Genomic DNA, 141,293 nt, shown 5'->3' with positions numbered 1-141,293 from the left:
ATTGCACCTTATATCTAAATGGGTCTGAGGAATCATCCAGTATCTTGCTGTTTCTGTAGCTGGGCAATGTAGCTCTTACTTGCCAGCCTGCTGAACTGTTCCTTTTTCAGAAACATAGATGCCATCCCCAAATTTTCTGATATCCTTGTTTTTAACTGTTACGGCTTGCTAAATCAAAGTAGCTGATACACGTTTGTCTTGTCAGGGAAGCTAGTGCAACACCCTCTGTGTTCTGTATATGACTCCAGATAGTGTGAACAGTAACCCATTTCTTTCTATTTCTTCACAATTTGTCTACCCAGAACCTCTTTTTTTTCTTTTTTTTTTTAAAGATTTATTTATTTATGTGTACAAGAGCTGGGGTACAGGCCAGAGATACAGGAGGGTGAAAGGATTCACCAGAGACAGATTGGGAAACAGAACAGGCTGACTGACTGGAATACACTGCTGAGGGGAGCAGTGGGCAAGACAGGAGAGGTCTGCCTCGCCATGTGTGTTGCTCCCTGGCGGCCAGGGATCGAACTCGTGCTGCAGAGGCTACAGTTCGCTTCATAGTGCGATGCTTAACCCCTTGCGCCACCAGGGAGGCCCCAACCTCTTCTTTTTCGTTCCAAGAAGACCAGGTTCAACATTGATGTGATTGAAGTCCCTCCACAGGATGCCTCCGGAGTCCTTTATACTAACAGTTTGTCCCTTCAGGGAGATGTCAACATTCTCTGGAATGTTGATGGTCTGGTTGCTGAGAATGGTCTTCTTCTCATAGTAGATGTATCCTCTGTTGTGTGTTTTAAAAGAAACCTGGAGGCGCAGTCTAGAGCTGGTCTTGCTGCCCTGCCATCCTTGGTGCATAGCTTCCAACCCCAGGGTTGCCTCATGGTCTAAGATGGTTGCTGGGGAGCCAGCCATCACTTCAGGTTTCTAGAAAGAAGGGATGTAAGACCAAAAGGATATGTGCTAGCTGTCTGTCTGCCCCTTAATGAGCTTTCCTGCAAGTCCCACCCAGTATCTTCCATTTCTCCTTGTTGGCCTCCCATAACTGCAAGGGAGACTAACAAGTCTTTTAACCAGATGCATTGCCCTCTGAAATAAAATTAGGATTTTGTTACTAAAGGAGAAGGGGAGAGTAGACATTGGGAAAAAACTTGCAAGGTCTGCCATCATTCGTTCAGTGTTAATCTAACACCTATTATCTGCTAACTATAGGATCAGTCAGGAAGTCCCTATTCTAGACGGAGACAGAAAAGTAAACAGGTATAGTACAGAGTGAAGATGATAGATGAAGGGGGGAGGAGCCACAAGGAATCCCCCCACACCTGCTCGAAGGCCATCAGAGCAGCCTCCATTATATTACACTCACATTCTTCTCTGCTTTGTAGTTCTTCTGTTCTCTCTCTTATATTATCATCATAGCTGTTGTTGAGGTTGTTTTTGCCCCTCCATTCTGATCCCAGCAACAGTTCCTAGAGCTTGAGGAAGTGGGAATAGTTGGCAGCTTAGTGGGAACCTCTGGGATGGGAGCCACATATTTGAAGAGCCAAGTCCCAGACCCGTAGGCAATTAGGTGGCAGAAGTGCATCCTGTTCCTGAACATGCCCTGACACTGCCAGGAGACATTGCTCCAGGAACGGGGTGGTCATTGGGAGGGGCAATCCTGACCAGGCACCTGGCATCTGCTATGCTGTGCTGTCTCTGGCAGCTTGTCATAAAATGAACCTTTATAGTAGTAAAATCCTCCATTTCCCATAAAATGGGTATAAATGCTTATTCACATCGATTAATCAGGACTCTCAGAAGGCTATAGTAAATCATAGGTTAAAAATAGATATATAAAACTTCTACTTTTTATAAAATGTCTGTCTTTAAACTTAGATACCTTATCTTGGAACTCAGGAAACTTTAGAAGTAATTTATGTGATCACATTATCTTTGATTTTGATCTCAGGAATACCTATTGCTCTCGTTCTTCCTCCAACCCTTATCCAAGTCCCTAAGGGAAATCAGAAAGTCATACCTCACCTCAGCCCATAAGAATTTAATCTTTTTTAAAAAAGATTTATTTATTTATGCATACAAGAACTGGGGTGCAAGCCAGAGGTGCAGGGGGTGGGAGGATTCACCAGAGACAGAGTGAACAGGCAGACTGACTGAAATACACTGCTGAAGGGAGCAGCCGGCGAGATGGGAGAGGTCTGCTGCACCATGTGGGTTGCTCCCTGGCCTGACAGGGATCAAACTTGTGCTGCAGAGGCTGTGGACTGCTTTACAGTGCTGTGCTGCGCTTAACCCCTTGTGCCACGAGGGAGGTCCCAAGGATTTAATCTTTGAGGGAAGACTATATGGTTAAAAGATCGCTAGTTCTGGTACAGGGCAACCCTGATATGAAACGGGTTGCCTGACTGTGGGTCCTCACCTCCGCGCGCTTAAAAGGGTCTTATAATAATACTTAACTGCTGGCACACACAAAGGTTTATTTACAAAACAAGGGGAAATGAAAAAATGACTCAAGGAGAAAGAGGGAGATAAATTGGTGAATGCGTCCTACTGTTAAAGAGCAACCCCGATATAAAACAGGTTGCCTGACTCTGGGTCCTCACCCACGCACTTAAAGGGGACTTATTAATGCTAAACTGCAGACACACACAAAAGGTTGATGAAAGGTTTATTTACAAGGGAAGGGGAAATGGGGAAATGAATAACTCAGGGAGAAAAAAAGGGAGATAAGTTCGTAAATGCGTCCTACCCATTCAGCTGACCTGGAATCCCAATGACCCGCCAAGCTGGCGAAAAACTGAGCGCAGCTCATGCCCAACAGAGAGACCCCCAGCCACATGGCTGGTTAAATACTCAAACAGAACATATTTGCTTACCTCCACCCTCAGTTCCCCGCAGCCCTCCCTTTGGGGATCATGGAATTTGTAGTTCCCAGTGTCTTGATGGAGTGGGGGTGGAGTCCACAAAGCCTGTATGGTGTTTGCTCAGGACGTCCTTTCTGCCTAACACTACCAGTTCCGCTGAGCTGGAGCCCCAGTAGCACTCCGAGAGCCAGCCAAAAACCAAGAGACCCCCAAGGCCCACATGTCTGGCTATGCCCCACCCCTGGCTGCTTATTTCCACCCTCAGTTCCCAGCAATCCTCTTTTTGATGATGATGACATTATAGGATTTGTAGTTCTTTGGTGTCTTGGATCTCTTTGGTCTGGAGTGGGGGGGGGGTGGAGTCCATAAAACCTATTTGTGGAGTTTGTTCAGGACATCCTTTCTCCCTAACACTTCTGACCCAAAGTACTCATTATGAGCTTGGACTGTGACCCTGGTCAAATTACTTAACCCTCTTGGCCTCAATTTCCTTAGGTCAACTTGTGATCCTGGCGAATATGGGGATTAAGAGGCTTGTGGGAAGTACTTGATACCTGTGAGTCGTTGTTATTGCTGCTCTTACACAGTGTGGTTAGACCTACAGGTAGGATCCAGAGAATGGGAGGCCTTGGATGCCACATAAGGAGTTGGATTTTATCCTGCGGGAGATTTGTGGACAGCAGTGTAATAGATCTTGTCTGGGCTTTGGAATGTCACCAGCAGGAGTAGGAAGGGTGAATCTTGAGCAAGAGGATGTCTAGAGGCAGATCCAGCTGAAGGGTGGGCAGGGCCTGTGCCAGGACAGCAGCAAAGTCAGGGAATGGGGACAACAGATGGTCGAAAAGTCTATGCGGGAGGACCTGGTGATGGTGTTTCAGCCTGGGCAGCATGTTGAGGTGGAGAGAGAGAAAGCAGGTACATGGTGATTGGTTCAACAGTTGTAAACCGGGCACTTGTTGCCCACCAGGCTCTCTGCTGGGCATAGAGGTCAGGGATGCCTGAACCCTGGCACTTCATATGCATGAAATCATTGTGAGGTCTCCGTGTGGTGTTTATTTTTTATTTTATTTATTTGTTTGTTTGTTTATACATGCACTGGGTACAGTCAGAAGCGCGGGAGGGTGAGAGAATTCACCAGAGCCAGAGCAGGGAGCAGAGCAGGCAGAAGGACCGAAGTATACTGCTAAGGGGAGCAGCGGGCAGCAGGAGAGGTCTGCGCGCCATGTGGGACCCTCCTCTGGTGGCCAGGGAGCAGCCAGGGATCGAACCGGTGCCGCAGAGGCCGCGGGCAGCTTCGCAACCCAGCGCTCAACCTCTGCACCACAGGGGAGGCCCTCCGTGTGGTGTTTAGAATGTCAGTAGGAGAGAAGCTCAGGACGAAATGCAGAATGCATTCGCAGGGTGTGATAGCACCAGTGAGTGTGCAGTGTGCAGGGAAACTGGTCAAGGACAAAACTGGGGAGGAGGTGTGTGAGAGAGGGTCATCATTGCAAGGGTGGGTAACGGAAGAATAGGCAGAAGCGTGTGGAACTCCCAGAGGAGAGGGCTGTAAGGTTGTGATTGTCAGTGCCATCACTGCAGTGTTGCTTGAGTAACTATGATGGAGTCAGGACCATTTGCAAGAGGGCTTTTTTAGATTGGGAGCTAAAGGGACTCCTCAGGAACCCTTGAGAGAATCTTTTCCGGTGAGAGGAGAAAGCAGCTTTTTGTTGGTGTTTCTTATATTTGTTTTGTATTTAATAGTTTTCGAGGCCCTTGGCATTCATTATGTCATGTTCTCTCACCAGCCTGGGGGAAAGTGGTGAGGGGAGTGGTTATAGGCCCTATTTTATGACTGAGAAACCTGAAGGATGAAGCACAAGCAACCCACCAGACCCACACCTGTCGGGGGAGGCTTGCCTCCTAAAGGAGGGGCTTCCTCAAGGACTAGATATCCGGGCCAGTGAAGAAGGCTAGCAGGAAGGCCATGGCTAAGGCCTGGGGCAATGTGTGGAGGAGAGAGGCACAGCTTGGATCAACACCGGGGCTTGGGTTTTTGTTTTACGGTAGCAGGGTGTTGATGAGGAATTCCAAGTAGCAAAGTAAATATAATCAGATATATGATTTAGAAAGACCACTCTGCCTACACACTTAGAAAGGGGCAAAGAATGGAAGCAGCAAGCCCTAGCAGAGATCGTTGCAGTCATTCGGTGAGGAATGATGAGAATGAATCAGGGAGATCCCTAGGACTTGGGCAAACAGTACTTGATTCTTCTGGTTCTTGGTCTTTTTGGATCTTGGAGGATGTTGGGGGATGAGGGGATAGCTTCAAGGATTTGAAGATTCTAGGAGTCTTCAAGGATTCTACCCCAGCCAACTCCACCCAAACATAAACCAGGAAGGTCACAGTGGAATCCACCTCACTGTTAACCTGGCAGCTAGAGTTTTTGGTTGACCTTGAGGATCAACCAAGGGTAAGGACGAGGTTTCAGAATGGGCAGCCCTATAAATGAGAGAGATGGAAACAGGCCCTTGCAGAAAGTTTGCTGCAGTCTCCTCCCCCAGCCCCCTACCCCAGGTTGTTTAAGGCCCTGTGCCTTTTGCTCTTAGAGCTAGAAAATCTGGCAGCCCCCTGGAGCCTCTAGTCCCTGCTGCTTTTCCTCTTGGGTTGCTTCTCCCACCCTTGGGTTTGCATATTTGGTAGGAGGTAGGGAAGCCAAGCCACTGCTGTGTGGGTATTATCTCAGACCTCTTAGTTCTTTCTTAGCCCTAGGCTCTCAGCTCCCAGCTCATGGCCACAAAGCAAAAGGTGGAATTGCATCAGTTGTTGCTCCTTAGGAGGCCCCAGGGAGTGCTCTGGGTGAGCTCACATGCTGTTTTCCTCCTGCACCAGCCCTCCCGCCACTTGTGCAGAATGTGTCTACCTTTAGACCTATTACGGTGTCGGCATGGTTTCGGAGGGACTGAACCCAGGGATCAACACACTACCCTGAGTTTACCCTCTGGATGAACTCTGGCAGTTGGGTAGGACAGCCCCTTATTTTAGTTTATTTTTATGTTAAAATATTTACTAATATAATGTGTAGGTAGTTATGTATTAGAAAGTTAAGTGGCAAAAGGGACTGACTGGACTCACCCCAGGGGTGAAGTGAGGATGATCAGGTTTCCCATGCACTTACTTATATGTATTTTTCCTCTTCCTTCTCGGTCCCATGCGGCAATGGAGCACACTAAATTGTTTTGACACCTTGCTCTTTTTTTTTCTTATTTGTTTATTCATTTATTTATATCAGTATTAGCTATACATTCTTATTTTAGTTTTTGAGTTATGTTGTTGTTGTTATTAATTTTGATGTTCATTTTTCCCAGATTTGACCAGTGGGAGACATCTTGCTCATTTCATTTAAGTGTATCTTGGGAATCTTTCCACATCAGCACTTACAGATCCATTGCATTCCTTTTTTTAAACTTTTTTGTTGTACTTATGATGTATGTAGTTTAGTAAATTTTCCAGCAAATATTCATGTAACTAAGATGTTAAAATGCCTTCTATTTATCAGGTGAACTGTGGTTTTTCTTCACAGCACTTTTCAGGTGTGACCCTCATAGCCCTGGAAGGAGGACAGATCAGAAGAAATTTTTGCAGCTCAGGATACTCTGAACAGTAAGGAGGTGAGAGAGGTTGGTGTTCATTTAATGAAGAGTGAAACAGGACCTCTCCTTTGAGAGATGCAGATTGTTTGGGGAGCAGGCTCTAAAGGTGCACACATATATCTCCCTAGAAAGAACACTCGGAGTGAGTGGGGTGACATACCCCAGGGGCCAGAAGGGGAGAGCATCCTGAAAGGGGTTGGAGCTTGAGCCGGTTTTTTAAAAGCAGGGAGTGGGGACCAGGAGTGAGATGAATGAAGTAAAGAGGGCATGTCAGGGGGGTAGGGGCACAAAGATGGAACACAAAACAGAGGTTTGGAGCCGCCGGACCCCCTTCCTTCCACCACCAGCTTGGTCTCATCATTCAGTAAGTAGGTGTTTAAATAAATGGCTGCTCATCCTGAATACTTTTGGGGTCCAGATAGCAGCAGGTGTTCTTGAGCTTTCAAACTCTAGGCAGGAGACACCGAATGCACATTAGGCAAAAATAATTAATGGTGATAGAGGTAGGAATAGTCATGGCCTTCTGTTGGGGATATTGAATGGGAAGGGGCATGGAAATCATCCTGGAGCCCTGAAATGTTTGCTCTCTTGAGCTGGGTGATAATTGTGTAGTAGTATATAAATGTAAAGCTGCATGGGATGCGTAAGATTAATGCAGACTGCACTATAACCTGGGTATGTTACACCCCTGTTATTAAAACAAGCAGACAAACAAATATATAGTGCATCCCCAGAATAAATAAGTAAAATTCAACAGCAAGGAAGTATGGAAAGGGACATGCTTGGGGATGTGCAGGGACTTTAGGAGCATGTTGCAGGAGGCTTATCTGAGGAAATGATACATAAACAGGGATTTGAAGGATGAGGAACTCTTAGGTTAGGGAGATCAGGTGACCCAGGTAGAAGGAATTGTCTGTGCCAAGACCCAGAAGCAGAGAACATCTGATGTTCTAGAAAGTTGAGGGTGAATAGTGCAGAACTGTGAAAGGATGAGGTCTTAGACACTCATACTTCACTGTTGTTTCAGAAGCCCCCTCCTGGGTCTCTGCCTCTCTGTGTTTTTACAGGCATTGGAACCAAAGCCTCTCTCTGATTCTGCCCACTCCTTTGCCGCAGAATTAAGTCCAACTCAGTAACTAGGGAGACAAGACCAGCCATGTCTTAGCCCTTTATCTGTCCTTCAGAGAACTGGGCGCCCCTCCAAACAGACAGCTTGCCATTCCTAGACAGGCTCTGCGTTCTCGGTCACCTTGCCGGGCTCACCTTGATCTTCCTTGGCAGTGCCGTTCCCAACCTTTTGAAAGAAGGGCCATAATACCTGCTCCAAAATCAACCTTGCCTCTCCTAAGTTGATTTCTTCCTCTGTGTCTCTGTGTGGCCTCCATCACACAGCTGTTGTGTACTTGGCTTTCCTCAAGGGCAGCGTTCTCTCTTGTTCCCTTGGCATTTCCCCTGTAGAAGCTGGGTCAGTGCTATTGCACATTGTCAGTAACCAAATCAGACCCATAAATGATTTTTTAATTGAATGAGGCTCTGACTGGATATAGAGAAGATTGCCTTGGGGTCACAGCATAGACTTCCTGGGAAGTGCCAAGACTGGTGCTTTCAAATTCCTGACAGTTAACTAACTTTCAGGCTTCAGGAATAAGGAATAGAATTTCCCGGAACGTTGCAAAATTTTAAGTTTTTCCTTATCTTTCCTAGCGTCTTATTTAAGAATGAAAGACCATAATAAAGTGTGCATTATTCTGGTAAATATCTTTTGACAAAAATTTCAGAGATTTTTCTACAAAAAAAAAAAGGCACTAGTAAGAGCATAGACTGGAAGTAGAAATAGGAATGGAAACTGTTAAAGGAAGCAAACACTAACACAAAATGAATGCTAAATAAAAACCATTTAGTGATTTAGGGATAATACCACAAATATTTAATATTTTAAAATGATTTTTTAAAGATTTATTTATGATATATAAGAACTGGGGTATAGGCCAGAGGTGCCAGGGAGGGGGTTGGTGAGAGGGTTCTCCAGAGACAGAGTGGGGAGCAGAACAGGCAGACTGACTGAAATACACTGCTGAGGGGAGCAGCTGGCGAGTCAGGAGAGGCCTGCTACGCCATGTGGGTCAGCTCCCTGTGGGGGAATCGAACTCTTGGTGCTGCAGTGACTGTGGATTGCTTCAGAGTGCCGAGATTTAACCCCTGGTGCCACCAGGGAGGCCCTAAAAATGATTTTTAAAGTAAAATTTTAAAAGGTTGTTTTTAAATTTCCAGCCACTAAAGTGTATCCCGTTTGGAGTATAGTTCTATGTGTTTTGGTAAATTCAGTCATTCACCATTACCATAATCCTAATACAGAATTGTGTTATCACCCTTTAAAAGTGTTATTCCCTTGTGCTCCTACTTTTAGTCAGATCTCCCCAAGTCATTAATTTCTGATCTCTTCTCTATTCCTGTAACTTTGCCTTCTTTAGAACTTTATGTAAGTGGAATCCTAAAGATTATAGCACTTTGAATCTTTCACTTAGCATAATGTGTTGAAATGTATTTGTTGTGTGTGGCAATAGTTTGTTCCTTTTTATTGTTTAATAGTATTCCATGGTAAGGATATGTTTATTCATTCTTCAGTTGGGAGATATTTAAGTCAGGCTCAGTTTTTGGCAATTCTGAGTAAACATATGCTGGTTTGAACATAGGTTTTCATTTTACTTGGTAAATACATAGGCTTGGGATTGCTGGATATGGTAAGAATATATTTTAACTACCAAACTGTTTTCCAAACTGGCTGTGCCATTTTGTATCCCTACCAGTATTGTATATGAGTTCCAGTTTCTCCATAGCCCTGCCAGCACTTGGTGCTGTTTGTTTTGTTGTGGCCAGTATAATAGATATGTAGTGGTATCGCCTTATGGTTTTAATTTGCTTTTTCCTGATGACTGAAGATGTTGATCATCTTTTTCATGTGCCTATTTGTCATCTTTATATCCTCTACAGGTTGATGTATCTGTTCACATCTTTTACCCATTTCTTAATTGGACTGTTTGTTTTCTTACTGCTGAGTTTTAGGAATTCTTTATGTATTTTGGATACAAATTCTTTGTCAAATGTGTGATTTCCAAATATTCTTTTGGGGGCTTGTCTTTTCATTTTTTTTTTTTCAGTAGTGAAAAAAATTATATTTAGCATTAGCCAGCTAGACTCACTTTACATGATCCCAGTTTTGTTGGCAACATCCAAAGAATCATAAGTCAGCACCCAAACAAATGTCGCCTTCTCTCCATCAAGGCTGATCAGGATGTTGACGTTACTACATAAATGTCAAACTTCTTCACAGACTTTAATCTGGTGCTTGTTGGCCTTGACCTCCGCAATGAATGTCACTGCCTTTTGACTTCATCATGGCTGAGTCGATGGTCAGGGGGAATTTGATGTCATAGTAGTCAAGCTTATTTCTCTTGGGGTCTCTCTTCTGAGAAATTTGGGTTGCCTTGGGAACTGCATTGTCTTGGACTTGGGGAAGGTCGGTGCATCTTCTTTTTTTAGAGTCTGTGGACTCCTTTCAGCCCAGTTTTCTTGGCCTTCAAAGTTTTTGCTTTGGGAGGAACAAGGGTTTCTTTTGTTACTTTGGCACCTCTGCTACTTTGGCACCATCTTGGTGAGCTCTTTTCATTTTCTTAATGCAGTCTTTGAAAGAGCAGAAGTCCTTCGTTAATGAAGTTCAGTTTATTGTTTGTTTGTTTTTTTAAGATTTATTTATATAAGAACTGGGTACAGGTCAGATGCGTGGGATGCACAGGAGGGTAAGAGGATTCACCAGAGACAGAGTGGGGAACAGAACAGACAGATGTACCGAAATACGCTGCTGAGGGGAGCAGCAAGGCAAGACAGGAGAGGTCTGCTTCGCCATATGGGACCCTTGCTGGCCAGCTGGGATCGAACCTGCACTACTGAGGCTGCGGACAGCCTCACAGCGCAGTGCTCAACCGCCTGTGCCACCAGGGGAGGCCCTGTTTGTTTGTTTTAATGAATTGTATTTTGATATCTGAGAACTCTGCCTAACCCAAGGTCACAAAGATTTTCTTCTGAAAGTTTATAGTTTTTTATTTTAAAGTTGGATTTATGATCCATTTTTAGTTAATTTTTATGTAAGGTGTGGCGCATAAGTTAGGGCTCTCTTTTGCATTTGAGTTGTTGTGGTAATTTCATCACCATTTGTTGAGTTCTCGCTATTAATATTGCTGTTCACTTTGGTTAAGAATCAACTGGTTGTATTTGTGTGGGTCTGAAATGAAATTTTAAAATATACAAAGAATTAATTGCCCTCTCTGATAATCTTGCTCTTTGCTTGGTGACAAATCTCTCAGATGTAGAAATTTTTCTTTCACTTTGCATTGTTAATTGGTCAAATTGTTAAGCATGCATCCAAAAATATCTTAAAATTGGACGCAAGACACATGTGACTTTAAGTTCATTTTCCTTTTTAATGATAAAAATATCCCAATTTTGATTTTGCCATTATATTTACTAAGTAATACTGCTTTACTAACTCAGACTTTAGATCACCTTCTGATTTTTGTGTTTTAGAATTCCACCATGTTTTCATCTCCTCTTTGTATTTTTCCTGTAGCAAATAATCAAATGCTAGAAAATGCCAGTGAACATTATTGAGCAATCTTTGAATAATCTAACTTAGCTTTCTTAACAGCACTAAACAGAATCACTGGTCAAAATTGCCAATTTAAGTGGTTGGTTTGCTTCCAAGCTTATTTCTCAGATACCATTTGTAGGATTTGTATATACAATGTATATAAACATATTACTACATATTTGCAAGAATGACTCACCATTAGTAGCAGATAAGCCCATGAGCACGCTCTTATTATAACTTGGAGAGCGCAGTAAGCAAAACTAGATTAGATTGTAACCACTTCTTTCCTAAGTGCCTGCTCTGGTTCCTGGAGATGTCAGATTTAACCTTTAAAGCTGCTGGTAGTTTCTTGCTCTTGCTTGGGACTTGAAGGCAGTGTTTTCCTTCTGACCAGCAACATGTCAAGGTTGCTTGCTAGGTTTAATTCTTAACAGAGGCTAATACTTTTTTCAGGCTTTGGGACTCTGTAAAACATAAATTTCCTCCAAAAAATGTAGGGAAGGAGCTTTTGCTTAGAAATGATAGTCAAGCAATATCACGAGGTAGGATGTGAGAAAAGGCCAGGATTGTAGGGTTCCCTGGGAGGTGAACTTCACAGTCCAGCTGCTGTGTCTCATCCATCAGCCCCAGTGTTTCTGGGACCCTGCTCAGGGCCTGACGTGTGGCGGGTGCTCCGTGAAAGTTGCTGGCTGAACAGATGACTTTCCAGCCAGTGGCTCATCTGGCACTCATCTTGATCAGCAGCTTGGTAGATAGAGATGGCTCGGTTACAGAGTTTTATGAAAGATGAGCTTAGAAATTTCCATGAGGTCCCAGTGTGCTAAGTCTTGAACAACAAGCAGCGAAGCTTACATTTTTATATTCTGAACACTAGGGAGAAAATCAAACATGATCCAACTGAGCCTTTGAACTCAGAGCCATGGGGTGAGCTAAAGGCAGAACAGCTTTTTTACTGGTTTTTATTTAATAAAAAGGTCAAAACTACAGAAAAGTTGAAAAAATAGACAATGAAGTTCTGTATTTCTTTAACAGATTTACCAGTTGCCAAAGTTTGTTACATTTGCTTGACTTTGTGTCATAGATTGTCCACATTCCATACTTCCTGGATTGTTTCACTGGGATTAGATTTGGGTTAACATTTTGGGGGAACCTGCTTGTGTGATGAATGCTTTCTATTGTTTCACATTAGGAGGCATGATGGTGTCAGTTGGACCCAGTAAGCGTGGTGCTAACTTGAATCACCTGGTTAAACTGATGTCTGGGAAGGTGACCACTCTTTTAAGGCAGAAGACTTTGGAGGGAACTTCTTGCTGACATTTGGGAATAGCTGATAGTCGCTTTGGAAGACTGTTTCTCTTGGTGTCAGATGTAGCTGCTATTGAAAAACATCTTGGTGTTATTCAAAAAAGTTCTTGGAGCCAGGAAATGAATTTGGGACCAAACTCTATAGCCATCTCTTCCCTATGATCACAGACAAGGTAGATCATCTCTCTTGGGCTGAGTGATTGTACTTATAAGGAAATAGTCACTCAGAGAGGTGAAGCAATTTGCCCAAGGCCACTCAGCTAGTGAGTGGCAGAGCTGGGTTTCAAACCCAAGTCTGATTGGACCAAAGTCCTACCCTTGCCTTTCTGCCGAACTGCTTCCTTTAAGGGGTTGATCATCATGATGGTGGCTCTAAGCAGAACCCTAACCCTTACAGAGTCTGAGGTGCCTCTCTAGTCCAGGTTTCTCTCCTGCACGTTGCAGGCTGTCTTGGAGGAAGGGCTGTTAGATGAGCCTCTGCCACCTTTGGAATAAATGCTTTCATGTTTATGTTACAAAGGTGAGCTGCTGGCGCTATTCCAGCCCCCGCCTGCCCAGGCAGTGAAGCGCAGCCTCATGTACCTGCCCCTGGCCCATATTAGAGTCAGTCTCTGAGGTCGCCAGATTGGCCTGTGGATCCCAAGGGCAGTCCAGGTGGATGAAGGAAGGTATTGCCTCAGCCTGCCTGGGTTCCTGGGGGGAGGGAGACAGGAAGTATTAATGGGAGAAAGGTGTACAGAGCCTTGCCAAGCAGGTTGTTGTGGGTGGGGAGACACTGCCTGCGTCCTCTGGACGCCCCAGGATTTGGGTGGAGGTTCTCAAGGAGACCAGAAAGGAAGGCTGTGGTGGTGACTCTGGAGTACTCCAGGACTGCTCCTCTGGATTTCTGCTCTGGAGACCCACCAACCTATCATCTTCCCAATTGACTGCTCTTCCTAAAGGCACCTGAGAACTTGGTGAGTAGTATCTGTTCCTCATGTGATTGTGGTCCTTCCCACAGCCTTTGTTTTGGGGAAAACAGTGGCTCTGGCCCAATCAGGATGTGTTTGTTGAGGCCTTGACAGATAGCTATAAGAGCCGAGAGCCCTGGAGAGTCAACCTTCCTGAGTTCCAGCTGCCTCTCCCTGCACTGTTCATCTTCACAAGCCTCCAAGTTGGGGGACAGATCCAAAGCCAGAGCCAAAGTGTCCTCCCAAAGAGCAGACTGTGTTGGGTCGACCCTGAGGAGCTTTCTCCAGAATTCTGCCCCTGGTTCATGTCCTTTCGAGCCCTGCATCTTGAAGAGAAAACCAGGGCCCTGACAGCAAGGTAGGCAGGGGCCCCTGGGGAGACAAGGGAATCAGTGCTTATAGGGAGGCTCCCCTCCCCATCATCACTGGCTGTAACACTTGGGGAACAGAGGCAGTGATTTACTTGATTCTTTTGAAGGAGCCCCTTCTGCCTCCTTGAGATGGGGCTGAAATCCGTCGTGGGAACCTGACATGACCTAACGTGTGAGGCCTCCCATTCTCTGAATGATTCCCCAAGTGTCATCACTAGGTCACTCCAGTCCTGGCATTTCCCCCATCTTGTCCTCACACCTGGCTCTGAGTCCTGAGGAGTGAGATTGCAGTTTTTTTGATCAACTTTCTCACTGAGAGCTCTGCCGATTGTCATGCAGACATAAAATCCAGAAGCCGCTGTCAGAAAAATAGGAGATTTGGAAGTTGAGGACATGGGCCGGTTTTCAGACTCTAAGGTGCTTTGATGTTTAAGAGTCTTTACTATGATCACTGAGATTTGAGTATTTTTATTGTGTTTGCCCTTTCACTCCCTCACCACTGGTTCTCCGTTTCCTCTTTTGGGAACTTCATGTTTTTCAAGTATTTATTAACTAGGCCCTTATCTGAAACCTTAGAAAGCAGCCAGATAGGCATATACTTGAAAGGGAAAACAGACAGCAAGTACGAAAGTCATAGAGATTCAACACCTGGAAAGCTTTGCTTCGTCAGGTGTCCATATTCATTTTTTTTTTAAACAATATTTTCTCCCCCCACCCCCTCAGATTGAGTCCCCATAAAATTTCCTTCCCCAAGGTACCCGTGCACCATTACCTCAGTCCCCTGTGCTCCTCCCTCCCTCCCTCTGATCCCTCTCCCTCCTTCTCCCCTGCAGGATGTCTCTGATTTGTAATTGTCTGTTTTTGCTTTGTTGTGTTTTGTACTGTTATTTTTTTTTTTTTACACTGATGTCTTATTTGCTTCCCCTATATTCCTGCTATAAGTGAAACCATCTGATATTTTTCTTTTTCCTTCTGGCTTTATTTCACTGAGCATAATTCCTTCTAGTTCCATCCACATTGCTGCGGATGGCATGAGTTTATCTTTTTTGATTGCTGAGTAATATTCCATGGTGTATATGTACCACATCTTCTTGATCCAGTCATCTATTTTTGGGCATTTGGGTTGTGTTCCATATTCGTTCTTAGTGCCTAAGCTGGTTTCACTCAAGTGAGATCCAGGGCTTTTGTTAGAGAGAAAACAATGTTTTAAAAACAATGACACAGCTACAAACATGTGAAAACAATTCATTTCCCCACCACCACACTCTTCCTTCCTTCCATGTGTCTCCTTCCCACTTGGTTACATGTTGGGCAAGTGCATATTATTTCTGCGTTGTTGTCTTAACCAGGTATGCGGCAGATGTATAGTGGCACCACTAGCTGTTTCCTTCTAGCTGTGGGTCACAGTTATCCCACCCTGGCACCATGTCTGTACTGCCTTCTGCCCTTGAGGGTCAGCAGAGAATTTTCACAACGGGGATGCACGAGAACTTTGCATCTTGAGAGCGACTTCCTCAGCTCTTTCTACTTCATTTTGGTGCTGTCTAAAATAATTATGTCTTAGTTTGTATCATGCTTTTAAAACTTTTTTTTCTTACTAAGCATGGCACGTGTTCATTACAGAAAATTTAGAAAAATCAGGTAGCTATTAAAAAAAGAAAATTCAGATAAAAGTGATTTTTAAATGGTCCCGTGAAACAATCATCATTAACATTTTGGCATATAAGTGCAAATATTTTCCACATTTATTATCTCAGCTGAGCCTTGCTGCCTCCATCAGGGAAGCCTTGGGGGTTTTATTCCCATCGTACATCTGGGGAAACTAAGCCACAGAGAAGTTAGAAGGTTTTGCTTTAGAAACTGTGTCAAAAGCACACTTTTAAATAAAGACTGGCTAAATAAAAAGGTGCCACATTAAAAAAAGAAAGTTGCCCAGAAATAGACAGCAAAGTAAAGGAAGAGCTGGGATCGACTGTCCTATAGCCCACTCTCTTCTCCCCGCCAAGTAGAGGAGTGGCACACCAGCAGGAGAGGGTTTCAGCAGGACCAGGCAGTCACGATCATTTGTCAAATTGCCTTATCCAAAGGTTAATGAACATACAGTGCCCAGAAGAAAGTGTCTCATGACACTTTGGCCCCTCATCAGCTTAAGAGAAAAAGGAAACCGTGTGCTTCTCAGATTTAAAGTACTGCCATTCCAACACTTCAGCTTCACTGGATCAGTGAGAGTGCTGGGAGCTGCTCACTAAGCCAGCATGATAAAGTAAGGGAGAGGAGGGGTCGGGAAGCCAGTGACAGATATTGCAGTCACGGAGAGGTTTCACCTGGACAGCATAGCTCTGGAGAGGAAGAAGGTGCAGGCCGAGACTTGGTGGCCCAAGATGAGGCAGGTAGGACCAAGATTAGTTAGGGGGGAAGGGGGGGGGTCTACCCACCAAGATATGAATTTTTCAGCAGAGAAGAGTTTAGAAATGGGGGCCGGAAGCTGTACAGAGGAGTGATGGAGCACTGCAACCCTGAAGGTAGGCTGGCTCCTGGCTCAGTGGTCATGGAAGTTATGTCACCCTCCCTTGCACTGGTTTTCTCTTCTCTGAAGGGGGATAGTAATAATTCTTCCTTCTCTTCCTTCTCTTTCCTCTTTCTCTTCTTTCTTTTCTTTTTTTAGGGATGGAGGGAGGGAGAAGTTATAGTACCTCCTTATTAATCCCCACTTATGAAGCCTAAGTGCTTACTAAATATAAAAAGCTTACAATAATGCCTGGCCCATAGAAACAGTATTACTCTCCACATAAGAAGGGCTATAGGAAGTTTTTGGCACTTGGCTATGACCTGCTTCCCCAGTCTTTCCTCCTCCTGGCCAGCCTGGCCTGCTTGTGTGTCTCGCCACATCCCTCCCCTGAATCTACACAGATCCTGCATTTCCCCTACCTAAAACAAGCCACCCCTTAGTCTGAATTTTAAAAAAGTAATCTTTCCACTCCTTGATTTCATTTTCTGTGAAACTTTAAGTTTTCGAAGAGTTTATTTTACTTTTAAGATCTTTTCTGGATGACCTAGCACTCCTTGATCTTGAACCTTCCCTGAGGTTCCAACAAAAGCCATTTCTTCCTCCTCAGCCACCGTCCTCCCTTTCCCCATGTGAGCACAGCTTTCCATGTGGTGGTTAGAGATACTGGTCTTACCTTCCTGCCTAAACTAGCATGTGAACATTTTGAAGGAACCTGAGGATTTGTTACCACCTCCCTACCCTGTCTACTCCGAGAGAGCTGAGGCCTGTGAGGGACCTAGGCCTCTTTCTATTGAGTAGTACACTTGGGGCCTGCCCAGTGAAAGGATTTTAGAATCAGGGCCTCCCCAGTGGCGCAGCGGTTGAGCGTTGGGTTGCGAAGCTGCCCGCAGCCTCTGCGGCGCCGGTTCGATCCCCGGCTGCTCCCCAGCCACCAGAGGAGGGTCCCACATGGCGCGCAGACTTCTCCTGCCGCCCGCTGCTCCCCTCAGCAGTGTACTTCGGTCCTTCTGCCTGCTCTGCTCCCCGCTCTGGCTCTGGTGAATTCTCTCACCCTCCCGCACTTCTGACTGTACCCAGTGCATGTATAAACAAAACAAACAAATAAATAAATAAATAAAACATGCCTCTATTAAAAAAAAAAAAAAAAAGGATTTTAGAATCAAAAGGAGGATAGACATACCTAAAACTCCCTGTGGAGAAAATGAAACCCAGACAAATGAACCATCCTCCCTAAGGTCACCTGGCAGATTGCAAATGAGCTAGCTCAGACCACAGTTAGGTGCCCTGGAAAACTGAGACACAAGGACAGTGATTTCTTTTTTTTTTTTTTTTTTTTTTTTTTTGTGGGACCCTCACCGGTGGCGGGGGTCAAACTGGCGCTGCAGAGGCTGCGGGCAACCTCGCAACCCAGTGCTCAGCCACTGCGCCACCAGGGGAGGCCCAAGGACAGTGATTTCTGTAGGGTTGTTTCAGGTGGGACCATGCATGGAAACTTTTTTCCAATTATAAAACATAGTTTATTTACTCAACAAGCATTTGTTGAGCCTTTACTTATGTGCCAGTAACTCTAAGACGAGGATCAGTGTGAATTTAAAAGATTAAATTTGTTCCTTGTAGGTTTATAGCCTTTCTGGGAAAAGCAAGCAGTAAATAAATGAAAAATATAAATGTACATATATATGTAAGTATTTATGTCTGTTTAAGTGTATGTGTACACACAGACCTGCATGCATATATACACACACTATCCCATACAGTGGTAGGATTGACAGAGAAAATCAAAGTAGGGAAGAAAATGGAAGTGCCATAGGGTACACGGTATGTCAAGTTAACTGTCACGGTGGAATACAGCCCTGAGGAAGTGTGGCAGTCAGATAGATACCTCAGGGTGTGGCGGTGGGGAATGTAGGCTGGGATACTGCTTCCAGAAGGCCTACAGGCAGGAATCTTCTGGAGGGATTTGGTGAGGAGAGACAGAATTTCACTTGAAAGGATCATTGACTGCTGTGTGGAGAGCAGTGGGATGGAGCCAGAAGCAGCAAAGACTATTGGAATAATCCCCACAAGATATGATGTTGGCTTGGACCAGTACAGGTAATGAAAAGTAATTAGGTTCTGGGTATTTATTAAAGGCAGAGTCAACAGAATTTGCTGACTCCAGCATTTTGGCCTGACCAGCTAGAAGGTTGGAACTGTCATTTATTGAGATGGGAATGACCTTGGTGGGAAGGCCAAGGATTAGGTTTTGAATATGTTAGGCTTATGATACCATTGGGCATCCATGTGGAGAAGTAAATAAACGAGTCATCAGCTTATTGAAGGTATGGAAAGCCACGAGTCAGCAGAAGGTCATTCAGGGATAGAATGTAGATGGAAAATGAAAGAGATCTTTAGAGATTGAAAACACAGTTGCTGACTGGGACCAGCAAAGCTGTTGATAGGAGCATCCGGAGACTTGGGAGGAAAACCTGGTGGGTCAAGTAAGATGAAGATAAAACTTTCAGTACAGAAAGTTTAAAAAGCACACCAACAATAAAACACCGATAGCTCTATTTGTACAGGGCTACTTCCTCCCATTCGCTCTCTAGTCATTTTTATGGGATTCCTGCTATGTAATTTTTTATTCTGCTATTTTTCACTTAACAAGTAGAACTTAATGTTTAATGTCTGGATCATACTCCATTTTCTTGAGGTGTCCAAATTTAAATTTTTCCCTCTTGTTACTGAGCATTGTCATTTGTTATTTTTCATTATTATAAAAAAGTAACCCTGAATTGAATTGAGTAGCCTGGTATATTTTCCTATGAGAAGAATTATGAGATAAAGCACATGAACACTTTTAGGTGAAATTTGAACTTGGAAGGCACAGTTTCCTCCTAGACAGAACTGACTGATCATCGATTAGGTATTGGGCTCTTCAGTGTCTCCTTTCCCATTGGGGAGGTTCAGAAATCACTCAATCCTGAAGACCCCTTTTCTTACATCTCTTTGCTACTGTGAGTTCCATTTCTCTTCGTCATTTTCCTTCCCTCTCGCTAGGCCTGCCCTCTCCTTTCCATGCCACCAGCCTCTACCCCTAGACCTAGTTTATGGGTTTGGTCAGGAGAAGTTAGTCAGAGCTACCCTCAGAAGGTGGTGTTAAAATGGAAGAATCAATTGTAAATGTCTGCCACACCTCACCGGGTTAATTAAATGAGATTATATGTGGGCCTCCCTATTGGCGTGGAAGTTAAAGTCTCAGCACTATCAAGCTGTCGCCAGCCACTTTGGCATGAGATCAATCCCCGGCCAGGGAGCTGACCCACATAACTCAGCAGACCTTTCCTGTCTCACCCGCTGCTCCCCTCAGCAGTGTATTTCATTAGATGTGCCTGTTCTGCTCCCCACTCTGTCTCTGGTGAATCCTCTCACCCCCTACACCTCTGGCCTGTACCCCGGTTCTTGTATGCATAAATAAATAACTCTTTAAAAAATAAAAATAATAATAATAAATGAGAATTATACATACGTGAGGGCATTTCCAGAACTTTAAAATATTGTGCCAGTCCTAGCCTTAGTTGTTTAAAAAAGGGTATAAAGGTATAAGTCATGGTATCTGGTCCATGCCCTGTAACCAAATAGCCCCTAGAGCCCCTCATCATGCATTTTGGTGTTCTAGTTACAAGAGCTGTGTCATAAGTTAGGGGGCTTGAATGGAGCTATCCCATCCAGTAATATGGCTGTTTTGGCTTCTTGCCTAGCAGTGCCAAGATTGCTCCCAGATTTATGTCTGGCATGTCTGAGCCAGAATTATTCAGACTAGAGAGTGCTGGCAGGCTGGAGCCAGAGGTGTTCAGAGCAGAAAGGGACCTCAGAGGTCATCTCCTGGTGTTTCACTCAGTGAGGGCACAGGTGGCGTGTTAGGAGAAGCATCAACTCTGCAAGGGCCTCAGCTTTCGTTGCGTTAGCCTGGATCTTCCCAGATCCAGCTTTTCCAGGCTCTGGCAAATGGCCTTCTTCTTACCAGGGCCCCTGCAGGATCTGTCATAACCCTGATCTTTCAGAGCCCAGATGAAGTCATCTCCAGTCTGTTTTCCACAGCAACCAGAGATTCTTCCCTCTGTGGGACCTTTACATATCTGTTCCTCTTTCGCCCTGTAACTCTACTAAACTGGCCTCTCAGTGTGCACCTGGTGCTCTTGGTATCTGTCCTTCAGTGAGGCCCTGGTCATCTTTCATCATTACGTATTTGTGTTGGATACTGACTAGCGTAGCCTGGCACATGATGTTAATATTTGGTGAACAAGTGAATGAAAGCCGCTGGCAGCAGCTGACAAGTAGCGCAAGAATAGTGAAGGGGCATTGACGACATCACCACCATAGCACCTGAGGTCCTCTAAGGAGAAGCACTCTGGAAAGGGACCTTGGTGCAGGCCTCTGCTGGCCAGCACATACAGCTTTATCTCAGCCTTCCCTGGGGCCTCCCTGGTGGCACAAGGGGTTAAGACGCAGCCTTTGGGGCTGTCCACAGCTGCTGCAGTGTGAGTTCGATCCCCGACCAGGGAGCTGCCAACACTGTGCAGCAGACCTCTCCTGATTCCCCTGCTGCTCCCCTCAGCAGTGTATTTCAGTACATCTGCCTGTTATGTTCCCCACTCTGTCTCCGGTGAATCCTTACCCGCCTACCCCCCACTCCATGCCTCTGACCTGTGCCCCAGCTCTTGTATGCATAAATGAATAAATCCTTTTTTTAAAAAAAAAAGAAGAAGCCTTCCCTGAGCAGCGACAGGTCCTCTGGGCTCCTTCTAGAAGGCTTTTCTCTTACCTCATCACTATGTTTCAGCATATTAATCAGTCTTCTTTGTCCAAACACTTCTAAAACATCTCTCTGTACCCCTCATCTTGAAAATACCCCATTCTCAGTAAATACTATGGAGAACACAGAAAAATAGAATTAAGAAAGTAAAACTCACCTATAACTTCACCCTTAGAAAGTGTACCATTAATGTTTTGGACCATGTCTTTCCACATTTGTTTCAATGCATTGTGTGCATGTTTTGACATCATTGAGATTCTATTGTGAAAACTGAATTTTTTTTAGTATCTCTTCAGTCTTAGAGGCTGTAGTCAGAGGTCAGCCTGCACAGCAGGAGGGTAGGTGGTGGTGCCTCTCACCTACAGGTGACAGGGCACACTCAGCCCTCGCTGGTCTCTGCTGAAGAGCGCCCTCCCACTCAGATCTCTTCTCTGGACTTTTTCATTTTCAATTCACTCTACTCCATGAGACTTAGGGGCTGACTCTTAGTTAAGTTGGCAGAATTGTAAAAGTAGGGTGAAGAGTAGCATGGCCTCCTGGCTGTCTTTTCTTTGGTTCCAGGATTGTCTGAACAAAACCGGCCCCCAGACCATGCCTCGGGGTTGTCTTCATGTAACCTGCTGGAGTGAATCCATTCCAGCAAAGGTCACGACAAGTCCTCTTGTGTGCCCTAAGGAGAGTGGGGTGATTTGGACTGGCAAATGGGGAGCAGAGAGTATCATGGAGTTGCTAGCCTGGAAAACCAGGGCACTGGGTCAGACCCCACATTAATAATTGGAGGGCCTCCCTGGTGGCGCAGCGGTTGAGCGCTGGGTTGCGAAGCTGCCCGCGGCCTCCGTGGCACTGGTTCGATCCCCGGCTGCTCCCTGGCCACCGGAGGAGGGTCCCACATGGCGCGCAGACCTCTCCTGCCGCCCGCTGCTCCCCTCAGCAGTGTACTTCGGTCCTTCTGCCTGCTCTGCTCCCCGCTCTGGCTCTGGTGAATTCTCTCACCCTCCTGCGCTTCTGACTGTACCCAGTGCATGTATAAACAAAACAAACAAATAAATAAATAAATAAATGCCTCTATTAAAAAAAATAATAATTGATTGGAAAATCTGGGAGAGAATCAACCAAGCCCATTCTCCCAAGGTCTCTGATCCTAAAAGCATTTGCCAGGGACATGAGGCAACCTCTGCCCTTTATCTGGAAGCTGCTGACCCTCATCTCCCTGCAGTGGGGGGAAGGAGGAAATGACAGCAACCGGTGTGAGGCAGGAAGTGAAAGAGGGTTTGAGCTCACCTCTGAACTGTAAAGCACATACCCTATTAACCCTCTATTCTCATAGATGATTGTAAGGCAGGGAACTGGGAAATACTGTTTGTTTAGCTCCCTGGAATCCTAGTAGGCTAGCACATTTCTGGATCTGGACTATCACTTGCTCCATATAATCCCCTTAGACGAGCCAAGAGAGAAGATAATAGCATCAGCCACAGTTCCAATTTGTTGGACACGTACTATATACTCAGCTGTATTAAGCAGTTACTGTGTGGTTATTCAATCATGATGGCTGCCAGTTGGCAATGAGAAGCTAAGATTAGTGTCTTCCCCAAGTCACAGAGAAGGAACAAGGTAGAGCCAGAATTTGTGTTTTTTTTTTTAATTTTTTAAATGTATTTATTTGTTTATTTTCTTACATCGTGGGTCATCTTTCTATAGTTATTGTTCCCCTTACCAGTGATCCACCCATGTACCGCCATCCAGCTCCCCGTGTCTCTTCCCTGCGCCGATCTCTCCCACTCCTCCCTGCTGCAAGACGTGCATTGCTGGTTGACCCACAGGCCTTATCTTTTTTCTGGAACCTTGTCCTTTTCCTGGGTGAGACCCTGCTCTCCTGGACTGCAGCAGAGCATGCTGCTCAGGTCCCCAGGAGCAACTGGGAGGCAGGTAGCAAGGCAGAGCCACTCAGGAACTTCTTGTAGGACACGTATGTGAAGTGGGTCCCTGAGCTCCTTGATTTTAGAGCTTCCTGTGGTGTAGGAGACTGTCCCGTTTTGTGCAGGCCAGTGTGGTCTCTGGGTTCCATGCCTCCTCATCCACACTGATCGTCTGGTGACTGTCATATGATGCTGCTTCTGAGTCTTATAATCCTGGCGTTGAAAACACTACTCCCTGCCAATATGAGTGGAGAGTTCCCTGGAGGGGGACAGACTCCAAGTAGTTAGTTGGTCCAGCTCCTCTTATCTCCTTTCGTGGTTTCCAGTCCTGCCCTTAGTCCCTAGTCACATTTCTGGTAGAGCCAGAATTTGAACCCAGACCTGTTCCAGAAGCAGTGGAATTAAATTCTGTGGAGTGTTGCATATCAAGAGTGGTGATCCATAAAAACAGTTGACAAATGCTATAACTTCTGCAGTGACTGTGGTTATATGTTTTTAGTCTGTCCATTTCAACAAGTATATGTTGAACACTCAGTAAATGCCAGGTACTCTGTGAGGTGCTGGGACCCTACCAGCAAGGTAGGGTATTGTCTGGGAAACTAGTAGTATGTTGAGGCCAAACCAGTTAACAGACATTGCAATTTGGTGCAGTAATCACTGATCTGGAAGGCCTACGGCCTGGCTTAGTGCTGCAGTGGGAAGAAGAGAATAGGATTCATCAAGAATAGCTTCCTAAAGCAGAGGGTGTGGGGGGTCTTGGACGGTAACTAGTGGAGGCATTCCAGTGCAAACTTCTGTGTTCAAGGAGTCATGCCGGGACATAGAACAAGTGGGATGGGCTTGGAGAAGGATCCAGAGACCAGAGCTTGTGACTGTCTTTAGCATACAGCTGTCAGTTTCTGGCAGAGAGTTTCCTGGAGGGCTTTGACTAGGTGTTCTTGACAGAAATGGTTGGCAACTGGCAGCTAGCTGGAGGACTCAGAAGTGAGGCCTCGACAGTAAGGTTATAGCAATTTCCAGACCAGCAAGGCAGGGGCATAGCAGCTTCTGGTCCAGTCTCACCAACACCATATGCAAGGCACAGTGTTACTGATTAAGACTTGAGCCACCCTACCTGGACTCAAATCCTATTCCTCCAGTTACTGTGTGACCTTGAGCCAGTTACTTTCCCTCTCTGTGCTGCAGTTTCTTTGTCAGTTAAATGGGTATAATAATAGTACCTGACTCTTAGGATTCTTGTTGAGGACAAGCCAAGAGCCTGGCACGTTCCGATGCTCTGGAATGGTGGCCCAGCTTTCACTCTGGTGTAGGGAAGAACCCATCAATCTGCGCCATGTGGTGGATGGGTTCCCTGCACACTGACTGACCCCTCAGCACACAGCCTGCATGGTATCACCATTTCCTGAAGATGACTAGATTTGATGGGAAGGATTAGGGTCCTAGATTGCTCAGGCCTCTGGAGCTCATTTGGGTTAAGCCCAGGAAACTACCTGCCCAGTGGGAAGTGGATGGACTCGTGCTCTTCCTCCCATCCTGGCTCCTAAAAGGCCTGAGTTTCTTCTTGGGGCAGGAGAGTGGGCACTGAAATGGGAGCCCTGGGCCACACAGATGCTGCAGGCTTATATGCGTCTATCCACACACCACACACGTGTGTGCACACCAGAATTGGAACAGTCCAGGCGCTTGTTTTCAAAAAAACTTTACTAGAGACTTCACTTTTTGTCTCAAGGCGTAGCAGAGCAGCCCCCCTCATTATTGTCCTCTCTGAGGATAGCACCAGCCTCCACGTGGGGTAAAGCGATGACATGATTGAAGGCTCTGGCTTTGGCACAGCAAGGTATGGGAGAGGTGGGAGAGTGAAGGGGGAGACAGCAAAAGTAGGGTTTTTCTGCCATGTAAAAGTTAAACCCAGGGCTAGGGTGTGCTATCTGTAGTGTCAGAACTGAAGAAAGGAAGCGAAGGGAGTTCGTTGCAGGAATTGTGATAGGTGGGGTGGTAGCTGCCTGGGAAAATCTATCCTGCAGGTCTGGGCCCACTGTAGTGGGGGGATGCCTGGAGGGGCAAAGTAACACTGGACTAGGCCTTGTGAGAACAGCGGTGGGGTGGGGGCAGCCTTGGCTGCAGGGTCGATGGGCAGACCTCAGCTTGAATGGAAGTCAGGGCTACGTGAAAATGGATAGCTTCTGGCAGAATGCGGTGATGGGCCACAGCACAGAGGTCCATCTAGATAGAAGAGCCCTAGAGGTATGTGTGGGCTTTAGAGCAACCAGATTGTAGATCCGCTCCGCTCCCCACCCCTCCTTAGCTGGTGTCCTTAAGAGGTCACAACCAGAAGAGACAAGTCCAGGCTGGAGGGCGATGTCCGACTGGGATTCTGGGCCCTTATTGGATCCCAAGAGGCAACCACTTGCAGCCCCGGAAATTGAGAACAGCTACCCCGTCATGGTAAAATAACCTTCTGTTAGCTGATATGTGGAAGTGGACCCTGAAGCTCAGGGGTGTCAGGAGTGTGGAAGGTGACCCAGAGCCCATAGATTGTTGGAAGCTGATCAGGATTGGAACCTCTTGTTTCTGGAGCCCCAGGATCTTCTGCTTCTTTCTTGGACATGTTCTCCAGGGGATACCTGTCAAGCTCCTTGGGCCTATATTTTCTTCACTTTCTTCATCTGCCAAGGGAGCTAACAGGCTCACCTTATAGGCAAGGGTAGGCCTTGTGAGGATTGAGCAGATCACCTGAGGTGAGTGGGAGCTCAGTCAGCTCCTACCCCAATTCAGGATTCAGCCCTGACAGTGAACTCTGTCCCATCTCCCCAGGGTCACTCAGGATCAGAGGGCATGAGGGAATGTGTGAGAAAATGTTTTGTCAGTTACCAGTACATGGCAGTGTTGTAGTTTTTCCTCCCTGTTTCCACCTGCTAAGGCGGGGGTAAGGAGAGCCCAGATCCTCATGTTCTTCCTGGTTCTCATCTCCACAGTCTGGTGTGCATTTCTCTCTGTGTCCACTGACACCCAAGCTGTATGGACCCCAAAGTTTGTTCATATCAGCCTCATCCCACTTAACCTGTGGTCAGGGCTCTCAGTCGTGTCATCTGCCCCTGCTGTCATCACACTGCCCACCCTCCCAAGGCTGTGCCTCAGAAGCCTCCTGGGTCCCTCCAGCCACAGGCCTGCTTGAGGATCTCAGCTGCTCCTCCCTGCTGTGGAGCCTGAAGAGTCAGTATTCTGGTCCTTGTTATTTGAATAACTTAGTATCAATTTTTATCAATAAATTATTTAATAATAAACCAAATAAGTATTCACTCTAATATTAAATTGTTAATTTTTAATATATGCCACAACAGTCACAAAGTATCCTTCGTAGTTGTTAGCTTCCTCCCCACAAATCCCACTCTTACCTTGACTTAAGTGTCCTGTTTCATTTAGGAATGTGTTCGACTGCGTGCATGCAACTGAAATTTGACAAACAGTGCCTCCTAAAAGAGGCATTAGTTTTTTCACCTGCCAAGTAATCTTTTATACCTCTAGCCACAATATTCCTATTCTAGGCAAGAAGAAGGGAAAGGTATAAGTGGTATTTTGAGAACCTGCTCCCAGTAGATTTCTTCTTACTTTTGATCAGGATTGTGTCACATGAACACTGTAGCTGCAAAGGAGCTTGGGAAGTAGAGTGTTTAGCTAGATATATAGCTGATCCAAAGAAAAATTGGCATCAGTAAGAAGAAAGGGGGACTGGAACTGGGTAGACACCTGGGAGTTGCCCCTTCCCTCCCCATCTTCCTGCTTCTCCTTGTCAGCAGAGCCACAGAGCCAGAATTTCACCTCTGAGCATTTCCCTGCTCCGGGACTGGTGATTCCCAAGTTTGCGATTGATCCTCGGAAGAACTGATATTGTTTACCACACTCAACATCCCTGCAAGAGGAGACAACTCATGCAGTGTGAGAGAGTGAAGAGGCCCAGGAGTCGACAGCAAGAAGCAGTAGACAGTGCCAGTGGTGAATATATGCCCTGCTAAAGGGGCAGCTTAGCTCCTGAAGTGGGTGCCAAGGGCATTCAGGTGCCCAGTGACCAAGTCTGCCTCATTTTCGAGAGAAGCAGAAAGTCAGATTTTTTTTGTTTTGGCTTTTTAAAAATCTATTTAGAAAAAAAGTCTAGAATTAAAGGAAATGTCAAGATCATACAGAATGCCCATGTACCCTTTCCCCAGCTTCCCCCAATGTTAACATCTTACATAACTCTTACTAAGAAACTAAGAACCTAAGAAACGAATGCTGGTACCATACTCTTAAAAGTGAACTAAGCAAAACTTCATTTGGAACTTACAGGTTTTCCCATTTCTGTCTTCTTTCTCTTCCAGGATCCAATCCAGCATCCTACATTGTATTTATTTAGTTGTTATGTCTCCATAGTCCCATTTTCTCAGTCAGAAAGCTGGAGTTGTACATGACCTGACCAAAGTTTTCCCATTTAACTGTAATAATTTGAAAATTATACATTTTTATGGTGTCTTAATTTTTCCATATATATTTAACTGTAAAGTTATTAGCATCTCTAGCTGTCCCCTAAAAAATAAAAGGACTTGAGCTAAGCTCTCCTTTTTGTCTTCTACATTGTAAGTTTTCATTTTTATTTTATTCCAGTTTAACTTATTTTTAGAGGTAAGATGCTTGTAGTTTGGAGTTTAAAAGTTACAAAAGATTCAGTGAAAACTCCCATCAGTGATTCTGACAGTCATGCCCCCACCTCTAGAGGCAACAGTGTACCCAGTTTTTGTGTAGCCTTCCAGAGTTATCTTACCCATATACAAGTTCATAAATAAATGCAAACACATATGGAACTGTATTGTGTTATAAAGACAGCACTTCAAAGGCAAAAGATGGATTCTATCAACTTTCAGTAAGTCTTCAGTGAGTTCTTCATTCATTCTGCACATTGCTCTTTTTTCACTTCTTATTATTTTATTATTTCACTTATCTCAGAGATGCTTCCATATCAGTCCATAACGTCATCTTTCTTGTTTGTGGCTTTATAAATTTATAGTGTTTCTACATTGAAACAGCAAACCAGGGGGAACTGGGTTACCCAGTTGGGTCCTCACCTGTGCACTTAAGAATATAGGACATGACCCAGAAACAGACACATGGGAAGGAACAACAATAACAGGATGTTTTCACACAAGGAGTGAGAGAAGGGAGGGCTAAGAAAGAAAGAGAGCATTTACAGGCTGGCTGTGACCAGATGCTCTTTGTCCTATTCCGGGTAGCATCTTCTGAACAGAGACTAAGATCAAGGTCCAAGCTGAAGCCTTATGTGGTAATCTGGCTGCTTCTCCACAGACATGCCTCACCAGGCTTACATAGGAAGCCCCAGCTATAAAACTACCAAAAGCTCCAGCAGCTTAACTGCCAAAAAAAGCCTCACTTCTGCTCCTATTTCCCGTCAGCCCCCACTCAGGGGGTGGAGTTTGAAAAGCTCTGTGGAGTTGACGTGACCACCACCCACTGGCTCAGAATTTGGTCCTTATAGTTCCTCTTACATTTACCCCACTTTCAATTTTTGTCACCATTTTTATGGTGGTGAGAATCAGATGTCTGGGGTGCGGCCTCAATGGACAATGTATCCCGCTTGCAGTATATTCAAAGGAAATAACCAGTCATGGGACAGTGCCCATGCATAACCAGTGTGGCAGAGTCCTCCATTTCTAGAAAATAGTCTAAGCCAAAAGGAAAAAAATCTCAAACATGTCTAAGCAAGGCTACTATTAAAATAATTTTTTGGCGGAGGGAGGGCTCCCTGGTGGCTCCTCAGAGCTATCAAGCTATCCTCGATCCCACCCAGGGAGCTGACCCACATGGTGCAGCAGACCTCTTCTGTCTTGCTCACTGCTCCCCTCAGCAGTGTATTTCAGTAGATCCACCTGTTCTGCTCCCCACTCTGTCTCTGGTGAATCTTCTCACCCACCTACCCCCTCTACCTCTGGCCTACACCCCAGCTCTTGTACGAATAAAAAGATCTTTTAAAAAAATTAATTAAAAAAATAATAATAAAATAAAGTCATTTTTCTCTCTACCTTCATCCCAATTCTATCAAATAACACAACAAAATATATTTGTCATCAAAATCTAACTCCAGTCTCTTTGGTCTAGTTTTACATAAGCTCATAGGACAGAATAATCAAGTAGAATTTCTCATGGCTTTGTTGGACCTTTCCATAGGGGATCTTAGATTGAACTCTCAGCTCGGCCTATCCAGGCCTCAGGAGCCACACTACTGGATGGTCTCACAAGATTCTACCTGTAACGTTTGTACATTTAGGTAGATTTCCTCTTCTCCAGATTCCAAGACTTTTGTAGTCCCCAGTCCTGTCCACAGAAGTAAGCTTCCTTCCTCTCCTGGAGACCTCTGGAGCCCTACAGGCAAAGTAGCAGACTCTTTTTTTCTCTGCTCAATCTCAATTTCCAGAAGGTGTCAACTGTGATAATATCATAATTTATTTAATAAATCCTCTGTCAATGGACATTTAACTTGTGTCCCATCTCTTACTAGTTAATAAAACTGTAATGAATAACCTTGTGAAACAGGCATGGACAAGGCAGGAGGCTGGAGGGAAGGCTGGAACAGCCACCCACCTGCCCAGGCTCTGAGACCAGAGAGCCGTCATAAAGTCCCCAAAAGGCCAAAAATCAAAACCAAGGGCTATGGCAATATGACACCCACACAACAGGGGCCTGTGAGCTGTAGCCTAATGAAGGACAGTGCCCGATAAGAGGACAGGGCACTGTCTGTGGGTTCACCTGCACACAATTGCAAGAGACCTCAGACTCCAGGAACAACCACCATGGGGTTTATTTTATAAACCGGGGAAACAAGTGGCAGCTCTCTCACCCAGCTGGCATCAGTGGTGGTCACCACCGGTTACCAGGAGTGCTGGACAGCACTGGCAGAGGCGGTGTCAGACACCCCCAGTGTTACAGCTCTTTGTGAGTTGCTGGGTTACACCAACAACAAACAGCTCTCTGAGACACCAGGCCCAGGGCCTTGGTGCTCCTTCCAGACGATGTCAGAGACAGGACCGAGGCCCAGTCTGTGACAGAATCCTTTGGCTTCTCTTCCCTCCTCAGAGAGCAGCTGCTGGATGCTTCTTTTCCTCTTTCTTCAGGGGCCAGGAACAGAGTCTCCCCCTTCTTTCTTCCTCCTTGTGGGGCTGGAACTGTCTTCTTTTCTTCAGGGGCTGGTGTCGGCAGTGGCTCTCTCCTTAGGGGCTGGCATCCTTTTCTCTTCTGGCATAGTCTCCTCAGCTCCCTCCGACCCTGACTAATACCCGCTTTCAGGATGCCCCACCCACAAGTCCGATTGGACCGTTTTTCAATCCTGTGGCTAATTGGACCATTTACCATTCAACCTGTAGCACCTGATTGGTCCATTTCATAATTGGAAGTGTGCATTACATGAAAGGGCTCAGAGGAGTAACTGCCACAACTGACTTGTGGTGGTTATGTTATATCATTTAACAAGTGGAGGCAGACCTGTAGGATACAACCTAGAAGTGGTATTTCCAGGTCAAAGGGAACACCCACCTGTAATTTAGATATATGTAGCCAAATTAGCCACTTTAGAGGTTGTGCCAATTTACCTTTCTACCAGGGGTGTGTGTGATGATGCTTCCCTGTGCTTAGTAACAGCATGTAGCATTAGTTTTTTGTTGGTTTGGTTTTTAAAGATTTATTTATTTATGCATACAAGAGCTAGGGCACAGGTAGGGATGCTGGGGGTGAGAGGATTCACCAGAGACAGAGTGGGGAGCAGAACAGGCAGAGCGACTGAAATACACTCCTGAGGGGAGCAGTGGGTGAGTCAGGAGAGGTCTGCTGCGCCATGTGGGTAGCTCCCTGGCCAAGGATCAAAGTCGTACTGCAGAGTCTTCAGATTGCTTCATAGTGCAGTGCTTAACCCCTTGCGCCACCAGGGAGGCCCCATGTAGCATTAGTTTTAATCTGATTATAAAAATTATTCTCCAGTATTGTTTTAACTTGCATCTCTCTCTGTGATGTTGAACACCTTATATTTAAGAGACAAATTTTCCATATTTATATTTTCTATATACATTTTCCATACCTTGTGCTTATTTTTCTATTGGATTGCTGATCTTTTATTAATTTGTAGGAAATATTTAAGGGAAATTAATCTTTAAGTTTATTATCTTGGTATAAGGTGTAAAGTAGGGGGTCCAGCTTTTTTCCAGATGACTGCTCAGTTGTCCCATACCATTTACTGAAGAATCCCTCTTTTGCCTTTGAAGTGCTGTCTTTATAACATAATACAGTTCCATATGTGTTTGCATTTATTTTTGAACTCTGTGTTCCCTCTCATTGTGCCTGTGCCAGTACCACACTGCTTTAATTATTGTAACTTTGCTTTAATTCCTTTTACTCCTTTCCAGCTGATTCCCTCTCATGTTACCAAAGTGCCTCTATCCAGAGCATCTGACTTTCTTCAAGGCCTATCTTTAGACCACCACCCCTCCTACTTTGTTAACTAAAGAGAGTGAGGCCATACTGTGCGAGCTTTAACTCCCCCCACCACCATACACACTGCTGCAAAACTTCTTTGTCTCTTTCTCATCCTGCGCCTTTGAACTTTTCCCCTCCCATCAGTCATCCTGTTCCAGCCTCCCCTTGAATCTTTAGACTTCTTCACAGACCTCGCCTCTACCCACAGCTCACTCAAGTTTTCTCTAGTCCAAGAAAATTCGTAATGGTGTTGCTACTTCCTCAAGCTAGCAATCTGTTATACATTTATTTCCATCACATAATTACAGAAAAATTTAGTCTCAGCTTTCTCACTACCACTTATTCTTCAGAGTCCAGGTTTTCCTCCCAACCACTTCTCCAAAACTCACATCACAGTCATTGATGACCTCACAATGATTAAATCCAGTGGCATGTATCGGTTTATTACCCTTAAACTTTGCAGCATTTGAGACAGTTCACTTCTCCTTCCAGAAACAGCCCTCCCCTTCACTGGAGATAGCCAAATCTCCTGAGTCTCCCCTGCCTCTGGTCACCACCCTATTGTCTGCTCTGATGCCTCTTCCTCTATCCTCCCTTAACATGTCGGTCTTACCTTTTGTGAACAGAATCCCTTCTTGTGTCATATCAACAAGGATGGTCACCAAATACGTAGTTTCTCAACTCCCAGCTCTAGGGCTAAATTTTCAAACTGCCTTTAGGAGACTGAGAGGTTACGATATGAGTCCAGACAAGGGAAAATGAAGGCCTGATGGAAAAGAATGGTTATAGGAACAGTTTACTGTCTGCTGGAAGCTTGCCGCCAAGAGTGGTTCTCAAGCTTGACTATACATTACAATCACTAGGGGAATTAAAAATAAAGCTCCCCAGGGCCTCCCCTGGTGGCGCAGCGGTTGAGCACTGGGCTACAAAGCTGCCCTCAGCCTCAATAGTGCCGGTTTGATCCCTGGCCACCGGCGAGGGTCCCACATGGCACACAGACTTCTCCTGCCGCGCCCACTGCTCCCCTCAGCAGTGTATTTTATCGGTCTGCCTGTTCTGTTCCCCACTCTGGCTCTAGTGAATTCTCTCACCCTCCCGCGCTTCTGACTGTACCCAGTGCTTGTATAAATAAATAAATAAATCTTTAAAAAATAAATAAATAAAGCTCCTATGCCAAAACTGCCCCACAGACCAATCAGATCAGAATCTCTGGGGAAGGGCCCAGACATCCACATTTTTTAAAATTCCCCAGTGATTCCACTGTACAGCCAGTGTTCTGCCTGGGGCAGAGTAAGACAAAGGAGTCTCAAAGAACTCCCACCTTCCGGCTTTGATAAAATGATAGCTGAGGAGTGAGTCACTAAAGCAGAGATTACCAGAGGAAGGGCAGGTTTGGGGGGGGGGAGATGGTATGTTTGAGTAGATTGAGTTTGCGCCACCAGAGGGCCATTCCAGAGAAGGTGTCACACAAACACTTGATTCTTCCTCAAATGGCTCTTTTCTGTTCTTAATTCTTCCAGGCCTGTGTTGCTGGGACACAGAGGCCAGTCTCACTTGCAGGACAACTGAAGTACATTGCATACAGCCTACCTTCCCAGACATCCGTCCAATTCTTTCTCTTATAACACCCCACTCCCTCACCACTACTTCTCACCATTCCCCACTGTGCTGCCTCTAAGTCTTTGCTTAGGCTGTGTCCCCAAGATGAGTTCCATGCCGACTCCCCGGTCAAAATGCACCCCACTCTCAGGACATCTCCAGACTTCTCTTTCCTGCCAGGATGACTCTCCACAGCACTTTATGATCTTCCCACCTACCACTGTGGCGTTTGTGGGTTTGGAACTACCTCTTCCCGGGTGATGTGGACATGGAAGTCAACACCCTGTAACTTGCCCTGGAAGGACTCCAGGACAGTGCCTCTCCCTTCCCCTGATGACTCTGTCACTGAAGGTCTAATTGCAGATCTGCTGTCAACTGAGGCCCACTCCCTTCAAGAATAGTGGCTTAGTAGAACATTTATTCTTGGATCTGAGTGCTCTTGGTCAGGATGGGTGTTAGGAGGTGTGATGCATATCAGGATCTCCTGGGGGAATTTTAGAGAATTTGAAAAAGGCCCCCACATCATTCTAATGTGGCTCTTGTAGATTCAGGAGGCTGGAAGAACAGGCTGCGGCTAAAGATGCTGGCACAGTGCTGCGTTACCCTCTCCAATTAATAGAGACTGCCCTCAACCCCAGAAACATGCCATAAGAACCAAGTGGTCAAAGGTCGGGAAGGGAAATGACTTGTAGTGCAAGGAGCTGAGACCATGGTGTCACCTCAGGGTGATGATTTCCTGCTCTGAAAGTACAGGAGCAAGGGAACCTTCTCCATGCTGTCCCCACAGATGGCCGTCCGCTCCCATCACCCTCTCATTCTCTTCACTGCCACCCCCAACCTCTTTCTGTCTCCCCTTTGCCCAGGCTGACGGGAACTGCCCTGTAGAGGTCCATCTGCGTTCAGACCCAGATGATGCCAGAGCTATGACCGGGCCTGCAGGCGTGGTGCCGAGGGGAAATCAGCCATGGAGCAGCCACCGGAGGAAGCCCCTGAGGTCCGGGAAGAGGAGGAGAAAGAGGAAGTGGCAGAGGCAGAAGGAGCTCCAGAGCTCAATGGGGGACCAGAGTCCTCGCTTCCTTCCAGCAGCTATACAGGTAAGGAGGAAGCCTGGCCGGGCTGGAGAGGAACCCGGTCTTCCTCAGACAGACCACGGGCCGCGAAGCCCTGAGTAGTTAAGGACTGCAGCCAGACAGCGTAGGGTCACACCCCTGCTCTGTCGCTCTTCAGCTGCATGGCCTTGGGGAAGTTGCACCACTTTTTTTCTACACAACACATAGGAGCACGTGTGGACATGAGCCTCTGTGAGAATTTAATGAGTGAGCATTTGTGTGTATCCCATCACTCCTGCCAGGACCACCACAAGGGGTCGTCAGGCAAGAGCAGCCATACCTGTGAGTGCTGTGATCATAGCTCATCGACCTGGTGCTGTTACATACATCATCATCACGTTGCGTCGTAATTAGGCATCAGTGCTAAGTAATTAGTATGAATGACTATAATTATTTTGTGCATCCAGACAGCTTTTGACTTCTCTTGTTTCACATTTTTGATTCTCCTTTATTTGTCCACTACCAGCAGCACTAAAAACATTTTTCTCTGGTACCCTGTGCTGTTCTGTTGTCATCTCCATCATCAGCGTAGCTTTATGTGCACCTTCAAGGGTACCCAGAATCTGCTCCTCAGCCCCAGAGTTTCCCTGTGCACTGCCCTATCCCCCTACCTCTCTCCTCTCGCCCCTGAGTGCCAGCACATCCAGCTGATCCCACTCTCTTCCCTCAGAGGAAACTCATGAGAGGCTTTGCTGTTGGGAGGGGATCTTGCCGCTGGCCCCATCTGGCCATGGGTGCAGGAGCAGGCCTACCCGTGGGTTCTAGTATCGGAGTTAGGGCAGAGTGGGGGCTGTTCAGGTAAGACATACTCCTCTTGGATCTACAGCTAAGGTGGGCCTAAGCCTGTGAGCCGTGCTGCTTTGAACCTGTAAAGTGAATTCTGGAATTTTGCAGAGGTTCTTCCTCTTCAGGGCACATGAGGGGAGAGCCATCTATCTGTTCTCTGTATGCCATGCACTGCCTCCTCACCCCCAGGAAGTCAGGCAGGGCCGGCCTCTCCATTAGCATTCAGCAAGGAGGCAGCTTGTCTCAGTGCTAATATCCCACTTCTGTCCTCTTCTCCTCCTGCTCCAGTGACAAACATCCCAATCAAGAGGTCCCTCCCAAGAAAGAGGTCAAGGGTCTTTATGTGGGGTTGGCGAAGATTAAGTGACCTTCCTTGCAGCCTGGGTACTTCTTACTCAGCAAGCGTATGGTGGGTATCCAGGCAGGGGACTTTCCATTCAGTAATGGACAAGGCTGAGTGCCTGCCCTAAAGAGCCCAGAGTGCAGGCAAATGGAACAACAGAAGTGAGGAGCTTCTTGCTGGGTTAGCTGCCCGACATTCCTGAAGAATTGGTCCTGACTAAAGAAGTGGTTTGCAATGTAGATAGATGGAGCTGCGCACACTCACAGGCCTGACAGCAGGTATCTCCAGTGATAGATGTGCAGGAACGTGCATGTGAACAGGGGCAGTGGTGTCTATTTGTTAACTTGTAATGAAAGGTGGTACAACTGTTACTTCACTCTGTGTTTATGTTGAGTCCAGACATTCAAATAATGGCATGGTGTCACTCTCAGCAGTGATTGTCTTGTTTTTCATAATAATGAATCCTTGATTAGTCGTAATGAGTGTGTGTGTGTGTGTGTGTGTGTGTGTGTGGAGAGAGAGAGAGAGAGAGAGAGTGATTGATTGAGATTGTTGGCTCACATAATTGTGAGGGCTGAAGAGTTGAAATTCTCAAGGGTGGGCCAGCAGTCCGGAGACCAGGGAAGTTAATGTTGCAGCTCGAGTCCAAAGGCAGTCTGGAGGCAGAATTTATTTTTCCTTACTGAGATTTCAGTCTCTTTATCTTAAGGCCTTTGACTGCCTTCCTCACATTATGTAGAATAATGATTTAAATGTTAGTCACCTCTAAAAAATGCCTTTACAGCAACAGCTAGGCTGCTGTTGAACTAAATACTGGATACTGTGGGTACCATGGCCTGGCCAAGTTGCCACAGGCAGTTAACCATCAGAGCCACTGTCAGCTTGTTAACCTTCCGAGCTTCAACTTCCTCACTTTTAAAATGGGGGTAACACATGCAATTTGCGGCAACATGGATGGAGCTGGGATCATGCTCAGCAAAATAAGCCAGAAAGAAAAAGAAAAATACCGATGGTCTCACTCATAGCAGGAATCTAGAAAACGTAAATAAGGGACCAGTAAAAAGAATAACTATAAGAAAGAAAAAATCAAAATCAACAAACAACTATGAACCAGAGACAAACTATGCGGGAGAGCAGGGAAAGAAGGGATTGGGGTCAAAATAAGGAGGTTGCAATTGTATGGGGAATATAAAAATAAAATAAATAAATAAAATGGGGATAAGAGGGCTAACGGAGGGGTTGCTTTGAGGTTCACGTGAGATAAATGTATACAGTAGAGAGCCTCACACACAGGCATGCACTAAAAAAGAGATATTGGTACAAACACAAGATTTGTGGGTTAGTCAAGTTATGGTCAAGGCCTAGCCCCATCATGTATTGAGGGCTGATTCCTTAACCTCTCTGAGCTGTTTCTGCATCTTTAGTGGCCATTATTCTCTTCCAGAGTGATAGGAAATGATATTAACAAGCATAAAGACACTAACTTTCTGGGCACTTGGGGACCTGGTAAACGCTGGATCTTTCTCCACTGGTGGGCAGAGGCGGACCCTCAGGAGATGTTTGGGAGGTCAGGCAGGATATGACTGCAGTGAAATTCAGAGGCAGGGCTCGGCCTGGTTGATGGCCCACAGGAGAGCAAGTGCACTTCCTGAGAGCCGGGAGGAGCTGCTTGAGAGGACTGGACTGGGCTGGCTGGGGAGAGCAACTGTACAGATCTCCAACCGGAAGCCCTGTGTCTCTTCCACCCACCATGGGTGGGGAGTACCAAGGCAGGCACTCCTGGTGTGGGGTGGGACCTCTTGGAACCTCAGTCTCTCCCAGGGAGATCATGTGGGAGGTGGTGGGTCCTTTAGAACCTATTTCCTAGAATGGGGAGCATTTTGTTGCCTTACGTTGGGGTAGGATGTGATGATTTCAGATAAACCCTTAAGCCAGGTGTTCTACCAGGGAGAAACCGAAACTATCTTTGAAAAATGTACTCCCCAAACTACCACCATTCATCTCCCAGGACCCCCACACTGCCCTGGGCTTTTCCTCCAGTCTAGGGTACAGCTCTTCCTGACTGGAGCCCTTCTGAGACACTCACCCTGAGTCTTCTTACAATACAGAGCTCTGACCCCTCAATGACCAGTGAGGCTTGGATATCATGGTTTCTTTCAGGGTTCCCAGAGTCCAGGGACCAACAGCAGGTCAGGAGAAGCATGAGGAAACTAGTTCTTGTTCTGAGGTCTGTGGGCCTCATGTGTAGACACGCCCCCTCCTCTTCTGAGGGTTGGGGAAGAGAGACAAACAATCAAAGAAGGCAGAAATGGCCCCGGCCTGTGTGGGGCACGCAGCTCAGAAACTGCGAGATTGCATTCTAATAAGCATCATGCAAACAGCTGATATTCGCACAGCACATCCATGTTCTGAGAACTTTATATTAACTCCTTTACTCCTCACCATGACTCTCCTGAGATAGATACTGGTGTCATCTCTATTCTACAGGGGGCAGGCTGGTTTTGAGCCCAGGACACCAGTTTTGACTCAGGCTGCATCACTCCTGAGTTGAGTTCTTACCCCATGTCTGCTGTTCTGAACACCTGGAACCTGCTTGGAGGTGGTGCAGAACCCTCTCCTGGGAGCCAGAAGGGAATGATGACCTTCCCAGACAACACCTTTCCTGGGTGATGGCTCCTTCACAATCCTCCACCCCAGCCAGCATCGCCACTCTCTGCCTTGTGTCCTGCTTCTCATACTTTAGTTAATTGACAGCAGAGTCTGGGTCCTGCCCTGCAACACACAGAGCTCCTCAGATGTCTGTTGCATGAAAAAAGAGAGTTGCCTACAGGAACCTAATGACCAGAATGAGGAAGGCCCACTAAAAGAGAACAGTCGGAGGTGATTGGCCATGTGGACTGGGTGGTGGAGGTAGGCTGCGGGATCCAAAGGAACATGGCTGGGGATGTTCTGAACCTTGCAGAGGAGACAGGCATGCAAGCCACAAAAACACCACCGCTTATAAGAAGTGCCACAAGACAAACATGCACACAGACCACACAGAGAGAGGAGGAAGTGCCGGAGGCCCTCCCTTCCCAGCTGTACTGCAGGTCTCAAAGGGTTTTTACAAGTATCTCATTTTCTCCCAAACCAGTAAGGTGAGTTCAGTTACCCCTGTTATAGTACCTCCAGCCAGTGGGTGCAGAGGCCAGGACCCCCTGGCAGCTTGAGAACAGGGTAATCCAGAGTCACTGAGAGCCTGTCTCATGTCCAGCAGCAGCGCCCTAGTGGCCAGAGGTCCTGCCCTGCGGCACTCCTACTCAGTGGCGCTGACAAGCACACAGTAGGCTGTGTCGGGTGGCAGCAAAGGCTGCTGAGAAGAGCAATCAGTTTCACTCTCCCGGGCTGCAGGCTCCCCCAACAGCACTGTGCCCTGGAAGTGGAGGGAACTTATATCTAAGTTTCCAAAGGAAAGATTCAGAAGAGACTCCCAGCAGTTCTTAACTGCGATCGGACAGCACGTATACTTGGACAGCATGTATACCTATAGCCAGCTGCTTTCCTATCTGACACAACACCTGGCTCAAACGTCTACACATTTAATAGAAAAAAACTTGGAGAAATTCAGTATGCTGATTGAAATCATGACTGATGCTCATGCTCTGTCTACGCAAGAAGTTTTCCAGGGGGTGGGGGAGGGGTGGTGACTGCTGAGATCTGCACATCTGCAGTCACCACAAAGCACATCTCACACAGCCCCACGTGGGCCTCTTAGTCAGGAGAGCTACCTCTGAAGGACAGTCTAAAGAGACTCTGGTGCTGCTTTCCTCTTGCTCTCGTCCTCCCAAAATACAGTATCCCCCACCTACCACCACATACCCTGTCCTCCCAGTTGGTGAGGTTCAGCCTAGGAAGGCTCTTGACTTTCCCCACATTGTAATAGTTGCTATTTCTGGAACACCTGCCTTCTGATAAGTCCCTGGAGAATGCTCTGGAAGCTTTTTCCCATCCTCCCAGAAAACTATCATTGACCCTGTGTTCTAGGTGAAGAGACTGACGCTGAGGCCGCCTAGCTCTGAAGTGACTGAGCTCAGAGCTCTGTAATTCAGAATCATGGACTCTGGTCACCTCCCCTGACCCCCAGGCCTTGCAGAATGTGAAGCCACTCCCATGTTGTGTGTCCACAGACCTCTCCCGGAGCTCCTCGCCACCCTCACTGCTGGACCAGCTGCAGATGGGCTGCGATGGGGCCACAAGTGGCAGCCTCAACATGGAGTGCCGCGTGTGCGGGGACAAGGCCTCAGGCTTCCACTATGGTGTTCATGCCTGTGAGGGGTGCAAGGTATGTGCGGTAGGAGACAGTGCCTGGCTGTAGGGACTGTGGTCACATGGTAAGGTGACCTACCAGAGCGATCCCCCTGCTACTGGACAGGGCCCTGACAGTACCCATCACAGAATACCTTCTGATAGGCAGCCAGGCCCTTGTGCCCATCCCAGACCTCAGGGCTGGTCCCTGCTGGCTAGGAGGGGTTCTCTTTTCAGGCCTGTCCTGCAGACCACCTGTAGTGACCCAGTCACTCATCTGGACTGCTGGCGCCCCCTGTGGACCTGGCTCAAGAACACAGGGAAGGACCTCCCTGGTGGCACAAGGGGTTAAGTTTCAGCACTGTGAAGCTATCTGTAGCCCCATGCAGCAAATTCAATCCTTGGCCAGAGAGCTGACCCACATGGCACAGCAGACCTCTCCCAGCGCGCCCACTGCTCCCCTCAGCAGTGTATTTCAGTCGATTTGCCTGTTCTGCTCCCTACTCTGTCTCTGGTGAATCTTCTTACCCCCCACACCTCTGGCCTACAGCCCAGTTCTTGTATCCATAAATAAATAAATCTTCTTTTTTTAAAAAAAAAAAAAAAAGAAGGCAGGGAAGACATAACTGGTCTTGAACTGAGCCATCCCCCTGCAATCAGGGCTTCCTGTGACACAAGGTCTAAAATGGGCTCTTTGAAGAAACAGTACATTTCTTTTGCCAGTGATGCTTTTGGGTCCTTCCTAGCTGCATACCCAACATTGCACATCTTATTTTATTAAAGCACTACCTAGAAAATATACAAAACCAGATATGTTTATGATTAAATCAAGTTAACCACAATACAATTTGATGTTATCGAAGAGGCTTTACGACTTCTTTGACTATTTAAAGTGAATATGGCATCTTACATTAATTATTTCATCTTAATTATTTGCTTTCTCCTACCCCCCCCTCCAAATTACCTATTACTTCTAAATTTCAGGAGTTTTTTCATCTTCATGCACAGTTGGACCCCTGGCACAACCCACTGGGCAGCGCCAGCTTCTCAACCACTCCCCCTCTGTTGTGGCCTCACCTCCTCTCTTCACTGTCCCTCAGGGCTTCTTCCGTCGCACAATTCGCATGAAGCTTGAGTATGAGAAGTGTGAGCGGAACTGCAAGATCCAGAAGAAGAACCGAAACAAGTGCCAATACTGCCGCTTCCAGAAATGCTTGGCACTGGGCATGTCACATAATGGTGAGAGCCAACCCTGGCGAGGTACAGGGGCTGCCAGCTCCATACAGCCTGAAACCAGGTTTCATGGAGCCCTGAAAGAGGTGCCCTCAGAGCAGTGCCTACCACACTGCAAGCGCTGCCAAGGTATCAGCTGCTAACTTTGCTGACACAGACCCTGAGTCTTGGGGCCAGCACAAGCTGTCCTAAATCTCTCTGCCCCAGACTGCCCAGCATCCATCGTGGGTCCTAAGCCCAGAGCACTCACTAGCTCTTTGTACCCGAGGTTGGCTCACTCTGGCTGAGAGGAAACTGCTGGGCATTGATACCAACTCCGATGGCAACACCACTCCCAGAACCTCAGGCCCAGCTCAGATGACCTGACACAACATGAAAAGCTACTCCCAAGGCCTAGAATCCCTTCAGCCTCTCTTGGTTACTGAGGTCAGGCAGGAGCCAGTAGATGACCATGTGTGTTAGCTGCCAGGAACCAGGCAGGAGTTTCCTGGAGGCCAGCCACTCTAGAGTCAGTGCCCTCCCCTAACCTCTGCTCCAGGCCTCCTGCAGTCTTATCTTTGGATCCCTAGAGTAAGATTTTGCAAAGTTCACCTTCCTTCCCTCTACCCTTGGGGTCAGACCCCAGAGTATAGTGGCGAGCCTGTTGTTTAAACATCTCTATCCACAGTTGCCCTGTCTGTCCTGCATCTTGGAGGGTGGCAGAACCTGAGCCCTCTGCAGCTTTGCCTTGGTGATAGGGTCTGACAGATCTGGGTTTGAGCAATCCCCTCGGTCTCTCTCTGCCAGGCCCCATTTCTTAGGCAGGGAGATTTCCTAGGACATCTCAGGGCTGACTGAATTCTTCTCACTTCTTCTTTGAGAGGAGCCATAACTAATGACTACAATTTTTAGCACTTACTTTATGAATGCATTTATTTAATTGTTCTGACACCCTAGTGAGCTTTAAATATTAGCCCCATTTTTCTCATGAATAAAGAAGTGAAATAGCCTGCCCAAGGCCATATGACTAGGAATCTGCCAAACTGGAACTCAAGTGCAGCCTTTGACACCAAAGACTGTCTTCCTCCAAGCTGTGCTGCATCTCCAGAGGGACTCAGTCACGCTATGATTCAGAGCCCTTGTGTGTTGGGGCACTGAATAAATAAGAATCCCTGACCCCTGGAGCTTACATTCTGGAAAGGTTCTCCAACAATCCAACATGCTTGTTCTGGAGCTTCTGAGGGCCCTGGGCTCAGAAACAGTGTCTTCATGTTTGGCCTGTGTACCTGTAGAGGGACGAGGCAGTTAGGGTGCTGGCCCATGCCTGGGCTTCTCAGTGGCTGTCCCCCGCTCCCCATGCAGCCATCCGCTTTGGCAGAATGCCGGAGGCCGAGAAGAGAAAGCTGGTGGCAGGGCTGACAGCAAGTGAAGGGAGTCAGCACAACCCACAGGTGGCTGACCTGAAGGCCTTCTCCAAGCACATCTATAATGCCTACCTGAAAAACTTCAACATGACCAAAAAGAAGGCCCGCGGCATCCTCACCGGCAAGGCCAGCCACACGGCGGTGAGTGTCACTGCTTGGCCTGGAGGCATCCTGGGCTGGGGTCCCGCTGCCACCTGCCTGACTCCTGTGAGAACCGGGCCTCCTCCCTCCCCTAACATCGTGGCACAGGAAGGGGGGATGGGGAGCACATGGGCGGGGGTCCCCTGAGGCCTAGCCTCTAATGGGGCCTGGTTTTCAGCCCTTTGTGATCCACGACATCGAGACATTGTGGCAGGCAGAGAAGGGCCTGGTATGGAAGCAGTTGGTGAACGGCCTGCCGCCCTACAAGGAGATCAGCGTGCATGTCTTCTACCGCTGCCAGTGCACCACAGTAGAGACCGTGCGTGAGCTCACCGAGTTCGCCAAGAGCATCCCCAGCTTCAGCAACCTCTTCCTCAACGACCAGGTGACCCTTCTCAAGTATGGCGTGCATGAGGCCATCTTCGCCATGCTAGCCTCCATTGTCAACAAAGACGGGCTACTGGTAGCCAATGGCACTGGTTTTGTCACCCGTGAGTTCCTACGCAGCCTCCGCAAGCCCTTCAGTGATATCATCGAGCCCAAGTTCGAATTTGCTGTCAAGTTCAATGCCCTGGAACTTGACGATAGTGACCTGGCTCTCTTCATCGCGGCCATCATTCTCTGTGGAGGTGAGTGAGGGTGGAGCAGGTGGGCTGGACCATGCAGCCAGCCCACCTGTGGATGGGGATGGCTGTGACAAGGCTGAGCGCCAGCGTGTGGGGAGTATCCCTGCGGCAACGGCAGTGGCACACGTGCCAGGCACTAACTGCACACATAGGACCAGCTTCGTCTTAGACGAGATGAGATCAGAAGGAAATAGACCAACATGTTAATGGGGGCTCTTCTGGCGGTGGAAACATTTTCCGTTTTTCATCTCCATTTTTCAAATTATAACACGATTAATACATTTATAATCACGCTAATAATGACATCGAGTTTATCTCATAGCAGTTGCTGTTCTAGTTCCTTTGTCTAGTTTATAACTCATTTGCTCCTCACAACATCCCTGAGTAGGAGGTACTTCTGATATCCCCATTTTACAAATGAGGAAACTGAGCCCAGAGTGGCCTTGTGACCTGCCTGTAACCTCATCACTGCTCTATAGTAGAGACAGGAATTGGATCCAGGCAGTGAGCCTCTCACCAGGGTACTGTACTGCCTAGCCAGGAAAAACCCAACGAAGGAGGTGGGCCAGGACCAGGGCGGGGCACTAGAATGCAAGGTAGTTATTGACAGTACGGAGCTTGGGTCTGTCACAGCCAGGTCTGCTGTGCCCTGGACTAAGTCACCCACACATGGTGGGAGAGGGGAGCTCCTCTGCCCACTCCCTCCCACACCTCCGCCCTGTGTTCCCACAGACCGACCAGGCCTCATGAACGTGCCACAGGTGGAGGCCATCCAGGACACCATCCTGCGTGCCCTTGAATTCCACCTGCAGGCTAACCACCCGGACGCCCAGTACCTCTTCCCCAAGCTGCTGCAAAAGATGGCTGACCTGCGGCAGCTGGTCACTGAGCATGCCCAGATGATGCAGCGGATCAAGAAGACTGAGACTGAGACCTCGCTGCACCCCCTGCTCCAAGAGATCTACAAGGACATGTACTGAGGGGTGTACCTCCCAGCAGGTCTTTAGGGGTGTCGAGAACCAGGGCCAGGTGGACAGCACTGGGCCAGGTGGCGCCTGCCCTTTCCTGCTGACCAGCCCCCAAGCAGTGGGAGTGGCACAGGAGCCGTGAGATCACACACTTGTGTGTGTAGAAACACAGCTCTGCCTCCAGCATTGCCTTCCTCCCCCTGCCATCTCCCTCTTTCTCAGCTCCTCGCTTCCTCTTCTCTAATTTGTTTTTTTTCCCTTCCTCTTTGTAGGTTTCCTTCTTCCTCTGTCCCTCAGCCTGCCTTTCCCACCATCCCCGTGTTTGTCCCTGTTTCTTTCTGTGAGACGGTTTTGTATTATTTCACCAGCAGCATAGAACAGAAACTGTGCTTCTGCCCCCACTGTCCCTGGAGGAGGAGGAAGTGGGCCTCACTCTGCTCCTGTCTTCACAGCAAAGGACATGAGCCATCCAAAGAAACACTAAGCGCTCTGGACTCCGCTTTCTGGTAGGCCGGGCTTGGCCTCGGCTGACTGTAGCAGCGGCCTCTAGTCGTGGGCCCTGGCTCAAGGGCCGGGATGCCTGCCCTGGACGGTTGCTGCCCTCCCAAGGCTGAGGCAGGCATCCCTGACCCAGCCCACCCTGCTCAGCGGCACACCCCAGTCCACTGACACCAACATGCTTCCGTTCTTCTCACCTGTCTTCCAGGCCAGTGTCGCTGACGGCCCCCTGCGCTGGCCGCTGGAGGGGCGCCACCCCTAGCCTGACAAGAAGTGGGGTTCCTCCAGGTGGGGGCCCCGATGCTCCCATTGAAAAGGAGTGAGCCTCAGGGAGGTGGAAGTTGGTGGGGAAAGCAGCGAGCAGTGCACTTGACTCTGACTCCAGGCCATAGGGTCAGCCCCCCAGTAGCACCCATCCCATCCCTCCACCCTGAAGCAGCCACCGAGCCCTGCCTGTCTTTTGCAGCACCACAGCTCCCCTCTCTGAGTGCCAGGGCCTGGCCTCAAGTGCAGCGTTCCTCTCTCCAGCCTGGAGATGCTGGCTCTGGCTCCAGCTCAGCTGCCGTTCACCCCTCACACACTCCCCGGAGCAGCCACTCCAGCACACACCGCGAGCACTGAGATCACTTTACCTGCAGGTTCATCCCCCCCGCCCCCCAGGCAGGTGGGCCCCCAGCGGGACCTGCACATGGATGGGCCCAGCTGTGCTCCCACTCCCAGGGCTGGACCAGAGCCCTTGGGGGGCAGGGGTATCCTGCAGAGTCAGCCCAGCACCTGCTCACGAGAGATGCCGGGTAAACTGATGCTGTCACTGTCCCAGCAGCTCTGCTGCCCGCTCCTCAGCTGTATTCGGCCCAGCTGGTCACCTGGAACTCTGCACAGCTTCTGTGACCGTGACCTTGCCAGGCCCAGCCCCACTCCTCTGGCTCCTGCCCCCGCCTCTCCCTGCTCCCAGGCAAAGTACACGCTCCCCAGAGGAGGAGCTAAAGTGTAGTTTGGGGTGCTACGTCTAAGCAGAAGATTGGGGAGCCCATTTAAGCTGCTTTTCCAGTGAGGAAACTGGCTGGGGGGGGGAGGGGGGAGGGCTAAGGAACATGCTGGGATCTCAGAGAAAGGTGGTGGAACACCTGGACTAGAGCCCGAGCTCCTAGGGCCTGTCTGCCGCTCCTTCCCAGGCTGACTGCAGCTGGGGGAGGAAATACCCCCGGAGAGCCAACCAGCCTGGCCTCTGCCCTGCCAGCGCTGAGGCTGGCTGTGCCCCGAGAACACACTACTGGCAAGATTCCTCCCTCTCCCCTCCTACCACAGGCTGACCAGGGATTTGCTTTAGGGGTGCTTTCTTTGGGCCAGTGCTGTGAAGGGCAAGACTGCCTGACCTCCCTCCTTCCCACCACCCCTCCTTACCCCCCACCCGGGTCTGGTGCTGAGGATACAGCTCTTCTCAGTGTCTGAACAATCTCCAAAATTGAAATGTATATTTTTGCTAGGAGCCCCAGCTTCCTGTGTTTTTAATATAAATAGTGTACACAGACTGACGGAACTTTAAATAAATGAGAATTAAATATTTAAGAGTTGATTTAGGCTCCTTTCTCGGTTCTTTGTGTTTCTCCCGTGAGCTGATGGGACTCTTCGCCTTCTCTGTAACCAGTGCAGAGAGAGAAAGCTGGTTGGCCCAGTGAGGCTTGGGGTGCTGGCCATGAAGTTTGATTCTGGCTTCTGGAAGCTGCCCATTTTTTCCCTTCCCCTCCTGCTCCACTCACCAGAAGATGCCATTCTTGTCCTGCAAGGAGAGTTTGTGGGGAGAGAAAGATGGAGTACAAAATATTCAAAAGGGTGTGCAGTGACCGCACAAGCCAGGTTGGCCGTGAGGTTCTAGGAGGCAACGCTTCCTGAGCCTTGGCTGGTGTGTGGGATTTGCAGAACCGCAGCCAGTCATTCACTCAGTTTTTTACCACCCCCTCAAGGGTTTTTTACCACCCCCTCAAGGGTTTTCTTCTCCTCAGCCAACACCCCAGTTTTTCTCTTATTTCCAGTGGTGCTTCTTCGCAGAGGCTTCAGCTCATCAACCAGCGGGTGTGGCTGCAGCATGACGCAAGTCACGTGTTTGTCTAGCCAGGAAAACCACCACCGCTATTTCAAAATGCGGGGTTTACCATGGGGAATTATTAACAAAAGCACTGAAAGACCAAAAGGTGGGAAAATTGAGATCATCCCAAGTGGGAAGCCACTCACCCCAGTGCTGGGAAGGAAACGGTATCATCTAGAAACTCCTGGCACTACATGTAGGGTAAGGTAAAAGTATCAGGCTTTTCTGCCCTCCCGTATCAGGATAGATGACGGAACCCTGTGGTCCCGAATGTATGCTTGATGGCGGGCACGTGGAGTAGGGTGTGGGCAGAGGTAGATGGGATTCACCTGGGCTAAGACTGGGCTTTTTAAGGGTGACGTCATGGGGACACCAGCAGAAGCAGAACGAGAAGCAGACGCAGAAGCGCCAGAGAACGCCAGAGAACCCAGACAGAGTGAAGACTTGGTGGGGGCTGGGAGACCTGCCAGCAACACGGCCCCTAATACCCCTGCCTGCTGTGTACCTGGTAAATCCCAATAAAAGCCTGCAAAGCCACCGAGGGCTCCAGGACTCTTCCTTTACCTGTTCTGCTGCATCAGAAAACCTGCACTGTGTCCATTCCTGCCCCTGCACTACAGTACCCACGGATAACTGTGGAAACCCAGGAGCCCAAAGCCTCATGCTGATAACTGTCAAACCAAAGTCTGCACACACAACCTGTCATTCAGGGTCTGCCAGGGCGCTCTCGCCACGGCTGCTGCTGCTACCTCTGGGCCTCACCACCTGAGCAAGAAGCCTGGAGCTGACTTAGCTGCTCCTGCCAAAAGTGGCATCAGAGCTCCAGGGGGAGGGCACTTGCTCCCTTCTCTGTCTGCCAGTCTGTTGCCTGTACCTCCCATTGGGAAAACAACTGTAAGAGGGTCTAGGAAAGATAGTTTGTGGACTTCCAGGCCCTGGAGTATAGGGGCTGGGGTGGTACGTGCAAGCTGAGAATTGAAGCTTGAGAACCAGCCAATAACTAGCACAAAGCACAAACACCAGTCCACAGTGAGGAATCGCAGAAAGACCTGCAGCTTAAGGCAATGGGCCAATCCGACACTTGCCTGCCTGTTTTCTCTTGATTGGTCAGCTGCGCAGAGCAACCTGAACTCTGTCCAGTGACATGTGGTTCATCTCAGCCCGGACACTGACCATCCCAGGAGAACAAGAAAGAGGTGGAATGCTTGGAACAGGGGCGTCTCTGAAATTGATAGTCCTGTGATGGACTCCTCTGGTTTGCTTAGTCTCTTTCTCGCCTTCTTATCCTTTCCCACATCCTCATTAGGAGGTGGGGGTGGGAGTTAGGGGATAATTGAAGATTGTCTCTCAGTTGTTTAAGGCCAGTCTTCTTCCCAATGCCAAAGACGTAGAAATACATGATACCAAATAACTAGATATAACTCAGTTCTGGGGCCAAGCTAAGGCTCAGTACCAGTTTTCTTTTCTTTTTTTTGGTGAGACCCTTGCCGGTGGTCGGGGATCGAACCGGCGCCGCAGAGGCTGTGGGCAGCTTCACAGCCCAGCACTCAACCGCTGCGCCACCAGGGGAGGCCCTAGTACCAGTTTTCTATTGTTACCTGGCTGCTGGTGCTGTGGAGAACATGGCATCACCCTGGCACCTGGCATTGCTATCAAGTAATAATCATTTATTAAGCACCTGTTTTGTCCCAGGCACACGTACATCACCTCTAACCCTCATCACAACCTGTAAGGTAATATCACCTGTTATTTCACAGGTGAGGAAGCACAATAAGAGAGATTAGGGGTTACTCAGCCAGGAAGAAGCACAGCCAGGGTTCATCCAGGGCCTTCGAATCTGCTTTTTTTTTTTTTTTTTTTTTTTAATACACTGCTGAGGGGAGCAGCGGGCACGGCGGGAGAGGTCTGCACACCATGTGGGACCCTCGCAGGCAGCCAGGGATCGAACTGGTGCTGCAGAGGCCACGGGCAGCCTCGCAGGCCAGCTCTCAACCACTGCGCCACCAGGGGAGGCCCTTGGAATCTGCTTTTTACCCATGAGCAAAACCCTGGGGACAATAGTTGGTCACCTGGTTTCTTTTTAATGATGCTCAAGATAAATATTTAGACGAAAAAGAAGAAAGCGATCTTAAGAGAATTCGAAGATAAAATATTTGCAGTGACTTGAACTTCTGAAATAAAAAGTTTATTTAAAAAAAAAAGGAAGAAAATGAGATCCTGGGCTGATAATATCCCTGGAGAGCCTGGAAGAAGCAAATGCAAAATCTGGAGGATGGATGCAAAAATTTTTACAAAATTGCAAACATGAAGAAACAAACCTGCATGAAATAGACTTAACTAGTGAGTCAGGCCCCTCGCAGCTTTGAAAAATATATTGATTATAAATAGCAGGTGAATATGTTTTATATTGTTAAATATAGAAAGATGTTTTATGTTGAAAAACTATGAATGTATGTTACTACAGTATGAATGTTTTATGTTGTTCAAAATTTAAAGAAGTTGGGCCTCCCCTCGTGGCACTGCAGTTGAGCGCTGGGCTACGAAGCTGCCCACAGCCTCTGCAGCCTGTTTTATCCCCGGCCGCCAGCAAGGGTCCCACATGGCATGCACACCCCTCCTGCTGCCCGCTGCTCCCCTCAGCAGTGTATTTCGTCAGTCAGTCTGTCTGTCTGTCTGTTCTGCTCCCCGCTCTGGCTCTGGTGAATCCTCTCACCCTCCCGTGCTTCCGACTGTACCCAGTACTTGTATAAATAAATAAATAAATCTTAAAAATATATATATATATAAAGAAGTAGATAAACAATTTGCTTTAAGAAGAAAAGACAAATATTTAAGAAATTCCTGGAACTTCCACAGGAAAAAAAGTTTAATGAATGAAAAACAGAGCCAAAGGGATCATGTCTGCACCTCAAGAAAGAGCTGTAAAAATTATGCAGGAAATAGCACAGCAAAATCAAGTAGAAAGGAAAAATAGCAGTAAGAATTCTCAGCACTGCAGAAGGGAGTAGAAGTTGGTATAATCAATTTGAAAAACAACTTGGCATAATCTGGTAAAATTAAATGTACTTGAGGCTCCCGGGGGCATCCTCCTGGTCCCTCCTAGGAGCCAGGCACTAATTTCCCCGCTGTGAGGAAAATTGGCTGCTGAGTTCACAGCAGAGTTCTTAGGCAATTGCCCTTCTTGCAGAGAGCTGTCTTGCTCACAATATGCACCCCTCCTCCAGGCCAACCTACATCCCACGCAGGGGTCTAAGGCCAAGCCTCCTCCTCCTGGGTGAGACAAATGGAAGGACTATCCGTGATGCAGCCCTGAGGCTTCTGTAGTAACTACATTGCATGTTAACTTCTCTCTCTACCCAATGCTCCATCCTTCATAATTCTTTTTTTTAAGATTGATTTATTTATGCATACAATAACTGGAGTATAAGCCAGAGGTGTGGGGGGTGAGAGGACTCACCATAGAGAGTGGGGAACAGAACAGGTGGATCTACTGAAATACACTGCTGAGAGGAGCAGCAGACGAGTCAGGAGAGGTCTGCTGCACCATGTGGGTTGCTCCCTGGCTGGGGATTGAACTCGTGCTGCAGTGCTGCAGATAGCTTCATACCTTGCATTTTAGCCCCTTGAGCCACCAGGGAGGCTCCCCCTCAAAAAGACAAACCAAAGCTTTTATTTTATTTTTTTTTAGATTTATTTATTTATTTATACATGCACTGGGTACAGTCAGAAGCGCGGGAGGGTGAGAGAATTCACCAGAGCCAGAGCGGGGAGCAGAGCAGGCAGAAGGACCGAAGTACACTGCTGAGGGGAGCAGCGGGCGGCAGGAGAGGTCTGCGCGCCATGTGGGACCCTCCTCCGGTGGCCGGGGAGCAGCCGGGGATCGAACTGGCACTGCAGAGGCTGCGGGCAGCTTCACAACCCAGCGCTCAACCACTGCGCCACCAGGGAGGCCCCAAACCAAAGCTTTTAAAATAATTTTGATCCAGTAAAGATAAATAACAAAGACATCCAAAACCACTGTTTTCCCAAACTAGTGTCTCGACTTACTGATAGATATAGGAAGCTGTTCAAATTCAATTTAAAAATATCTCTTTTAATTTTTAAGTGAATTTCTCTCATTTGGTTTCTCTCCCATGAGGCACAGTGCAGTCTGGCAGAGAGAGCATGGACTCTGGGGGAGTAAGATGAGAACTGAGTGGTTCTTAGAGGTCACAGTCCCCTTCCTTACCACCTCCCCACTCACAATGCCCATTCTTCCCACTGCAAGCTCTGAATGCACCCGGCATTTATACTGCTCAAGAGACAGTCTCTGGTTAACTGATTTGCCATCATCCAATTTGGAGTGTCCTCGTTGGACAGAGCCCCAGGCGAGCCCCCTCCTGGCCACTGCCCTTGGCGGCCTTGGTGGAGCTAGAATGGCTATCACACCATTCCAGTTTCTTGGGATTAGGACAGCAAGTTGACTTCAATAGCAAACAGTACAGGGTACAGTGACTTTTTGTAGAAAGAACATTTTGGACCTGGAAGCTAGTGCCCTTAACCTTTTGGATCTGTCCATTATGTGGTCAGTCCGGAACAGACCTCCCTGCACACCTCGCCAGTCTCACACCATCTCCTGAACTCTCCCAAGGCTCCCAAGTCCCCTACTGATGTCTCCACCAACCTCAGCTCCACATGTGGGGTTCACATAGCCCTGGGGTTCACATAGCCCTCCATCTGGCCTCCTCAGTTATAAAATCCCCCCAGACACAAATTACTTCTCCAGTCCCAGGACTTGAGTCTTCCAGGTTGCTGGTCCTTGGTATCAAGTCCCGTGGCACCCTCCCAAATTGTCCTGCTTTCCTGAACACTTTGGGTCCTTAAACTATCTCTCAGTTTCCTCCAGTAATCACGAGGGTTCCCTGACGACTTTCATGCCCCACCACACCCAGCTTGAAGCCTGGACTGGACACCTCTAGCCCCCACCCCCTAGCTGCACTGCCTCCATCTTCCATCCCTCCCTTCTGCAGACTGGGGGCCATGGGAAGGGGTGGGCCTGGCTGTGGCGCCCCTCCTTCCTTTTGCCCCGCCCAGAGAGGGAGGGATAAAGGTGCTCCAAATCAGCCCTGCCTGATTTTCACTAGGGGCTGCAGCTGGGATGGACCCTGCAGGGCTGGATGGCAGCAGTCGTGGTGGGGACAACAGCCCCCACTTCCAGAGGCCATACAGGTAGGGTCTGGGCCTCAAGGGAATGCAGAACAGGGAAGGTGGGCAAAAATTCTTTGGGGTTCTACCTGGTCACTAGAAGCACAAAAATTATCTGGCAGAGGAGGGGTTCCTTGTCCCCACCCTTCTCTGGAAAGGTCTAGAGATCATCTCACACTCCCCAGAGTCCAGAGGAGGAGACTAAAACCAGAGGTAAAAAGACATACCAAGGCCATACAGCTGGGTCAGAGCTAGCTCAGGGGCTCACCATTCGGGTCAGGGATTCCACCCAGCAAAGGTGCCTCTGCCCAGAGACACCAAACAGCTCACTGCAGTTGAGATTTGGTCTCCTGGTCACCTTTGTAGCCCCAGCATTTAGCTCTGCACCAGGTAGTCATAAATATTTGAATGGGAACATTTCATGTTATATAGTCCTTTCAATTTGGGTCCTGCTGGCTGCTTCAGGGCCCCACGAGCCCCCTGTGAGCCCCCATCAGACTTTCCTGCCTTCACACAAATTCATCTTGCCAACAGCTGGAAGAGATCAGTTCCCCAGAGAGAACTGAAGTTTCGGTAAAAGAGGGAATATTGTGGATCTTGGGGTCTCAGGGTGAAGTGGTTTTCCCAGGCTGAGAAGAAAAGGTACCCAGAGGGAGGCATAAGAGAGGATGGAAATTGAGTAAAGCAGATTTTCTATTGTTTCTTCCTGGGCTGAGAGCAGGGCCAGAAAGGCAGACGCCAAGACAAAGTTGGACCCTCAAGTCTTTTTTTTTTTTTAAGATTTATTTATTTATGCACACAAGATCTGGGGTACAGGCCAGAGGTGTGGGGGGTGATGGAATTCACCAGAGACAGAGCAGGGAACAGAACAGACAGATTGACCAAAATACACTGCTGAGGGGAGCAGTGGGCGAGTCAGGAGAGATCTACTGCGCCAGGTGGGTAGCTCCCTGGCTAGGGATCGAACTCACGCTGCAGTAGCTGCGGATAGCTTCATAGGTTGTGTCTTAACCCCTTGTGCACCAGGGAGGCCCTGGATCCTCACGTCTTAAGACCCTTGTCAGGGGCTCATGTGGCAGATTCCCCCTCTCCTCACTGTCTCCAGTTCTACATGTGTCAGCCCTGTGGCATCCCCACCCCTGATGCTCATTTGGCCAGTTCATTGCTGAGGGGCCCACTGCTGCCCCTCAGGCTTAGATAACCTGTGACCTCAGGGCTGCTCTGTTCCCACCCTTTCACCCCAGAACTTGGCTTGAGAAATTCCCCAAATCCTACAGTCCTCACCTGTGATGAGTCACTCATGGGATTATTGGATTGAGTGGGGACACCTGGGTTATAGTCCTAGGTCTTGTCCTGAGTTCTAGGCCAGTTACTTTACCTCTCTGAGCTGAGTCTCACATTTTGAAAACAGAAAAAGTGATTCCTAATTTTTTTTTTTGATTCCTAATTTTTAAGGCTTGTTTTGAGGATACCTTGAAGTAATTTGACATTTCTCCAAACAAAATGTGTTTTATTGGTACATTAAGCAGTACGTGGAGGGCTAAACAAGCAACAATAATAAAAGCCTGGGGCCTCCCCTGGTGGTGCAGGAGGTTGAGCACAGCACTGTGAAGCTGTCCACAGCCTCTGCAGTGCCAGTTCAAATCCGGCCAGCCAGCGAGGGTCCCACATGGCGTGGCAGACCTCTCCTGTCTCACCTGCTGCTCCCCTCAGCAGTGTATTTCGTCAGTCTGCCTGTTCTGTTCCCCGCTCTGTCTCTGCTGAGTCCTCTTACCCTCCCGCGCATTTGGCCTGTACCCCGGTTCTTGTATAAATTAAAAAAAAACTTTAAATAATAATAATAAAAGCCTGTTTAAGCAATGCTGGATGAAATCAAACAGGTTCCTTTGCAGGACTTATCAGAGCCTTTACCTTGTTCACATACAGCAAACAACAGACAAGACTCTAAGAAAATATAAAAGGAAGAGTTTTTGTAAATTTACTGGATGACACAGCACCTAGCCCCTTTTCTTGTGTCTCCTCCAATGGCCTGAGACCCCTGTGGACATACCGGAGAGTCATGTCCCTGGGCCCCTCTAGCTTGTGAAGGAACTGGTATGGCAGCCTCTCTGGCAGTCCTGGAAATGAACCTAGTTGGTGGTCTTTAGGGAAAGGCAACCTTCCCAGAAATTCCCCCTCTTCTCATTGGTGGACTGGACCCTGCAAGCTCTTCCTCTGAGGGTTACTGGCTCCTCCCCTAAGGGGTTGAGAGACTCCTACTCTAGACTCATCCATCCCTTCCACAGTGACTCTCTCCACTCCCCTCCTGCACCCTTTCATGTCTTCCCTAACTTTAGTTGTACCCATTGATCTCCTCCCTACCCTAACTCAGCCTCTCCTGCCTACTCCAATATTTTTATTTGTGAATCTCCTAAAAGAACTATGAAAAATCATGTATCCCTTCCACACTCATTATCTAGTGTTTTTCATCACAAATGTAAATTGCTGCAAAGGTTATTTCAAATGTATTATAAATAGTCCCATTGTAAAATAAGATTACATGATTTTTTTTTTTAATTCCAAAACAACCTGATTTTAAAACAACAACAACCTGTATCACTAAATCAAGACTGGTACCTCAGCCAAGATTTTGAGGGATGTGTTCAAATCCTCAGTGCACAAGAATTTGCCCTTCACCTTCCTGCAGGAACTTCTTGATTTTTCCAAGGCAGACTATGAGAAGGATTACAGGCACCATGGAGTGCTGGGCTGGGGCAGGCTTTAGGCTGTGTAGAATCTCAGCCCAAGGTATTTTGGGCTGCTTGTTTTGGGTCCTGCCAGAAAACTTGCTGTGTGGGCAGCTGACAAAAATAGCAGGTGAGCAGGATGGATTTGAATATGTATATTCTACTTTCATATATCCAGTGGCATCTAAATAGCAGACATATAACATATAGTGTCATTCATTCTAAAAATGCATAAATGAACTAGTTTTATACAATTCCCTTTCTCCATGCATACCTATTCTGTTCCACTTCCCCCCACAGAATCTTATCCTAAAATAAATTTTTTTTATATCCTTGAACTCTTCAATTGCAATATTATGTCCCTACAACAAAAATACTTGTGAAACAGAAATTTATTCTTTTCTAGGTTTAGCTAGTCACAGTACTCGGTTGATCAAAGCAACTTAAATATGCCCTTTAATTACTAAATAGATGGAACTGTTGCTTTTCTTCTCTCCCCAAAAAGCTCATGTATCTGCAGATAATATTACATATTGCTAAAACGAGACTGGGTTCAATGTCAGTTTCTAGTTTTTAATTTTTATATCCTGTTTATATAGACAGAATTGACCTGCACTCAATTCTTCAGGTTTCCTCTGAATTAAATGCTGAAAATTGTGTAGGGTGATACCAAAAAGTTACAATTTAATTATCTTACATTCCTCTCCTGGCCCTCATAGCAGCTCCCAGAAAAATAACAACAGCAATAACGATAGTTTTGTTATAAGTCTAGTAGTATTGTTATAAGCCTCTTACTATAATAATAATAATATAATGATCATTGTAATGATTATTGCTACCAGCACCTCCTCAAGGCTCTTCCTGACCACCTTGTCTGAAATTGGGCCCCACCTACCCAGCCGTTTACTTCTGTCATTTCCCATCTGCGTCTATCTGGGTTATTGGTGCCCTGTTGCAGGGCTTGGGGATGGGGATGGGATGGGCAAGTCAGGTCAGGTGTGCAGGATTGGATCCTTTGTTTCAAAGTTTGATATTTTGTTCATCGTAGATTTTTTGGCATTAATTTGGATTTTTTAAACTGCCCTAAAATAGTCCTTGTTATTACTGAGATTTTTGGGCCACCCCCGAAACCTGCCCCTGGTTTCTTGGTTTTGCCCGTCACCTCAGCGAGAGCAGAGGCTTCACACACGGAGGACCATGTGACTGACAATCTGGCACCAGTGCCTGTCATGCCTGTCACCCATCTTTCCTTCCCTCCACCTGCTTCTCTGCCAAGGCCCCACCCCCTGCTGTCTCTGGGGAGTGGTACAGGTTGCTCTAAGGCAGGCCCCCCAGCACTAGCATCAGCCTCTATCCCTGTGCTGCTGCCTGACCTGTGATTGATCAAAACCTGCTATGTGCCTGGTGCAAAAACTTAAAAAGCGCTTGCAACAGTCTTGAGCTTATAACCAAGAACTGTTACTCTCATTTTTAAAAAACATTTATTTATGCATACAAGAGCTGGGGTATAGCCCAGAGGTGCGGGGGCTACGAGGAATCACTAGAGTCAGAGTAGAGAGCAGAACGGGCAGATCTACTGAAATACCTCCTAAGGGAAGCGGTGGGCTCTGCTGCTGCTCCACGTGGGTCAACTCCCTGGCTGGGGATGGAACTCGTGCTGGTGATAGCTTGATAGCACTGAGACTTAACCCCGGCACCACCAGGGATGCCCTGTTACTCTCATTTTTAAGGCTAAGGAAAAGAAACTTTGGAGAAGTTGAGTTACCCACTCAGGTACCCAGCTGGGTCAAGATTTGCACACAGGACCTGCTTCAGAGCCTATGTCCTGTCACACAGCCTCTCCCTCTATAAGGTTCCAGTGGCAGAAACTAAAACAGGCCTGGGTGTAACTCACATGATCTCTTAGGAACTTTGCCCCCGGGGCCTGTCGCTGGGAGCCGAGCTGCCGGTTTGCTTATAATGGAAAGGTGTTACAGGTGTGCAGGTACTTCCAGCAAGGCTTTTGCTTCTATGGAGACAGATGCAGGTAAGTGACTCTTCCTTCCACTGGAGAATGGGGTGGGGGTCACTGGAGGAATCACCCCTTAACAGACCATGTATCTTCCCAGAGCCTCTTCATCGACCCCTCAGTTTCAAGTTCTAGGCTGAGCTAGCTGAGTATCCTAAAGGGGCTAGCCCTGTCCTCTTCTCCCTTCTCTGCCCACACTATAGCTACCAGCATCTGCAGCCCCCTGGTCACATGGAGTGGGGACGCCGACATTCGGAACCACGTGCCAGCCTGCCAAGGCCCTGGCTGGGGCTGACCCGCAGGGCCTCTGAGCCCACCTACCTGCCCTCCGTGGCTGTAGGTTGGGACAGGACTGGGGCCTGCTGGGACTCAGAGTCTGGTATGGAGGAGTTGGCCGGCAAGTCCCAGGAGATCAGCGGCAGTTCCTGGAAGTCCCTGTCACCATGTGAGTCATCAGGGGCACTGCAGATGGGCACAAGTGGGACTGAGGGTATAATTCCCGCTCTGACACTGAGCCAGGTTTTTATTTCCCTCCTTAGTATTCCCTAGAGGGATTTTTTTTTCGAGTCTTGTTCTCTGTTCTGGAAAAAGAACATCATGTTGCCTGTGAAGTCAAAGCACGTAGTTTCCAGTACTGGCTGCACCCCTTATAACAGTGTGATCTGGCAAAGTCACTTAACCTCTCTGGGCTAGTTTCCTCACCTACAAAAGGAGACTTGAAATAGTACTTATTTCACAGGGTTGCGTGAGGGGATGATGGTGCTTAGCACAGAACCTGGCACAGAGTAAACCAAATAAATTTTAGTTGTTTTTTTTAAATTATTGCTCTATTTAGCACTGTCCAACAGAAATATAAGTCACATATGTATTTTTGTAACAGCTTTGTTGAGATACAATTCATAAGCCAAAATATGAATTTAAAGTATACAGTTCAGTATAATACAGTATGCGCAAAGTTGTACAATTATTCCTAATTTTAGAAGATTTTCTTTACCCCCCCAATTGAAACCCACTCATACTAACTCTTCATCCACTGTCACTACACCGTCATCCCACTAACCTAATCTGCAACCACTTTTCTGTCTCTGTGCATTTGCCTATTCTGGATATTTCATATCAATGGAGCCACACGATACGTGGCCTTTTTTGTGTGTTTGACTTCCTTCATTGGACATATTATTTTCTACTTTCACCCACATTGTAGTCTGTGTCAGTATTTCATTTCTTTTTTTATGGGGCCAAATAATATTCTGTCATATAGTCAATTGTGTTTTTGTTCTATAATTCATCAATTGGACCTCCCCTGGTGGCACAGGTGGTTGAGCGCTGCTCTGTGAAGCTGTCTGCAGCGCTGGTTCGATCCTGGCCGGCCGGCAAGGGTCCCACAGGGCACGGCAGACCTCTCCTGTCTTGCCCGCTGCTCCCCTCAGCAGTGTATTTTGTCAGTCTGCCTGTTCTGTTCCCTGCTCTGTCTCTGGTGATTCTCTCACCATCCCATGCATCTGGACTGTACCCCAGTTCTTGTATAAATCTTAAAAAAATAATAATTCATCAATTGATGAATGGTTATTTTGCTTTTGGGCTATTATGAATGATATTTCTAGGATCATTCATGGGTAAGTTTTTGTATGGGCATATATTTTCATTTCTCAAGTATACTCCTAGGAGTGAGATTGTCGGATCACATGGTAACTTAAATATCTTGTGAAACTGCCAAACTATTTTCGAAAGTGGGCACACCACTTTATAACTCACATATGTAATTTAAACCTTTGTAGTAGTCCCATTAAAAGTAAAAAGCAACAGGGCCTCCCCTGGTGGCGCGGCGGTTGAGCGCTGGGCTGCGAGGCTGCCCGCAGCCTCTGCAGTGCCGGTTAGTTCCCGGCTGCCAGCGAGGGTCCCACAAAAAAAAAAAAAAAAAGGAAAAAGCAACAGATGAATTTATATTTCACTTAACAATAGTTCAAAGCCATAAACAATATATCTAAAACTATTTTGAATATCAGTATTATAATTTCAACATGTCATCAATAGAAAAAATTACTAATAAAATATTATTAGTCTTTTTGGCTACTGAGCTTCTATATCTCCTGCATGTTTTGTGCTACAGCACATCTCAGTCAGGCTAGCTCAGGCCCTGGTGGAGCCACATGTGGTGAGGGGCTGCTGTATTGGGCGGCACAGCACCAAAGAGCTATGCTAGAGACTTGAGTCTCCTGGGGGCAGACTTTGTGCCCCCACAGAGCCTTACACAGAGCAGATACTCAGTATAAATGAGTAAATGAATGAATGGATCCAATTTTCCCCAACAGCTGCTGACGGCAGGCTCAGTTACTCCCAGGAATCTCAGCCCAAGTCAAATCCTGTGGCCCCACTTCAGAGCCCGGATCTTGAGGTACAGCAGGTAGTAGGGGAGAGGAGAGGCCAAGGATGCCCAGACCTATGGGAGGAGGGCTCTGTGGTCCCAGGGCTGTATTTGGGGTGGAGGATGTGGTTTAACCCTGCCTGTTCCCACAGAGGGAGCAGAATAGTCGGGACATTGTATGTGGCATCTGCATGGACAAGGTGTGGGACAAGCCAGAGGCCGAGCGGATCTTTGGCATCCTGCCCAACTGTACCCACGCCTACTGCCTGGGCTGCCTGCGTACCTGGCGGAAAAAACGACAGGGCTTCCCCTTGGATGTCATCAAGTAAGTGTCATGGAGATGCAGACAGGGAGGGTGGGAGGCTTCCCAGTGAGGTGCAGGCCCCATGGACTTGTGATCACTCTTCTCCCACCCACCCCACTACACAGGTCCTGTCCCCAGTGCCGTATCCATTCCAGCTATATCATTCCCTACAAGTTCTGGGTGAGCACAAGGGCTGAGAAGGAGCAACTCATCAGGAACTTCAAGGCTTGGACTGGGTGAGGCTGGCAGGGGAACTGGGTGAGGGAAGAAGGGAAGACAGCCCCAATCCATTTCAGCTCAGTTATGATGCCTCAGCTCCCCCAAATCCTGGAAGTTCCTAGTGATGGAGATGGCAGGTAAAGGTCTACTGTGTTAGAAATCCCTGTAAATAATGGCGAGTGACTGCGAGAGCAGCCGAGAACGAGGCCAGGCTTCTATTCTAGCCTGGCTCAGGATCCGTGTAGAGCAACTTTGGTGCTTTCAGGACACTGAGAAGTTTTGCTTGGCTTTTCTTTCTTTTTCTTTTTCTTTTAAGATTTATTTATGCATGCAAGAACTGGGGTACAGGCCAGAGATGTGGGGGGTGAGAGGATTCGCCAGCGACAGAGCGGGGAACAGAACAGCAGAGTAACAGAAACACACTGCTGAGGGGAGCAGTGGGAGAAACAGGAGAGGTCTGCTGTGCCATGTGGGTAGCTCCCTGGCCAGGGATCAAACTCATGCTGTAGTGGCTGCTGATAGCTTCATGGGTTGCGTCTTAACCCCTTGAGCCACCAGGGAGGCCCTGCTTGGCTTTTATTTCTCATGTTGTCTTTTTATTTTTTAAACAGGCAAGTATATTGATATGAATACATGTTGTTTGGTGTTTGTTTAGTTGATCTTTGAAAATCTACCTGAGGAAATTAAAGGGCTGTCGTTGGCAATGGGGAAAAGTTGGGTATGTTTTAATCCCTTGGGGGAGGGTAGGCATTAATACAAATCTGGAATTAACTACAACTCCAGATTCTTCATTCCACTTCTCCAAAGGGTTTATTACACTTGACATATGCAAAGCATATTTAAGTAAAGAGAGGGATAAAGAAGAAGCCTTGGCTGAACCTGCAAGATACACCATCTCACTGAACAGACTCTTGAATATTTTTTTAAAGATTAATTAATTTATTTATACAAGCACTGGGTACAGTCAGAAGCGCGGGAGGGTGAGAGAATTCACCAGAGCCAGAGGGGGAGCAGAACAGACAGACTGATGAAGAAATACACTGCTGAGGGGAGCAGCAGGCGCGGCAGGAGAGGTCTGTCGCACCATGTGGGACCCTCCCCAGTGGCCGGGGATCAAACTGGTGCTGCAGAGGCTGCAGGCAGGAATGCAGCCCAGCGCTCAACTGCTGCGTCACCAGGGGAGACCCAGACACTTGGATTTTGCCTATGAACTGTAATAGCTGCAGCCACAAAGATACTAAGAAAAAAATGTGAGTTCTACAGAGGGACAGGTATTTGAGCTGGGTATTAGAAGAGGAGTAGGGGCTTTGCAGGAGGAAAAAAATAAGAGCAGTCCAAGCAGAGTCAAAGTAGAGGCATCTTGGCAGCTGCCATACCAGTTGGGAGACTTCCAAAGTTGACTAGGCCTGGATCGGATGGAAGAGAAAGTAGGTAAATGAATCCATGAAATAGGGACTTGCTGTCCTCGCACTGCGGAAGGAGAAAGTGAGACATGAACTACGTGACTTAAGCGAGGAAGTGGGGCTTGAACTCTGGTCTTCTGACACACAGCCTGTACTAGGAGGAGGCGGGGGGGGACATCAACTTGGGAGTAAGAGGGGCCAGCTGTGGGTGACCAACTGACTGTGCATGTGAAATGGAAGTTTAATATGGCTCATGCTCTCAGTATAGTGGCCATGGAACTGGTACTGCCACCTGAGAGTTGGGTGAGGGAAACTGGGGGTGTCTGAACAGGTTGCTTGTGGGGTCTTTTTACGCTCTCTGATAGAAGTTTGGTCAACGGCAGGAGAATGAGGAAGGGATAGCCATTTAGATGGATTCTCAGGCTCATGGAGTGGGTAGTCAGTGGGGCCCGCTGGTCACACTGGGAGGGCAGGAAGTGGGAGACACTCAACTGTGTTGGAATCCAGCAGAGAGTATGATACAGGAAAAAGGCTTAAAATGCCCTTGGCTCTTTCTCCCTTCTCATCCAACTTTCTGTTCAAGAGAAAGCTGGTCTTAATGGGCAACACTTAAGTTGTGGCACATTCCCCTGTATCTGACCTTTCACAGAATGAAACTGGAAATCTCAGAAGTGGGAAGTCTCTTGATTAAATTCATTATCTGGCCAACTGCCAAATCACATGACCACCCCTCAGAACAGGATACTGTTCTTTTTTTTTTCCAAATTTATTTCTTTGTGCATACAAGAACTGGGGTACAGGCCAGAGGTGCGAGGGGAGGGGTGAGAGCATTCACCAGAGACAGAGTGGGGAACAGAACAGGCAGATCTACTGAAATGCAGTGCTGAGGGGAGCAGCGGGTGAGTCAGGAGAGGTCTGCTGTACCATGTGGGTAGCTCCCTGGTCAGGGATCGACTCACTTGTGATGCGCTGGCTGTGGCTAGCTTCACAGGTTGCATCTTAACCCCTTGCACCACCAGGGAGGCCCCAGATACTGTTCTAACTTGGTTACAGAGACACATTTTAGGGGTTAATCTTCCTATCCCCTCGCCTTTGATGGTATCCCTGAAACTTAGTTCAAAGAAGGAACGTTTCCCAGGGTCACTGCTTGCCTGAAGAGACAATTTGAAAGTTGCCTGAACATGAAAAGCAACCTTGAATTACTTTACTGCCATCTGCTGGGAAACAGTTGTAGTAATGTCAAGTCTACCCCAGATTCTAGCAATGCCCTTGTGCTGAGTGCAACCTACCCAACCTTGCCTGTTAGCCTTGAGTGCCCTGGGTTCGTGGGGCCACCATGCTTGAAGGCGATGGGCTTCTCTTCTCTCTCTCACAGCCAGATCCCATGCCGGTTCTTCATACGAGGGAATGGCCATTGTCCCTTCAAATCTGACTGCATTTATCTGCACCAGCTCCCCACTAAAGCCCCAAGCTCTGGTCCTCCCTGGCCAGAGAGAATGCAGTTAGTCCCTGGAAATAAGGTGCGTAACAGCATGGAAAGGGGGGCCGTAAGGGGGTTGCTGGTCATGGCTTCTAATAACTGTCATGTCTGCTTAGAAGTGGCACCTTTGTGCTGTGCACAGCCTACCCCAATAATGTGTCGTCCTTGATTCTCTTGTTCCTGGGGCAACTAATGGGTTTTCACTGATTTTTTTTTCCCCCCTGTACTCCCAGGTGCTGGGCCCAACCACGTTCTCAGGAGGCACTGAGCAGGAGGACGAAGTGTTCGTCACAGACTGTGTCCTGACCATGGCCTTCTGTGGTTGACATTGAACTTTTCCCCTCTCATCCTAACAGTTCTTACCACAGTCTCCTGTAACCAGGATCGGTGGGGGGGGGGGCGGGAGGGGGCTGAAGGACAAGGGTTGCTAGGTGGTAGGTCTTTTCCCTTTTTGGGCCTGGTAGGGGATGAAGGTTGCGAGCCTTCCACCCCATGAAATGCAGCTGGGGAGCATGAGGAGGGGTGGTGGTTCTCTCTGGAAAGAGGAGGGTTCTCATGTTCTTGCCAGGGCCTTGTTTTTTAATTGCGCTCTTTTGTAGAAGGATTCTGGAAGGAAATCAATAAAATGCACCTAAGCCATGACTGCTGGTGTCTGAAGAGTGGTCTGCTCACAGCCCTGTTCCCTCCCCCTGCCCACTTCCCCTCACCCACCCCAGTTGCTTTTTCTGTCAGTCTGTTGCAATATCACCTATCACTTGGCCTCTACAAATTTCACCTTCATTCACAAGAGAATGAAAAGGGCCAATAACATCATAGTGAAATGAAAATAGTAATGATCTCACAGACCCCAGGGATAGGTTTGGGGCATTTGCTCAGGGTCCTTGAAACCTGCTTAGCACTTTCCTCCCTCCCATGTCTCCTTCTCATCGGCTGGACCTTCCTGGGCAGACTTTACACCTAGAAGGTTGGGCGGGTCAGCCCAGTGTAGTTAGCATTTCTTTTTTTTTAATTTATTTTTTATTTATGCATATAAGAACTGGGTGGAGGTCAGGGGTGGGGAGGGTGAGAGGATTTACCAGAGACAGAGTGGGTCTACCGAAAAACATTGCTGAGGGGAGCAGCAGGTGAGTCAGGAGAGGTCTGCTGCGCCATGTGGGCAGCTCCCTGGCCGGGGATAGAACTCATGCTGCAGTGGCTGCTGATAGCTTCATAGCTTTGACTTTAACTTTTGTGCCAACAGAGAGGCCTGGTTAGCATTCTTGACCTGTCAAAGTCAGCTTTCCCATCCCCAATAGTTGATCATTTGAAGACCGGTAACAGGGTGGTCCCCAGGAAAAGGGGAGGTTCCAGATTCTCTGCCCCACCCAAAGGAGAGTGTTGCTGAGCAGGGAAGAAAAAGGCTGGAGAGAAGACTGAGGAAGGAAGGATGAAGAGTAAGAAGGAGACCTGAAGGAGGCACATGGAGCAGAGAGACATGTGAAGAAGCTGTGCTTGCCTTTTGGTCATGGACTGGTTGAAACAGATGTGGGTGAGAGACCGGTGGAGAGGTTAACAGTGGCAGCTTTTATCTTGATTTTGATTTTGCTCTTTTTCTCCCAAACTTGTCTGGCTGTTTCTGACCCTTTGCTATGGGTCCCTGCCCGAAGGTGCTTTAGACTCGTGGCAAGCTTTCGGGCCTTGCTCTGGGCCAATCCCGTTTGGGTGGACTTTTACCCACGAGGGGACGGGTAACTTTGGGTGCTTCATTTAGAAACTGTATTCTTTGTCTTTTCTGTATTGTTTACTAATTGTATTAAAGTTCCTTTCCATTAAAGGTCTTATGTGCTTTGTCTTGATGTGGTGGATGACAGAACATATTTAGAGCAGGTAGGTTTGTGGGTTCTGCGGTACCCCTCTCCCTGCCCTGTAACAGACCAAGAACATCTCCTACCAAATTAGAATCACTAGGGAGCCTCCCCGGTGGCACTAGGGGTTAAGCACCACACTATGAAGCTATCTGCAGGCTATGCAGAGCAAGTTGGAACATGGGCCAGCCAGGGAGCAACTCACATGGCGCAGCAGACCTCTCTTGTCATGCCCACTGCTCCCCTCAGCAGTGTTTTCAGTTAATCTGCCTGTTCTGCTCCACTCTGTCTCTGGTGAATCCTCTCACCCTCCCGCACCTCTGGCCTGTACCCCAGTTCTTGTATGCATAAATGAATCTTTAAAAAAAAAATAGAACCCCTAGAGCCTTCCTGATGGCGTAAGGGGTTAAGATGCAACCTATGAAGTTATCTGCAGCCACTGCAGCACGAATTCGATCCCCTGGCCAGCCAGGGAGCAACCCACATGGCACAGTAGACCTCTCCTGACTTGCCTGCTGCTCCCCTCAGCAGTGTATTTCAGTCCATCTGCCTGTTCTGTTCCCTACTCTGTCTCTGGTGAATCCTCTCACCTCCCCCCCCCACCCCCGCCCCACACCTCTAGCCTGTACCCCAGGTCTTGTATGCATAAATAAATCTTTTTTAAAAAAATTAGAACCGCTAATCTGAGATATAAGTGGGAGAAACTTCTTTCCTGCCCACTATTTTGGCCTTTGCAAAGAAGACACTATTTAAGGAATACTCCTTAGTCTTTTTCAATAGTTCTCTTGAAGACATTTTGGGGAAAAAAATTAAAATCTTGGCTTGAATGGAAATCAGCTCAAGGTCAAAATACTCCCATGGCTTTCCATACAACTCAGAGTAAAAGCCAAAGTCTTTGTGACCTCCAGGCCTCAGGCGATCTGGCCCATTAATACCTCTCTGATCTCATCTCATTACTCCCCAGCGTGCACTCTGCTCCAGCCAAGCCTCTGTCCCAGGACCTTTTGCATTTTCTGTCTCCTCTGCCTGAAACAGGGTCCCCACAGACCTCTTGCTCTCTTATCTCCTTCTGGTTCATCTTGCCTGACCATTCTATTTAAAATTACCGTACCCTATCTCCCTTCCTTGCTATATTCTTCTTGAAGGTACTTAACACAATCAAACATTCTTTTGTTCATTTATTTAGTTGTTTGTCTGTCGCAGCTTGAATGGCAATAAGGGCAAGGGTCCCCTGTATTCCCAGTTCCTAGGTGCTCAGTAAAGATTTATTGAGCGAAGGAAAGTGTGTGCAGAAGATGGGAGGATGGAAATGCAAGCTGGAGCTCAAAGTAGCATTTATAGGGTTTTCTCCCTTTCCCCTTTTTCCCTTCCCTCTGTAGTGATTCCCCTCACCCCACCCCTTCCTGGAAGCCTGCCTCCTTCTGATTTCCTTAAACTGAAACCATGGGAAGTGGAGTCACTCCTGGACCCCAGAGCAAGGGTGATTTTCTGGAAATTCACAGCAAGATCTTTTACCATATCGGTGGCAGTAGGTTTTATTGCAACCCTATCCTCAGGGGTATTTGTACATCAAATAATTTTTTTATTATTTTTAATTTATTTGTACAAGCACTGGGTACAGTCAGAAGCGCGGGAGGGTGAGAGAATTCACCAGAGCCAGAGCGGGGAGCAGAGCAGGCAGAAGGACCGAAGTACACTGCTGAGGGGAGTAGCGGGCGGCAGGAGAGGTCTGCGCCCCTTGCGGGACCCTCCTCCGGTGGCCGGGGAGCAGCCGGGGATCGAACCTGCGCTGCAGAGGCTGCGGGCAGCTTTGCAACCCAGCGCTCAACCGCTGCGCCACCAGGGGAGGCCCTCAAATAATAATTTTGGAGAGGACTGAAACCCGAATGATAGCAGTTGATGGTCTGTGAAAGTGATGAAGTTATGATGGGGTGATACATTGTGAGCAAATCCTAGAGTAAAACCTATCTACAAAGAGCAAGGCTGTCAGCTAAAATTAAATGCAAGTGCAGTTTGTCTCCCGAAGTACAACGCGACGCCTGACATCCATTCTGCAGCCCTACACTTCAGGGAGCTGTGGAGAAAGAAAGAGAGTTCAGGACCCCACATCCAGCCCCGCTCCGCCTCCCTCCACCCAACTCTCGGGCCTGATCCCGCCCCCAAGCAACTCTCTTGCTCTGGCTCCGCCCCGACATTTACCCCGCCCACTCGTCAATACACGCGTACCCTTCGCCCCGCCCCCCCACGCCAACTCTCGGGGCTCTCCCTCCCGGCCCCGCCCCTCCCGGCCCCGCCCCTTCCGGTCTCCTCACGTCCGGTCCCGCCCCAGCCACGCCCCCTCTGTCGTCCTCTGCTTTCGCGCGCTAAACTTCCCGGCTCGCGGGGCGGCGGGGCAGGCGGTGGCGGCTTCCCAGCGCCCCGGAGGGGCCCGGCGCTGCAAGCTGCTCCCTTTCCCTCTGCTTGGGGGCTGAACCCCGAAACCAGAGCTGGGGCGGCGCGGTATGGCGGCCCCAGAGGCGGCGCCCGCCGGGGCCGAGGATGCTGAGCCGGCGTTTTGGGCTCAGCTGGAGGCCCCCGTCCGCCTCCTGCTGCGGGCGCTGCAGGCGGGGCCCGAGGGGGCGCGGCGCGGCCTGGGGGTGCTGCGGGCGCTGGGCAGCCGCAGCGGGGAGCCCTTCACTTGGGACCGCGTCCTCGAGGCGCTGTGCCGGGAGGAGCCGGTCGTTGAGGGCCCGGACAGCCGCCTGAAGCTGTAAGTCGTCCGGCCCTCCTGCTTGGCGGCCGCTGGCGCTGCGTTTTCGCCCTCACAACCGCGCGAGGCGGTGCTTTTATTTATTTTTTATTATTTTTTTAAAGATTTATTTATGCATATAGGAACTGGGATACAGGCCAGAGGTGTGGGGGGCGAGAGGATTCACCACAGAGTGGGGAACCGAACAGGCAGGTTGACTGAAATACACTGCTGAGGGGAGCAGCGGGCGAGTCAGGAGAAGTTTGCCGTGCCACGTGGGTATCTCCCCGGCCGGGCATCGAATTCCTGATGCAGTGCATGGGGACAGCTTCATAGGTTGTGTCTTAACCTTTTGCGCCACCAGGGAGGCCCAGATTGACCATCTTTTTAGTGATTAGTTTTCTCTCTGTTTATTTTCCACAAAGAAATAAGTTCTGTAAAGTGCCTGTATGTGATGACTGAAAGGTTCGGCGCGGTAAAGAAAAGGAGAGCCAGGCTACATTTCTCAAAGGGAGGGAAAGTTTATTGCGCCCCAGGCGGACCTCACAGACCCAAGGCGGGGTTCAGTGGAGTTGCGCATGTTGTTAGGGGGAAGCAGGGTTTTATAGGGCGAGGAGAGGTCAGGTGGGTAGTTGGGCTCCTACGGCGGGATAAGTTTGTAGGGCAGGTAGAGGTTCTTTGTCTGAGATGAGACTCTTAGGGGGTGGGGGGAGGCTCATTGTCTGAGTCATCCAGGCAGGTATCCGCATTCCTGCCCCCCAGGTGGGCTTCCTGGTTGGCTCCTGCATTCTGGCTTCCTTCATGGACCTTTCAATGACAAACAGCCTTGCAAAGTCGTGTAGACAGAAGCATGATGGGTGTAGCCATGGCTTGCCACACCAACAAATCCCAGGTCACACAGCATCTGGATTCATGTCTTCATGACATGCAGTCGGCTACATTGCTCTCTCCTCAGCAGTCCTTGTTGTTGACTGGATACTTATTTTTTTTTTTTTTTTTTTTTTTTATAGAGGCATGCTTTATTTATTTGTTTGCTGGTTTGTTTGTTTATACATGCACTGGGTACAGTCAGAAGCGCGGGAGGGTGAGAGAATTCACCAGAGCCAGAGCGGGGAGCAGAGCAGGCAGAAGGACCGAAGTACACTGCTGAGGGGAGCAGCGGGCGGCAGGAGAGGTCTGCGCGCCATGTGGGACCCTCCTCTGGTGGCCGGGGAGCAGCCGGGGATCGAACCGGCGCCGCAGAGGCCGCGCGCAGTTTCGCAACCCAGTGCTCAACCGCTGCGCCACCGGGGAGGCCCATGACTGGATACTTATTCTGAGACAATCCATCTAATAAACATGCCCCAAATGCCTGCTGTAGGCTGCTGCTGTTTTGGGGGCTGGGTCACAGGAAGGAGATGCTGTCCCTACCTCTCAGGAACACATGTTCTTGAACATCAGAACTGGGCAAATGAGTAACTCTGAGTTCCAGGAAATTACCAAAGGAGCACAGGTCTGCAGGCCATGGGTTGCACAGCATCTTGGGAGTATTATTTTTACATTTTTTTTTCTTCCTCCCTGGTGGCACAAGGGGTTAAGTCTCAGCACTATGAAGCTATCAGCAGCCATGGCAGCACAGTTTGATCCCCAGCACAGTTCGATCCCAGGCAGGGAGCTGACCCACATGGCTCAGAAGACCTCTCCTGTCTTAACCGCTGCTTCCCTCTGCAGTGTATTTCAGTCTGCCTGTTCTGTTCCCCACTCTGTCTCTGGTGAATCCTCTCATCCCCCACACCTCTGGCCTGCACCCCAGATCTTGTATGCATAAATAAAATAAAATAAATCTTAAAAAAAAAAACCAAGCATGGCGAAGAAGAGCAGGTACTAGCATAGTTTAGATAATGAACATGTTGAATGACTCATACTGTTCCCCTTCTTCATACTGATAGGCACCATCACCATCTCCCAACCCCCTTGCCTGGTGCCATCTAGCCCCCATCTTTACTCAGTCTGCCATATGCGTCCTTCAAGGCATCTAAAATTCACTCTTCCTCTCAGGAAACCACTGCTGCTGCGACTGCCCCAGTTATGCCAGAGGAACCTGATGACCCTGTTGATAGCTGTTCAGCCATCATTGCCTGAAAGCAAGCTCCTCCCAGTGCTGCGGATTGCTCAGCAGGACGCAAGCCCTGACCCTGATGTCTGGCTCAGAGCCCTGGGGGAATTGCTGCGAAGAGATCTGGGACTTGGGTTCTCCACTGAAGAAGTGTCCCCATTGTCTAAAAGGTGCCAGAGTCAGCTCCAAGGCCTATGTAGGCAGTTGGGCCAAGGCGGCAGGAGATTGAAGTTGCCCCAGACCCCAAACCCCAAAGAGGAAGAAGAGAGGGACTCCCAGCAGCCTGGGAAGCGCAGAAAGGAGCCAGAAGATGACCCTGGCAGTTCCCAAGGGGAAAGGACTCCCAAACGATTCCGTTGTTTGGAAATAGAAGAAGAATGTCATGAGACAGCTGAGCAGGAATCATTGGAATCCCTGGCAGATGGAGAAAGTACATCACCTGTTAAGAAGCCACATGTTGTGGGGGTGGAGCCCAGAGAGGCTGGTCAGAGTCTGGAGGATGCTAAGGGCACAGCTGCGAGTTTGGAGTTGCCCAAAGCTATCCAGGTATTAGGGTGAGGAGACTGGATTTAGTTGGAGTGATCCTTCAGGGGTGGGGATTTATCAGGTTAAAAGCTCTTTGGGACACTTTCTCAATTGGGGTGACTAGTCCTTGGAGCAAGGGAAGGTGGGCAGGGTTGAGGGAAGGCAGTCACGGTCCCCATTATCCTCTCCTGGAGATGGGAAACCCTTGGCGTAATGATCTCACTTGGGGCTAAAGTGTTCCCGGCAAGAGGAGACCCTCTGGAGCCACTCCTGCCACCCCATGCTGGTATCCAGCCCAAGGCCTGGGTCTGTCCCCATTAGGGTGGATGCAAACAAGACAAGAATGCAGAGCTGATTGACACAGGACTTGTCTAATTTGAATTTTCAAGTTCAGGATACAGGCTTCGTGTTCTTGGCTCTCTTGAATCATCTCTGCCCAAAAGCTCCCACTGAGCTGGGGCCTTCTCAGGAGAGGGAGTCAGGACTGCACTTGTGGCCACACGATGGGGGTCAGGACTGGGTGGTGACTGGGCTCTCCTTTGCAGGACTTGGTTCCCAGGCTGCAGCAGCGGCTAAAGACCTACAGAGAGGTGACTGGCCCCACCCTGCTCACAATACCCCAGCTGTGCCCAGGGAAGCCTCGATGCAGTGAGGTTCCAGCCGGGTAGGACTGGGGGGCAGGGTTGGAGTGAAGGTCTGAGGACAGTCACTGCAGGGACTTTTCTTGGTCCAAGAACAGATAAGTAACTCCAGACATGTTTCTCTCCTCTGCCGCGTCTTCCAGGGTCCTCAGTCACCCCCTGTGCCCATGTAAGGGGGTGGGTGTGGGAGGGACTCCGTGACTTAGTGTGACGCACAGCAGCACTAATGTGGGATTTATCTTCCCAGGGGTTGGAGAGGCTGGAAGGTGCCCCCCCAGTTGAGCTGCAGCTTCTCCATGAATGTAGTCCCAGCCAGGTGAGCCCAGAAAGACGGCCCAGCCCTGAGCATACATCCCCTCTCCCCAGCCTTTTTCCATTTCCCGGACTCAAGTGCAAATTTAGGGAGGGAATTTTGTCAGGTTTTCGGACTCAGGTGCTGTGATCACGCTCAGTGGTTTCCTTCAGCCCTGGTTCCTCTAGGGCAACTTTCCAGACTTTCCTTGCCCTGCCTCTTCCGCCCAAGTGCTTGAGGCTGAAGACAGCCTAGCAGGGACAGTCTGAGTGTCCCCATGTCTTTCCTCCTGCTTGGCAGATGGACCTGCTGTGTGCCCAGCTGCAGCTCCCGCAGCTCTCGGACACAGGTCTCCTGCAGCTCAGCACCTGGCTGCTGGCCCTCTCACCAGATCTCAGCCTTGGCAACGCTACTGTGCTGACCAGGAGCCTCTTTCTTGGGCGGGTAAGTGCCAAGGAAATGTGGGAGGGGCTGAGCCCTCAGCAGGGTGATGGCTGGGAGAAGGGGTTCCTAGCCATGCAAGTGACTTTCCTTTGGGGCCTCCTGAGGCAAGGGGATGGCATGGACCCCCAGGCTGCCCACCCTCATGCCATCTAACTCCTTCCTCTTGGGCCCCAGACCCCTTAGAAGCTGCTGAAAGGGCTTTTGGATTTGGGAGCTGGGATGAGGTGCTTTTTGAGTCTTTCCAAAGGCTGGGTCCTTGTAAGTCCTGAATAAAATATATTGTTTTCCTCTGTAATCTGTATTACCGTTTGAACTATGGATCTGACATTTATGAAGGGAAGAATAAATGCTTAATGTTTTCCTCCCCATTGACTATAGATTCTTACCCTGACTTCCTCAGCCTCCCGCCTGCTCACGACTGCCCTGACCTCCTTCTGTGCCAAGTATACCTACTCTTTCTGTAGAGCCCTCCTTGGTCCTGTGCTCCAGGCCCCAGGAATAGGTAATTCTGGAACCAGCCCCGGGCCTGGTAGCTCTGCCCTGTGTTCCTGGCACCCTTCAGCAGGGTGGCCCTGGCAGGAGTTGGGTATAAAATAAGTAAAGACACCAGTTGCTTCCCTGACGGTACCTCCTAGTCCCATCCTCTCCTGCCACCTACTCCCAGACTGTCCCCTGCTCTTTCCTACCCAGGTCCAGCTCAAACAGAGTTACTGTGTTGCCTTATGAAGGACAGGTCCCTGGAGCCAGACACTCAGCTTCTACTGCTAGGGTGAGTGTACAGGCTTCCATGCTGCCTATTCCTGCTCCTCCCTTGGCCAGTCCTGCTCCTGGCACTCTGGCGTTGGTGCTGGCAAGGCATTAGACCCTGGCCTGACAGATGGGTGACATCACAGCCAAAGCCCCCCAGCACTATTACCTGCACCTGGCTTATACCTTCTCAACTGGCCCTGTGCAAGTTGCTATCCCGTGCACATTCCCAAGCCATACTCCTGTTTTTCAGGGACCAAGAAAAGTCCCTGCAGTGACTGTTCTGCCCCCCGCTGCTGGGGTTGTTCTGAGTAATTCACAGTATAGCTGGGACATGGTGCAATGGTTAGGCACAAGGCTCTGGGGTCAGATGGACATGGTTTCAAATCTCAACCTTATCTTTTAATGAACTAAATTCCTGAGCCCAGGAGAATATGGAATATGAAAAATGGCGATGACACTGTAGGATTTTTCTGATGTTAAACATGCTAATGCAGGGCCTCCCTGGTGGCCTAGAGGTTAAGTAAGTCTCAGCGCTCTCACCACTATGGCCTGAGTTCGATCCCCGGCCAGGGAGCTGACCCTGTGGCGCAGCAGACCTCTCCTGTCTTGCCCGCTGCTCCCCTCAGCAGTGTATATCTGTTCTGCTCCCCACTCTGTATCTGGTGAATCCTCTCACCACCACCCCCACCCCCCCCTGTACCTCTGGCCTACACCCCCATGCTAATACATAAAGACCTATAGTCAGCAGTGCTATATTCAGTAATTGCTCAAATATTATTAAGTTGGTGTTAAATTTAAGTATTAAAATTGGGGAATCAAGATGCAGACATGGAGAAGCAATGAGCATCAAACACTTTCTCTGTGCCTTAGATTCTTGATCTCAGTCTTCTTGTAGTCCCGGGAGGTAGGTGGTGCTGCAGCCTGAGAGATGGAAAAACTGAAGCTCAGAGAGCTCAAGGGGCTCGGCCAGAGGTCACATAGCCAGCAAGTGGTAAAGCCTAGGAGCAAACCCGAGCCTATTTGCATGACATGCTGCTTTTCCAAACGAACTGAGGACGGCGCAGTAGGACCAGGCAGCTGGGCTGGACCTCGCCATGGCTTGAGGAGGCTCTCTTTTGAGAAGCCTTGCTGCTGTCTCACTCCATCTTTTTTTTTTTTTTTAAAGATTTATTTATTTTTTATTTATTTATACAAGCCCTGGGTAGTCAGAAGAGTGGGAGGGTGAGAGAATTCACCAGAGCCAGAGCGGGGAGCAGAGCAGGCAGAAGGACCGAAGTACACTGCTGAGGGGAGCAGCGGGCGGCAGGAGAGGTCTGCGCGCCATGTGGGACCCTCTGGTGGCCGGGGAGCAGCTGGGGATCGAACTGGTGCTGCAGAGGCTGCGGGCAGCTTCGCAACCCAGTGCTCAACCACTGCGCCACCGGGGAGGCCCACGTCTCACTCCATCTTCATCCTCTCTCCTGGGTTGCCTTCACCTTTTGTACTCAGGATTCACTCTCAACTCCTGGTCATTTTTCAGGGGACCTTTGTACATCTCACTGCCAAGTCTTTCATTGTCAGCTCCTTGGGGCTTCCCAGCACTGAGAATGGGCACCTTGGCAGTGGCTACTGGGTGGCTGACCACATCACGGGTGCTCTGACTGCTTCCTCTTTGCCTGGGATTCATGGCTGTCCTCAGGCCCTTGCCCTGCTTTGGGAAGAGGAGCAGTAGACATCCAGCCTTGGGTGTGAGGCTGGGCTTCTTTCACTGTGACCTGTGCTTTGCAGGCAGATCTTGGAGCTGCCCTGGAAGGAAGAGACTTTTTCAGTGTTGCAGGCACTCTTGGAGCGGCAGGTGAGTGAGCTACCACACCAAGAGTGGATGCGGAAGCGCCCCGTGTGTGACAGGCATGGGCTCGTGGCTTCTGATCCTTTCAGTGATGGAGGGGGAGGTAGGACAGCCACCGTCCAGCAGGGTACCCTGTGTTAATGGGAGAGTCTTAGGGCTTGAAAGGCTGGTCACAGAGAACTGACTGCATGGTAAACCCCACTTCTACCTCTTACAAGTTGGGTGGACTTGGGAAGGGACTTTTTTTTTTTTAAAGATTTATTTATTTGTGCATGCAAGAGTTGGGGTATAGGCCAGAGGTGTGGAGGATGAGAGGATTCACCAGAGGCAGAGTGGGGAACAGAACAGGCAGACTGACTGAAATACACTGCTGAGGGGAGCAGCAGGCGAGGCAGGAGAGGTCTGCTGCGCCATGTGGGTCACCTCCCTGGCCAGAGATCAAACTCGCACTGGAGTAGCTGCAGATTGCTCCATAGTGCTGACGCTCAATCCCTTGCGCCATCAGGGAGGCCCAGGGAGGGACTTTTCATGTGTGTGTGAATTTAACTTTATTTTTAAGTAAGTGGTAGGTTCATATGTTCACAATTTTGTTTTTTTTTTGTTTTTTTTTTTAATAGAGGCATGCTTTATTTATTTGTTTGTTTGTTTGTTTATACATGCACTGGGTATAGTCAGAAGTGCAGGAGGGTGAGAGAATTCACCAGAGCCAGAGCGGGGAGCAGAGCAGGCAGAAGGACCGAAGTACACTGCTGAGGGGAGCAGCGGGCGGCAGGAGAGGTCTGCGCGCCATGTGGGACCCTCCTCTGGTGGCCGGGGAGCAGCCGGGGATCGAACTGGCGCCGCAGAGGCTGCGGGCAGCTTTGCAACCCAGCGCTCAACCGCTGCGCCACCAGGGAGGCCCTGTTCACAATTTTGAATGTTGGAAAGGATACAGTGGGAAATATTCCCCTTTCCTCTCCCTGAGTCATCCAGATTATCCTCCCTAGGGCTAACCAATTTTACTAATTTCATGGGAACCCTCCCAGAGATGTTTCATAGATAAAAAGAAACACGTTTAAATGCACTTTCCCACTGCTTTTCTCAGAGAGAGTAACATACCCCACTCAGTGCTTTATAATTTGCTTTTTTTTTTTTTTCACTTATTTTGGCAGTTTTTCCATGTTAGTACCTAAAATTCTACCTCATTTGTTTATAACTTGGATAGCTGGCCTGATTTCTTTATGCTTCAGTTTCCTCATCTACCAAAGGATTGTACTTCTCACATAAGACTAGGTTGAGGTTGGAATGATGTAGTTGGTATCAAGTGTGTAGAACAGTGCCTGATACATAGAAAGTACTTTATTAAAGTCTTGTGAAGAGCTGTTGTTACTATGCTGGGGGTACGCCTTGTAGCTTCTCTTTTATACATTCAGCTCTTTTCTATCTTCAACCACCAAGCCAGGATAGGGCTCCTTGGCTTCCCATTGGTTCTATTTTGAAGCCTTTGCAACAGTAGCTACCATTTTCTGAGCTCTCTGTGCCAGGCTTTTGATGCATTATCTCATGTAATCCTTTCCACAGTCTTCGGAGTTAGATATTTAATGAGTCCCCTATTACAGATGTGGAAACCGAGGCTTTGCTTGATTGAATGACTTGCCCCATTAGGAAACCATGGTGTTGGGAATTGAATCCAGGACTAACTGAATGAAGAGTCCAGGTCTTTTTCTTTTTCTTTTTTTTTTTAAAGATTTATTTATTTTCACATATAAGAGCTGCGGTATAGGCCAGAGGTGGGTGGTGGTGAGAGGATTCACCAAAGACAGTGGGGAGCAGAACAGGCAGATCTACTGAAATACACTGCTGAGGGGCCTCCCTGGTGGCGCAGTGGTTGAGTGCTGGGTTGCGAAGCTGCCCGCGGCCTCTTCAGTGCCTGTTTTATCCCCGGCTGCTCCCCGGCCACCAGAGGAGGGTCCCACATGGCGCGCAGACCTCTCCTGCTGCCTGCTGCTCCCCTCAGCAGTGTACTTCAGTCCTTCTGCCTGCTCTGCTCCCCGCTCTGGCTCTGGTGAATTCTCTCACCCTCCCGCGCTTCTGACTGTACCCAGTGCATGTATAAACAAACAAACAAACAAACAAATAAATAAAACATGCCTCTATTAAAAAAAATTATTAAAAAAAAAAAAAAAGAAATACACTGCTGAGGGGAGCAGCAGGTGAGACAGGAGAGGTCTGCTGCGCCATGTGGGTAGCTCCCTGGCCAGGGATTGAACTCATGCTGTAGTTCTGCAAATAGCTTCATAGTGCTGATGCTTAACCCCTTACGCCACCTGGGATGCCCCGCCAGGGCCTTGCTTGTGCTACTGCTCCATCTCCCCATGTGCAGGTGGAGATGACCCCTGAGAAGTTCGATGTCTTGATGGAGAAGCTCTGTAAAGAAGGGCCAGCAGCCTGTACATCCATGGCCTACGCCAAGCTCATGCTGACAGTGATGAACAAGTATCAGGCCATTGTGAGTGTTGATAGGGCCACGAGACCGGTCCTGCTGCTCTGATCCTGCCACAGGGTGTCCAGATGTTTGCAGGGAGAAAAACACTGAGCATTAGCCAGGAAAATTACAGATTCAAGCCCTGGACTGGGGAATGGGACTTCTTTGGAGTTCTTCCAGCTAGTCAACACTACCATGGGCCAGATGCTGTGTGGGGCATTGGGGAATCAACAGTGACCGCACTGTAGTTCCTGCCGTTGAGTTGACCCCTCTTCCCTAGAGGGCAAGTGCGAGGGGGACAGATGATAAACATATCATATCTGGGAGGAGCCAGGTGAGAGGTGAGCACTGGAGTGTCTCTGAACTTCAGTTTACTCATCTGTAAAATGGGAGGGTTATGAGGATTATATGAAGTAATGCATATAAAGTGCTCCCACACAGGAAGTGCCCAATAATTGCCAACTGTTCTTAATGTGGCTAACTTAGTAAGTTGTACAGCTAGTGTTTGACCGCAGCTCCACCTGAATCCAAAGACCTTGCTTAATCATAGTGAAATAATAAGGTTCGATTGCTCAGGTAGTCATCTTCTTCCATTGTCCTTGTGGCCTGGTTTCCTTTCTGCTTCCTAAACACAGCTTGTGGGGCAAAGGGGAGTAGGAAGGGATCAACCTATGGAGTCCTGAAAAGACTTTTCCTTCTCAGATCACTGAGACTCAGAGGCTGGGCCTGACCACAGCTCTGGAACCCAACACCACTTTCCTCAGGAAATCCCTGTGGGCTGCCCTGCGACATCTGGCGCCCTGACCATCTACCGAGGGACCACACTCCTGGAGCTACCTTGCCAGAGTCCTGAAGGACACTTCTGCCCTCAGCACCTCACCCTGACCCCTTGACCCCTTGCCTGCAATGAGCCTTGTTATTCTAGGAACCAGCTGCCTCTCTGCTCCAGGCTGCAGAGAGGCGATCTAGGCCTCCCAGCCAGCAGGGAGGGTCCTGAACTAAATGGGCCAGATGAGCTGTATTTCCAAGTGCTGCTGACCCTGCGCTAACTCCTTGACATTGCTTCCTCAGGCTGAGGGGACAGAAACTGATAGGCAGAATGGTCAGAGCAGAACCAGAGGAGATGAATGATGCTCCAGGAGCCCTGTAATCTCAAGTGTGTATTAGGACCTTCTGTGTACTTATTTCTGGCTTGAATAATTTATCATTGGTATTTAATAAAAAGCAGAAAATTCAATAATGTCTTATTAGAAGCAGTACCTGCCTGCCTATTAACTGGGTGTATGTTGAAAGTGAACATTCACATAGATACACACATACAAACCTCACCCCCATCCTGCTCAGTGACAAGGGTCATCTTTTTCCTGGTGGTTGTGAAGTTCATTCATTCATTTTCTGTCGGGCCAGATAATATGTGATACCACCAGCTCCAGTCCCACCACGGACGGGGGCTGAAAGCTGGGGGTGATTTAGTGTGGAGTTTGGAAAGGCTTTTGGGCAGATGATATTTCAGGAGAAATCCGAAGGGCTGCTGGGTTTAAGTTATTTGTGCTGAGAAGAGGGTGGGGCCTGTTGGACCCAGGAAAGAGCAGAAGAAACCTTAAGAGTTTGCAATACCGTGGGCAAGTCTGTCTTCCATCCTTAAATTCCCACGGTGCCTAGCCAGGCCCTTCTAGTAAACGCTCACCTGAATCAACTGTCAGGTGAAAGTTCATTCCAGTACCTTGCCAGCTCTCCCCCACTTTAAAGCTTGAGAGGCTAGGAGCAGAGCCTTGAGTCTTGAGCTTTCCCTTCTCAACTTTCTCTCAGAAGCCATGAGTCCCCAGTTAGAACCACATGAGGAAGGAGAGGTCAGGAGTGAAGCCTGCTTTAGAGAGCTGAAGCGGGTGCCAGGGTCAGCTGGAAGTGGACAGCGGAGATTTGAGAGACAAAACACAGGAATTGCACGCTCTCAGCGGCGATCACGGTGTGGTGCCCAGGACGTGCGACTATTGAAGCTTGAACCCTGGACCCGGTCTGTTCCCTAAGAGCCTGGCAGTAGCGGGCGCGAATAGCGATCTCGGTGCAACGGGGCGCGCTGGCCTGCAGCATCTCGGGTCCTCGCCTAGCTACGGAGCTGCGGCGCAGCGCGGCGCCCCCCAGCGGCCACAGAGCGCGGCGCTCGGGAGGGAAGCCACCGGAAAAGGCATGTCTCGCGAGAACAAGGCCCGTATTTGAGCGCATGCGCGGTGGCTGGTAGCCTCTTTTCCGGCTACTGCTGCGGGAGGCACCATGAGGTAAGTAACGTGTAGAGTGCTATCCGCGTTCATCCTCCCCCACACACCCTCGTGGGGTGGGAGACCCTGCAGACGGAATGGGGGGGGGTCTTTGCCAGTGTTTCACGGGGGGCATTTCCTGCCCGGATGGTCGGCTTGCGGGTCCGCCATTGGAGGTCGCGCCCAGACCTGGCCGACAGTAGCGGCCCTCGGGGCTCGGATCTGGTTCTGGGACCCAGAGCGTCCGACGTGGCGCCCTGAATCGTGGAGTGTGGCCCCCGCGCCGCCCTCGCCTGGAAGCCTGAGGCTTCGCGGACACGCCGGAGGTCTTGAGCGTTCGTCTTGCTTGTCTCCCGCAGCAGCAAAGTCTCCCGCGACACGCTGTACGAGGCGGTGCGCGAAGTCCTGCACGGGAACCAGCGCAAGCGCCGCAAGTAAGCGCGGGCCGGCGGGCGGGCGGGCGCCGGGGCCGGAGCCGCGGGCGGGGCGTCACTTGCTTTCTCTCTCTCAGGTTTTTGGAGACGGTGGAGCTGCAGATCAGCTTGAAGAACTATGACCCTCAAAAGGACAAACGTTTCTCGGGCACCGTCAGGTTGGCACCGTTCCGATCCCACCCGGCCCTCAGTGCCCCCCGTGTGGGTCTCCGCCTTCGGGGCTCGCCTTGAGCCGGAGGCAGACGGGCACGGGCGCCACTGAAGCGCGCGGGTAGTTCGGACCCCTGCCTCGGGCAGGCGAGTCTGGACGGACCCCCACCCTGGGTCTTAAAACAAGAGGGGAGGCGTGGGGAGGCCTCGGCCGAGCCCGCCGGCCAGCCTGAGAAGCCAGGCTGGCTGTTGGTGACTGTGGACACGGGGTAAGGCTCAGCAGCGGCTGCGGTCCCAGACCACTCACCTGTCCTTGGACCCCGAGCTGGGCGTGACTGGTTCTGTTCCCCAAAACGCAGGCTTAAGTCCACCCCCCGCCCCAAGTTCTCTGTGTGTGTGCTGGGAGACCAGCAGCACTGTGACGAGGCGAAGGCTGTGGACATCCCCCACATGGACATCGAGGCGCTGAAGAAGCTGAACAAGAATAAGAAGCTGGTGAAGAAGCTGGGTGAGCAGGGCCGGGTTGGTGGTGTGTGGGGAATGGACCAGAGTTAGCTTGGAGCGGTGCCAAAGGGGTACCTCTGCCATTTGGGTTTTTTTAATGAAGGGGCTAGAATTATGAGCAGGATCTGCTGAGGTTAGGTAAACTGAAGTTTCCTGTGTTTGCTTGAAGATTGGATTTTGGTCAGGGGAAGAGGGCAGGCAGTGGCTCTCTAGAGAGGTCAAGTCTATTGACTTGTGAGGTGCTGATGTGTTCTGAATTGGACATTTTAGTCTTTGTCTCTATGGCCTAATGCCCCAAGACATTAGTCTCTAATGCCTTGGAGGTAGCCTGAATTTTCGGCTTGGATCCAATTGTAATTTTCCATTGCAACATGGGCTGTGGGCCAGCTGGGGCTTCTGGTACAATGTGATGTGACTATTGACTAGTAAAAAGTCCAGAGGATGGAGATAAACTAGGTTTGGGAGAGTGTTAGGAAAGACTGTCCTGCAGCTGTGGTGGAGTGTCCTGGTTGGAGGCCTATATTTGCAGTGGGTACAGATCTGTTTTGGAGGTCTGCCATCGAGGGCCAGTTTCTAAACATAATCTCTTTTTTACCAGCCAAGAAGTACGATGCATTTTTGGCTTCTGAGTCTCTGATCAAGCAGATCCCACGAATCCTGGGTCCAGGCCTGAATAAGGCTGGAAAGTTCCCTTCTTTGCTGACCCACAATGAGAACATGGTGGCTAAAGTTGATGAAGTAAAGTCCACCATCAAGTTCCAAATGAAGAAGGTACATCTGGTTTCCTGTGTGGTAGGGACATGTGGCTAAAGCCAGGGTGAAGGTGGCAGGGCCCTGAAGGTTATCCACATTTAGCTAAATAGGAGCCTTGGTTTGCATTTCTAAAGATACTTAGCACACATGGCCACTCAACTGTTTGGATTGGAGCTTTGCAGACAGCCCTGGTGAGACTCACCAGAGTCAGCCACTGTGCTTTAGGTGATGAGAGGGAGGTGGGCCATTTGGCGTGCAGATAGATGTGTGCCCACTCTTGTCTTTCTCTTCCATTTCTCTGCCAACCTGATAACCTTCCCCTTCACGCAGGTGCTTTGCTTGGCTGTGGCTGTTGGGCACGTGAAGATGACAGATGATGAGCTTGTGTACAACATCCACTTAGCTGTCAATTTCCTGGTCTCATTGCTCAAGAAGAATTGGCAAAACGTCCGGGCTTTATATATCAAGAGCACCATGGGCAAACCCCAGCGCCTGTACTAAGGCACCGTTTAATAAATTTTAATTGCTGCCATCATCAGAGTCTGTCTGGTTGAGGGATGTGGGTACTTTGTAGCCTGTGAAGTTCCTGGCTTCCCAGTGGTGGGTGGTGATTCTGTTCATACTGCAAACCAGTTTGCCATCCCATTCACACCTGTTGGACACTTGACAACAGAACCAAACAGGCTGCTAGGCAGCCCTGAGGGAGGTGTAGATGTTCCCTGGGCCTCTGGCAAAGTTGTTCCTGCAATTTGGTAGTAGAATGAGAGATTGGGCCTTCGTATTGGTGATCTTAACCTCAAGTCCCTTGGCATTGTGAGCCTGCATCCTGAAGCTGCTTTCCTGTATGTCAGGACTTGTATTTCTTTTTGTTGTAGCTACTATGGGGAATTAATGGGAGGTTGGCATCGAGGCTAGAGTCACGCTTCGGTATCATCTATTGCCTCAGTGTGCTAGAGTCCTCGAAGAGCAAATACTGACCTTATTCACTGGCTGTGACCTTTGTGGTCTAGTCAGTCACCAGGCTGGTGACACATGATTGGGATTGGGTTCCTAGATGCTTCTGGTGGGGAGTGGTCCACAACCCCAGCCTGTGCAATGGAGTGATTTACTAAGACATGGAGGAAAATGGAGCTTTTGCAACACTAATCTTTCAATGTTTTTCTAGGGGTGCTTAGTCTGGGGTGGAGTCAAACTGGAAACTTTGGAGCCCGTTGCCCCCCCGGCAGTTTCTGTGACCCAGAAATTGGGTCACAGCACCAACATTGCTGGAAAAGTGGCTTTTTTTAAAAGATTTATTTATTTATACATGCACTGGGTACAGTCAGAAGCGCAGGAGGGTGAGAGAATTCACCAGAGCCAGAGCGGGGAGCAGAGCAGGCAGAAGGACCAAAGCACACTGCTGAGGGGAGCAGCGGGCGGGCGGCAGGAGAGGTCTGCTCCATGTGGGACCCTCCAGTGGCCGGGTTGCCCCTGGGGATCGAACCGGCGCTGAAGAGGCTGTGGGCAGCTTTGCAACCCAGTGTTCAACCACTGCGCCCCCGGGGAGACCCTGGAAAAGTGGCTTTGGTCTAGGGAAGCCTGATTTTAAGATTTATTTATACAAGCACTGGGTATAATCAGAAGTGTGGGAGGGTGAGAGAACTCATCAGAGCCAGAGTGGGGAACAGAACAGGCAGATTGTTGAAATACACTGCTGAGGGTGAGACAGGAGAGGTCTGTGGTGCAACGGGGTGGTGGGGGGGAAGGTAAGGGGGGTTCCTTTGCCGGCAGCTTCGCAGCCCAGTGCTCAACCGCTGTGCCACCAGGGGAGGCCTAGGGAAGTCTGATTTTTTATTTTAAAATACATTTATGCATGGAAGAACAGGGGTACAGTCCAGAGGTAGGGAGGGTGACAGGATTCACCAGAGACAGTGGGGAACAGACTGAAATACACTGCTGAGGGGAGCAGTGGACAAGACAGGAGAGGTCTGCTCTGCCATTTGGGTAGCTCCCTGGATGGCTGTGGAGCAAATTCACAGTGCTGTGCTTAACCCCTTGTGCCACCAGGCAAGCCTAGTAATAAGCCATTGTTTAAAAAAAAAAAGATGCGTACAAGAGCTGGGGTACTGGCTAGGGGTGTGGAGGGGGTGAGTGGATTCACCAGAGACAAGAGTGGGGAGCCGAACAGGTGGACTAACAGACACACTGCTGAGGGGAGCCGCGGGTGAGACAGGAGAGGTCTGCTGTGCCATGTGGGTTGCTCCCTGGCCAGGGATTGAACTCCTACTACAGTGGCTGCGGATAGCTTCATAATGCTGAGACAATCCCTTGTGCCACCAGGGAAGCCTCTAATAACCCATTGTTATTGGGAGTTAGCATCTAGGTTTGTCAAACTACTGATAAGTAGAGGGGCCAAGACTGGCTATAAAACTAGAACACAGTTTGAAAGGGGAAATAGTTTATGTGTAGTAAAGATGATTGGAAGTTTAGATTACCAAAATGTCCATTTAAGATTTATTGATGCATATAAGAACTGAGGTACAGGCCAGAGGTGTGGGGCATGAGACAGCGTGGGGAATAGTGATGGTCTTAACCCCTTAGGCTACCGGAGAGGCCCTACCCTCTTTATTTTAAAAAAAGATATATGCATAAAAGACCTGGGGTGTAGGCCAGAGGTGGGGGTGGTGTGTGGGAGACAGAGTGGGGAGCAGAACAGGCAGACTGACTGAAATACACTGCTGAGGGGAGCAGCGGGTGAGACAAGAGAGGTCTGCTGTGCCATGTGGGTAGCTCCCTGTCGGGATAATGAACTCATGCCACAGTGGCTGGTGATAGCTTGATAGTGCTGAGGCTTGAACCCTTGTGCCACCAGAGAGGCCCCAAAGGCTTTAATTTTCTTTTTTTTTAAAGATTTATTTTATACAAGAACTGGGGTACAGGTCAGAAGCGTGGGAGGGTGAGAGAATTCACCAGAGCCAGAGTGGAGCAGAACAGGCAGATGGACCAAAGACACTGTTGAGGGGAGCAGTGGGCGAGGCAGGAGAGGTCTGCTGCGCCATGTGGGGTTCTCCCTGGCCGGCGGGGAATTGAACCGGTGCTGCAGAGGCTGTGGACAGCTTTGCAGTGCGGTGTTCAACCGCTGCACCACCAGGGAGGCCCTGGCTTTAATTTTCTTAGGGATTTTATGAAGTTCTAGGCTCTTTGTAATCAGAAAAAGCTTAAAAAATAAGGCAGAAAAAGTGATTAGATGACTTAGAGGAATAATAGAAAAAACTAAGGTGAATACACTTTTTGCCCTGCCTCTGACCAAGGCTGCTCACAAGACACTGAAAGTACAGCAAGCAAGAGAAGATAAGGTTGAGGGCCCTGAGGCTATCGAAGTCCCAGCACTTGCTAAGATGGGCCCTGATTGCTCCTCGGGTTGCCAATGGAACGCAGAGGAAAGGTCCAGGATGAAAACAAACCACCTCTGAGCCTAAGAGCAAACAGTCATTCTGTTTGTGCCAGTAGTGGTCAGGGGTGAAGTCGGTCACAATGGAGCCAAGGATTTCAGAGGAGGTTCCTGAGACCTCAAGTGGGTTTACAGTGATTTGTTGTGCAATCCGTGGGATTACCTGTGAGCTGAGCCCCCAGTGCCACCCCTCCCCACCCCTGCACTGCTTGAGTGGGAATCCCAGACCCGCACTGAGCTCTGGGAGCCAGTTGAATGGTCTGTTAACCTCACTAAACCTTGTTTTCTCATCTGAAAGTGCAGATGGTGCTAGTATTTGCAGCAGATGGTAGTGCCTACTTAAAAGGATTGTTTTTGCACAGTGCAAGGCACGCAGTACTCAAACAGCGGTTGTAAATGGTGATTACATACGGCTACCTGTCCTGCTGTAGGCACACCTCCCGACTGTTGCGGGGTCAGTGCCAGATCACTACAGTGGAGACTCAAAATCAAACAAGGGATTATGCTCAGTGAAATGTCAGAAGGAAAAAGAAAAATATCGGATGGTTTCACTTAGGGGAGGAATATAAGGGAATCAAATAAGGGATCTGGGGGGGAAAAAACAGTAAAAATAAAAGGAAAACTAGCAGGCAACTATAAATCAGACATTCTACAGGGAAGGGAAGAGCACAAGGGACTATGGTGATGGTTCACAGGCGATCTGGTGGTGGGAATTCTGAGTACTACACTTGAGAGGAGGAAGCAAACAGTGTCCAAAAAATGAACAATGAGGGCCTCCCTGGTGGCGCAAGGGGTTAAGCACTGCAGTATAAAGTTATCCGCAGCCTCTGCAGCACGAGTTCGATCCCCGGCCGGCCAGGGAGCAACCCACATGGCGCAGCAGACCTCTCCTGTCTCACCTGCTGCTCCCCTCAGCAGTGTACTTCGGTCAATCTGCCTGTTCTGTTCCCCACTCTGTCTCTGGTGAATCTTCTCACCCCCCTGTATCTCTGGCCCGTACCCCAGCTCTTGTATGCATAAATAAATAAATCTTAAAATCTTTTTAATAAATTAATATTTATACCATACTACATTAATATGGGATGGTGTTATAACAATGCACATAGTTTAAAAATACTTTTTCTGGGCCCCTTTGGTGGCCTAGGGATTAAGTCTCATGGTTATCACCTTGCTGGTCTGCGTTCAATCCCCGACCAGGGAGCGGACCCATATGGCAGCACAGCAGACCTCTCCTGCCTCTCCCACTGCTCCCCTCAGCAGTATATTTCAGGAGATCTGCCTGATCTGCTCCCCACTCTGTCTCTGGTGACCCCTCTCATCTCCTGCACCTGTGGCCTACACCCCAGTTCTACAAAATAAATAAAAATAATAATTAAAAATAATAAATACTGATCAACAAAAAACTATGAACCAGAGACACACTATGGGGAAGGGTCGGGGAAAGGAGGGTTTGGGGTCAAAATAAGGGGGTTGTAATTGTATGGGGAATATAAAAATAAAATAAAATAATAATAATAAATACTTTTTCACTAATGGTAACCCTCATCTGAGCTGTTGGAAAATGGCTCTGATAGATTTGCTGGTCTCAGGGTGGCCACAAGTCTTTGGTTTGTAGAATGTGCAGTATCGGTGGGTATACTTGTACCCAAATACCTGTCTGGCTCAACCTGGGAATTTTTTTTTTTTTAAAGATTTATTTATGCATACAAGAACTGGGGTGTAAGCCAGAGGTGCGGGGGTCGGGGGGGTGAGAGGACTCACCAGAGACAGAGTGGGGAGCAGAACAGGAAGACTGACTAAAATACACTGCTGAGGGGAGCAGCAGGCGAGGCAGGAGAGGTCTGCTCACCATGTGGGTTGCTCCCTGGCTGGCCAGGGATCGAACTCATGCTGCAGTGACTGGTGATAGCTTGATAGCGCTGTCTTTAACCCCTGCAACACCAGGGAGGCCCCTGGGAATGGATTTTTGTGAATCTTGGGGAATGACTGATTCCATTCAGATCAGTCCCTCTCAGTCGGCTGCAGGCAGTCCTACGGTCCTGTCATCGACTGCTGGTGAATGGAGAGAGCCTTGGCCTTCAAAATCAGTCACACCCGTGTGTTCGAAATGAGCAAGGAAAAATAGTTTCGGAAACACTAAGGCAAAGTGAATGAGTGTGTTTTAGAAATACTTGGGAACTTGGAGTCTTTCTGGGTTATTGAGTTGAATCAACCAAATTTAAGTCAAACCCACTCCATTTTATGAATCCATTAAGCTTTCTGTATCCAAACCAACAAACCAAATTTAAAGAAACGCTGCTTTCTACTGGGCTCTGGGGAGTCTGTTTAGAGCCATGGGGCCTGCCTTCCAAGAGGCCACAGCACCAGAATGAAGAGAAAAGAAAGGCGTAGCCAGCAGAAAGAAAAGGTAGAGAACATGTGTGTAGACTGACCAAGGCAATTATAAATGAGGGTTGAGCTATTTTAATCAATCCCGGCTTCTAGGATGAGTAGTTAAAGCTTAATGTGCACCTGCATTGGAGTTCAGGGTTCAGCTATCTGGGGACCCTAGTTCTCTGGCATTTGTGCTGCAGAGAAATAAACCCCCCATCATGTGAAACCCCAGGGCAGTGCCCAGACCATAACTTTGACAAAAGATTACTTTCCTCCCTCTTCCAGGGGAACGTGAGGACCGAGGAACAGAGACTGCAGAGACCACAGGCCACTCTTTGGTCTCAGTCTCCCAGCCCTTTACAGCTTCCCCAGACCCTGAGCAGGGCACAGTCACTTCCGGGAGAGTCCGGGCCTACCTTACTCTGGCTCTTTCCCTACAATACTTTGGAACCTTGACAATAGTCATCATCCACCTCTAGATCTGTTGCATTTGTGGGGCTTGTGAGGGAGAGGTGTGTGTGTGTGTGTGTGTGTGTGTGTGTGTGAGAGAGAGAGAGAGAGAGAGAGGGAGGGAGGGAGGGAGACCCCTTTCTCAGTTTTCTCCATGAGAAGCCTATTCTAAAAGAAATTACCTGGGGCCTCCCCGGTGGCGGTGGAGCAGCAATTGAGCACTGGGTTGCAAAGCTGTCCCAGCCTCTGCAGCGCTGGTTTGATGCCCGGCTGCTCCCCGGCCGTGGAGGAGGGTCCCACATGGCGCGCAGACCTCTCCTGCCGCCCGCTGCCCCCCTCAGCAGTGTACTTCTTCCGTCTGCCTGTTCTGCTCCCCGCTCTGGCTCTGAATTCTCTCACCCTCCCGCGCTTCTGACTGTACCCAGTGCTTGTATAAATAAATAAATAAATCTTTATAGATAAGTAAATTAAAATAAAATAAATTACCTGAAGACTGTTTAGTACAGGATAGTGAAGGCAGCACACCATTTGATGAGGCTTCAAACCCCATTACAGCTATTACATATTACAGCAGAGACCGGATTTATATCCAGCCCTAGGCCTGGCAGATAGTGCGTCTTTATAAACCAATTTCTGCCTCCAGAACTTCTCCCACTTGACTGAGGCTCCAGGCAGGATGCCTCTCTTCACCCTGCAAGTGACAATCTATGCTCCCTCTAAAGTGGTAGAAAGGGGCCTCCCTGGTGGCGCAGAGGTTGAGCGCTGGGTTGCAAAGCTGCCCGCGGCCTCTGCGGCGCCGGTTCGATCCCCGGCTGCTCCCCGGCCACCAGAGGAGGGTCCCGCATGGCGCGCAGACCTCTCCTGCCGCCCGCTGCTCCCCTCAGCAGTGTACTTCGGTCCTTCTGCCTGCTCTGCTCCCCGCTCTGGCTCTGGTGAATTCTCTCACCCTCCCGCGCTTCTGACTGTACCCAGTGCATGTATAAACAAAACAAACAAACAAATAAATAAAACATGCCTCTATTAAAAAAAATAAATAAATAAAGTGGTAGAAAGACAAAAAGCCACCTGGTTATTTAAGTAGTATAGTGAGCATATGGACTTGGAGTTACGTAGACCAGATTCAAATCTTGTGTCACCACTGACTGAACGAGACCATTTAACCTCAACCTCTTTTCCCATTTGTAAAATTGGAGGTTGGACCAGAATGATCTAGAATATTCTAGATTCTTGAGTACGGTTGCCAAACACAGCAAATGAAAACACACCCAGATATATTTAAATTTGAGATAAACAATGCATTTTTTGGTATAACATGGCACTTAAATCTTAAAATATAGTCATTGTTTATCTGGAATTGACTTAATTGGGCAGCCTGCATTTTAGTTAACTTCATGAATCTCCTCTCACTGAACTTTTTTTTTTTTTTTAAAGATTTATTTATTTATTTATTTATACAAGCACTGGGTACAGTCAGAAGCGCGGGAGGGTGCGAGAATTCACCAGAGCCAGAGCAGGGAACAGAACAGGCAGACTGATGAAGTACACTGCTGAGGGGAGCAGCGGGCGGCAGGAGAGGTCTGCGCGCCATGTGGGACCCTCCTCCGGTGGCCGGGGAGCAGCCGGGGATCGAACTGGCGCCGCAGAGGCTGCGGGCAGCTTCGCAACCCAGCGCTAAACAGCTGCGCCACCGGGGAGGCCCGAACATTTTTTTTTTTAAGATTTATTTATTTATGCATACAAGAGCTGGGGTACAGGCCAGAGGTGTGGGGGATGAGGATTCACCAGAGACGGAGTGGGGAACAGAACAGGCAGACTGACTGAAATACACTGCTGAGGGAGCAGCGAGTGAGACAGGAGAGGTCTGCTGTGCCATGTGGGTTGCTCTCTGGCTGGCCGGGGGATCGAACTTGCGCTGCAGTGGCTACGGACAGATTCATAGGTTGCGTCTTAACCCCTTGTGCCACCAGGGAGGCCCTCACTTAACATTCTAAACTCAGTTCTGTTGTCATAGTTCTTTAGGCCCAAATGTTCAGTCCATTACTGAACAAGTCCAGTTAATTCATCCACAACTGAGGGAAAAAAGGCTGAAGTAGCCTCCATGGGGACAATCTCCCTTGAGGACACTGCCTTCACTCTGTGGCCCCTGCCTTGTGAGTGCAGGGAATAAGGGTAGGGTGGGCTCAGCCAGGAAAGGACTTTTCCAGGCAGGTGGGAGCAGGTTGGAACCTCATTTCCCCTGGATAGACACCCCCATGGCAGAGCACTCAGTGTCCATGAGCCTCTCATCCATGTGAGTGTGGTGGGGATTTGGCAGCTGGGTGACCATGGGTAAGTCATTTCATTTAGAGAGACAATGCAGCATAAAGAGGCTAGGCCAGGACCTCCCTGATGGCGCAAGGAGTTAAGATCAGCACTTTGAAGCTATCTGCAGCACAAGTTCCATCCCTGGCTGGCCAGGGAGCTGCCCACATGGTGCAACAGACCTCTCCTGACTTGCTCCCCTCAGCAATGTATTTCCATAGATCTGCCTGTTCTGTTCCCCACTCTGTCTATGGTGAATCCTCTCACCCCCTGCACCTCTGACCTGTACCCCAGCTCTTGTATGCATAAATAAATAAATCTTGTTTAAAAAAAGAGGCTAGGCCAGTGCTGGGCATATTCAAGGCTCTACTCACAGCTAGAGGAGGTGGGATAAAGGTTGGGGTTGGCAAAATTTTCGCAGGTCCTTTGAATCATACCTATTTAGAGGGTGGGTAGGGTTTGGGGTCCCCTGGCAGAGATAGAGTGGGATTGGGTGAAACACCAGGACCTAGAATGAGTGTCTACCCGCAGCTGCTCCGACCCGGAGGTCTGACACACAGTTGGCGCACAAATGACCCACAAACAAATAACTTTAATTTTTTTTCCCCTTGAGCAGGAGCCAGGCCTTGGGGGCCCCCGCCCAGCCACGTGCCACATTTATGATATAACCCATCACAGCTGGATTTAAAAAATACACAAAAAATATATAATATACATTATAAAACCTAGGTCGGGACTGGAGGTGGCCTGAGCGATATGCAAACTGTGAGGACCTTCAGGAAGCTCAGGGGTGAGGCGGGGCGGGAGGGAAGGGAGGAAGGAAAGGAGGGGGCACAGTACTTCATATGAAACTCATAAATATCCAGAGGCGGCTGGGGGGCAGGCCGAGCCCGTTGAGGGGCCTGGGTGTCGGGAAGGATAACCTTCAGCACCAGAGCTGGGTGCGGGGAGCTGCTGCTTCAGCCCAGGGAGACCAAGGAGGGCCACTGTTCTCACAGGCTGGGACTCGGACTCCCTCCTGGCCATCCGGCCTATTTCTGAGCCGGGGTCTGCCCGGGGCCTTCTCCCATCTGGAGGGGGCTGGGTGGCTTGGCACCCAACCTGGGCAGCTTGGAGGGGGCTCCTGAGGATCTCTCTGAGGGTCTCTGAGGGTCTCTCCTGAGGGTCTCTGGACTGCAGGCAGACAGAGGGCACCTACCAGGTACTGAGTACCTGCTACCCGCTTTCCTGCCTGGTAGACACAGCTACTCCCCGGTGTCGGGGTCCCCAGCCAGCTGGCCCCAGGAAAGCTCTGCTCTTCACTGCATCATGGTTGTCTTTGCTTCTGCCCTCACAGCAGACCCTCTCCCGCTGCGGCCAGCCCTCACTCCAGGAAATTCGCGAAAACATGGGCCCTGGGCCCTGAGTGAGCACTCCAGCTTCACCCAGCCCTCCCGTGGGTCCCTCAACTTCTTGGAGCTCCAGCACCTCATCTGAGACACCAAGACCCACACTTGCTTTGTAGGATCTGAGGGTGGCAAGAGTCACGCAGGGGCCTGGCACCAGGCCTGGCACACAGTAGGTGCAAAGGAAGTGTGGGCCCCTCTCCTCAACTCAACCTCAACTTGAACTTTTCTTCTGGGGAGTCTCTGAATTCTGACTCCCTCAGTTTCCATTCTACCTTCACCCACCCGGCACACCCCTGGGGGGCCAGTGGCCACACACTTCAGAGCCAGAAGGTGTCCTCCCATCTGGTCATGGCTGGGCAGAGCTGGGTGGGGCTGCTTCCTTGCCCCAGGCAGGCTACCCCACCGCCGAGGCCTCCTCTCCTCTCCCACAAATAAAGCGCAGAACAGTGGCAGGGAGTGTGTGTGCTGGGGGTAGGTGGGGAGGCCTCCTGGGTCCTGGGCCTGAGGCCTGGCAGGCAGATGAGTCCTCCATCCTGGACCCCCTGGGGGCGCCAGGCAGGCGTGTGGAAAAGATGCTCATCCTGGATCCTGGTGGTGGGGGCAGAGGGCGCCCTAGTCTTTGACCAGCTTGTAGACGTGGTGCTGGGCCCCATGCTCACTGGTGGAGACTTCGAAGACGAAAGCGATGACGAGTAGGGTCTCCTGGGAGTCCCGGCTTGTAACCACCTGGGGGTTGGGTAGGAAAATTTGGGAGGTCAGGCCACATGGGGACCTGGGGCTGAGCAGATCTTTCTCCTTGCTAGGTCTGTCTCCTCTGAGCTGTGGGTCTGGTCCTTCCCATGTAGAGGCCCCCACAAGCCTGCTCCACACCCCCCCACACACACACCTGCAGGATGGTGAAGTTCTCCAGGACACTGTTCATCATGTACTTCTCGGGCAGGTGCTTCAGCTTGTGGATGAAGTTGATCATGTACTCGCACATGGGGGAGCGGTGGATGCGGTACACGAAGCGCCCGTTCTCCAGCCTGGCGTACTCGGTCTGCGGAGCCCAGGCCGGGGTCAGTGCACATGCCTGCTCCCCCCGCCACGCCACCCGCCGGCCCTCACTCACCTCCACCTTCTCCACCACCTGCTTGCCAAAGGAGCACACCTTGGTGGAGACACTGATGGTCATGCTATCCGCCGAGCTGTACTGGGAGCTGACCCCATAGAAGGCTCCGGGGCCCTCTTGGATGGTGCTGTTGAGGTCAGCCTGGGGTGGGGGGGGTGTCAGGGGTGGGGCTTAGATGCGGGCAGAGGCCAGAGCAAGACTTTCTTTTATGTCACATCAGAGTCCCACCCAAGGACCCATCTCTGGCACCTTGACACAGGCCACAGGGAGGAGGCTGGGTCAGGGGTCAGTGGGGTGGGCCTGGGTATACTGTACCTCTGGGGAGGGGTGTAGGGGCAGGGAGGGACCCCGGCAGCTCACCCAGAACTTGACCAGGAAGAAGGCATTAGGGGGCCCCTTCTCATAGAGCTCCTTCAGTCCACCCTTTTTCTCTGGGAACTTGTCATAGATCTGCCGCACGTCAACTGCCTCGAGGGGCGGGTCTGAGAAGGCGGGGTTCGTCTGGCCGATGTGCACAAAGAGGTGTTTGCTGTACTGTGGGGAGGGCCCAGGACAGGGTCAGGAGGCCACCAGCTGTGCTGGCCTGGGAGGCTGCCCAGGGACGGAGAGCAGCTTGGGGTTTCCTCGCCCCAGGGCTCTGGACCAGGACCTTCTCCTCCCCAGGGCGTCTCCGCGGCTGTACAACCGCCTCCACCCCACGTTACCGTGTCAGGGTCTCGCTGCACCTCCATGAAGGCGGAATACTCGAGGAGGCGCAGCCGGGAGGAGGCGATGGTGCGGTCCTGCCACACAGGCGCAGAGGCGGCAGCTGAGGGGAGCGGGGCCAGGGGCTCGTAACCTGGGAGGAGGAGACGGCCCGCGTCTACATGGGCACGTGTGTGGTTACGAAGCTCCATCCCAGCCTGCCTGGGGCCTTGATGTAGATCATCAGTGGGGCTGGCATTAGACTCCCTTCCCAGGTATTCTGGCAGTGCCCAGCCTGCACCCCCATGGCCACGCAGTATAGGCAGGATAGACCTCACTGAGTTTTTCCCTAGGTCACTATCTCTGTGTGTTCCAGCAGAAAATAGAGAAATTAAAAAGGAAAAAGAAATATTACAGAGTTCTACCACCTAGAAATTTAAGTTCTTTAAGAGGAAATCTGGGGCGCCCCTGGTGGCGCAGGGGTTAAAGACAGTGCTATCAAGCTATCGCCAGCCACTGTGGCATGAGTTCAATCCCCAGCCAGGGAGGTGACCCGCACGGCACAGCTGCTCCCCTCAGCAGTGCATTTCCATCAACCCTCCTGTTCTGCTCCCCACTCTGTCTCTGGTGAATCCTCTCACCTCCCCCACCTCTGGCCTACACCCCAGTTCTTAAATGCATAAATAAATAAATCTTAAAAAAAAAAAAAAGATGAAATCTATTAAGATTCTATTGTATTTCCTTGTAAGGAATTTTCTACCCATAGAGCCATATCAATGTAATACCTTTGGTGGTGTGTACTTGCACCAGAGTTCTGGAAACCACACTATAATGACAAAGGGCTTATTCCTGGCCCATCCCACTTCTCCTTCCCAGTGCAAATGCACACACACGGGCACTCACACACACAGTGGGCCCCCGAGCAGAGACCTAGGAGGGAGAGGGGGTGGCGATGTGGGGTACTTACTGCTGAGTGCTGGCGGCAGGGGCGGCTGGATGGGGTAAGCTGGCTGTGCAAAGGGCTTGATGCTGCAGACAAGAGGACAGCCTGGTTAGAGTCACCCCCTTCCCCACCTTCCACCTGGCCCAGTCGCTTTGGGTCTCAGGTGAGACCCTGATGGGGAGCCAGCCACTGGGCTTTTTCCGCAGAGGCCCAGAAATGCATGCTGACAAGCTAACTCAGGAGCTTTCTGTTTTCGTCCCATTTTAGCTTTTATCCTGCTGCATCTCACAGTTGATGTGCACATTTAATGTAGCATTTCAACCCCACCCTGAAGAGTTGTTCATTCAACGGAAGGTGTGCTTACGACCAAAGTCATCTCAGAATTGAAGGATCCAACTGTACTTGACTACCTGACTTGTTGACTGAGAGATTGACTCAGAGATTAACTGAGTGGAAAATAAACGAAGGACGGATGACAAGGAGATGAGTGGGTTGCTGAATGAATAAACACATGAATGAACAGACACATGCGTTAGCTCTTACGGCACTCTCCATGCCTGTTTTTGAATTAAAACTATGCTGAGCTCTTGCCAGAAAGCACATGGGAGGGGATGTCCTTCAAGGCTGCCAGGGGAAAACAGGGGGTGTGGGGCGGAGGCACCAACATACTCACTCCTGAGAGGGTCCAGGCTGCTGTCCCAGGAGAGGGGGGCTGCTCCAGAACTGCAGAGATGGCACAAAGCCCAAGGGCCCCTCAGTATCCACGATCCCCACCACGGCACTCCCTCACCCCAGTGCCACCTCCCAGGGCCCCTGTACCCGTGAGGAGGTGGAGAAGACGGCCTGGGGCAGAGGGGAGGGTGGGCTGAACTTGTTCTGTAGGACGCTGGCAGAGACGATCTGGGCAGAGGACATGGACGCCATGCTCTGGAGGGCTTTGTCCTTGGACACCTGGTCCTGTGGGAGGCAGGGGCCGTGTGAGGATGGGGCCAGGCGGAAATAGGACCCCCCGCGCCCCCAGGCCCTCAGAGCTCTGCACTTCCAGGTCTGGATTCTAGCGCAGCTCCACTGTGTGGGCGCAGGGGCCTCTGTTTCCCAGGTGGACATCACCCCTCACGTCATAGCTGGGCAGGGTCAGGCCAGGTGGCAGGGAACCCCACACCTTCAACTTGGACCGACTCTTCCCTAACCCAGTATATATCGTGTGTCATACACGCTCCTATTTTCTATGCTGTTTCCTCGGTGGTTTTCAAACTAAGGTCCATGGACCAACAGCACCAGCTTCACCTGGAAACTTGTTAGAAATGTAAATTCTCAGGCCTCAGCCCAGACCTACTGAACCTCTGGGGTGAGTCCCGGAAATCTGTCTTCACAAACCCTCCAGGCGATCCTGGTGCATGCTCACGTTTGCAAACCATATATTTCACTTTTTAAAAATGCTGTTTGCAATCCTATTACATTTATGTCACAACCCAGATTTTGAAAACCCTGTATTAGGTGTCTTTCCTATCATCTTCTTTCCAGACCCAGACTTCCTCCCCTTTTTCCCAATGGGAGGGCAGGGCTACTTACCAGGTTCATGGCCTGTGAAGAAGAGGGAGGAGGGTTAGAAGAGACACAATCAGGGCTAGATGGGGGGGGTGGGGGGGACATGTTTTCATTCCCTTCCACCCCCCATCTACTGACTGGGCTCTAAGCCAATGAGGCCAGGAAAGCTCAAAGGCAGTTGTGGTCCTCATCCTGCACCCCACTCCCACCCAGAGGGAATGCTGCCACTGAGGCTGTCCCGGAAAGGGCAAGGCAAGGGCGCACAGGCTGGACGGTGGGCCAAGATGGTGCCCTGGCATGAGCCCATGTCCTCCGGGGCTGTGCTACAGGCATAGGGTACTGGCGAGGTAAGACAATGCAGCCCTTAAGGGGCTCTGACAGAAGCCCCGGCCATGAACCCCAAGTTTTGAGACCCAAAGCTGTAGCTCCGCCAAGACTGAAAGTGTGATGCAAGGAATTGCCATGCCCACCACAACAGCTCTGGCAGCCAATACCCCGCATGGCTCCTCCCTGCCCGCCTGAAGTCCCAAGCAACCAGCAAGCAGCACTGAGGAAGAAGGAGAAAAAGGAAACTGCAGAAGAAGAGGGGCTCTTCCTCTCCCCCATCATAGGGCCGCTGAGCCCTCCGGCTCCAGCACTGTCTGCAGGGGCATGGCCCTGTGTAACCTGAAGTAATCTTCGGGTTCCTCGCTGCCCCTGTGTTTCTAAGACACCCCCTACCCCCAGCAGCCCCCACTGCCCGAGCTCCTCAGGCCTCCTCCCTGCCCCAGGCTGGGGTCAGAGACTAGTAATAGGTCTGGGCCTGGCAGGAGCTGGGCAGGTTCAGGCCAAGTGGCAGGGAACCCCATACCTTCAACTTGGACTGAATCTCTCGAGATTTCCGCCTGGCTAGAACCTGCAAGTGGCTAGAGACCTGTAGAGAGAGAGAGAGAGAGAGAGAAAGAGAAAAAGAGTAGAAAGAGCAAAAGAGGCAAGAATAGAGCTTCAAGGGTCAGAAGAAAGGCACAGGGGGGCCAGAGAGCTGGCCAAGGCAGAGGCCTGAGCTGTGCAGAGATAGCAGTGGAGGCGCCGAGGGTGAGGGGCTGAGGAGGGGCTGGAGGCCCCAGTCAGGCACCCAACATACCTTGATGCCAACCTGGTACTCCCGCACCTTCTTCCGAGCTAGAACCTGTATGTGGCTGGACACCTAGGGGCCGCCCCGCGCCCCGCCACAGAGGAAAACATAGACAGTGAGGAGGCACGGCATGGCGCCATGGGCAAGGAGAAGCTCAGCCCTCATCTCTGGGACCAAATGTCAGTGGGATGTGGAACTTTTGTGGGAAGATACCCCTCTCTCTTGCCGGTTCTGCTCTCTTTTGGCCCTGCTTGATCAAGATTCTACAGTGGGGCCTCCCTGGTGTGCAAGGGGTTAAGCACAGCACTATGGAGCTATCTGAGGCCCCTGCAGCACAAGTTTGATCCCCGGCCAGGGAGGTGACCCACATGGCGCAGCAGACCACTCCTGACTCACCCGCTGCTCCCCTCAGCAGTGTATTTCAGTCAGTCTGCCTGTTCTGCTCCCCACTCTGTCTCTGGTGAATCCTCTCACCACCACCCCCAAAATCTGGCCTGTGCCCCAGTTCTTGTATGCATAAATAAATCTTAAAAAAAAAAAGAACCTACAGTGGCTTCCAGGACTACCATGTACAGTTGTGTATGTGGTGGTTCACTGCACAAGAGCACTTGGCCCAGTGTGGGCTGAATCCCAGCCTAAGTTCTGTGGCCAAGTCATGTGCCCTGGTACGGGGCTGCTTCTCACCAGTAGAAGAGTCTCTTGTTTTTTCAAAAACAAGTCACTTTTTCTCACTAGTGTCCTCAGAGGAGATGTCTTGCTCTAACTGGCACCACAGAGGACCACAACACTTGTGCTGGTCATCAGATTATATAGCAGGGCTGTGGCCTATTTGAAAGATCTTCCCCTGAACCACTCCTCAAGTCTTCCTCAACAGTTCGCCCACCTGAAAAAGCAGGTCTGCTCCTATTTCCACTTTGCTCACACAGCTTCTCCCTCAACATGCCTCCCTTCTCCTTGACTCGTATCTGCCAGTGTATATAAGACCCAGCGGGGGCTCTGCAGTGTGCTCCTTCTCCCCCTCCCTGAAGCCTCCCTCTCCTGGAAACCCTGAGTTAATCATGACCTGGATGTGCGTATCCCTGTGTGATGGTGGCAAGGATCTGACCCGAGCCTCGGAGAATCCAAAAGCCACCCTTCTCCCACGAAACACAACCAAACATATGGTGTCTCTAGATGCTCCAGACTTTTACACAGCTCTTGGCTCTCCTTTGTAAGTTTCCCACAACAGTTTTTCTTTTTAATGAAGGCCTGAAAACTGTTTTGTATGCGATGCTGGGCAGTCCCCATACTACTGGCTAGGACTCAGGGGTGCTCCTCACCTGCCTCCCCACCCACAGGAACCCAGTACACATCAGTGAGACCACTGATCACTTTTTGTCTTGATAATAACTGACCTCTGCAGAGCACAGCTGCTACCTTTCTCAGCACTGTACACACACCCACTCATCTGCTCTTTACAGAGCAGATTTACAGATGATCAAACCAAAGCACAGAGAGGGTAAGCAGCTTATCCAGGGTCACACAGCTGGAGGCTAGCACCGGGATTCACATCCAGATGGTCTGACTCCAGAGCCCACTTGCTCCACTGCTAAGTGATGCTACCTGGACCCTCTTAGCACGGAGCCACCTCCAAATGGTCAGAAGCGACAGCCAAAAGTCACATGGGACTCAACCCCAACGTAATATTTAGCTTTTTTGCCAATATGGAGGCACTGTACTTGCTATTAACCTCTGTGTGTTCTAATAAAAAATTGCCTATAAAAAATAAAAACAACTAAAAAGCCCTTGCCTGCCAGCTGGCTGCTCTTTGCAACACATAAAGACACGTAGGATGGGTTCCCTTTTTAGGAGAGATTAGATATCAGAATTGTTAGAGAGAATAAAATTAGAGTCCCACTCTTGCAAAAGGATGATGGTCAGTGTTTTTATAAAATTCTGTTTGCCAACAGCCGTTTTGTAAAACCTCACGGGACAGCCATCCTTCTCAGGACCCCTGGCCAGCCGCAGGGAATGCTGGGCGCAGAATGAAGAGGCTTGGCTACCCACCAGGGCCTCAAGTCCAAGTGAGGATCCCCCAGGCACTTCCTGCTCTGATGAACAGGTCTCTAGAGACACATCTTTTGGGTAATCAGGACACCCACAGGGTAGGACCTGCCCTTCTCCTGGGCCTGGGATGATTTCTGTGTCTGCCCACAGAGCGGGAGCAGCAAATTCTTATGTGGGCATGCACTCTGTTCTAAGTGCCTTCAGCATTAACTAATTTAATGGCCAAGGAACACAGGCTGGGAGGTGCCGCCGCCTCACCCCTCCCCCCACTCTGGTAATGGAGCCGCCATTGGAACCCAGGGGTCTGATCGGTAGAATTCTTCTGTAGGTTCCAGGAAACAGGACCCTGTCTGTCTGGTTCCTTGCTGTATCCCTGCTGCCTAGAGCATAGTAGTAGCTCAATAATTTGCTAAATGAATAACTGCTGTGCAACCTGAACTGGCCCAGGAAGGGTGGTTAAAAAATGCTTGAACAGGGCCTCCCCAGTGGCGCAGCGGTTGAGCGCTGGGTTGCGAAGCTGCCCGCAGCCTCTGCTGCGCGGATACGGCCACCGGAGGAGGGTCCCACATGGCGGGCAGACCTCTCCTGCCCGCTGCTCCCCTCAGCAGTGTACTTCGCTCCTTCTGCCTGCTCTGCTCCCTGCTCTGGCTCTGGTGAATTCTCTCACCCTCCAGCGCTTCTGACTGTACCCAGTGTGTGTATAAATAAATAAACAAATAAATCTTTAAAAAAAAAAATGCTTGAACAAATGAAGGAGGATTTGGATTTCTGCTCCCGAACTGGGTGGGGGGGGGGGGCCCAGAACCTTCCTTTGAGACAGTGGGTGGGGTGGGGCAGGCTTGCCATTTGCACAGGCTGGAGTCTGGGGAAGTGGGTGCAAGGTCCAAATCCCACCAGACAGACAGGCTGGGAGGGCTGAGGGTCACAGCTGGCCCCTGTGTCTCCAGCCTGCCTCTCTCCCAGGCACCCCCACGCGAACCCTCCCAACATGCACCCCTTCAGGCTTCCTGTCACTGCCACCCTCCCGGACAGGAAACCACCCCATCATTTCTCAAATCATTCCTCTCCACCCCCACCACTACTACCCTCACCTTGGCCACTGCCCAGGCTACCAGTGCTGTTGTTCTAGGCCCTGTCTTCGCCTGGCCCCTCAGCTCCAGCATTCCTAGACAGCTGCCACCTATACTCCCTGTGCCATTCCCTCCCAGGGTCCTGGCTGCCCCAGGGGAACCTAGTCTCTCAAGCCTCCAGGGAAATCACTCCCGCCCTGGGCTTTCCCACCCCCTCCCCCACTGCAGACTTTCCCGCTGGGTGGCTGGGATCCTGGACCCACCAGCTGCCATCCCTGTGACCTTGAGAAAGTTGTTTCACTTCCCTATACCTTGGCTTCCTTATCTGTAAAATGGAGCTAATTACTGTACCTACCTCATAAGGTTGATGTGAGGATTAAAATAAATTAATATAAAGTGAGCTCTGTTTGGGTTCACAACTATTATTTGTATAACTAACTTCCTCAGTCTGGAAGAATCCTCTCCCTTTTTTTCTGCCTGGGGGAAATCTAATTCCTTCTTAAAAACGTATCTCCTCCAGGAAGCCTTCCCAGCCTACCTACCCTCCTCCCTTCCCCTGCCTCGTCCAAGTTTACTGTTTTTCTGACAGCGCACCCCACACACTCCCTATTTCGGTCACACCGATCTGCTTTGCACTTGCCCATCTGTCTCCCTGACTGGCTGGTGGGCCACAGTGAGCACCAGCTGCTGCAGGGGGGCTTATCTGTGGTCACTGAACCAAAGGCTGGTGTGGGGGTGGCCTGAGACAGTGCTCTGTCTCTAGGACAGAGGGACAGTATCTCCAAGAGAAGTGGGGGAGCCATGGAGCCGCTTGGGGGGTGTGGAGTCACCCGGAGAGGGAGTGGGTGGTGGGAGGTCCATGGGGTGCTACTGAGGAGGGGGCAGGGCCCGGGGAGAGCTCTGGACAGGAAGGGGCAGGGGAGCAGCTGAGAGTGTGTGGGCAGAGGGGCCGCAGCATAAATCGTCTCTTTACCTGTTTTCTCGTCCGAGTCTTCCCCGTCCTCAATTTAATATATCGTGCGATCAACTCATTTCGGCCTAGATTGGGGTGAGAAAAAAAAAAAGAGGAGTGGGCAAATGGCGAACGGAGGGGTCGGTGGCTGGAAGGCCCCACCGGGGTAAGCCATACCTCCCCACCCGTTCACTCCGACCCTCCTTCCTCAGGGGCACAAGCAGGGCAGCAAATGGGGGCAGGAGCATCCCTGGCACTCCCCCCCCCACCTCCAGGAACTGGGGGCTGCTCTTTGGGGTGGGGGAAGTAGGGGACCCGCAATGTGGGAGAGAGGGCAGAACCAAGTCAGGCCTGACAGGTTCCCCTGCAGACAGACAGGGGCAGGTGTGGGAGGCCAGCAGGCCAGCCACCCGCCCAGCAGCGCTTCCGTCCTCCCTCCCGGTGTTGTCACCGGCTCCAGAGCTCTGAGCGCAGATATCTGTGCTTGAGTGCGGCCTGCCCCAACTGGCAGATATCTCGGCACAGGGTCCCCAGGTGTGTCTGGAAGGTTTTGGGCCAAGTTCCTGTCCTTTCTGTCCTTGCCATGGAGGAGACCCTGGACAAGCCCCTTCCTTTTTTCTGGGGAAAGGGGCAGGAGGGAACGCGTGACCTCTAACACGCTTCCTACACTGACAACCTGCTTCAAAATAGTTACTATGTCCTTGTGCCGGTCACCCCTACGTCACCAGCTACCAGGGCCTCTCACGCCCTGTGAGAGCCCAGCTGCTGCTGTTTGGGAGGTTGGGGGGGTGTCTGCTCACAGACCCTCTGAAGGCCCAGAAGCTGCCTAGTGTTCAGAGGGTTTGGCCCCAGGAAAGGGGTTCTTAGGACACATGACAAAGCTTATGTCAGCATCCTCAGGGTGTACATCTCTTACCCTCGCAAATCTAGGTCCCCTGCTCCCCCAACCCCATAACCTCCACAGAATGGGCCACATTCTCCAAATTCTTCTTCAATGACAGAACCAGTCTCGCTGCTCCTCCCTTCCCGCCGGCCCCTTTCCACCCCATTCCCTCCGCCCTGTCTAAAAATACCCTTTGGGGCTGCCCCAGTCATTTGGGAGGTAGCAGCGGGCACAGGCACCCCCAGCCCTATGGAAGGTGCCCTGGAACTTCTGCTTGCCTGGGAGTAGGGCTCAGGGGCTGGAGTGGGCGTGGCAAAGTGGGTGGGGCCAGGGACTTGGGCAGCCCTTACACTTGGCCCAGCTGCCTCCTTCCTGCACCAGCCAGGGTACTGGAACCTGGGAGGAGACAGGCCGAGGGCCTGTCTCACTCAGCCATAGGGAGGATCTGGAGGGAGCTGGCAAGGAGCCAGGGTTGAGTTATCCTGAAAATGCAGCTCTGGAAGGACTCTGGGAGAGCCCTCCTAGGGCTGGAACAAGAGGGGGACACTCCCTTCAGGAGGCAGGAGGTGGGCAAAGTGGCAAGGAGGGGCCAGGAGAGCTGTGGAGACGTGGGAGAGGCCTGAGGAATGGACGAGTGTCCTCGTCTCTCTGGCACCCTTCCCCACATAGGCCCTTGTCACCCTGTGGACTCTCTGTACCCCCACGCACCCTGAAGGGAACTCATCACTGGGAGGCCCTGCTTTGCTGGACTCCCTCCTTGGACTTCCCCACCGCCTCCCAGGGGAGGGACCCTCTCCCAGACCTGGCCTGGAGCACACTGGACTGTCGACCCAGTTTTTGGGGCCTACTGAGTCACCCCGAAACCTCCTGGCCAGTAAGGGGGAGGAGAGGAGGAGCAGATGGGGGTGTTGAGGTGTGGGCGCGCTTTGGTGGAGGGGGCAAGCCTGGCTTGTTTATGAGGAGGATCCAGACGCACAGGCTCACACGCCCAGACTCGCCCATGGCGGGCTGGCAGGACTTCGCCAAACCGGTTGGGTGAGGGGGCAGAGAGCAGGGGGAGGGGCCGGGAGGCCGCCGCCGCCTCCCCCAGTCCTGTCCAGCGTCCTGTGCCTCCCCACCTGTGCCTCCCCACACGCACCGTACATCTTGCCCTCGTCCGACAGGATGATCTTGCGGCGGCCACAGGGCGGGTAGATGGCCAGGGCCTCCTGGAAGCTCTGCTCGATGTCCGGGCTCCACACGCCCTCTGCATCGTTGTCCAGCCCCTTGTCCAGGCCCTCGGGCCCATCCTCCCGGGCCTCCCCGGGGCTGCTGCTGGCGTTCCAGCTGTTGGACGCTATTGTGCTGGTTGCTCTGGGCTCCGGGCCTGAGCCCACTGGGCAGCCTGAGCCTGGGGGACAGATACACAGGAGTTAGGACCAGGTCCTCCCAGACCACAGGTATCTGCTACCCCCAGCCGCTGGCGCTGGACTTCTGCCCCCACCCAGGGGCAGGTGCCCCAGGCGGGAGGTGGAGGTGTAACAGAGGTTATGCTTATTCAGTGGCCTGTGACCTTGGACGAGCCACCGTCCTGTGAAAGGAGAAAGGGTCTCCTTGAGGTCGAGAAGGTTAAAACTGAATGAGATCACGCCAGAATGCCAAGTGCAAGGCCTGGCTCATAACACTCAACACAGCACTGGTGGTGGTCAGTGACGACGGCAATCACGCCTCCGATCTACACAGCACTTCCGTGTGGAAGAAGCACTTTCGCATTCATTCTATTCTCAAAGCTAAAGCAAGGAGGGCAAGGGGTGACACCCATTATTCAGATGAGGAAAACTGAGGCCCAAAGGCCACACAGCTGCCAAAGGCATCAAGATGGGCAAAGAGAGGAGGCACAAGAAAGGCAGGGCCCAATGCTCTGTGGCTCTGCTGGCAGCTTCTTGGCTTGCACTCTGCCAGCTCCCCCCCCACCCAGGAATCTTCACTGGAGGGGACCCTGCATCCCCTGTTCTCCCCCTAGCATCAGGACCTGCAGTGGGACAAGGAGGGTCCGAGACCAAGGAAGAGTATGGTTCTGCCTTCCCCAAATAGATAACCGACGGGAATCCTGCCAAGGAACCTAACCTGGGGCAGGAACTGCCCCAGGAATTGCAAGAAGGGAAGACGCTGGTTGGCAAGGGAGCAGTGGAGAAGGTGCCTGGCCAGCAGCCTTGCTCAACCCCACTCACTCCTCCATCCCACTTCCTGTTCCCGCACCTTCTGGCCCCACAGCAGCCCATAAACCACCCACACGCCCGCCCCTGCCCTGGCCCACATCATGGATGTGTAAACTCTGAGTTCCCTGCGCACGCCAGGCTGGGTTGTTAACTTAGACCACACCCAGCCAGTGCCCCCAACATGCACATCCCCAAGGCTCACTCCAAACCCCCTTCAGCATCACAATCTGCATGCCCAATAGATACGAAGATCTTCGGAGTCTTAAGGCCCAAGATGGCTAGAGCCTGGGATCACAGGGAAAGCAGGGGCAGGGTACAGACGTGGGAAAGCCACTCAGAAGTCAGAGGGGCATTTCCCCCCTCAGTCATGAATTCCAAGTCCTGCTGAATGGGTAGGGGTTTTCCCTGTGGGGCCACCTGTTGCTTAGGGAGGCAGGAAGGGGAGTCACCAGTGAAATGGGACCGGGAAGGCTTAGGGGGCCTGAATATCAAATGGATGTAGAGTCTAGATTTAATATTACTACTAGTGACAGCACCTGCCATTTGGCGGGTCCTGTTGTGGAATTTTATATACATTGACTCATTTAATCTTACAATCACCGATGGGGTATTAGTATTCCTACTTGACAGATGAGGAAGCCAAGGAACAGGGAGGTTAAGCAATTTGCATGAGGACACAAAGCTAGTAAGTGCGAGAGCCAGATTCTGGACCGAGCAACCTGGCTTCAGCCTCTTAAGCAGGGGGATGTGGCTGAGAAGGCCCACCACCTGCGGCAGAGAGGGGGGCCACCTGTCTGTCATGTGTGTGCCCAGTGGGGTCCAGGCCAGACCACGGGAACCTTAGCCCAAGTGGCTGGAGAAACTTCAGGGACCCAAACATTGCAAGAGCCCTTTCTGTGAGGCCTCAGAGACCACCAGGAGTAGCGCTCCCCACGCAGACAGCCAGGGGGAGGGAGTCCTGCTCCACACTCCAGAGGACACTCTTCCTCTTTCCTCCTAGCCTGTGTCACCCCACAGAGCTGTGTCTGGATCCCCTTCCCTTCTTGACCCCAAGGCCAAGCTCTTGGGACAAAACTGTGAGGGGGACAGAGGTGTGTTAGTTGATCAGGAAGGGGATCTGGAGAAACCAGCAGCTCCTATATTGAGGTGGTTGAGATACGGGGTCTCCCCTCAGGTCTGACACTGCTCTTTGCTGTCCGAGGGGAGGAAGAAGAGGGGTGCCAATGAGTTAAGACCCCTCCCAGAGTCCTCAACCCATTTTCCTCCCCAGTACTTTCCTGAGGCCTCCAGAGGAGAAGCCGGGGGCCTAGCGCATGGGGGGCCTTGGCAGTCCCAGACTTTTAAAAGCAACTTTCCTGCCTCCCCCAAGTCTCTGCCCGCCTCCCCTCATCCAGGCGGTGGCCCCCCCTTCTCGGGGTGATGTCAGCCCCGCCCCGCCCCCCGCAGGAGCACTGTGGCCAAATATGGCGAACACAGCAGCGCTCGGGAGCTGGGACAGTCTGGGGGGGGCGGGGCTGGCCGGCCCCTGGCTGGGACCGCTGGCAGCTGGTGAGGGGGAGGGGAGCCGAGGGGGCGGCTGCAAGGACGAGTCAAGGAGAGAATCAGGACCACCGGCCCTTGTGCGGGTTCCTAGGTACACGCAGGACTCACTTTCTAGAGCCACTCCTGTGGGCTTAGGCACCAACACAGGGGCCTGCAGGTGACCCCCACCCCACACAACCATGCACAGGAGCCATGCATGCAGGTATGCTGTGTGGGGGCCTGGGCTGACATCCAAAGAGGTAACCTGTCCCCCCAGGCTGAGGCCAACCATGGGCCATGGCAGGCAGGCAGGCAGCCAGGCAGGGTGCAAGTGGGGCCTCTGTCCCACTCATCACCCAGATTCGGGGAGGTTGTGAAGAGCCTGGATTGGATGCTCTGGTCTCCTCAGTTATTGCGACGGGATGAGATGGAGATGTACGCATCCTCCTTTCCTGACACCCCCAAATCACTGAGACCCAGCCTAGGAGGGCTGCAGGGCTGGACTGATGCAAATGTGGGGCTCAGGAAGGTGGAGAGGAAGACTCTAGAAGCAGGGAGGGACTAGAAAGGCAGGCTCCCAGGATGGCAGCCTCAGCCCAGGGTAGGGACTCCTGGTCCCTGAAGAGAGGGTTTTCCTGTGTGTGCGTGTGTGTGTGTGTGTGTGTGTGTGTGTGTGGAGGGTTTTCCTGTGTGTATGCGCGTGTGTGTGTGCTGAGGGTCGGAGGTTCCCAGACCACTTTTTAAATTCTTGACCAGGTATTTAGAACCTCTGCCCTGCTGGGCAGTGCCCTCAAGAGGGCTAGGAGAGAAGGAGAAAGACCCAAGTGAGGGGTGCGGGGACTGGCGCGCGCGACAGACTGGAGAAAGGGGTCAGAGTGTGTGGGTGGGGGAAAGAGAGGGGAAGACAGTCCCAGAGAGACAGGCTGGAGACACAGGGGAGTCCCAGACGGTGAGATACAAGAAACTAGAGAGCAAACCATGGAGAGACCCAGAGGGAGAGACAGGAGGAGCGGGAGGCCTGGCAGAGTGCGGGCTGGCTGGCGGAAGTTCATCCACAGACAGACAGAGCCAAAGTGGGGGTGGGAGGAGGAAGCGGGCGGGTGGGGGGGACAGGGAGAGTGATCATGATAAACAGACTCAGATAGACACAGAGACACCAAGAGCCAGAGAGATGGAGACACACAGCTGACGGGGGCGGCGATAGGGTAGGAAGGGGAATAACTAGTAAACTCAGATAGGGTCGGGCAGCCAGAGGGAGTCAAAGAGAGAAGAACCCAGAGGCAGAGGAAGGGGGTGACAAGGGAAGACTTTTCAGGTGTAGGGGGCTGGGGGGTCAGGTCTGGGACATGCCCATTCTGTCCCTCTGCACAGGGGCCGTTATTCCAACAGGCTGCAGCCCTCCCGTGGGCTCGGCCTTCGCCTGCCACCCACATCAGATCAGTCGCATCCGCCTCCCCTCACCCAGGGCCCTCAGCCTCCTGAGGTCAGAAGGTGCCTCTGGGTGGTGGCCTGGATGGGATCTAGGAGGCTGGGCGAACAGGCTTTGGGCCCTGGGGGGATAAAAGGGGGATCTAGTTGCCCACTCCCCTCCCTGGGGCCAAATTTGCTGGAATAACTGGCTGGACAGCTCCAGGGATGGAGGTCAGAGCTGGGGTTGCTGTAGAGGGCCTAGACCCCTACCCCCACAGGCTCTGTGGCTTCCGCACCACCCTGCCCGCCTAGTCCCTTTCAAAGGGAAGGAGAGGCAAGCCAGAAGCTTGGGTTCCCCACCCCCCCCAACCCCCCACCCCCCCACCCTCTGCCTTGGTAGGGGATGGGCACAAGGCAAGTGCAGGCGGCAGGGCCCCTCCCTGACTCATTCCCCACCCTCCCCCCAGCCTCACTGGGAGGATGAACTGAACCCAGTGACCTGACTGGTCTAGCGCTAGTAGCTGTCCACTCTTACTGGGCCCCCGGCCTGCCAAGTGCTGGCGTGCAGAGTGAGAACATCGCTCCAAGTGTGGGAAGATTAGTGAAATCAGCAGTTTCATCCCAAATTCCCGCCCCCCTCCCCAACCTGGGTTAGGCTGACCAGCCAGGGAGGTGAGGCTGGGGAGGACAGTTGATGAGGGATGAGGGAAACACCCCACCCCTTCTGCTTTTCCCTCCTTCCTCCCCCCCACCCCCACAGCGGGGCCAGCTGTTCTCCAGCTGCCAGAGACTTGCAGCCTAGAAATGGCCACACTCCGGTTGACCCGAGAGCAGGGTGAGATGGGGATGGTGTCTGCCTCCCTCACCTCTGTCCCAGGACCCCTGAGGACCCTGCCTGAATGGCCACACCCTGTGAGGCTGGGGAGGGAGTGCCACCTCCCTGGAGCAGGGTCCAGATTTTTACAGGAGGAAGCAATTTGCAGAGCCCACTAGGAGGGAGGTGGGGTCCTCCTCCCTTCTCCCCAGCTTATTAATGTGCTTCCAATTTGGGAATCAAGGCTCTCTGGGGCCCCATCCACCCCCACTACTTGGGGCACAGGCTTCACAGGGAGCAGAGGGGGCGGGCTTCCTTCCCTAAGCTTCTCCTCCAAGCTCATCCTCACTGTCACTGCCCCCAAACCCCCACCGGTGTAGGAGGATAGAGGGACTCAGAGGCCACAAGCCTCCTGCAGAGAGAAGGGCCCAGGGATCCCAGCACAGTCTCTGTCCTGCCCTTCAACGGGCCCCATCCAGGGAGGGCCGGATAACCAGAGCGGGGCAGGCTGCAGCGCCAGGGAGGCAGCCATTGGGTCACTGGGTCCATGGGTGTCACAGATCCCAGTTAACATGTCAGGGTACATGCCCCATGTACCCTGATTCACCCGCGAGCTGTCACCGCTCAGTGTCCACATCCCAAGAGTCACAGTGTCATCTATAAACACCCTGGCTGCTCCACCCCACCTATTTTTCCCCCTCACACAATCCTCTTCACGGCCACTGTCCTGCACATTCACCAGTACCTGCGTCTCTGCTTTCTGTTTGTTTTTAATTATTTTATCGTGATAGGCCTCCCTGGTGGTGCAAGAGGTTAAAATGCAACTATGAAGCTATCTGCAGCCACACAGCAAGAATTCGATCCCCGGGCAGGGAGCCACCCACATGGCACAGCAGACCTCTCCTGACTCACCCGCTGCTCCCCTCAGCAGTGTCTTTCAGTCAATCTGCCTGTTCTGTTCCCCACTCTGTCTCTGGTGAATCCTCTCACCCCCCACACCTCTGGCCTGTACCCCAGTTCTGTACGCATAAATAAATAAATCTTTAAAAAAATATTGTGATAAAATAGCCATAATAGAAATTTTACCAAGTCCACTATCTTTAAGTGCACAATTCCGTGGCATTAAGTACAGTCCAGCTTTGTTTTTAACTGTTATCTTTTTCATGGTCCTCCATGTAGATGCAACCAGGGTCACAGGCCCCCAAATCTGTCACGCACCGAACCCCATGCTGTGTCTGTCACAGCCCTGAAGGGTGTCACCACACCATCCTGCAGTCCCAAACAACCTCAGATAGTGCCCACCCACAGAGGCAGTCTCAGTCACACCCACGGGCGCCTTGACACGCAGCCCTGTGCGTGTGGAGTTTCTTTCTCACACTCAGCCTCACCTACACACCTGGTGCACACTCAGCCTGGCCCTGCGGCGTCTCAGGATGTAGTCAGCCATGTCCCAGTGGTTTCTCCCCGACATACACCCCCTTCTGGGGACAACCTTTCTCACACCCAGTGTCATGGATGGACACACAATGACTAATTTCGACAAACCTGACGTCACCGCCTATGCGTCATCGGTAGTCACACGTCATGGAGAATGTCACTCATTCTGCTCCAGACACACACGGCGTCACACGGTCGTCGAGGCCCTCAGAAACACAGAGCCCCGAATCCAGCTGTGTCACATAAGCTCGTGCTGCTGTCAAGCAGCTTTCACAAATATAACCTGTGCGATGCTCGCTCACGCAGAGCTGGTCACCCCCCCCCCAGCCGCTTGCACACGCGCGCGCCACACAGGCTCTAAGGTCGTTCACGCAGCTTCCTGCACACGGCGCCCAGCTCCCCGCATACAGGGATGTGATGGAGGCACAATGTCACCTCCAGCTTCGCTCGTGCATACGGCAGCCTCACATGCAGTCACACACAAACTGGTTTTACCCGGTTCTCTCACGCGCATCCACCCTCCAGTCTCACCCACACACCATGACCCACTCAGTTTCTCTCACACGCGCCCAGCACCACACACAGTTGCGCTCGCATTTCCCTCTATCACTTCCTGTCCTTTTGGGTCTGGCAGGGAGCACAGGAAACAATCAGCACTCTAGGAAACCTAGGCTCAGGCTCGGGGAAGGTGGGGTGACTGGGTCTCTGGGGTGGCTGAGCGGACAGGCAGAGCCCTCTCCCCACCACTGTGCTCCCTGAGGGGCAGCCCCCTCCCCCACATAAGCCTAAGCTGGCACAACGCCAGAGCAGGGAGAGGGCAGGACAGCGCGGGTGGCTCACCTCCAGCTCTGACCAGAGAAGTTCCAGCCAGGCCCCGAGGCCTCTGGGGACCTGGATCCTCAAGGCCACCCTTCAGACCCTACAGCTTCTGTAGCCCCCACGGGGGAGGGAACTGGGATGCCCCAGGCACCTCACAGAAAGCTGCAGCACTTACAGCCCTGGTGGCTCCCGGGCCCCCTGGGACTTGGCACCGCAGCTCCCTTCTCCACTCTCCTCACTGCGAGCTGCCCCTCTGCCCTTCTTGAGCCAGGAGGAGGGCAGGACTGACTGCTTCTGTTCCCTACCAGCTTCCACACTGAGCCCCAGGGGACCCTGGGAATGGGGCAGAGGGGGCACCATCCCTGTGGCTTCTGAACACCATTCACTGTGGCCAGCCTCACCAGACTCCACTACCACGTTGGAGGACAAATCCCCCCAACTCTGCCTGGCCTCCCTGTAGACACCTGCTGTCTGCCACCAGTTCGGCCATGCTTACCTGGCCTAGCTGCTCCTCAGTCTGGCCCTGGTTTGTCCACTGCGTCACCTACTCACTTCGCCAGACCCCACCAGGTTTAGGTTCCATAACGGGAAGAGAAAGAAGGCTGACTAGAAGACAGAGATTCTGGGATGAGCTCAGAAAAAAAGAGAACTAAGAAGTCACTTATTCCAAGCAGGGAAACTGAGCCGCCCCAAAGAGGTCCACCAGCATAACACAGCTGGTTGAAGGCCCAGTGGGATCAGACCTCTAATTTCACCTCCCTTGTTGAGGTGTCTCCTTCTGGTTTTAATATCTCCTCAAATGGCAAGAAGGCACTAGGGCCTGCAAACCTGAGGGTGAGAACGCGAACAGGGGCCAGGACACACACACAAACATACACACCTCTTCTGTCAGCCACTGACCATCCTACTTAGCCATTCCCCAGTCCATGTGCTAATTGGCATTAATTACTGTTTCCTCCCTAGGGGGTGGGGGAAGGCCCAAGAAGCTGAAATTCCTATTGGCTCTCAGCCTTTCTCTGAGGAAGGGTCACCGCGGGGGTCCCTGAAGTCATCCTCACCACACTCTAGTTCTACACTATACACCTGTCCCTCCCCTGCCCATAGGGCAAGCAGGGACCCAGAAGACTGCAGAACCAAGTCTCATAGTGAGGCCTCTAGGGGAGGGTCTAGAAAGGGAGCTGTAAGAATCTGAAAGGGAGCAGGACATGATTCTCCCAAATCTCCAACTTCTGGGGACTTTGGATGTCCCTCCTTGCCCCAGGCTGCCCCCAGCCCCCCAGCCTTCTGGCCAAGGCTGTGTCCTGGCCCCTACACTGGTGTGGAGCATGTGTACACAGAACCAGGCCACAGGAGGGAGGCGGGTACACAGAGCCACCATGGGCACCAGCCCCTCTGAGCTGTGTCCAGCCCCCACCCCCATCCCCTGCTCTCCTAGGCTACAAGTCCAGGCCTGACCTGGTTCTGCCTCTACCAGGAGAGAGGGAAGACAGAGAGGGAGTGCCCCCTGAGAAGCCCTCCCTCAGGGCCCTATTCCCTCTTGTTCAGAAAGAATCTCTCAGTCCTGAATCACAGGGCCCCTTCTACCTGAAAGATGACAGAGTGGGGTCTTAATGACACTGCTCCAGGCCTGGCTAGGCTGGAAAACAGACCCAGACAGGCACTTCTGGCCTTCCCTCCCCAGGCGGGAGTAAAGGGCATGACAGACAATGGGGGCTGGAAGGGACAAGGCTTCTTCAAACTCTCTGAAGTCTAAACAGGGGCTCTGAAAGTGTGGCAGAAGAGAAGGCCCCAAATCCAGCCCCTTTGGAGCCAGGATCACTGAGCTCAGGGCTGAAACTCCAAACCCTCGGCCCGACACAGGCGGGAGAGCCGGAGGGAACAAGCCCCTGCCTCTCAGGGGGCACACGCCCGGGCGCACAGCTTTGCCTCCAGACACCCCCCACAGCCCGGCGCAGCCGAGGGCACCGCGCGCAGGAGCCGGCCTGGGCGCCGGGAGGCCGGGCCCGAGGCCTGCTTGGAGCTGGGGCCGGGCGGGCTCGGAAGAGCGAGAGCCGGGAGTCCAAAGGGCGGCGGGGCCCGGGACGGGGAGACCCGGGTACGAGCGCCCCGGTGGCAGGTCCGCCAACCCCTGCGGCTCCCAGATGCCCGCCGCGACACCTCGAGCGCGGGCGGCGGGACAGGCGGTGGCACCGGGGACGGTCTCGCGGCTCCCCTACCTCCCCCCGACCAGCGCGCCCCGGTCGCGGAGGGGGTGTAGTGGAGGGGTGGGCGGGGCTTCCCGGAGAGGTTTTACCCCCCTTCCCTCTAAACTTCCCGGCACCCAGATCCGGGGCTCCGGCTCCGGCTGGACAATAGCTCGGGGACCCAGCCCCCCGCGAGTCCCCCCCGCCCAAGCCAGAGGCAGCCAACCACGCCACCTCTCTCCGCGGGGCCTCCTCCCGTCGTCCGCCGGGCTTACCTGGTCCGAGCTCCGGGGGGCGCTCCGGCCGGGCCGCCGTGCCGGGCCCGGGGGAGCTGAGAGGGGGGCCGGGAAAGGGGGGGTCGTGGGGAGGGGACTGGCCGGAATGTGCGGAATGAGCCGGGCTGGAGCGAGAGGCGCCGGGCGCGGAGGAGGGAGCGAGCGGGACGGAAAGTTTGTGTTGAGGAGCCGGGGCGGGTGGGGGCTGCGGGGAAGGAGGGGGCGGGGCGCCCAGGGGGGCGGGCACCGACCGGGAGGGGCGGGGCCGCGCGGGGCCGCCCCCAGCCCCGGCGCCCACTGCCCTCCCGGCGGCGGAGGGACCCCCAGCCGGTGCCGGCCTTCCTCGCCCGAGCTCCCCGCTCCCGACCGCCGGCGCGACGCCCCTACCCTCCCGCGGCGCGCTGGGCCTGACCCACCTCCCCAGGACCCCGACGGAATTTGGGGCTCCGGCCTGGGCGGGGCCGGGGGTGGAGCTCCCGCCTTGGGGGCAGGACTCCCGTCGGTGCCCCGGCCGCGGTGCCGCGTCACGAGGAGCCCGGCGGAGTCGGAGCGTACGGGCCTCGGGGCTCCCTGGTGCCCCCCCACATTCGCGAGCCGCGAAGCGGAGCGCCCTCTCCCGCCCGACGGCCCGCCCCCCACTCCCGGGGCCCCAGACCCGGCCCCGCCCTGGCGGCTGCGCCCGCCCTGCCCGGACCCGGTTTGTCTGGTTCTCCCCGAGAGGCTTGTTTCTCGAATTTCTCCCTTTCCCCCTCTTCCTGGACCTCCGGGCCCACCCTCTCGGCCCGGCTCCCCGGGGCCCCCGTCGGGGGCGTCTCGACACCGCGAGCCCGCCGAGTTGCGGTAGGACCCGCGGTGGGCGCGGGGGTCGGGGGCGGCAGACGCGCGAGCGCCCGGGCCCGGGAGGGAGCGGAGTCGGGAGGGGGCGGGGAGGCCTCGCGCCCGCCCCGGGACCTCCCCGCGCGCGCCCCTCCCGCAGCCTTCTCGGCGCGGGCGGAAAAACCACTGCTCCGCTCGGCTTAGGACGCGGCTTTATTGGGGCCGTGGGCACCCTGCCCCGTCGCCCACCCCGCCGCGCCCGCCCCGGCTCCGCGGAGCCCCGGCGCGGGCCCCGAGGGGGTTAAGACAACCCCGACTACTGCTCCCGGACAGGAAGTGGCGGGGCGGGGGGCGGGGGCCTGGAGCCGCGCAGGCCGGCTTCGCCACCAGATGTGCGGCCCCGGCTCCAGATGTTCTTCATCTCCATCCGATCCGCTGCCCGAGCTCCGCCCCGCCTCTGCCTGTGCCAGGCCGGGGAGTGGACGAAGGTCACTCAGAGACAGATGGGTCAGCCTCGACCAGGGAGGCGTCTCCGTAGGGTCTTTGGTAAAGGGAGCCTGCAAGTCTCTGCTGAATCGCTTCCCCCACGCTGGCGGGCTTTGGGGACCCTGGGGGGCGACCGGGATCACTCGCAGGCCAACTTCCCGTCGAAACTGGAGAGGGCGATGGCGAACGCCTGCAGGGCGCACAGCGGGTACCGGTAGTCCAGGGTGAAGGCGTCGTCCGCCACGCGGCCGAACTGCAGCACGATGTAGTCGGCTGTGAACACACAAGGGTGGGGCGGCCAGAGGCCTCCTGGGGCCGGAGCTTGGGGGTTGTAGACAATGCCCTCCACACTGGGGGAACATTGCCCCCTGTGCCTTGGCGCCCAAGCCTCAGTCACCATCAGTTAGTTATTCAGCCGCCATCCACCCTCGCCCCCGGCCAACACCACTCCCGTGTAGGAAAACTAGACCCACCTACAGCTTCACCACCCGTCGGGACGCCCCGGAGGGCAGGGACCCTGCCTTATCTTCTGCTGCTCAGAGCTATGCATATAACCACCACTTAGGCATGGGGGGCTGTCACACCACCCCAAGCCTGGTTCCAATATCCACTTTGTCTTCTGACCCCATTCCTTTCCCTACCTCTAGACCCAAGTCCTCTCTCAGAGGGACAGGCTCTATCCTTGACTGATCCCCAAGTTCCCTTCCCAACCCAGTGGCCCCACTCATTACCTCTCCCACATCTGGTCCAGGTTCCCAGCCCCAATCCCAACACTGTCCCCAGCATCCATAGGGACAGGAAGTTGCTAAAAATACCCCCAACCTGGCAGACTGTGCTCCACCAGAAATGTGATCTGGAGAGCAGTTTTCCAAGGCCACAGGACAGGTGACATTGGGGACACATCCCTAGGATGGAGTGGGGGATAGCCAACCTTGTTAACCTAGCATTCCTTGGGAGACACGGTTCCACCCCAAACTTCCTCAACCCGTTGGGGGGCACCTTTTCCCCAGGCTTGTAACAGGGATATTTTTACTTGTATTCTAGTTACATCTTGTTCCCTGAGCTCCCCAAGTGAGGCCTTTGACCTCACTTAAGGGAAGATAATAGAGAAGGCACTGAGAAATGTGTTGTCGTCCCTAAAAGCAGCCGTCTTGATGTGGTTTGGAGTCCCAGGCACTGGATTGAGACTCCCTGGGATCTAATTAGCTGTGTGACTTTGGGCAAGTTACTTAACCTCCCTGTACCTCAGTTTTCTCATCTGCAATAGGGACAATAATAATACCTTTCTCAAGGGTTGTTCAAAGAATTTAATAATTCAGTATCTGTAAAGTCCTGAGAGCTGTGCCTGGCACATAGGAAGTAACATGTAAGCACATTTTGGGGCCGGTGTAACCCGGAGTTGCCAAGGGACTGTGGGTAAGGTGCTTCTCTCTGAGCCTTAGCACCCTCTTTAGCCACAAAAAGTTGGGGCTATCTGTTTTTCAAATGCTAACAGCTTAACTCTCCCTTCAACACAGTCTTACCCAGAATATTCCCTTATCTGCCCCAGGGCTCTGGTTAATGCTAGAATAAGAGCCTGGAACCACAGGCCCCAACATACTTCCTTGGATTATCTGAGGCTCCTGGGATCAGTGTCAACACCCTGGAGGAGTGACTGCTGGATGGGATGTCCCAGCTCCAGCAATAAAGGACAGTTTCATGGAGTGGAGGGTGGGGGGCCGAGAATGGTGGGGGTGAAAGACTTGAGTGAGCCGAGAGTCAAAGTCCTGGAGATGGTGGGGAAGGACTTGGGCTGGGCTCTCAGCTACTCACGGTCATCAGCATGGACAATCTGGAAGTTCTTGACTGAGGCCTGGGTAACTCGACCTTGGAAGTTAAGGGTGTAGGAGCCGCTGTCTTCATTCCAGACAGGTGGTTTGTTGTGTAGCTCGATGAGGTTCTCCAGTATCTTGTTCTGCCAGCGCACCAGCAGCCCATCCCTGGCCTGGGTGCGGGGGGGGGGGGGGGGAGTAGGTAGAAAGACGACAGTTAGGGGTAGCAGAGAGATCTCTCAGAACTGACAAGGGGTGGGGCCTGGGGACCTGTGCATGCCTTTGCGTGTGTGCGTGCAGGCGTGCAGCCTCATGTCAACATCCATCAAGGTTCCCTTGAGAGCATGCTTGATGGATGTGTGGTGGTTAGGGTGTACCTCTGTGAAAATGGGGCCTTGCTGTAGAAAGCCAGCAGGAAGGGTTAGAAAGCAGCATGCGGCACACAGTAGGTGCTCCATGCCATTGGTGCCATGAGTTCCCAAGAACAACCACATGCTGGCACCTGATTACAAGGACGAGGCAGACATTTTAGGACCTATAAGGTGTTCACAGTTGAACTTGGGGAGATAGACAGGAAAACAGTGGTTAAAATAAAACGTCCTAGGGCCTCCCCGGTGGCGCAGTGTTTGAGCGCTGGGTTGCCAAGCTGCCCGCAGCCTCTGCGGCGCCGGTTCGATCCCCGGCAGTTCCCCGGCCACTGGAGGAGGGTCCCGCATGGTGCGCAGACCTCTCCTGCCGCCCGCTGCTCCCCTCAGCAATGTACTTTGGTCCTTCTGCCTGCTCTGCTCCCTGCTCTGGCTCTGGTGAATTCTCTCACCCTCCCGCGCTTCTGACTGTACCCAGTGCATGTATAAATAAATCAATAAATCTTTAAAAATAAAATAAAATAAAATAAAACGTCCTAGAGGAGACTTTCTGGCAGGAAGGAGCAGTGTCTGATGGTGTTCCTGAGCTATTTCTTCTCTGACTTTCCTTCCACCTGTTCTACTTCATGGTTTTAGAGTTAGCCCTTCTCCAAGTAGCCTTCCTGACCCCACATCTGGTTTAGATGTTTTAACTCTGAGCTTCTGTAACCTTGCTCTTACTATTTCTCTCACTGCACCTTAATGGACAGGGATTAGGTACTCTAAGGCAAGCATAGTATTTTATCAATGTCTGTGCCTTAGTTTCCCAACACAATGAGGTATTGTGAGTTAAATAAATTAATAGTAAATGATGTGTTATTTAGAAAAATTCCTGGCAGAGTAAAAAAGCTCAATACATATTAAATATTGTTTTGATGGTAACTTATTGATTTTGGATCTTCAGTGCCTGGCTTTAATAAATGATTATAGAATGATGAACTATGAGATGATAAAGAGAGGCCCAGGGCAGCACCGGGTAGTTCTTATCAAGCTTACATGCGTGGGAGGCACAGCCTTTGAAGGGTTCGTGCATTTATTCCAGGCATGGAAGGAGCGACTGTGGGACCCACAGGCTTCTTGAGACCGGAACCTTGCACGGCTGTTGCCCCGTGGGTTGCCAGGCCTCTGATTACTGCATGACTTTCCAGCAGGGAAGGATGTATGATCAGCTGACAGGGGTATTATTTTCCATTGTAAATGAGTAGAGTGACATCACAGTGAACATGGGCCATGCCAGTTATCCCATCCCTGAAGTCCTGGGCTAGCCGATCTGCAGTGCCAAGGAACAGAGCATGGGGCTGGCACGCTAAAGGAGGTGGCCTCTCTCTAGGATGTCTCCGCATTTTACCCTACACCTCACAAACACATGTGCAAAACAAACAACCTTTGCTTTTTAAAATATAAGTCAGGGGGCTCCCCTGGTGGCGCAGCGGTTGAGCGCTGGGCTGCGAAGCTGCCCACGGCCTCTGCAGTACTGGTTCGATCCCCGGCCGCCGGGCGAGGGTCCCACATGGCGCGCCGACCTCTCCTGCCGCCTGCTGCTCCCCTCAGCAGTGTATGTCATCGGTCTGCCTGTTCTGTTCCCTGCTCTGGCTCTGGTGAATTCTCTCACCCTCCCGCGCTTCTGACTGTACCCAGTGCTTGTATAAAAAAATAAATAAATCTTTAAAAAATATATATAAAATATAAGTCAGGGCTTCCCTGGTGGTACAAGGGATTAAAACGCAGCACCTCAAAGCTATCTGCAGCCACTGTAGCATGAGTTCAATCCCTGTCCAGGGAGGTGACCCACATGACACAGCAGTGGGCCTTGCCTGCTGCTCTCCTGTCTCGCCCGCTGCTCCCCTCGGCAGTTTATTTCAGTCACTCTACCTGTTCTGTTCCCTACTCTGTCTCTGATGATTCCTCTCAACCCCCGCACCTCTGGCCTATACCCCCGCTCTTGTATGCACAAATAAATCTTTAAACAAAATATATGTCATATTATGCCATTTCTTTGTTCAAAATCTTTGTAAGACTTTCTGTTTCTCTCAGTTAAAACCAGTTACTGCCCCTCACTCTCACCTCTGACCTCATCTTCCCCAGGCCTCATTAGCACTTTGCTGGTCCTCTAACCCATTAGGCACTCTCCTGCCTCAGGGCCTTTGCACTGACTCATCCTTTGGGGGATGCTCTTTCCCCAGATATCCACAGGCTTCCTCCCTCACCTTCTTCAAGACTGCTCAAATTTCACCTTCTCAATGAGACCCACTCTGACCACTGATTATTTATTTATTTATTTATTTATTTTAAAGATTTATTCATTTATCTATACAAGCACTGGGTACAGTCAGAAGCGCGGGAGGGTGAGAGAATTCACCAGAGCCAGAGTGGGGAACAGAACAGGCAGACTGACGAAATACACTGCTGAGGGGAGCAGCGGGCGGCAGGAGAGGTCTGTGGCTATGTGGGACCCTCACCTGGTGGCCGGGGATCAAACCAGCGCTGCAGAGGCTGCGGGCAGCTCTGCAGCCCAGCGCTCAACCGCTGTGCCACCAGGGGAGGCCCTGATTTTTTTTTTTTAAAGAATTATTTTATTTATTTATACAAGCACTGGGTTCAGTCAGAAGCTCAGGAGAGTGAGAGAATTCACCAGAGCCAGAGCGGGTAGCAGAGCAGGCAGAAGGACCGAAGCACACTGCTGAGGGGAGCAGCGGGCGGCAGGAGAGGTCTGCGCGCCATGTGGGACCCTCGCCAGGGGCCGGGGATTGAACCGGCACCGCAGAGGCTGTGGGCAGCCTCGCAGGCCAGTGCTCAACTGCTGCTCACCCGCTGCGCCACCAGGGGAGGCCCTGACCACTGATTTTTAAGTTCAAAACACACACACACACACACACTTTTCAGCTTCCTTTCCCTATTTGACACTTTTTTCCCTACAGTACTTATCACCTGCTAACATCCTATAAATTTATTGGATCATCACATTTACTGTCTCCTGTCTGTCTCCCTCCACAAGCTTCCCCGGGGAGTTGGGGAGGGGGGGACAGCTCCTTGTTATGTCCTCAGGTGTCCTCCAGGCACCCAGACAAAGACTCTACACTCAATATGTGTGTGCTGAATAAATACATGGATGAATGATTTGGTGTACGCTAAACAAACAGAAAAGAGAAATTGTGCTTGTTTCAGTGAATTCAGTTCCGTACCCCCCCACCCCCTCCAATTCACAAGTTGCTAGAATGAATTTGTGTCTTATGTGTTAGGTATGTTCAGGGGGCTGGGTATTCTGCAAGTTGAGTGCCCACTCGCCACTCCCTGGGGTTGGTTCAAGTAGGCGGCAGGGCCCTCAGAGGCGTCAAGGACACAGGGGCTCACGTTTCGGGGCCGGATGGGAACCGTCTGGTTGTCCGCATTCATGCCGGGAATGATGACAGTCATGCGCCGGGGGCCTCGGAAGCCCAGCACATTGGTTTCCTGGGAGCAAGAAGGCAGTTGGGCCAGCCGGTGCAAGGGGAAGGCCTGCCGAGGGGTTGGGGGAGGGGGAGGCTCTCACATAGATTACAGCTGCCAGCTCCTGCCGAAGGCTCCCCACATCCGCACCACCTCTTTTCGGGTTCTGCCCATTGTCAAAAACTGTGAAGCGGTTCCCCAGGAGGTTGGACCTGCAAGCACGGTAGAGCTGGCGGCGGGGCTGGGGCTTTCCACACCCCTGCCCCAAGACTCTCCCTCACAGCCAAGCAGATCGTGAGCTTCCAACCTCAAAGGTAGGGGTGACTTAGGACTGAGCAATTCAGGTCTCTTACCCAGGCTTTTCCTACGGGGTCTTTTAAAAAGCTGCATCTAGAAAGGGGAGGCTGGGTACGGTTCAATTCTCAGCTCCATCTCTTACCAGCTGTGTGATCTTTTTTTTTTTTTTTAAAGATTTATTCATTCATGCATACAAGAACTAGGGTACAGGCCAGAGGAGCTGGAGGGTGAGAGGATTCACCAGAGACAGAGGGGGGAACAGAACAGGCAGACTGACTGAAATACACTGCTGAGGGGAGCAGCAGGTGATACAGGAGAGGTCTGCTGCACCATGTGGGTAGCTCCCCGGCAGGCGGGGATGGAACCTGTGCTGCAGATGGTGCGGATAGCTTCACAGCGCTGTGCTCAACCGCCTGCGCCACCAGCTGTCTGATCTTATGCAAGTTACTTACGCTCTCTGAGCCTTGACTTTCTCTTCTGTAATGTGGGCACAATGATAATCTTTTCATTTGGTTGATAAAAAGGATTATTTACATAGTGTTTGTTAAATACATAAGTAAAAGAACTAAAGCCTGCCTCAGGGTCCCACTTCTTGGATTTGTGGTAAGGATTATATGAGCGGTCATTGGAGACAACACAGAGTAGGTGCTAAATATTTGTTCATTTATTCACTTAGTAAATATATTTTGAGTAGCCATCATGTGCCAGATGCTAGGAATTCAACCATGGACAAGACAGGCAGAGCCCTACCCTCACAACTTGTGCCCTACTCCAGATGAGGTCCCTGGATCGGCAGTATGAGCAGAATGCGGGCTTCCCTGGTGGCACAAGGGGTTAAGCACAGCACATGAAGCAATCCGTAGTCTCTGCAGCATGAGTTCCATCCCCTGCCAGGGGGGTGACCCACATGGCACAGCAGACCTCTCCCGTCTCTCCCGCTGCTCCCCTCAGCAGTGTATTTCAGTAGATCCGCCTGTTCTGCTTCCCACTCTGTCTCTGGTGAATCCTTTCACCCCCCACATCTCTGGCCTATACCCCAGTTCTTGTATGCATAAATAAATAAATCTTTAAAAAAAAATGCAGAATCTTACCCCCACCTCAGACCCACTGTGCAAAGTGTGAGAAGCTCTGGGCTGGGGAACGCTTCTGACTAGTCCATTGTGGCGGGCACTCTGCAGGCCCAGGGGAACAGAGATGACAGCACGGCCCTCTTCCTGCCCAGACCTCCTAGCGCCAGGGAGCCCAGCCCACCTCAGCTTCCCGATGAAATTCTCCCCTCCACGGGACAGATTGGTAGGGTCGCTGGAGATGAGGTAATTGGCTGTCTTACTCCGTTTCCGTTTCCTGCCAGCCAAGAGGAACACCTGGGGAGGGGGAGATAGGAGAGAGGATGGGAAGAGAAGACAGTGGCAGAAGGAGGAGGGTGAGGGGAAAGAGAAGGCCCCCTGCCCCTGAAACCCAACCCCTCACCTTTGCCCTTGACCTTCCCTCCGCCTGGGTCCTGGCACCTCCTCTGTTTTCTCTCCCTCACCTCTCCCCTACCCACCTTCTTCTCCGTGTCCAGGTGCAGGAAGTAGGAGGGGTACAGGCCCCGATCTATACCCTTCTTGTCCCGGGTCAGCCGGCAACGCACCGTCCGGCCCTGGGGGGCAGGCTGAAGCACAAACTCCTGGGGTTCACCCACTTCCACTGGTGGGGACGTGGCTCTGTCCTCCTTCTGGGTGGGGCAGAGGGTGCATCACCCACAGAGCACTCGCTCCCCTGCCCTCAGTGTGTCCCCACTACCTGGACAGGCAGGACAACTCACTGCTCTCTGTTGGGAGGGAGGGAGAGGCCAGCTAGAGTGTGATGGGCCCTCACACCTCCCCAATAGCTTGGCTCCTCAAGCACCCCAGTTAGGAGGTTCTGGGGAGCTGTGTGCTTTATTATTATTGGTCACCTTGTGAATAACGGCCCAGGCTCTGGAGTCAGTGTCGGTGCAAATTCTGGTTTCACTAGTAATTGTCATATTTTTAAGTTTTGACCCAGTTTTTTCCATCTAAGAAGTAGGTAGGGTGAGAGTGGATACCTGGGACAGACCTTATTTATGCGTTTAACACACTTATATAAAGAACTACCACCGTGGCAGGTATAGTTCTGAGCACTTTTCAAATATTAGCTCACTTAATGCTCATATCAAATTAACTGAGGTGGTGGCCCAATTTTACAGATAAAGAAGTTGGGGCCCAGAGAAATGAAATGACTTGTCCGTGTTCATACAGCTAGCAAGAGGAGCATTTGAATCCTGCCCAGGCTCCTGTCAGACCCAGAATGTTTAGGAAGACCTTCCCTCTCTGGACACTATCTCAGGGGGTGAACTGAGGTGGGGCTGGGGCATACAGCGATAGAGAAGTGTCAGCTGCTGTGATTATTATGACCATACGTTGTCAATGAATGTGGTAGCCGGCTTCCAAGATGGCCTCCAAGGAGCCCTGCCCTATCCTATTTAGGCCTTTGTTTTGTTCCCTCCACTGTATCAGGGGTGGCCTTTGTGACCCACAGAATATGGCAGAAGTGATGGGGGAGAGACATTTCCTAGTAAGACTTGGTCATAAAAGATGCAGTGGCTTCTGCTGTCTGCGCCCCAGGGGAAGTTGGCTGCCCTGTCACCATTTTAGAGGCAGATCCTCACTTTGCAGTGAAGCTTTCAGGATAACTACAATCCCAGTTGACATCGTGACTAAAGTCACAATACCCTAAGTCAAATTACCCTGTTAAGCTACTCCTGGATTTGTGACTCATATAAATTAAGGAAATAAATGTTTGTTGTTTTAAGACACTAAGTTTACAGCAATATATATAGTTAATACAAGAATGAAGAAATAAGCTCACTTTGCTCATTGCAAAGCTCCTAATAATAATTTGGTTGCATGAGGCCTGAGGGTGGCCTGGTGCCTTTCACTCTCATGCTCTGTCCTTCTTAAGAGGAGGAGGTGAGATTCTAACCCCAACTTTCCCAGCAGGGGAAAGTAGGGGCTGCAGCCTGGGGCATGCATTTAAGGATCAAATACTATCCATGAGCCACTAAGAAGTCATGATGTTGGTCATTTTTGCTGAGGGCGGGACTGCACCGTGTGTGAGGTGAGGTTAGTGTTGGAGAGCGAGCCTTAGCCAGTGGGCAAGTGAACATGTCTTGCCCACTCTCCACAGTACCAGAAGAAAATTGGGAAAATACAAGATTATAGAATATGATGTGGAGAAAGCCAATAAGAATGGCCCCCGGTAGGCCTGGAGGAGATCCCTGCAAGTCCCTGGCAGCCCATGTTGACCTTTTTGTTGCTAGATAGTTTAGTTACTATAAAGCTGGAGGTCCTGGGTGGAGTAGCAGAAAGTGCTTGGGGAACTCGGAGCAGTAGGGGGGACTTTTTTTTAATAGCTCACGGAGAAGGCCATTGGTCCATGTGCCCTCTGGTCTGTACATAGGTGCCGGTCTCCCTGTACACTTCCCCTCCCTGGTACGGAAAGTGTGTCTCTTCCTGTGTGGGCTGTGTGAGCATTTCTGGCAGTGCCTGATGGTCAGGCTGCAGAGGGAGGGCTCAGACTACATGACATAAGGCCTCAGGTGGTGACCCTCAGTCCCAGTCTGGTGACCCCACAATAGCCTCTTCTGTTCTCAAAAGCCTGGTGCCCTTTGTGCTTATATTCTGTTGCCAGAGGGGAAGCCAAGATTCTAACCCTACAGCCCCAGTATGCGAGGACCCACATTCTAGTCCCCCAAGCCCAGGCCCCTCTCACTGCTCCCTGAAGGGGCTCAGCTCCTGTGCCACAACCTTTTTGCCTTTTCCTTTCGCTTTGCCCTTCTGATTGCTGTTCTTGGTCACTCCTGCTGCCAGCTCTCCCTCCTCGTCCTCTTCCTTCTTCCTCTTCCCTTCTGAGCCTTTGGGAGTACCTGGGCATGGAGCGGGGATAAGCCTGGTAAGCCCTCACCCTGGGGGAGCACTGCAGGGTTGCAAAGTGCTTCCAAAGCCCATGTCTCCTGTGGACTCTTCCCACACCACAAGGGAAGAGCCCGTGTTGCTATGGTCAGAAAGGCTAAGACATTGTTCTGAGGCCACATAGCTAGTAGAGGCAGGGGGTTCAGATGTCCCCCAAGTCTTCTGACTCTGGAAACCACACTCCTTGACCTACACTGCACCCCAGCTCCCCATGCCCTGAGACTGTCATTGCAACCCACCTTTCTTCTTCAAAGCTTTCTCGGGTGGACCATCCTCTCCAACCAGAAACATGGCTGCTGGCACCTTCTTCCTTACTCTGGTTGGACTTGCGGGGGGGTCCTTGTCCGCCTCCCCAGAGCCTGCATTGTGCGAATGTGAAAGGGTCACAGGCCCATCGCACCCAGAGCCCTGTTTTTTCCTAGACTGGACTCACCTTTTTTCTTGATCTTTCTCAGCTCGGTCCCTTCCTCCACCGGCACCTCCTTCTTAGCGCGCAGAGGTTTTGGTGGGCGGACAGGGCTTCCCAGGTCCCCTGGAAATGGCAGGTGGGGGTTAGACAGAGAAGAGCCTTTGGGGCTGAAGACCACCTAACTGTTCCTCCAGTCCCCAGGGAGGCTGAGGCCTGACTAGGACCCAGAATCTATCTTCTGTAGGTCACATTTTCAGTCCTGAGTTCAAAAAGGAGTGGGCAAACTCAAGGAATTTATTAAGCAGTTACTGAATGGCTGGCTGGCTGGCTGGATAGCTGGCTGGCTGGCTGGCTGGATGGATGGACGGAGGGATGGAGTGCAAGCCAGACCTCCTAACTGAGCCTCTGAATCCCAGCTCCCACCTTGGCTTCCTTTGGGTCCCCCTGGACAGTGCTGGAATGCACGTTCCTGCTCACAAAGGTCCAGCCTCTGATCCTGTTTAGAGAACCTCCGGGGGGGGGGGGGGGGGCTCAGGCCAGGGAGCCATCACATTTACTCACTGACTGGTTTTTACTGTGATCACTTTGATACTTTCATAAAAATTATAACAACAATTCATATTGAGTTAAAAAAAGAACACTAAACAGAAATCACAAAGAAAATGAAAATCCTCTGCCCTCCCCTGCCTAGGCCACTGAGCACCCTGCGCAGGGGCAGGTGGGGCCAGGCACAGGTTGATCTTGGTCCTTAAGGACTATCCTGGGCAGGAACCCTCTGGTCCAGGCACTGGGTGACCTTTTGATGTCTCCAGTCCTGAGAATCAACCAACTCGCAGCCCCTCAAGGGCAGGGCCTAGCAGATGCTTCCATACCCTCCACACCTACCCCTCTGGCCCTGGGCCTTGACCCTCTTCTTGATATCTGTGGAAGCCTTCTCTTTGGGGGGCAGAGGGATTTTCTCTTTCTTTCCTTCCTCTTCTTTCTCTTCATCCTCCTGGTCCTCTTCTTCCTCCTCCTCATCTTCTGTAGGTGGAAACTCCTCATAATGGGGTTTGGGGTGGGCCCTCTTAATGGGATCCCCGTCCCTCCAGATTGCTGGAAAGTGGGGAATCCAGGGGAGGGGGAGGGGGCAGCAGTTCCCAGAACTGTCCTTCAAGAATGGGAGTGACCCCAAGGTGCAGGGGGGCTTGGGGAGAACTCCTGGGAATCCTCTTACGGGAAAACGTTTCCCCAGAGGCCCTTCCTCTCGCTGGGCTGCCTCCTCACACCCTGCACACCTGAGCTGCCCTTTCTCTGGCCCTCTTGTTGCACCCCCTGGTCCTCGCACTTTCCTTGGCCTGCCTTCCGCCCTGCCCCTCAGTGGCTGACCTGGAGTCAGACCCCTCCCTCCACTCGGCCCCTCCCGGAGCTGAGCTGTAGTTCAGAGCAAGCAAGCAAAAACCTCGCGGTGCCTCAGTTTCCCCAGGCGGAAAGAGGGGAAAACAAGAAAGCAGCGTTTGCGGGCGCACAGCCGCGACCTCAGAGGCGGAGGCTGCTTTCGGGGCGCCGCGGCTCGCGGGCGGTCCCCACCGAGCCCCGGCTCCGCCCCACCCGCCCTCCCCGCGGCCCAGCCCCGCTCACCGTCCAACGCGTCCCCGGCGCCCGCCGCCAGGCAGGTTCCCCGAGGGTCGCGCCGCCGGGCCTCGGGGTCCCTGAGGAACTGGGCGCGCTCGGTCTGCCGCGCCCTGCGCTCGGCCGGCTCCGCGGCGGGGTCCTCCCGCGGCCGCCCCCTCCTCCCGACTGAGCCGAGACGCGGGGTTCAGGCAGAGCCCCCCCCCGCCGGCGTCCCGCGCCCCCCTTAGGGTGCCTCAGCGGGGTCTCCCCGGCTCTTTTCCGCCGTCGTCGCCTCTCCCGGGGCTTGCATTCATCGCTCCGGCCCCCACCCGGCTCAGCCCCGGCCCGCTCTGCCTCGGCTGCTCCCGGCTGCTCCCCACTTCCCCGCTCCGCGCGCCCCAGGATCCCCTCCACGTCCCTCGCCGGGGGGCGCCCGCGGACCCTGCCCCCCCACCTCCAGGTCTTGGGGGCCGCGATCTCGGCGGGCGGGGAGACTCAGGGGCTTCGGTCTTTTTCTTCCTCGGCTTCTGTCCCCGCACGGGTCGCTGCTGAGTGGGGGGCCAGAAGGAGGGAGAGGGAGAGAGGGGGGTCCCGCAAGCTGCCCGACACTTCTAATCTCTTGAGCTGCCAGAAATAACCGCGGATGAATCGGAGGGGAATTGCGACCTGCTTCTCGGGGTGAGGCTCCCTCCTGTGCGTCATGGGCACCTCCGAGGCCCCCAGAGTCCAAATTCCTCTCCCCGACAACCCAGGTCCCCAAACACCTCTACCTTTCCTCCATTCCCCCCAAAAACCCCAACAACAACAAACAAACAAAAAACATTAAGGAAGCAAGCACCCCTAGAAACTGAGGACCTTCCCCACCCCAGTCCCCCTGCCTGGTGTGGGTTTCCGCGCAGCGAGGGATCTTTAACGCCTCCTTTCCGAGGGGGGTGACATACCGGCTGCTGGAGCCCCTGGACCTCTGCTCTCCGGTCTTCCTCCTCGTGCCCGCTGAGGGTAGCAGAGGAACCAGTCTGTGTCCCTCCCCCTTCCCAAACCTTCCATAGGGGACCCCAGGGTTCGGGTAGGATGATGAGGGGACAGGGGCTTCGGACCTGTCGGAGGTCCACACCTCTCGGAGGGTGTCCTCCTGCAGCGGCATGGTGCCTTCGCCCATCTGCACCCCTGCTCTGGCCGCTCTGCTCCCCTAGGAGCCCCTGCTCCTCCCTTCCCCCAGCTAATCCAGGCTCATCTCCATCTGCCTCCCATTGGTTCAAGAGGGTGGAGGCCTGGTAGCATTCACGGGGCTTGGGGGGGACAGGGGTGTTGGGGTGTGTGTGTGCTCGTGGCCACCCCCCCCCCTTTGCATTAGAGGTGCTGACTTGTAATTTGTCAGTTGACAGTGGGCCACTAGAAGAAAATATTAGGTCAGATAGTCTACTTATCACTCATAAAAACTTAAGAACTTGGATTTGCAAACATTTAATATATAAATTGACAAAACCATGTGCATATACTTTATAAAGAAATATGCTATACTGTGGGCATATATGTAAAATTTTTTAAATATTTATTTATTTTTGCACAGAGAGCTGGGGTGTAGGCCAGAGTTGTGGGGAGTGAGAGGATTCACCAGAGACAGAGTGGGGAACAGAACAGGTAGACTGATGAAATACACTGCTGAGGGGAGCAGCAGGTGAGACAGGAAAGGTCTGCTGCACCATGTGGGTCACCTGTCTGGCAGGAGATCAAACTTACGCCTCAGTGGCTGGTGATAGCTTCATAGCGCTGAGACTTAACCCTTGTGCCACCACCGAGGTCCAAATATCACTTCTTTAATTGACATCTTTGCTCAGAAACATTCATTGTCTTCCTACTGCCAAAGGGGCAAGTTTAAAATGTGCCGGGTTGGCATTCAAGGATGACCCCACCTGCCTGTCTACAGGGTGCCAGAGTCTACTCTTCACCCAGCATTATAGATTCATCTACTGCCTTTATGCTTTCTCATCCACAGCTTTGCTGGAGCTGTCTCCTGGAATGCCCTGGAATTCTCCTGGAATGCCCTGGAATTCTCCTGGAATGCCCTGTTCTTCCTTGAATCATAAACAGCCCTGCAAACCCACCTCTGATTCTTCAATCCTCCTCACTTACCTCTGAATGCATAATAATAACAATAATAACATGTGTTGACCACTTACTGTGTTTCCGGCCCTTTGCTCCCTTTTGGGCTCCACTATCACCTTAATTCTCATGGTAATGATGGCGGGCATTAACACCCTGATATTAAAGGCGAGGAAATTCATGCTGAGAGTTGGTCAATAAATATTTCTTGAGCCCCGAATGAATATGTGCCAAGTCCTGGCTATAAAGTGAAGGACAAAAGGGTGAGGTCCCCACCCTTATGGAGCTTATGTTCTTATGAGAAAGACACTTAGTAAAGCTGTAAATACACAATGAGTCATAATGACCTCATCATCACTATTAATTGTAATAAATGCCAAGATAATTGTTATATACAAATTAATAATTAACAAACAACAATTAATTTAATAAAGGTGAATGTAAAAAAAGTCATCATTGTAAAAAATGCCAAGAAGGAAGAGAACTAGATTCCATGAGAAGGCAGGTGGGATCCAGTCTGAAAAGTGAAATTTTATTTTATTTTAATTTTTTAAGAAGATTTATTTATTTTTGCATACGAGACCTGGGGTGTAGGCCAGAGGTGTGGAGGGTGAGAGGAGTCACCAGAGACAGAGTGGGGAACAGAACAGGTGGATCCAATGAAATACACTGCTGAGGGGAGCAGCAGGCGAGACAGGAGAGGTCTGCTGCACCATGTGCGTAGTTCCCTGGCCCAAGATTGAACTCTTGCTGCAGTGGCTGCAGATAGCTTCACAGAGGTGAGCCTTAACCCCTTGTGCTACCAGGGTGGCCCCATGAGAAGTGAACTTTTTTTTTTAAGATATATTTATTTACTTATACAAGAACTGGGGTACAGGCCAAAGGTGTGGGGATGAGAGGATTCACCAGAGTCAGAGTGGGGAACAGGACAGGCAGACTGACCAAAATATACTGCTGAGGGGGGCAGTGGGCAAGGCAGGAGAGGTCTGCTGTGCCATGTGGGTAACTCCCTGGCCGGGGATCGAACTCATGCTGCAAAGGCTGTGGATTATTTCATAGGTTGCATCTTAACCACTTGCGCCACCAGGGAGGCCCCTACAAATATTTAATAAGATGGAATCAAAACTTCCAAAACCATGTAAATTTTGACACATTCGTTTGAACTACATCTGTCTTTTAATTTGAATATATGACTTTGTAGATATTCAAGAAAAGTCATTTTTGAAGACACATGAAAAAGAATTTTATTTATTATTATTATTTATTATTGTTTTGAATGGTGAACGCGTTTATATTTAGAATTAACCAGCTGGAGTCACTTTAGATGATCCCAACATGTAAAGCCCCCTGGTCAGAGACAGTTGACCTTCTTCTCTCCCTCAGGTGTGTTCAGGGGGCTGACTTGGGCCATGTCCGTGCCATAGAGCTTCTTCACAGCCTGTTCCACCTGGTGATCCTTGGCCTTGACCTCCACAATGCAAAGCAGGTGCTCCTGGCTGTCTTCCTCACGGCTGACTCAGTGCTCAGGGGGGCCTTGACGATGGCATGGAGGTCAAGCTTGTTTCTAGGATATCTGGGCTGCCTTCTGTATCTGGGCTGCCTTCTGTATCTGGGCTGCCTTCTGGGCTGCAGTGTCTTGGGGCATCAGGAGGTCGGACACGTGCAGATCATCTTTTGTTTGTGGCTTGGACGCCTTTCAGAGTTGCCTTCAGAACCCAATCTCCCTGCAGGAGGGCACTCCCTGGACATCATCTCAGCAGCATCCCCTGAGGCCTGGGGCTGTGACCTGATCCAAAGCCAGGCAGGATCTTGCCAATGACAGGTGACAGAATCTAATGCAAACTATCACATATTCAAAGAGAAACTGGCCTCTTAACTGTTCTCACTAGGAGTGTCCTCCCCTCAGGCTGGACCCCAAAGATGTCCTCCTATTTCTCACCCTCTCTGTTTTGCCCTGTGTTGGTGGGAAAGGTGAACCCTAAAGCCCCCTGGTCACTTCAATCCCTTCAAGCAGGCCTGGCTGGTTCTATTTGTATCACATGGTGACCCCAGGACAGATTGATTTAGTTCAAGAGGATGGAGTGCTCAGCCACTTGCTTGCCCCAACTGGGCCCTATGGAGAGTCCCTCTGTGAAAGAATGATACTTACGGGAAGGATAAGAGGGGTTCCACCACTGCTGAGCCATTGTTGAGAAGCCCATATGGGGAGCTATTGATCCAACAGCAGTAGTTGTGACGTTTACTGAGAGCCTGGTGGGTTCCAGGCACTCTTCTAACTGCTTCATCTGTGTCAGTGCGTTTAAAACAACCACTTCAGGGGCCTCCCTGGTGGCGCAAGGGGTTAAGCACAGCACTGTGAAGCTATCTGATCCCCAGCCGGCCAGGGAGCTACCCACACGGTGCAGCAGACCTCTCCTGTCTTGCCCGCTGCTCCCCTTAGCAGTGTATTTCAGTCATTCTGCCTGTTCTGCTCCCCACTGTGGTGAGTCCTCTCATACCCCTGCACCTCTGGCCTGTACCCCAGTCCTTGTATGCATAAATAAATACATCTTTTAAAAAAATAAAACAACCATTTCATGCCACAGAGGCTACTTTGATGTGGGTTTTACTTATGATGCAACTTCACAGAGAGGTGTGGTCACTTGCCCAGGGCCATACAGCTAGGACACAGTGACCAGGCAGGTCTTACCCAGGTTGGTTCTGGGGAACATGCCCCCCACCCCCACCTTCCTCAGCACAGTACAACCTGCTGTCCTGCTGCATTTACCCCGCCAGTGTGCCTGTGAGCAAGCACCTCACTGTGTGCTCCCCTCACAGTGTGGGGGAGCAAGCACCTCACTGCAGATAGCTTGTCAGGAATTTGCCTTTACCCATGAGCAGAACCTCAAGGAAGAGAAACAGGGATGGGCTTGTTTGTTTGTTGCTTCAGTCATTCATTCCTTCATCAGTTTGCTGAGGTACCACTGATTTGCAATACCATATATATTTTAGGGGTATAGGTGCACACCAGGCCCACCACTAAGCACCCATAACCTTCCACCTTTGTCCATTGAGTCCTCTCCCTGCTTTACTCCCCACCCCCAGTCTCTCCCAGTAGCTGCAGATCTACAGTCAAACTTCTAGGAAATGTTCTGTCTGTTCCTGTGCTTTGTTTTCTCTATTCCACATATGAGTGAGATCATCTGATATTTGTATTTCTCCTTCTGACTTACTTCACTTAGCATTATCGTCTCCAGTTGCATCCATCTTGTTGCAAATGGCAAGATTTCATCTCTTTATAGCTAAGTAACATTCCATTGTGTAGCTGTACGACATTTTATTATTTTATTTTATTTTTAAAGATTTATTTATTTATTTATACAAGCACTGGGTAGAGTCAGAAGGGTGGGAGGGTGAGAAAATTCACCAGAGCCAGAGCCGGGAACAGAACAGGCAGACTGAGGAAATACACTGTTGAGGAGAGCAGCGGGTGTGGCAGGAGAGGTCTGCGCACCATAGGGGACCCTTGCTGGTGGCTGGGGATAGAACCGGCGCCGCAGAGGCTGCGGGCAGCTTCACAGCCGAGCGCTCAACCGCTGCACCACCAGGGGAGGCCCCTGTATGCCAATTTCTTGATCCACTCCTCTGTCCTCAGGCACTGTGGTTGTTTCCCTAGCTTGGCTACTGTATATGTGCTGCAATGAACATAGGGGTGCAGACATCCCTTTGAATTAATGTTTTTGTATTAGATACCGAGGAGAGTGTTTGCTGGATCCTATGATAGGCCTATTTTAATGATTTGAGAAACCTCTATACTGTTTTCCATAGGGACTGGCCCAGTCTCCATTCCCACCAACAGTATGTGAGGGTTTCTTTTTCTCCACAACACTGCCAACACTTGCTGTTTCTGGTCTTATTCATAGGTCAGAGCCTCCCTAGTGGTGCAAGGGGTTAAGTCTCAGGATCATGAAGCTATCACCAGCTACTGCAACAGGAGTTCAATGCCCGGCCAGGGAGCTGACCCACACGGCTCAGCTGACCTCTCCTGTCTCACCTGCTGCTCCCCTCAGCAGTGTATTTCAGTCAGTCTGCCTGTTCTGCTCCCCACTCTGTCTCTGGTGAGTCCTCTCACCCACCACACCTCTGGCCTGTACCCAGCTCTTGTATGCATAAATAAATACATCTTTAAAAAAAATTAATAACGGTCATTCTCACAGGTGTGAGATGGTATATCTCATTAAGTTTGGATTTGGATTTCCTTGATGGTAAGTGATGATCATCATTTTTTCATGTGCCTGTTGGCCATCTGTATGTCTTCTTTGGGCAAGTGGGTATTTAGCTCTTCTGCCCATTTTTTGATTAGATTATATGTTTTCTCTTTGTAGATTTTAGATATTAGCCCCTCCTCATACGTATGATGTGCACATTTCCCCCCCATTCAGTAGAGTGTTTTTTTTTTTTTTTTAAAGATTTATTTATTTATTTATACAAGCACTGGGTACAGTCAGAAGCGCAGGAAGGTGAGAGAATTCACCAGAGCCAGAGCGGGGAACAGAACAGGCAGATGAACGAAGTACACTGCTGAGGAGAGCAGTGGGTGGCAGGAGAGGTCTGAGCTCCACGTGGGACCCTCGTCCAGCGGCCAGGGATCGAACCGGCGCTGCAGAGGCCGTGGGCAGCCTCGCAACCCAGCGCTCAACCGCTGCGCCACCGGGGAGGCCACTTTTTTTTTTTTTAAAGATTTATTTATTTATTTATACAGAGTACAGGCCAGATGTGCGGGAGGGTGAGAGGATTCACCAGAGACAGAGCGGGGAGCAGAGCAGGCAGACTGATGAAATACACTGCTGAGGGGAGCAGCGGGCGAGACAGGAGAGGTCTGCCCAGGGCCATGTGAGACCCTTGCCAGCCGGGCAGGATAGAACCGGCACTGCAGAGGCTGTGGACAGCTTCACAGCACAGCGCTCAACCGCCTGCACCACCAGGGGAGGACCTCTTTTTGTTTTAATGGTAGTTTCTTTTGCTGTGCAGAGACTTTTTAGTATGACTTGGTCCCATTTGCTTATTTTTGCTTTGATTTCCCTTGTTACTGTAGTTGAGTGCCCAAAAACATTCATGAAGCCAATGTTATGGAGCATTTTCCTCTATGAATTTTATGGCTTCTAGTCATAATCGCAGTCTTTGATCCACTCTGGGTTAATTTTTGTGTATGGTGTAAGATAGTAGACTAGCTTTTTTCCCCCATTCTTTGCTTGTCATGTGGTCTAGTTTCATCCTTTTGCATGTGGCTGTCTAGTTTTCCCAACACTATTTATTGAATAGAATTTCCTTTATCCATTGTATGTTCTTTGTTCTTTTTTATATTTTTTAATATTAATTTTTATTTTATTTTTTTACATCATTGTTCATTTTTAAACAATATTTGCTTCCCCCCACCCCCTCAGGTGTAATCCCCATAGAGTTTCCTTCCCCAGTGCACCTGTGCACCGTCACCTCAGTCCCCTGTGCTCCTCCCTCCCTCCCTCTGATCCCTCTCCCTCCTCCTCCCCTGCAGGATGTCTCTGATTTATAATCGTCTGTTTTTGTTTTGTACTTTTTTTTTTACACTGATGTCGTATTTGTTTCCCCTGTATTCCTGCTATAAGTGAGACCATCCGATATTTTTCTTTTTCCTTCTGGCTTATTTCACTGTTGGCTCTTTTGTCATAGTCTAACTGTCCATATACAGTTTATTTCTGGGCTCTCCTTTCTATTCCATTGATCTCTGTCTATTTTTATTCCAAATACTATACTATTTTGATTACTTTTGCTTTGTGGTATAATTTGAAGTCTGGGAACATAATATTTCCATTCTTTCTCTCTCAAAATTGCTTTAACTACGAGGTCTTTATAGTTCCACACAAATTTCAGTCTATTTCCTTGAAGAAAGCAGTTAGAATTTGGACAAGAATTGCGTTCAATCTGTATATTGCTTCGGTAAGATGATCATTTTCTCTCTTTTTTCTTTTAAAGATTTATTTTATTTATTTATGCATAAAGAGATGGGATGTAGGCCAGAGGTGTGTGGGGATTCACTCAAGACAGAGTGGGGAGCAGAACAGGCAGATGTACTGAAATACACTGCTGAGGGACCAGCAGGTGAGTCAGGAGAGGTCTGTCGCACCATGTGGCTCACCTCCCTGGCCAGGGATCGAACTCAGGCTGCACTGGCTGTGGATAGCGTCATAGTGCTGCACCTTAACCCCTTGTGCCACCAGGGAGGCACCTCGTTTTTTTTTTTTTTTCTTCAAAGAACCAGCTTTTGGTTTCATTGAACTTTTGAACTGTCCATTTGATTTCTGTTTCATTCACTTCTGCTCTGATTTTTATTATTTCTTTCCTCTAGTAGTTTTCAGTTTCATTTGTTCTTCTAGTTCCTTTTTTTTAAAAAAAATTATTTATTTATAATATAAGAACTGGTGAATAGGCCAGAGGTGTGGGGGTGGGGTGAGAGGATTCACCAGACACAGAGTGGGGAACAGAACAGGCAGATTGACTGAAATACACTGCTGAGGGGAGCAGCGGGGGAGATGGGAGAGGTCTGCTGCGCCATATGGGTCACCTCCCTGGCCAGGGATTGAACTCTGTGCTGCAGTGGGTGCGGATTGCTTCATAGTGCTGTGTCGTAAGCCCCTTGAGCCACTAGGGAGCTCCCCTCTTCTAGTTCCTTAAGGTGTAAAGTTAGCTTATTTGTTGGAGATCTTGTTTCTTGGTATGGGCCTGTACTGCTGTATACTTCCCTTGGGGATTTTTTTTTTTTTTTACTATTACAAAAGTTTATTTAAAAAAACTGTTCACTAAGAAAATTTATACACCCCAGTTTTTATATCATAGTAAAAAGATGCTATGAAAAGGGGGACATATGGAAGCAATTGATTTCGCTGGTGAACACGGTCACTATGTATTCTCATTCCAAGGCTTCTAACATGGTGGTGATGGAGTTTTGTAGAGTGTGGGGTCCTTGGGTTCACTCTGGGAAAGGTTTCGCCAGAGCTCCTGTTTCAGTGGCACATGGTGAGTTTCCCAGGCGAGTTTCTCCACGAGACAGAGATGGTAGTGATATTTAAAGAGCAGGTTTATTAGAAAAGGGACGCGATAGTAAAAGACACTTGCATAGAAACAAGCAGGCAGGAAAAGCTGCACCAAAAGGGACAGGTTTGCTGAGAGAGACCTGCATGGTTGCAGGCGGGCGGCCTTGAGGAGAGCTGCCTCCGCTGAGGGAGGTCAGTGAGGAGAAGTCCCGGCATGGGACATGTTACGGGCAGGCAGGAAGCTGCTGCCTTGCGGAGGGACAGAGAGTTGGTGAAAGGAAGCACCTGTGTAGTCTCAGGTGGGCAGAAAGACTGCTGCCCCATTGTCAGGGCTGTGTTAGTTTTTTTTTTTTTTTTAAGATTTATTTATTTATACAAGCACAGGGTACAGTCAGAAGCAGGGGAGGGTGAGAGAATTCACCAGAGCCAGAACAGGGAGCAGAACAGGCAGACTGACAAAGTACACTGCTGAGGGGAGCAGTGGGCGGCAGGAGAGGTCTGTGCGCCATGTTGGACCCTCACTGGCAGCCGGGGATCGAACCGGCGCCGCAGAGGCTGCGGGCAGCTTTGCAGCCCAGAGCTCAACCGCTGCGCCACGGGGGAGGCCCTGCATTAGGTTTTATCATCTTCAGGGAGGGGCTCATCTTTGTGGGTGGACGGTTTGTGCTCCTGACACTCCCTATAGCAGTTTGATAGTTTCTGGGTGTTGTACCTCCTGATCTGGGTGTTGATGCCTAAGGGTCTTGGTTACTATAACTGGGTTAATGGATTATGCTAATCCCTTCCACCCCTACCTCCTTGTGTGAGTTCCTGACCTTGTAGCTCCTTTCCAGTTTTTCTATTCTTATCCTCCATCAGTGGTACGCTTTTCTCGTATTTCCACGCATCCACGTGTCACAAGATTCATACAGAGGTCATATTGTTATAGGACAGGGAGAGGGGTAGCCCAAGCCCCGCAAACCTGCCTATTCTAAATGGGTTCTGCCATCCGCCCCATCAACACAAAACATATGAGACTTTAATGGGAAGGAACTTCAATAAAACTAGGAAACAATACAGGTAAGGCAAAGAGTCTAGTTTCTAAATGAAGCACCCAAAGTTACCCGTGCCCTCGTGGGTAAAAGTCCATCCATATGGGATTGGCCCAGAACAAGGCCCCAAAGCCTGCCACAAGTCTAAAGCATCTTCCTGTGGGGACCCACAGAAAAGGGTCAGAAACAACCAGACAAGCCCGGAAGCAAAAGAGCAAAATCAACATCAAGATAAAAGCTGCCATTGTCACCTCCCCATGGGTCTCACCCACGTCTGTGTCACCCAGTCCACAACCCAAAGACAAGCGCAGTTTCTTCACGTGTCTCTAGGCTCCATGCGCCTCCTCCAGGTCTCCTGGCTCCATCCTGCTTCCTTCCTTCCTCAGTCTCTTCTGCAGCTTCTCCTCTTCCTGCTCAGCTCCACCCTTCCTTGGGTGGGGCAGGGAACCTCCCCCTTTCCTGGGGACCACCCTGTTACAATATCTCAACAGTGCTCCTTGAACATGTCTGCCACCATTTATCCATAAATTTCTTCAACTTGAGAGGGCGAGTTTTGCTCATGGTGTCTGCTCTGCAATCTCAAGATGCTTCAGATGAAATTCCTATACTCCCCTCTTAGTGCTACTTTTACTGCCTAGGAATAGGCAAGCTTAGAGAAGGCCACTAGAATCCTTCCCAGAACTTTACAGCCTCCCAGTGCTCATGCCTCATCTCAGACCAATTAGCCAGAATCTCTGGGGTGAGGTCCAGGCATTAGTATTCTGTAAAGCCCCCCAGGTTAATTCAATGTTCAACCAAGATGGGGAACCACTAGTTTCAAGGTATCATGGCTTAGTGGAAATAGCCATGGGTTAAGATCCACATGGGTCTGAGATTTGGCTTCATCACTACAAGCCGTATGACTTTGTGCCAGTCACTTAACTTAGCTGAGCATCGTTTTCCTCATCTGTGGAACAGACCTAGGTCCTCTATTTTAGACAAGGCTTGTGAGGCCAAATAAGGCAATGCCCCCAGCACAGAGCTGGCTTGTAGCTCCACTCTTACTGTTACGGAGATGACAGAACTGACTGCCCCTGGTCATGTGCAGGCCCAGGCCTGTGCAGGCCCACAGAGGGAGGCAGGGGAGCGCCAGTGCATCGCCATCACCAGAGGAGACTAGGGAAGCGACTGTTGGGTTGCTGGGACCCTGGAATCCCAGACCTCTTACCATGAGTTTCTGCCCTCACCTAGGGGCTTGAATCTTCTGAATCAGATGAGTTTGGGATGGGTTGCCAAGAGTTAGGGCTGCTAGAGTTGGCGTAGATGGCTGTGTGGGTGCACTTACTAAGTCTCACCACCAGGTGGCAACACAAACGCACCCATTGGAGGAGTCAGGACAGTAACAGATGGCTAGAGGACTTTTTTTTTTTTGAGTGCTAGGTGGTATTACTAGGGACTTGTTTTCTTCCTTTTTCATTAACTATGTGGAACAGTCCTCCTTTTGGGGTGGAGAAGTTGAGGTGGTGCTGCTAACTGGCTATTGGAATTGAACCCAGTGAGTCTGATCCAGGTTAGTCTCTTAACCCCTGAGGTCGTAGAAGGTCAGAACTGCAAGAGCCTTTGGAAATTCTCTATCCTTTGTTTCCCAAACCTTTTTGATGATAAAAATCACTTAAGGCTCTTTTGAAAACAAAAGTCCAAATTCCTGCATCCTAAGCCAGACACTGAATTAGAATCTTTCAGGAAAGGGACCTGGAAATGTGTGTGATTAACAAGAGTCCCTGTTTGCAAACATGAATCTACTCTCAGAGAGGGAAAGTGACCTGCCTAAGTCCCCACAGCGAATCGTCCTCCAGATTCTCATGGCCTTTAATCCAGAAGTCAGGTCACCCCCCGACAAGAAAACATGAGACAATCCAACCATTCCATTTCCGAGTTTATAACCACAAGAATAGAAAGTAGGGCCTTGAACGGCCATTTGAACACCACATCCACAGCATGAGCATTCACAATAGCTGAAAGGTGGCAGCAGCCCAAATATCCGTCAGCAGAGGCTTGGGTAAGCAAATGTGGCGTACATGTGCAATGGAATATTATTCAGTCTTAAAAAGGAAGGAAATTCTGCATTATGCTACCACATGAAAGAACTTTGGGGACATTATGCTAAGAAATGTGATTTTCTGTATTTTTTGAATGATTTTGTGGGCAAATAGTATCTGGAATTTAAAAAAAATTATTTTAAGATTTATTTATTTATGCACACAAGAGCTAGGGTGCAGGCCAGAGGTGGCGGGGGTGGGGTGTGTGTGTGTGAGAGAATTCACCAGAGACAGATGGGGAACAGAACAGGCAGATCCACTGAAATACACTGCTGAGGGGAGCAGCAGGCAAGACAGGCGAGTTCTGCTGCGCCATTTGAGTATCTCCTTGGCTGATTGAACTCGTGCTGCAGTGCAGTGGCTGCCAAAAGCTTCATAGTGCTGTGACTTTACCCCTTACACCACCAGGGAGGTAATGTTTCTGGATTTTTTTTTTTATATTTATTTATTTATTTTAAAGATTTATTTATTTATACAAGCACTGGGTACAGTCAGAAGCGCGGGAGGGTGAGAGAATTCACCAGAGTCAGAGCGGGGAACAGAGCAGGCAGACTGACTGAAATACACTGTTAAGGCGAGACAGGAGAGGTCTGCTGCGTCATGTGGGTAGCTCCCTGGCCGGGGATCAAACTCGTGCTGCAGTGGCTGTGGATAGCTTCATAGGTTGCGTCTTAACCCCTTTCACTACCAGGGAGGTACTGTTTCTGGAATTTTTAAGCAATATTGTCAAGTTACCTCTCCTCAAGGACTGTACTAATAATGTATGAATGTAGTTTATTATTTTACTTTTTTTCAAGATTTATTTATTTATGCATATAATAACTGGGGCACAGGCCAGAGGTATAGGGGATGAGAGGATTCACCAGAGACAGTGGGGAACAGAGGAGGAGGATTGACTGAAGTACACTGCTGAGGGGAGCAGCGGACCAGTCAGGAGAGGTCTGCTCACCATGTGGGCAGCTCCCTGGGTGGGGATTGAACTCGCACTGCAGTGGCTGCAGCTAGCTTCACGCTTGCATCTTAACCCCTTGCACCACCAGGGAGGCCCTATTTTACTTTTTTTCTGTATAATGACTGAGAGGCAATACTTATTTTTGTTTAAATTTCCATTAAAAATTGTTAGATCTAAAATGGGACATAGAGGTCTCCCTGGCTGCACAAGGGGTTAAGTCTCAGTACAATGAAGCCACATGGCACAGCAGACCTCTCCTGTCTGACCCCCTGCTTCCCCCAGCTGTGTATCTCAGTAGATCTGCCTTTTCTGCTTCCCACTCTGTCTCTGATGAATCCTCTCACCCCCTACACCTCTGGCCTGCACCCCAGTTCTTGTATGCATAAATAAATAAAATAAATCTTTAAAAAAAATTAAGTGGAACGTACAGACTTTACCAATGTCATTGACAACCTCAGAATGACTTTCCCTAAAATGTTAATTCCCAATTTATTATATGGGAGAAATTAAATCCATGTCTATTGTTAGAGCAGATCAATAAAATGAGGAGTCTTTTATCAAGAGGAAAATGGGGCTCCTCTGTGAGCTTCTGCCTTGATTGTCCCTGGTATTTAGCATGAATTCCAGGCGGTCAAAGGGAGGCTCTCCAGGCTGAGGGATGGCATTGGGGAGCACTTTAAGTAAAAAACTCCTGTTTATTTTGCTGCCCCACCCAAAGAGAGGCTGACACAGACTTCTGCTCTCCCTCCACCCACCAAAAAAAGTCCAATTTCTCCTCCTTTCCTCTTCTCTTCTTAAAGAACTTTGATTCTTCCACGTGGAAAAAGAGACTGAGCTGAGCTGTATTTGGAGAAGTGAGTGTGTGTGTGTGTGTGTGTGTGTGAGTGTGTGTGTGAGTGTGTGTGTGTATAATGGAGACGGAAATGAGTCTCACAGAGTAGCTTCAGGGTAGGAGGGAAGAGAGCAGCAGAAAGGTGATTTTAATTAGAATGACTGGAAACTCTGTATATGAACCCCTTCAAAGTCCTTTAAGAGGTGTGACTAAAGGATGAAATTGCTTGTTAATTACTTTAGGCTCTTGGGTTGTATTTCTTGTATCAGATACTATTCAGAGACTGGATGGCACGGGGCTGTGCTTTGTTAGGGTTCCACCCTTATTAATGAAGACTCGGCCACGAGCTCTCCAACCCCCAGACGGAAGGCCTTGCCGCCCACTGCCAAGGCCACACCCTGGACCCTGTCATCACTCGAAACTGCTCCACCTCTGAAATTACAATTCATTCATCCCACTCTCTGATGACAGTCTCCTCTTCCTCCCCCTTGCACACTTCCCCTTTAACCTCCACCACACTTCCCCTTTAACCCCATTGGACTCTAGCTCCCTGATCCCAATTCTGCTGCCCAAGCATCTTTCACCCCTTCTCTTGCTAATAGAGGAACATTCATTTTCCTTGGAGGAGCATTCATTTTCTCCCAGGTGGGCAACATGACTCAGCCGAGACTGGCTCTCCCCTGTCCAACTTCAGAGGCAGGCACCTTTGAGCACCTGTATTGTAGACCCCATCAGAGTCGTTGGTCAGGGATGGGCATGTGACCCTGTCAGTCCACCCCACAGGGATTGCTGAGATGTTAGGGTAGGGGACATTTTCTTATTTTAAAAAGGCTTATTTTATTTATTTATGTATAAAGAACTGGGGTACAGGCCAGAAGTGTGGGGGGTGAGAGGATTCACCAGAGACAGAGTGGGGAGCAGAACAGGCAGACTGACTGAAGTACGCTGCTGAGGGGAGCAGCAGGTGAGTCAGGAGAGGTCTGCTGCGCCATGTGGGTCACCCCCCTGGTGGGGGATGGAACTTGTGCTTCAGTGGCTGCCAAAGCTTCATAGTGCTGAGATGTAACCCCTTGCGCCACGAGGGAGGCCTGTAGTTAACACATTATTATGAAGCCGACTCCCATGTAACCTCTTCTAGGTCAAGAAGCAGACATTTGCCAGACTCTGGAAGCCTCATCCCTTCCCTAGCTTCTGTGCTTCTGTGGTAACCCCTTTCTTGCTCCTGAGATCATTTTAATTTTGTCTGTTTTACAGTGTTATTGGAATGGAATTATTTATTATTTTTTTAAAAAAGATTTATTTATTTATTTATTTATTTATTTATTTATTTATTTATTTATTTATGCAAGCACTGGGTACAGTCAGAAGCGCAGGAGGGTGAGATAATTCACCAAAGCCAGAGCAGGGAGCAGAACAGGCAGACTGACGAAGTACACTGCTGAGGGGAGCAGCGGGCGGCAGGAGAGGTCTGCGCGTCAGGTGGGACCCTTGCCGGTGGCCGGGGATCGAACCCGCTCTGCAGAGGCTGCGGGCAGCTTTGCAGCCCAGCACTCAACCGCTGCGCCACTGGGGAGGCCCTATTTATTAATCTTAATGAAGCCAAATGTGTCAGATTTCACTTTAGGTTGGTGCTTTTGTGTCATGAAAAGAAATGTCAACCTGAGGCTTTTGTCCCCTGTTTTCCCTCGCACTGTGCACAGTCTCTTGTGATCTTTATTGTCCTGCCCTCCAGTCTTTGGAGGACAACCCACCTGGGGTTTGTTGGTTTATGGGGTGAGGTCGGATCAAGTTTCATTTTTTTTTACCCATTTGAATATAATCTTTCCTGGTGTTGGTTAGCAACACGTAAGTCACAACTGCAAAATTCATGCTGATGTCAGTTTCTAGTCTTTTTCTCAGGCTGGCTAGCCTGGGACAAGTACTGTCTCCTATCACTATAGTTTTGCAAAACATCTTATATTCAGTTGAGCAATATTCCCACCTTGTCCATATTTTAGAATAAGCCTGTCACATTCTAAAAAAAAAAACAACAACCTGGGCCTCCCCTGGTAGCGCAGCACTTGAGCACTGGGCTGCGAAGCTGCCCGCAGCCTCTGCAGTGCTGGTTCGATCCCCGGCCGCTGGCGAGGGTCCCACATGGCGTGCAGACCTCTCCTGCCACGCCCGCTGCTCCCCTCAGCAGTGTACTTCGTCAGTCTGCCTGTTCTGCTCCCTGCTCTGGCTCTGGTGAATTCTCTCACCCTCCTGCGTTTCTGACTGTACCCAGTGCTTGTATGGATATTTAAATAAATAAATCTTAAAAACAAAACAAAACAAAAAAACAAAACAAAACAAAAACAACCTGTGAGAATTTTAATTCGATCTAAAAATCCATCCTTTGTTCAATATTAGATCCATACATTGCTCAGAACACATATCTCACTCATTTTGATGTTGCTTATATCCATGCATTTAAACCACCTGAAATTTATTTCTTTTTTGGCTAGGCTGAGAGAGAGGGGTCTACCCGTCTTCTTGCTGGTGGAATTGCTTCTCAGTCAGCATCACCAGTTGAATAAAGTACCATGTTTCCTCCCCAAACTGAAATTGTACCGTTGTCATATATTAAATCAAATCACACTGGGATCTGCTGTTGTACTGTCTGATTTTTTCACCTTCTTCTTGACCATTCTTCGAGAGGGGTTGGCAGGAGTCAGAGTTTTGGAAAAGGCTATCTTGCCCACATTCTTGGCCAGACTGGGAGAGGGGGGCAGCCCAGAAGACCACATGCTACTGGCAAGGTGCCCCCATCTCTGTATCTGCGGGCGGGTTTCTGCAGCGAGGGTTTACATAATTGCATTTGCACCCGGCTCTTCTCCCTGCCAGCCTTGCAGGTCTCTCCCCAGCACTAATCTCATGACATCCCTCATCCTGACTTACAGCCCCTGCTTAGCCTCCTGCTTCATCTAATCCCCATCTGGCCCAGCTTGCCCTACTACCAGCTTCCAGCCCCTAAGGCCTGAGGCCCTCCAGAGCCTGGTGACCTCAGACAGGGAAGGGCCCTGGCATTGTCTATCAGTGGCTCCTTCACCCTCGAGCTCTGCCGCCCCCTCTCCGCTGCCCAGGTCACCGGCACAAACAGCA

At 50.7% G+C, this 141,293-nt stretch overlaps 5 protein-coding genes across 10 annotated transcripts; 3 read left to right on the top strand and 2 right to left on the bottom strand.

Moving 5' to 3' along the window:
- Nucleotides 1-34,009: 34,009 nt before the first annotated feature.
- On the top strand, nt 34,010-43,991 carry PPARD (peroxisome proliferator activated receptor delta; the record flags this gene model as incomplete). Of its 6 annotated transcripts, none has more annotated exons than XM_084228151.1 (6): nt 34,051-34,180; nt 39,491-39,645; nt 40,709-40,847; nt 42,183-42,385; nt 42,771-43,014; nt 43,744-43,991. In XM_084228151.1, 6 exons carry the CDS (start codon nt 34,051-34,053, stop codon nt 43,989-43,991), a joined length of 1,119 nt encoding a protein of 372 aa, XP_084084277.1. The 6 variants fall into 6 exon arrangements, with proteins under 6 accessions (XP_084084280.1, XP_084084276.1, XP_084084277.1 ...); XM_084228149.1 differs by having other exon boundaries at nt 42,564-43,014; XM_084228152.1 differs by having other exon boundaries at nt 42,564-43,014; nt 43,860-43,879.
- A 22,606-nt stretch (nt 43,992-66,597) lies between these two features.
- Nucleotides 66,598-76,667, top strand: FANCE (FA complementation group E; the record flags this gene model as incomplete). The annotated part of the gene is made up of 10 exons (XM_084229112.1): nt 66,598-66,845; nt 68,862-69,465; nt 69,990-70,034; nt 70,333-70,401; nt 70,678-70,821; nt 71,200-71,323; nt 71,512-71,590; nt 73,339-73,405; nt 75,762-75,887; nt 76,566-76,667. 10 exons carry the CDS (start codon nt 66,598-66,600, stop codon nt 76,665-76,667), a joined length of 1,608 nt encoding a protein of 535 aa, XP_084085238.1.
- A 2,121-nt stretch (nt 76,668-78,788) lies between these two features.
- RPL10A (ribosomal protein L10a) lies at nt 78,789-80,630 on the top strand. Its single transcript, XM_084228627.1, has 3 exons — nt 78,789-79,210; nt 79,805-79,977; nt 80,290-80,630. Exons 1-3 carry the CDS (start codon nt 79,153-79,155, stop codon nt 80,458-80,460), a joined length of 402 nt encoding a protein of 133 aa, XP_084084753.1. The 5' UTR covers nt 78,789-79,152; the 3' UTR covers nt 80,461-80,630.
- A 9,883-nt stretch (nt 80,631-90,513) lies between these two features.
- Nucleotides 90,514-112,146, bottom strand: TEAD3 (TEA domain transcription factor 3; the record flags this gene model as incomplete). Its single annotated transcript, XM_084227744.1, is given in 16 exon segments — nt 90,514-90,627; nt 90,788-90,940; nt 91,013-91,153; nt 91,373-91,546; nt 91,717-91,850; nt 92,664-92,725; nt 93,313-93,362; nt 93,459-93,596; nt 94,212-94,223; nt 95,311-95,373; nt 99,391-99,455; nt 101,391-101,642; nt 111,975-111,980; nt 111,983-112,066; nt 112,069-112,125; nt 112,128-112,146. Coding segments are annotated over 16 exon segments (1,524 nt in total).
- A 204-nt stretch (nt 112,147-112,350) lies between these two features.
- On the bottom strand, nt 112,351-125,269 carry TULP1 (TUB like protein 1; the record flags this gene model as incomplete). The annotated part of the gene is made up of 14 exons (XM_084259275.1): nt 112,351-112,484; nt 114,024-114,195; nt 117,778-117,876; nt 117,956-118,064; nt 119,401-119,513; nt 119,696-119,866; nt 121,956-122,077; nt 122,363-122,482; nt 122,557-122,655; nt 123,418-123,555; nt 124,153-124,311; nt 124,580-124,673; nt 125,067-125,118; nt 125,166-125,269. 14 exons carry the CDS (start codon nt 125,267-125,269, stop codon nt 112,351-112,353), a joined length of 1,686 nt encoding a protein of 561 aa, XP_084115401.1.
- Between the last annotated feature and the right edge of the window lie 16,024 nt (nt 125,270-141,293).

Source organism: Talpa europaea (assembly GCF_964194135.1).
Source record: "Talpa europaea genome assembly, chromosome: 2".
NCBI lineage: Eukaryota > Metazoa > Chordata > Mammalia > Eulipotyphla > Talpidae > Talpa > Talpa europaea.
The sequence above is the reverse complement of the archived record's forward strand: the minus strand, read 5'-3'. Positions and strand labels throughout refer to the sequence as shown.

Coding starts and splice junctions, on each gene's coding strand:
- RPL10A (XM_084228627.1), top strand. CDS start 79,153: ATGGACATCGAGGCGCTGAAGAAGCTGAACAAGAATAAGAAGCTGGTG. Junction 79,211..79,804: donor GAAGCTGGTGAAGAAGCTGG/GTGAGCAGGGCC, acceptor CTTTTTTACCAG/CCAAGAAGTACGATGCATTT. Junction 79,978..80,289: donor TCAAGTTCCAAATGAAGAAG/GTACATCTGGTT, acceptor CCCTTCACGCAG/GTGCTTTGCTTGGCTGTGGC.